At 39.9% G+C, this 144,179-nt stretch overlaps 4 protein-coding genes across 4 annotated transcripts; 1 reads left to right on the forward strand and 3 right to left on the reverse strand.

The window, feature by feature from the left end:
- Positions 1-7,074: 7,074 nt before the first annotated feature.
- Positions 7,075-15,262, reverse strand: tmem236 (transmembrane protein 236). Its single transcript, XM_022195299.2, has 4 exons — positions 14,794-15,262; positions 13,487-13,559; positions 11,937-12,060; positions 7,075-8,139 (listed from the first exon to the last, which is right to left on the reverse strand). The coding sequence occupies exons 1-4, from the start codon at positions 15,045-15,047 to the stop codon at positions 7,499-7,501; spliced, it is 1,092 nt and encodes a 363-aa protein (XP_022050991.2). The 5' UTR covers positions 15,048-15,262; the 3' UTR covers positions 7,075-7,498.
- Positions 15,263-17,097: 1,835 nt separating this feature from the next.
- On the reverse strand, positions 17,098-83,871 carry LOC110952002 (signal transducing adaptor molecule (SH3 domain and ITAM motif) 1). The gene is made up of 23 exons (XM_022195306.2): positions 83,417-83,871; positions 76,022-76,072; positions 46,533-46,655; positions 43,401-43,487; positions 40,135-41,178; positions 38,967-39,530; positions 38,708-38,850; positions 38,483-38,592; positions 38,296-38,365; positions 30,577-30,673; positions 27,943-28,027; positions 27,684-27,759; positions 27,396-27,491; positions 26,663-26,809; positions 26,328-26,418; positions 25,550-25,745; positions 23,749-23,843; positions 22,567-22,655; positions 22,258-22,345; positions 22,087-22,141; positions 21,798-21,951; positions 21,398-21,519; positions 17,098-20,380 (listed from the first exon to the last, which is right to left on the reverse strand). Exons 1-23 carry the CDS (start codon positions 83,421-83,423, stop codon positions 20,149-20,151), a joined length of 3,822 nt encoding a protein of 1,273 aa, XP_022050998.2. The 5' UTR covers positions 83,424-83,871; the 3' UTR covers positions 17,098-20,148.
- Positions 83,872-94,044: 10,173 nt separating this feature from the next.
- On the forward strand, positions 94,045-100,854 carry clul1 (clusterin-like 1 (retinal)). Its single transcript, XM_022195304.2, has 9 exons — positions 94,045-94,246; positions 96,014-96,149; positions 96,361-96,509; positions 96,591-96,761; positions 98,023-98,455; positions 99,279-99,407; positions 99,492-99,706; positions 100,239-100,417; positions 100,609-100,854. Exons 2-9 carry the CDS (start codon positions 96,050-96,052, stop codon positions 100,622-100,624), a joined length of 1,392 nt encoding a protein of 463 aa, XP_022050996.1. The 5' UTR covers positions 94,045-94,246; positions 96,014-96,049; the 3' UTR covers positions 100,625-100,854.
- A 48-nt stretch (positions 100,855-100,902) lies between these two features.
- yes1 (YES proto-oncogene 1, Src family tyrosine kinase) lies at positions 100,903-144,007 on the reverse strand. Its single transcript, XM_022195303.2, has 12 exons — positions 143,607-144,007; positions 128,695-128,979; positions 123,850-123,949; positions 120,865-120,963; positions 119,751-119,854; positions 117,875-118,024; positions 116,418-116,573; positions 112,786-112,965; positions 109,867-109,943; positions 108,940-109,093; positions 105,802-105,933; positions 100,903-102,712 (listed from the first exon to the last, which is right to left on the reverse strand). The coding sequence occupies exons 2-12, from the start codon at positions 128,969-128,971 to the stop codon at positions 102,504-102,506; spliced, it is 1,638 nt and encodes a 545-aa protein (XP_022050995.1). The 5' UTR covers positions 128,972-128,979; positions 143,607-144,007; the 3' UTR covers positions 100,903-102,503.
- Positions 144,008-144,179: the final 172 nt, after the last annotated feature.

A 144,179-nucleotide genomic window follows, 5' to 3' on the forward strand; every position in this document is an offset into this window, starting at 1 on the left:
GAATGTGTACATTATGTACGGATACCAAATCAAGTGAACTAAATATCTAGCGAGCAGCTGGAATTGATAGGCCTCGGAAACACCCTCACAATTTAATCAGTTGTTCCTTGTATCATTTCCGATGGATAAGTCCCGATAAGTCCGCAGCGGTCGATTTGCAGTAGGATCGCAATCATGTGATCGTCAGCAGGCAGCTGATGTAGTGTTCACTTGCGGTCAAAGTTACAGTGACGTCATGCCGCTATCTCACAATGATACAGAAATCTTCAAGCAATCCGTGGATCCAGACTACAAGCCGCATCACTGCCAAAATCTAATCACTTGGTCCTTGTGTCATATCTGACCTTTCCTGAAAATTTCATCCAAATCCATTAGCCCATTTTTGAGTAATGTTGCTAACAGACAAACAGACAGACAAATGTACACTGACTGTCACATAACTCGCCTCCTTGGCAGAGTAATTATATAATCTTTCACACAAAAATATTACACGACAGTTGGGCTGCAACTATCGTTCGTCATCAAATCTAATTTTCCAAGCACTGTACGGCATCAAAAGCGGAAGTGAGAAATAACTGTACATCTGCGCTGTATCGTGCATATATAATATATGTACGATACAGCACAGATGTCCGTTGTTCTGTGCTCTGTCCGGACGGTTATTTCTTTTGTATAGCGCACTCACTTCCACTTTTGATGCCGTAATGTGCTTAGATGATTAATTTATTCATCAATAGTTGCAGTCCTACACTACAGTTGACAGGATTTATTGGTTCTTTAGGTTTGTTACGTATGAAACTCTGAAAGTCCAAATCTGTGTTTCTGACAATGTCATCAGTACATTTTCTGGGTGGAAATGTTCAGCTATAGTTTATTTCACTTATGAAATGTCTTGCATATAAACGTTAAGATGGGGGGAAAAAACTTGATTTTAATCAGAGGGGGATCACTAAGAGATCAATAAGGATACTGCTGTTCAACCTGAAGGTAACATTGGTGACAATGAAGTGTCAACAGAGAAAAGGGCTGGTCCTTTCATTCCTTTACGACCATGAATGTCTGTGCAAAGCAGATTTTCTTTCCCTATTTCAAGAAAATTTGATTTTAAGGCCACCACTGCATACAAAAATTACTTGATGAAAAAGCAGTGAACATGCTGAATATGAATTTAAAAGGGGATGCATTAATGCAAAGCTCCTCTCTGCATGCATGAAAGGTTCATTTGGTGGCAAAAAAGGGAAGAAATGAAAGCTCCTGCCTCAGAGGACTCTTCATAGTTAAACGTGGATCTTAAACTCCGAGATAAAGAGGAATGGATGCAGGCTGTTGTGCTTTCCTTTGATCATTCAGTCTGTGCCACAAGAATAAAAAAAGTGCTTTCCATCCTGCCAACATGGCATACTGCAAAACAGCCATATTAACTCAAGCTGCACTAATGCCTTCTTGCAGATTATACTATGAATCATTGAGGAGTAGGATGATCACGAGTAGGCTGTGGGGAAATTAAGGGAAGTTAATTTTAGTTTTTATACCAGTAAATGAAAGCAGGCCAGCGTTAATAGCTCACTGTGAATTACAGCTTCTTGTCTAGTATCCAGTCACTGCATATCACTAACAACACCTTTAACAAATCTTCCTTCTCAGTGTGACAGTGGATTTCAGGTTGATATAAGCCTCGGCAATGCAGAGCCATGTTTTTTGCCATTTATTAAATTCCTTTATTTCTTTCTGTTTATGTCCCGCAGTGCCGGCTCATCCATCAGAGGAACAAAGCCCAAGTGCGCTGTGGGTGTAATTCTGTCAGACTTGTCCTGGTGGAGGTCTGCAGATTACAGTACACACAGCATGTCATGGTTGCACACTGCATCAATACACACCCATGCCGAGGTTACAACCCAGTGAGTTATACGGCCATAAAATCATATAAAACACGAGGGTAAGATACTGATTTTGCAACACCCAAGGAATAAAGTGAGGAATTAGATGCAGCAACACATAAAAAAGTCTATTGTTTCTGTTATCAGAGGGAAAAGAACTTCAAGTGAAACCTTGTCCTCAGTAAAGTCTACATAGAAAAAATTGCTACTATCCCACACACTTGCTCAGTTACTATAAAATCATCAGAGCTCAGGCATAAAAAAATTTTGTTATCTTCATTGCAAAAAAAAATAAAAAAATCTTTCAAAAATAACAACATTTTTGAATGTTTTATCCAACTTTTGAATGGTGGAGTATATAGTCACCCCCAAATCACATGGCTACAATCCCATTAACAATCCAGCTCTCATGCGGCTCTTGATTACCTCCGCCAAGGAGGTTATGTGACACCCGGCGTCCGTCCGTCTGTCTGTCTGTTAGCAAGATAACTCAAAAACGCCTGGGCAGATTCAGATGAAATTTTGAGGAGATGTAGACTATGGTAAGAGGAAGAGCTGATTTAATTTTGGTGGCAATCCGGAAAGGATCCTGGATTCTGGATCACTTTAAATGTTTTAGTATGTTTTAGTATGTGCTCCAAAATATGACAAAAACATCATAGGTTAGTATGTCGTCCAACAAATTGGAGCAAGGTGTCCAGATAGCTCAACTGGTTAAGAAGGTGATTTGTAAACAGAACTGTGTCAGAGACGCAGGTACAATTCCAGCTCATGATCCTTTACTGCATTGTTTTTGTGTTTTCCTCTCTATCCTTGGCGGCGGTCTGCACTCTCTGAGTGCTTTTCTAGTTTTGTTTCTGTCTCTTACTGATTTTATTTTCTTGTTTTTGTGAATATAAAATGAAAATCAAAGCATTTTTAAAATTTAATTACCAAGTTATGTTACACTGTGAATAACAAACATGCAGACAACAATGCAATAATTATCCTTTAATCATGAGGATTAGATATCTGTGAACACTGATTTGCTTGATATTTAATATCGCAAAAAAGGACATTGTGATGTTGCCAAGAATAGTGTTGGAGATTAGCCTTTAACTGATGTTCTCATATTTGTGAAATTTAAGTTGTGATGGAGCTGTTTCTTTGCAGAGGAAAAAGAGATGATAGTGTTATTAGAAAGTGCAACACTTTTTGAAAAATTTTTTAATATTTTTATTTCTTCTTTTATTTCATTTTTAATGTTTGGATATCCTTGAACACTTATTTGAACAGAATATAGATTCTGATATTGTTGTAAAGAATAATGTTGGAGATGTGCACTCATGTTGGAATAAATCCTCATTGTGAAGCAACCCTTAATTGCACTGAATTGGAAATATTTTAGAAAAACACATTGAATTACAAGACAAGGCTAGAATTAAATGATTTTAATAGTAATAGGTTGTGATCTAAAGTGGGCCGATCTGAGGCATGAAAGTCCAGGGCTGAAAATGAATCCCACTCCGGCCCTGAGTGGACGTGACGAATCCCTGTTTACCGGAAGAAAACAAACTCCATTTGCCGCAGCATTTCTTTTCCCTAACAACATGGAGGAACAACTAATAAGCATGCTTTTCATTTTGCTTTTTATCGTCGTTTTGAAACAGCAACTTGACAACGGAGTACTACTACGTCTGTTGCTTCTCTTGAGAAGGAGAATGTGCTCGCGCCAGTAAGGTCGCAGAACGTGTACATCGCTACATCATCTCTACGTGTGGAGCCAAGCACGTGCAGAATGACCGGAATTAACTAAAGTAGAATTACCTGTATACATGAATAGAATGTACACAGGAATTTGTTTATTCGGAATTAATATCGGAATAAACCAGGTAGTTTATTCGGAATTAAGTTTATTCGGAATTAACTTTTTAATTCGGAATTAAGTGTTTACAAGGAGATTTTAACCCTAGGATGCATAGGTGGGGTCAAAATTGACCCCAGAGGTTGTTATTCCTTAATATGTTTAAGATTAAAAGTTTTGATATTTTCATATTCCAGGTATTCCTCATAAAACATGTTTGTGACAAGATGCCATTTGCATTTTTATTCATTTTTTCATTAATTTAAAAAAAAAAATCAGTTTTTGTATCAGTACCCCACTCTTCCATGGGCGGGGTCAAAAATGAACCCAAGTATTTCCAATGGGATATTTCACTTAACATTGGTTCTTGGCAACTGTGAGTGTAAATAAACATTTACTGTCCCTCATACAACTGATGTCAGCAGTCCCACCACCTAGGAGGTCATTTTTGCACAGCATTATACATGTAAGTATTATCTCCATTTATGAACTTATTTTTCATTGACAGAATATGTGAATTTTATGTGAATATCTGTGATATTTGCCTAGTTTGTGGTTAGCTAGCAATACTGTTAGCTAACATTATTATTAGCAAACAGTATTGTTAGCTAACACAATCACACACACACACGCATGCACGCACGCACACATACACATACACTCTTACACTGTTGTTGCACTGTTATTACACAGTATCTTAGCTAACAGGATTGATAGCGAAAGTATTGTTAGCTAACACAAACACACACACTCTCTCTCACACACACACATACACCATTGAATAATCGATAATCATATAATAGGCTACCTAACGGGTTAGTGTGTGTGTGTTTGTGTTAGCTAACAATACTTTTACCTAACAATCCTGTGAGCTAACATACTGTGCAATAAAAGTGTAACAACAGTGTGAATGTGAGTGGAGGTGTGTGTGTGTGTGTGTGTGTGTGTGTGTGTGTGTGTGTGTGTGTGCGCGCGAGCATGTCTGTAGATTTACTTACAAAGCTACAAATGATTTATAGTTTTGTGCATTCAAACACTGTCTTTTCTCATGTTTTTTCCTTTTCTTTTCAACCTAAGGCAACATGGCAATGGCGATTTTAGGGGGTGGCCTGGGGTGGCCGGGGCCACCCCTGAAATCTTATTGGCCACCCCTGCGGCCACCCCAGATCTGATAGGTAGTTGGTCACATGGGCGTAACGGACGCGGGGTACGTGTGGGACATGTCCCCCGCACTTTCCACATCTGTCCCCTCTGTCCCCCGCACTTTTTTCAGCCCTTACAACAGCTAAACCCGTTATTAGCATCCAGTAACGTGTTTTCCCGAGCCGTCTTTGAATGCACCATGAGCGCATGCTAACGCAGGTGTTCCACAGGAGACGTGCTGCTGTGCTGAGCAGTGCTGAACGTGCGTCTGGAGTAATGTTTAGCAAACCAGCCAGAGCCAGCAAGAAGCAAAAAACTTTACACAGTTCTTTCCAAACAAACCGTGTAAGTTGTGTGACCTTGTTGGATGCAAACAATGTTAGACTTGTTAGCTAAATGATGACAAGGTAAAACGTGGCAATATATCAATATGTTAAGCGAGTCAACAATAATTTAAATGTTGTTGCCTCTGTTACATTACTTGCTAATTAGTTTATTCTTGGAATAAACCCAGTCCTCTTTCATTTCTGGGCAGAAGATGTGCTCACAATTGCTCTCCATGTATTTAAGTCTTTTGGTCCCAAAAGAGGAGAGTCAGGGAGGAGAAAAAAGAATAGGCTATCTATGGTATACATTTACAACTATTTTTACTGCTTCTCTTTCTAATTATATCTCAGAATTTTGATTTTCAGATTTTTTAATGATTATTTCCATAACAAAGAGCAGAGTCAGGCAGGAGATGGACCAGAGGCTGCGGCCAGCAGTAATGTTGACCATGCAGGGTCTGCAGAGATGAAAAAAATATATAAGTGGTTGAGAAAAAAATATGTATCCATGGGTTAAAGTGATTTTGAGGTTAAATTCTACTGCAATTTTTACTCTTCCTAATGCTATTTCAGAATTTTTCTTACCACATTTTTTATGTTTATTGCCATAACAGAAAGAGCAGAGTCAGGGAGGAGATGGATCAGAGGCCAGCAGCAGGGACAAGGATGTAGGGTCTTTACAGGTAAGGAGAGATTATAACTTCCTGAAAGTAAGATATCTATTGCAGGGAGAAACCAGGCAGTACTGATCATTTCATGTTCAGTGTTTGGCACCTTTGGCTACTCGTCCAGTAGATGTTCAAGGGACATTGTTGTCAACTCAACTAGAGTTTGGCCACTAAAACTTTAGATTTTATAGTTTAAAGTTTTATACTTTATAGTTTAAAGAACTAGCCTAGTTGGTCCCCTGGTATTGTACTGTGGCTGTTAGGGATTATGTGGTTCTTTAGCCACTAAGGACGGTGCTATTAAATGTAATTAAATCGCTCTGAAAAATTTGTCCCCCTCACTTCTGAGATGGTGGTTACGCCCATGTAATAATGGGAAATGGAATTTAAAAATAAACCAGAATAGACACCTTTATTTAACACTTATGAGACAGGAAAACATGGGAGAAAGAGGGGATGTCACATGCAGCAAAGTACTGGGATTTGAACTGTGGTCGGCTGCGTACATGGCATTAAACTCCGCTATGCCATAGCCACCCCACACTAGCTTTGTGTCCCATCAAGGCCACCCTGGTAAAAAAGTCCTGGATACGCCACTGCTACATGGCTGCTAGGAGGCCAGCTAGGATCCCTGTGGACGTTGCCCTAAAAATGATCATGGATGGATGGGATGAAGAGCCTATTGGAGGCATTGACTCAGGATCTGACATCTCAGATGTAGAGGACTCAGACTATTGTCCACCTGGAGATGTCAGGCTGCCTGGAAATCAACCTCCTTTATGTGTCTCTCTGTCTGTTTTAAAATACGGAGGAAGATTAAACATGTTTTGATACCGTTTCAGTGATTGTTATGTGATAAAATTTGAATTAAAAGTGAAGAAAGAACATATCAAAACTGAAAATACTCTTTTGTTGAACAAAATATATAATGTCTAACCAACATGAAAGAAATGTCTCAAGTTTATTGCAAAAATGCATTGATTTCAATTTTCAACATTTTTGACCCCACCCATGGAAGAGTGTAGGTATTAGTTGGCCATGCATCCAAGGGTTAAAGCAGAATTAACTTTAATTCCGAATTAAAGAGGAATTAAAGGTCTCATGTAAACGTAGCCATAGTCACCTCATCCTTTATTACGATGAAAACATTTATTAGCACAGTGTTCCCCAACGTCATCAAAATATTGACACTAGTGTTTACACCAAGGTCTTTTATTTAATATAGGTGGAAATAGCTTAATTTTTTTGTCTAAAACAAATATGTTCTACCTTTACTTTTTGTAGCAGGTTAACAAATGCACAGATACAAAAGGAAAAATGTAGCAGATAAACATCAACTTAAGTATTAATAAATACATCTGGATTCAAATATGTCACAGAAAAATGAAAAGTGTGGTCTTACCATATATTCCCACCTACACACCCTTCCTTGTTTTAAATCCACAATCATTTTTACACTTTGATTTGTCTGAATGGCTCTTCAATGCATTACACGTCGGTAAAATTCAAAACATGCTTCTCCTGATAATCAGTGCCAGCACTAAGTTTCTCTGGTGCTGCTCTCCACGCATCAGTACCAACTGTTCAAGCATCCACAATCCAAGTGGCTCTTTCATCAACAGCAGAATGCATCACTCCTCCTCAGAACATGGTCTCACTTCTGAAAATCCGCAGCTTGGTCAAAAATGTAAAGTAGATAAAAGTCAGGCATACCAGTACATTTTTCAGTGGGTACAACACAGGTGTTATAAAACCAAACACAGCAATCAGAGCAACCCGAAAGACAAAGAAAGGAAAGTCCTGCAGAGCAACTCCAGCTAAGGACAACAAGGGGCTGTGAGGGGTGATAATCATACGGAGAGTAGACAGGAAGGCGAGGATGTAGACCGGGAACACCCAGGCTGAGAAGAAGACATCTGGCAATCCTGCCACTCTCACCAGCTCCACAGTGTCGAACCAGAACAGGAAACTATCCACAAACAGCTCTGACCTTCCATCCCTCCGCCACAGGGAGGCCAGACGACCTGAGTAGGATGGGGGACGTGACGATGGGGAGTACAAGTAGGCAGTGCCGGGTGCTCGAGCACTGAGTGGTGAACGCCTAGGCAAGTCTGTGCCGTTCTCCCATCTACCTGAGATGCTGCCATTGCTGGCCACCGGTTGGCCTTGGGTCAAACCATTCTGGCCTTCATCAGGGTGCAGCTGGCCTGATACGGTGGTCACTTGTTCCAAGCGGGTGAGGACGGGGCCTGACATGTCAAAGTCAGGATCCTGGTTGTCTGCTGCAAATGACAAGATCAGATGTTATGCTGCATACTATATATGATAGAGTTATGGTTATCCTAGAGTCCAACCAGCTTCAGGAGAATTGGTCATTTACTTTTGTCTTTTTCCATAACGTGAAAAAACTGAAAAAAGCCAGGCAACTGATGTCACTACAACTCTTTAGTCGTAGTGACATCAGTTGCTAAAGAGGAGATTGTGTGCCTTTACAAGCACATACAGTATCACCAGCCTAGCTGTAAAATTAAATATGGAGCCAAAGAACTATCAAATGATCAGCTTCTCAAACAAAATACCAAATATAATGTCCCTTATAGAGTTTTGGTAATGTGCTGGTTATTGGTGTTTGACTGTGGCTATCTGAAAACAAATGTGCATGGAATAGAAAGAGTGGCAGTTCACGGACAAACTGAAAATGACATATTGATGCTTTATGACAACAGTTTCAGTGTGGCCTTCAGTCTTCATTTTTGGAGTGGTTATTTTTTGCTCCATTGCTGGAAAGGACATTATTCTGATTAGCAAACATTAAGAAGCCAAATCGTTGTACCATGAAAATTTTGAGTATGTACAGGATAGAAGGGAGGACACACCTGTGCAAAATCACTTACATGCCAAATGATTTCAACTTTCTAGAATTCCGTCATTCTAACCAAGTGCAGAATCTAATAAAGAAAGCAAGATAACAAGAATGCAAGACAGAAAACGAGAAAAGTTTAGAAAGACTACAATGACAATGCCTAAAGTGGAACACACCTGTTATCAGTCTCACTAGTTAGAAAACCTGTGATCATTGAAACAAAAGTGAATACAGCCTAACTGCATGGACATGGTGTTACAATGATCTGTGAGAAGAACAACACTCTCAGTTTGGACCTATGGGCTGTGTCTATCTCATGTCTGCAGCATGGCTCCACATGGAAAATAATTTCCAGAGCAACTGAAAAATTGTGTGACTTCACAAGGACAGAAATTGATACAGGAAGATATACAACTAAAACCCCCTCAAAACACAGCTGCTGCAGTAATCAGGAGGTATAGAGTGAGTCATAGTACCACTAATGGGAGCCACACTAGTAGTGCCATGGACAGTGCAGTACTTTCATAAGTGCTTCAGTCTTGGTACAGGGTTTGTCAAATTAAAACTGGAGTTTTTGTAACAGTTCAGACAATTTCAACGACAGTGCATGATGTCAGTCATAACAGACCACAAACCCAACTCTTGACTGCTCTGCCGTGTTAAACTTTTACAAGACAAAACTTTTCCTAAAGATCAAGAAAAAAGCCCTTGATGAATATAGGGTCACATGAAGGCCAAGATTAGCTTGGTTCAGATGAGGTCCAGCATGTTTGGTATAAACTAGACAGCACTGCCACAGTAAATCCATAGACCCAGCAGTAAAGCACAGAGGCAAGAGTGTCATGATATGGGACTGCACAAGTCCAAAATGTGTTGGAGAAATGACATTTATATGCCTGAATGTCTGTGGATAAACCAAAATACTACTTGACGAAATGACTCTCAGTCTGCAGAAGTTTAGCAGGAGAGGAATATTCTAGCATGATATCCATCTAAAGCAATCAAAATTCTTAGTTTTCAGTTTGATATGAGCAAATACTGTACTGGTAGCATGGAAATACTGCAGTTATTGAGAAGTGATACAGTCATTGTGCATGGAAGGGGCATTGCACTGTGGCGTAATCACATCTGTTGTACTGCATAAGAACGTAGTGATTTTATTTGTGGGTCTGTAAATTCTTTATAATTTCCTGGAAAGTTGGTGATGTGACTTTTATAAAGTGACAACAGACATTTAGTCAGTATGTAGCAAGTAAGCTTAACATGAAAACAATAGGGTTTTTTCTACAGGTAGTCATGAAACGGTACATACGTGGAGTTTCTTCTGATGAATGAATAATAAATAAATGCTTACTTGGATTTAAGAAGAAAAATGGTTTGAAGAAAATGATTGCAGACATTAACAGTTCTGCTTGTAAACTGAAATATTTGTTTTTCCCTGTAAGTATTATCAAAATACACCTATTTTTGGAACCATTTAAGATAATCAATCAGAAGTTATGAAAACACAATGTTTCAGAGGCATGAAATAAAAGAAACCAATACACGACCAGTCAAAACTTTTAGAATGCATCAATTTATCATTTTTTTTCTTGAAATTCAAGTAGTTCAAGTCCAATGAATAGCTTGAAATAATACAAATGTAGGTAGCGAACTGCCAAAGGTTAAAAAAAGGGTAAGGTTACCCAAAACTGAAAAAACAATGTACATTTCAGAATTATAAAAAGTCTTTATCAGGGAACAAGGAATGGGTTAACAACTTAAATCTGTTCTGCAGCAATGGAGGTTGATCAAGCCTTGAAAGTTGGTGCTACAAAACTTTTCTTGGTTACTTCCAATCCCCTCTGTCTGCATAAAAGCAGTCTTGGAACACACCATGGCACCAAACCCCTTGAGAGCATTATTTGAACAGTATTGTAGTACTGCAGAAAGTAGAGTGCTGCTATATAGATGGCAAGGAAAAGGCAATTAACAGTGGAGAGACAGACCATCACACCACTTAAAAATGTAGGTCTTTCCCACAGAGAAATTGTGAAGAAAACCAATGTGTCAGTGAGTACAGCTTTCTTCACCATCAAAAGACCCTGAGAAATTGGGGGAAACTCTGACAGAAAGAGATCCCAAAGCCACAACAGAATCAGAAGACATGTTTCTGAGAGTCAGCAGCTTGGTGATAGGAGCTCACAGAACAGCAGCTTCAAGCTTAATAGTGGTCATAGTAAGAAGCATCACTTTCAACTGTGAAGAGAAGACTTGGAGTTGCAGGTTTGACAGGTTGAGTTGCAGCAAGAAAGTCATTGCCAAGACGTCAGAATAATAAAAGCCTGGGCCATGAAACACCACCAATGGACTACTGAAGACTGGAAGAAGGTATTATGGACTGATGAATCATAATTTGAAATCTGGGGTTCATCATGCAGGATCTTTGTACGCCATCGAGTAGGAAAGGACGGTTACTCAGTGTGTGACATCAACTGTCAAACAAGGAGGAGGAAGCGTGATGATCTGGAGTTATTTTACTGGATCCAGGAACGGTGACTTGTACAGTGTGAGAGGTACCTTGAACCAAAACGGCTACCACAGCATTCTGCAGCACAATGCAGTACCCTCCGGTATGTTTCGGGTCATTATCTTGCGGTAGGATGAACCCCTGACCAACTAGAAACATAAGTCCAAGCTATGCCAGACGTATGTTAGGAAAAAAGAACAAGTTGATAAGCTTGAAAACATGGAGTGACAGCACAGTCTGCAGACTTAAACTGCATGGAGCTGGTTTTGGATGAACTGGACAGAAGAATGAAAGCAAAGCAACCTACAAGTGCCACACATTTATGGGAACTTCTGCAACAGAGTTGGGAAGAATTTTCTGAAGAATGTTTGATTTCCTTTGTGGAAAGAATGCCACGAGCGTGTTCAGCTGATATATCTGCCAAAGGTGGCTAGTTCGATGAGTCAAAAGTTTAGAATATATTTTGGTTTCTTAAACTGATTTTTTTTAACTTCCTTTGTTTATTTGTTCTATGCTTTCATTTCAAAGTACAATGAGACATTAACATGCATAATTTCCAATAAAAAAAAAACTGGTAAATTGAAGTGTTCTAAAACTTTTGATGGGTAGTGTATGTGTGACAGTTACTCCCACAGAACATGCAGTATGACACAACATACAGTTGACATGGTTTCATTTTCAATAAACTCGGTGAGTTTGATTCTTACATTGACCCAAGAGTCTGCAGGGTCGAATCCTCTCTATGATATCTGCACAGACGAGGAAGGAAAGCACCATGGAAACTGGCAACTCAGTGAAATAGTCAAGCCGTATTCCATTGTCCACCTGCACCTGTACAGTATGACAATAACAGCAAAATGAAATGTGAACTCAGTAGTAGAATTAATTGATTTGGCACTTAGAAATCATGAGGCGTAAGACAGGATGAAACAAAACTGAAACTCTTCATTACAATATTTGGCTGGACTGACAAAGAGGAGCTCCTGCATTCCAGGTTTTATGAACTCATCAGATTTTACTGCCCCACCATTACAGAGATAAGCTACTGCTGAACACCCCTTAAAAGAAGATTAAGAGTATCAGATGCATAAATATGTCTGGCGAGTTTTTGTGCTAAGACGCTCTTATTCACAACCTTGTTTGTTTAAGGATAAAATGGTTATTGACACAGTCTAACACATGAGTAAAAATTCCTGTTTTTAGAGCTGTGGACGGTATCACAGTTTGGGTTAATGGTCAACATGTTATGTTCCCCGTGGGTTACTGAATACCTCAGGACAAGACAGCACGGTCTCATGACGGTGGACACATTTCCTCTACCTCCTTCTTTTAATAGTGATGGTGCCAAAGTCCTTCTCAGTGCCAGTGGTAAAAAGTAACTAAGCACATTTACTCAATTATTGCACTGGCTTGATATTTTTCAGATTAATGTTTTAAACAAAAGAGACATACAGTAAGACTACAAAATACGATGTCTAACTCAGTGGCTCCCAACATTTTTGGCTTGTGACCTTTGAAAAATAATCGCTGTGTAGTTTTGGCTCCTTGTCAGGCATCTGTCAACTGTTGGCTCCTCAACCAAAGAAAAGCATGATCCAATATTACACCAGGAAACAAGCAAACAAAAAAAACAGAGTGTTAGGATGGGCCTGTTTTGGGAACCAAATATAGCAGTAAAAAGTAGCTCCACCTGGTATCTGCAGCAGTAAAATGTACATGGTTCCATCAGTATTAACACTGCAGTAATGTCATGGATTAAAAACATGCAGTCACAATCATGTTTCTGTGTAATGAGTACTTTCACTTTACTTGTATTCTGCTGCTAAAATATCCTTCATCGCAATAGCATTTTGAATGGAAAACGTTTATTTGTAACTGTGTCATTTGGCACTTATGTATGGTATTTATGGTTAAATAAAGGAGCCAAATAGGTCTTCCAGCATTGCTCAGTTCACGGTGAGAAAATCTTTGACTGCACGGAGAATAAGTAAACCAAGACAGAGAGAGAGAGAGAGAAGAGGGAGAGCTGCTGACAAGTGACACTTTCCTTTCTCTGTGGTACAATGTGCTGTCGACCGTCACCCGGTGAATAATTACAGTGCCTTAACACATTCTCCTACTCAAGGGGGTCATTGTGCCACAAATGGACTGTTTACAACAAATATGTGCCCCTTCAAGGACCCCATCAGAGCATGACAGAACAAAACATCAACAGGTGCTGCTTGCTGACAAGATCAATCAGTCTTGAAGACGTTACCTTGGAGCTGGCTATTAAAATAGCAAAGCATGGTAATGTGCACAGGATTAGATATGCCAGCATGGTTGGTCTCCTGAAAAATAAAATATGTTATTTTAGTTCACATTTGCATAATGATCCTCCTATTATGATGAATAATTGTTCCTTTTCTAAGAAGAGCTGATCCCTTTCTCGTTCCATACACTACTTTTTGTCTTGTTCTTGCCAAACTTATGAGGACAGCTGTGAGGAAACAGTATTTCCATTTAATGCTACCTAATAATTCTCCTCCACCATACTGCTGAGGCAAACACTGTGCATTTTATATACATACAGGACCAGTCAAAAGTTTGGACACACCTTCTCATTTGATGCTTTTTCTTTATTTTCATGACTGAGAGCAAAAGCATCAGATGTGAGTAAATGTTAAAAGTTAGTAACAGCAGCAGAGAGAAGAGCCAGAAGAATCCTATAATTTAATAACGGACTCAATTATGCCAACTAGCAGTGGGCATCATGAGGAAGCAGCAAACTGAGCTTATATGCTAAGCTTTCCGTTGCTAAGATAAAACGTCATTAATTCATTTAAAAGTTACGTTGTCTTGCTTTCAGATTAGTACCCCACGGTATTTAAAGCAGCCGAAAGAAGTCAGCAACACTGTTAACATCCGGGTTCATTTGGCATCATATTTTGCTTGTGATATTTTTTGATAATTCCTCTGAATGCAGGACTTGTATTTGTAAAAAGGTATTTTTACATAGTTTGACATTATTGTTGCTTTCACTGAAGCGCCTCAACTTTTCTTTCACGGCTGCATTGTTAACATAAAATTTTAGGCGTCAGAGTTATGTGATGTTAAGCTTTGGTTTGTCTGTCAGTCTGTCTGTCTGTTAGCAACATTACTCAAAAACGGAATAATGGATTTGAATAAAACTTTCAGTGAAGGTCAGAAATGAAACAAGGACCAACTGATAAGATTTTGGCAGTGATGTGGCTTATAGTCTGGATCCACGGATTCGTTAAAGATTTCTGTATCGTGAGATAGTGGCATGGTGTCACTGTAACTATGACAACAAGTGAACACTTAGTCAGCTGCCTGCTGATGATCACATGATTGCAATCCTACTACAACTCAACCGCTGCCGACAACAAATTGTTTAAAGATTTCATCTGTCAGAAATCATATAATGACTGAGCAGCCTTGGCAGAGCACTGCGCTCTGAGTGCTGTTCTTGTTTCAATTTTATTAATCAGCAAAGAAAAAAATTGCTATAAAAGTGACAACTTGATTGTGACTCTAAACGTCTTTCGATCGGTCTCAACTCACCACTGTGTGATGTCCTTGATGAACCTCCGCTTCTTCAGGGTCAGATATCTGAGAGGAACCCACACCAGCAACGTCACAGAGGTCATGGAAGCGATGGAGACCGCCACTACCAGCCAGTAAGTTGTCTGGTTCCGTCCTTTCAAATGACTTATCAGGTCAGCAAATCTCTCCATAATCACAAACACAGGTGTGATGAGCGCTGCAAACTGCAGCAGCTCATACAGGATGAGCTTGAGCGTCTTCCCTGAGGGCATGATCCCTGAACACCAGTTGCTGGTCTGAACTCAGAGCTACAGATTTCTAATCATCTCTGCCAAAACGAGCTAGTGGAGCTGTTGGACTCTGCACACTGACATTGCTTACACTGCAGTGGAGGCTGTATTCTTTTATTGCTGAGGTAATGAGGCGGTCATGCTCGTCTTTTTATGGGAACAGAAAGAAGAGCACTCTCATCCCATAATTTCACGGAGAAAATTACATGGAGCCTGAACTGTTAAAGGGCAGTGATACACTGAGACCCATGTTTAACAAGTGTTTTATAAATAGGCACAAATAACAACAATAATAACACAAAATCTGAAATACACATATATAACTTTGTATTAAGCTGATGTCAAGCTTGCAACAAAATTAAAAAGTACAGTGAAAATAGACTATTACTGATCATCTTCAACCACTTTGAAAATCAAAGTGATATACTCAAAGGCTGCCCAACAAAACACCCATCCAGCCTCACTGCACTCTCACACACAGATCTCCATCTAGTGGCAAGGCAGAGGACAATTTGAAAATCTTTTCAAAAATAAAAACGCTACAGTAACATCAAATATTCCTGAAATCAAAAGCTAGAAAACCTTCCCCACTAAACAGGTTGTACACCAGACTTTGCAATGACGTCAGAATCAGGTTTGTGCATGTTTTACTATGTTGCTTTGTTAGGCACTTTGTACATTGGATTTTGAACAGTGTTCTATTATTAAAGATGTATTATCAGCGTGTGTACAGAGTGTAAGGCTGTTTTCACATTCACCTATTGGGGCATTTTTAGTCGTTAGCTTAATTTTGAGTGAGCTGGAAGGGCTTAGAAAAGTGTCATGTAAAATCTTGAAATATTTCTATAGAATTATACAATTTCATTTAGCAGACGCTTCCATCCAAAGCGATGTACATTTGAGAGTAGACACAACACAAGCAAGGATCTAGTCAGGAGAACACAACCTGGATGAGTGTCATAAAACAAGTTCAAGTGTGATAGTAGGACTGTGGTTTTTACAGGCAGTGCAGGCATCATAGGATTCTCTTTTTTTTTTTTTTCCAGTCTGTTAAGTGCAAATATGTTCAGTGAAGTGCTGAGTCTTTAGTTTTTTCTTAAAGACTGAGAGACTCTGCAGATAGAACAGAGTTTGGTAACTCATTCCACAACTGGGGAACCACAGAGGACAGTCTAGCTATGGACCGGCCCTGTTGAGGTGGTTATTGACACTTCAATTAGGAGGGAGTATTACTTCCAATGGTAAGACTTTTTAAGCTATACAGAATTATTACATATCTGAACTCAAGAGTGGAAGAGATCGTAAAGAGCTAAACACACACATCAGGGTTGTGTGTAGGGATGATCTGATTTGAGCTACACTGGCCTGGCAATATGAGCAAAAAACTCCACAAGAGTGACTCACATGTTGCTAGACTCTTGCTTCGTGCATGGAAATACATTACCGTTCAACAGTTTGGGGTCACCCAGGCAATTTCATGTTTTCCATGAAAATTCACACTTTTATTCATGTGCTAACATAATTGCACAAGGGTTTTTAATCATCAATTAGCCTTTCAACACCATTAGCTAACACAATGTAACATTAGAACACAGGAGTGATGGTTGCTGGAAATGTTCCTCTGTACCTCTATGGAGATATTCCATTAAAAATCAGCTGTTTCCAGCCAGAATAGTCATTTACCACATTAACAATGTCTAGACTGTATTTCTGGTTCATTTCATGCTATCTTCATTGAAAAAAAACTGCTATTCTTTCAAAAATAACAACATTTCTAAGTGAGCCCAAACTTCTGAACAGTAGTGTGTGAATTTTTTCCCCGCTGTATACCACCCACATCAAAACAGTGAAACACGTAGACAAAAACCACAAATATAGAAATGTGTCACCTGATATGACCACAATTTTCCCACTTCACCTCTCAGTCTTCAGAGTATTAACGATGTCCTCAAAATGCACTGAAACCTAATTAAAAATCACTTAAAAGCCCGTCAGTCTTAGATTTATGTACTAAAAAAAGATGAGAATCAAGCAAAGTAAAGCCAAACAGCTTATTCTGTACATTTGGCCTGGTTTTATTGTGAATACCAATTAATAAGTATGGTTAAAAGAATACATACAAACAGCAGGGTACAAGTTTAGACAGAACCTTTACAATAATGTTTGTTCGAAACTTAAAAACAGGCAGCATCTCAATCCTGTACAAAAGAAAGTCATATCAGGGCCGCAATCCAACACTGTGGTGCAACAAGAGGTTACATTTAGATATGGTGGTTTATGATAAACTGGCTCCTGGTTCCATGGTCCCAGAATAGCTGCTACTTTGATATTTTCAACCCTCTTTGAACAAAACAGATTGATGTTATTTGTTTTTAGTTAAAGGCAGCAAAAAAGAAAAAAAAGATTCCTTATTTTTCGAATTAGCTATATTAATGCTCAAAGTTCAGGAGGAGTAAAAGTCATCGGTGCCAGACTTAAGTTGGGGGTTGTTTATATTTTTAAGTCAGCACAGCGGTGTTGAGGGGTAGCACATTTGAAACACAATATCTGAAGAAAAATTGTAAAGGACACAAATTTGTCAGAATAGCATATCGATTTGCCTTGCAACTGGAAAATCTACTTCAAAGCTTCGTAATTCCTTCATGTAGCTTCATTTATCATTAAATACAACAGATACATCATTTTCCTGTTTCATTAGCTTGTTGCAATCCCATCAGTTTTTGTAAACATGAACTCTTTCCCAAAGACTGTGAACATGTAGAAGCCATAAAAAGTACTCAGAATTAAGATTATGGTAGCGTATATGAAGTAGCTACCATATCTGAGCTTGAATGCCTCGTTTGCCGCTAACTTGGTGAGGTTAGGGAGCCTTTGGTGAAGAGCTGCTCACAAATTCTGACTTGAATTGTCCAGAATACTAGAAACCATACTTCAGCTCTGCTTCAGGTAGAAGTTGTTTTAGTGTTTACACAGCTCAGAGAAAGAACAAGTTTAAAACGCATGGGGTGGGGGCGGTTCAATTAGTTTTCACATTACCATTTGACCCTACAGTACAATAAGCATGTATCAAACACAGAGAAAAATATCCATGTTCTCAAGTGAGCGATTTAAATATACAACTAAGTTAAGCAGAATATCACATACTCTGCTCTATTCTCTGAATACGTACATCCTGCACTGGTTCTCCATTTAAAATATCATAACAATAATCAAAACATAAATTAAAATGCACTAGAAAAAAAAACATAGTATTCTTTTTTTTTTTTTTTTTACACTGACTAAAGAGATGCTTGAAAGACACTGGGGTTCAGAGAGTTCTCCCCTTAGTATCCAAGTCTGTGGTAGCAGTATGTCAGTACAGCTCCTGATAGAGACAGAGCAAAGCCTGCATCCAGCAAAAAGGATGCAAAACTAGCTCAGTTTGAAAAGGAAAACTCTGCAGTATGAAGTCAGGAGTCAATCATATACAAAAAAAAAAAAAAGTCATGTCATTTTGGGGCATGTGAGCATTTTTAAAATTTGTTCTCTTTGGCTTTTACACCTTAAATTCACCTGGATGGAACAACCTGACTGCAGAGTTCACCTTTAAGGCTGAGAGAATCACCCGGAGCTGCGCTAACATACGGCCCACCCATGAGGTCATCATCCGGCTTCACGACCAGCTCATTACAGTATTTACAAGAGTCATGTGCATGCTTCAATTCCTCTTGTTTCTTTTCCCTCCAAAAAACAAAGTGGCTTCAGTTTTCAGTACTTCTAAAAGTTGACGACATATACAGAATGGAGTAGTAGCCTAACGGTTTGAGCTAAAAGTCTCTTTTTTAAAAAAAAAAAAAAAAAAAAAGAAAGAAAGGGAAATGTAAGTCAACGCCCCTTTTTTGTGACACTATTAGCACTGCAGTTGTTTTAAGTGGTGAGAAGGCTGTGGTATTCTGTGGATTTAATTGTGTTAGTGTTTGAATGAAGGTAAATTATCACGCCCTACTGAGGATGTGTGAGGCAAGTAGAGTTGTGTTTGTGAGAGCATCCACCGCTCTACATCTGCCTGTAGTGTGTGCCATGTGCGTCGCTCCAGTGTGCATACCGAAGGTGCTGTGAAGGAATGCCTTTGTGTGCTTCACACTTGATCAAATAGTAATTGCATATGCATTTTGTGTTTAGGAGAAAGTGGCTACAGTTACACTTGTTTACTCAAAGCAATTTGGCAACGATAAATTTTCTCTGAAGAGACCTGACATTTGGTAAAGATTTTTTGCAGAAGCTACAAGGTTAGAACTATTGGATTTGGTACTAATGCACTGAAACAAGTGTTGAATGGATTGACAGTATAACATATAAAGTGGCAGACAATAGATCCCAAATTGAAATGTCTACAAACAAGCAACTCCAAATTATGATGATTAATGCATCCAATATTAGACCACAAATAAATATTGTTTTAGATGCAACCTTCACATGTTGACAGATTAATGCCTACCTAACAGAACTTTGTTTAGTGCGAAATGATGCAGTTTTTTTTCCCCTGTAAGTATCTGGTGAAATAAACCTATGGACCCGCAAAATAAAGTGTTATCACAATTTTTCAATAAGACGATCACAAAAATGAAGCAATAAATGTCAGGCCTCTGACATAAAAATGGATAATGCATGTATTTCTATCAGATCTAGGTTTAGAAGTTACCTGCTTTGAATGAAACTTGACTTAGTGCAACCAAAAGCGGCTCCATGTGTTCACATCCGAGTCAGCTAAAGATGAAGAAAAACTGAAATTCTAGACTCATAATTGATCAAATGCATTCCTAAACAAAACACAGCGTCCAGAGTACGCTCTTCAAATCAAAGCCTGGTGATCACTTCTAAAGCTGGAGTGAGAAGTGTAACTGTATATTTAACTGTACCTGTCAAATAAAACTAAAAGTGTACCTTAAGTTAGTGTTATTCTACTCTATCTGCATTTTTTCTTACCCATCTGGTGTTTCATGATGAAAAGAAATCAAAAAGAGAAAGATTAGCTACAACTATTTGATCAGGTCTGATGCATGTGTGTGTGTAGGTGTGAGGACAACGGCGAGCTCTGGGGGCCCTATAGCAAGGCTTTCTCTGAGTAAGGGGCCTGTGGGGCGTCTGAGGAAGGTGCTATGCTCGTGCCGGAGGGGGTGCTGTAGTTTGCCGTCTGTGCCATGCCTGCAGGAGTTGTGCATGGTGCGGTGCCAGGGGCGCTGGCTGGGTTCTGGTAGGACTGAACATCTGCTGGGACCATGCTGCCCGGAGCTGCAGTGTAGACTGGCGGCTGGCCCATGTACATATGAACGTCACTGTTGGAAGAATAAAGAAAAAGTAATTAGTACATTTCAGCAAGATTGACTCCTTAATAGGGCAGAAATGATTCCTCCAGTTGTTCGAGTAATTTGATTACTAAAATTTGTTTAAACCACTAGATACATGCGAGCCTGGACCTAGACTTCATCCTACACAGACACGGAGCAATAATCAATAAATTATGAGGGGATGTTAAATTTGACGGGATGCTTCTATTTTATCGTGTTTACGGCATTTAGCAGATCAGAGGCTGAACTAGAAAGGCAGTTTGACATAGTCAGATTTTCTTTGTGTGAGTCGACAAAAACTGAAGTCTCAGTCAGAGTTAGCAGGTATGAAGGTGGTTTTCAGCTTCCTTTGTTAACTCAGATTTTCTGCTTCAAACTCATCCACACAAACAGGAGTGTTTAACACATCATTTGATTCATTTTCTGCATGAAATAAACCGATTACAAACAGGTTGTTTTAATGGAGAACAATGAGGAACATAAGAATTTATGATGGTAAAAAGCTGTGACTGGAAATTATGTAAGACAGGAATGCTGATAGAAAATTGATAAATGTGCGTTAACGTATTTATTTCACTGATCAGTGGCACTTGATTCTTTCTAACAGACAGCTGCACAATGAAAGTATCAAACTTCATATATTCAAACATGACACTATATTGAGTGCATGTAGGTCTGACATTGTCTCATAATCACTTTAATTGTGGCCAATTTGTGTAATCAGTGATGATTAGAAAACCCTTGTGCAATTATGTTAGCACATGAATAAAAGTGCGAGTTTTCATGGAAAATATGAAATTGTCTGGGTGACCCCAAATTTTTGAACTGTAGTGTTTAAATAAGCGAAAAGATAAAGGTTTATGAGAAATAGCACACTGAGAGAAAGACAGTGAAAACTGAAACTTCAAAGAAGAGGAAATGACAAATGATGATACTATAACAACTACTTGTAGTGTAACTTGTAGTGTGTTACGACATCAACACACAGATGTATATGAGGCTTACCTGGGAGCTGGCTGACCAGGAATAGGGGCTCCAGCAGGAAGCTGCTCCATAGGAACAGTATAACCTTGCACCCCAGTGCCGCTCATGGCATATGAACCTGATGCAGGCTGGCCAGGGTAGACCTGTGGTCATGAACATGCAAACATGCACGTTCAGCCCATACTGAGATTTAATGAACTATTAAGGCATTTGAAAAAAAATATAACAATTTAATGCACGGACACAGTAAGGTAATTATCTGTATTATGGAAGCATTGCTAAATATCACACACCATACAAGAAACACAAGCAAACCACAAAAAAAAAAAACATTCATTCATGGTTGGTAGCATCATTAATCAACTCAACAGCAACATTCTATCAGCATGTCAAGGCAATATCCATGTAAAGTTGACTTTACCTGTTGTGCTGCGTTGGCAGGTTGCTGCATGTAGTACTGTTGGCTCTGCAGCTTGGCATACATGGCATAAACTGGATCTTCATTCATCAGCTTGGCATACAAAGACAGAGCTTCCATCACCTTCACGTTCAGCTCTGACAGCTCTGAGTGCTTCCTGGTGATACAATCCCACACACAATTAAAAACAGTTTGACTCCCTTCAATAAAGGTTTATTAAACGTTGGAACTACATATTGTTACCTCTGCTCATAAAATCTTCCCCTTTCCTAAGTTCAGAACATTAGTATACCTGTCTATATCCTCCAACTTCTGGTCAATGAGGGGTCCCATTTGATTGCAGGCACCTGATTAAAAAAAACAAACACAAACAGTTATTGCTTGCATTTCTAGGCAAAAATAATCCACCTTTACAAAAAAAAATTCTGACTTAGTACAATATACATCTTTAACTTCAGTTTACCTTCCAGCTGTAGTAACTCAACGCTGTCTGATTGGTTGTCTGTTGGATCTGCGCTTTGAATCATCTGCAGTAGTTGGTCCATTTTGTCCTGAAAGGCATCAGCAAAGTGAGGAATTGTACAACATAGTCAAGAGGAAGTTGATTCATTTTAAAATACAGGACCTCCACTATGATAGTCTACAACTGTAATTTTGTGTTAGCTAGTCATTTTAAAATGCTGAATGAAGCTCTGTATTTACTGTATCAACTGTAATGTCTTATTAAGGCTGAATGCGCTTATCAAGCAAGTGCACACAGAAGAGACATTACCTCGTCAATAAATACAGGCTCCTGCTCGGGCTCTATGGTCTCCACCTGGATGTCCTCACTGAACTGTACCGTCTTCTTCTCTGTCTTCACTGGGGATGTCCAAGTAACAGCAGACAAACAACAGCATAAGAGTGAAGGATACACCAACCCAGATATCAGATGAAAATACATGCTACCTGACACACACTCTTGGCAAACTGTCACGTAAATATATGTAAAGTTATTCTTTGTGCTACAAAGTATAACATGACACAGAAACCACAACACTAAGACATCATGTTGTGTTTTCTGAGTATTTCACATAATGGAGGAAAACAGTGTAAAATCGTTTGATGCATGTGTGCAGCGTGGATGTTATGAAGGAAGAAAACATGAAGAAGCATCCTGCAAAAGAATCTAACCAACCTGCGCAGGCAAATCAAAGGAAAAGTACGCTGCAGCAATGACAATTTAGGTGTAATGAAGAAGCTGGACAAACTCCCATTAAAAGGCAACAAGGCAAAGCTGACACTATAGAATCCAGTATGCAACATGGTCAATCTTTTCCTGTGGGCCTTACACAGTTATTGAACTTGTTAAGTTGCAAAACATCAAGCTGCTGATGTACAGTATGTGTGTACAGGCAACTACACGGACAGAGGTGAGTTTTAAACCGACCTCAAATGTCTGTTGTGCAAAATTTAAAATACGAAAAGCAGTAACCTTTACGCTTAGAAAAGACGTTTATACCAAAACCTAAGCATTGCTATGACAGCAATGAAGGGATTTAGTGAAATAAAAATAGCATGCACCAGTTTACAAGACAGTGCCAGGATGTGGATGTGAAAGTTGAATGGCTTAATAACAGTTCTGTAGCTCCTAAGGAAAAATAATTTTGCAGTATAATGCTCTCCACAACAAGGAAATGAATTCAAATGCTACACTTTGAGTGATTTCCTAGAAGCACAGGCAGCATAGTTGTTGAATGCATGTCGTATCTTTTCCTGTTTATGACACCAGTATCTGGACTGTGTTGTCTGTATTTGCACTGTGCTCTTTGCATTGCTTCACCAGTTGTAAGTGACTAAGCATCTCCTACTCCAAGATCTATAAAGCAATATTGCTAATGGACTAAGAGGGCTATCAAAGGATTAGCAATGGCATAGCTGAAGACAAGGCATGTGTGGGTGAGTGTGTACTCACTCATCTCAGGTTCTGCTGTGAGGTCAGCAGTGACAAAGTTGGAGGGGAACAAGCCCACTCCCTGGTATGTTTCCCCTTTCCACCAGTTGGGGTCACTGAAAGAAAGGAAAACACAATCAAATGATGAGCAGGAACTGAAACAGGAAGAACACGACAAGCACCCAGAGTGCAGCACTCCGCCAAGGCTGCTCAGTCGTATCATTCAAGATGGCTGAAATCTTGAAAAACTTTGTAACAGAAATCACGGCAACATAGATGTACCCGCAAACAAAACGACCTTGCACTGAGCACATGTGTGTGGTATGTATGTGTACGTTTTTTTGCTGACACAGAATCGTGTGACCTAAATACGCAGCAGGCGGCGGAATTGATGGGACTCGGAAACACCCCCATAATTTAATCAGTTGTTGCTTGTATTATTTCCAACGGATAAGTCCCGATAAGTCTGCAGTGTTCGATTTGTAGCAGGATCGCAATCATGTGATCGTCAGCAGGCAGCTGACGTGGTGTTCACTTGTAGTCATAGCTACAGTGTTTGACTGCTGCAGTCTGTTGTGAAAAATGAGCTGCTATCTGTGTGTGTGTTCTCGGCAGCTCAAGCTTGTGTTTATTTCTAAGAGACACTGTGACATATGTGACATTACCATGCAGAGGACTGTGTGTCAGAATGGCCAGAAAAGCACGCTGGCATGGACACTGTAGGACTTCCAAGAGGGTGTAGTGGGACATTCAGTTATTTTATATTTAAGACACGCAAAATTTGTTTTTAGCATACTATATACAGGGTGTACCTAAAGTCTGGACACATAGGAAATCTCACTGACTAGAATTTTTTTGCCTCCGCAGATTAAATACGGCCTTGTCGAAAGAAGAAAAATTTAAACTGGTACTTCTCAGTGGACGTGAAAGATGAATGTATCGAAAGATAGCAGGTGAATTTAATGCATGTCATCCAAGGAGGATTCCACTTGGCTTTTCCACGATGGTGAAGGTGGTTAAAAAATTTCCAGTCATGGAAAAACCCCGTCCTGAACGACCAAATGTATCAGGCAAACTAAAGAATTGGCCATAGTTAAAATTCACGCTAGCCCCAGAAATCACTTACCTAACCCTATCTTTCAATATCTCCATCCTTCATGTCCACTGATAAGTACCAGTTAAATTCTTTGTTCTTTCGACAACGCCATATTTTAAAAAATTATAGTTAATGAGATTTCCTGTGTCCAAACTTCAAGGACACCCTGTAGTATGATCTGTGAGTGCTAGAATGTACCCCATGTTTCATGTGGTTCCCTGTCAGTGCTGAAGACAGACCTCATATTAAATATGAATCAGTTTAGATGTGCAGATTGTTTCAAAACTTAATTTGCAGAGTTTCTAGCTTCTTTAAAACATCAGAATGTTCTTTCAAAAATTATTTTTTGAGCCATTTGTTAACTTTATTAGATATGTTAATAGAGGGAGACAGGAAAGTAGGGAGAAGAAGGGGGGGGAGACCTGCAGTTAAGGGCTGTGAGCTGGAATCAAGCCCAGGCCACTGCGTCAGGAACTACAGCCCCTGTTAATGAGTCGCCCGCTCAGCCAGCTGAGCTATCTGGGCCTCCAAAACATCTAAATATTTTAATAATTTTTGTTAAAGTTGATAAGCAGTTTCTCTTCAAATTCAAAGGCAGTTCATCAGACTGGTTAAGCTGCAACACCATGACACCTAAAAGGTATTTTCTTGTAGATGGTAGATTCAGCGCTCAATTCCTTGTTTGCTGTGTGCACTGGTTTATGTGGGTTTTGTGAATAAGCTCACCTGTCGTCCAAGATCGTGATAATTTCTCCCGACTTAAAAGTGAGCTCATTGTCCTCTGCTGCCTCAAAGTCGTAAATGGCGCGGACTTTTCTACCATCAGACTTGTGTGAAGAGAGCAGAGTGGAGGTGTTGGGGTAAAGGCTCGACAAGGAGGTCTGCGGTTGCTGACGTTGCTCCTTCAGCGACAACTCAATAGCTGCACACAACAGAGACAAATATGTGTGACTGTGTGTTTGCCCTTGAAAGTCCTGGGATGCTTAACCTGCTTTGCCCTGAGGCCACTTCAGCAAAATAACAGGAGGCCAGAGGCCAGTTAATGAACACGCCATAAAATGAATCAGATAAAATGAATCAAAAATAAACCTATTAAAACTAACTCATAACTCATCCTTCTTTGAAGTAATTTACTTCCAAATTGAGGAATAGCCAAGGGACATTAATAAACAAACCAGTAAAAAAAATCCAAAGTGAATTAATTTATTTTCATTGTGAATTAGAAAATGGTGAGCAGCCAGCCAGCACCTTATTAACCTGCAGGCCAAATCTGGCTGTAAGTCGAGTATCGCTGCCTTACACCTTGTTAAACATCTGCAATTCATTAATCTAGCATAAATGGAGAGTTAAGCAAAGCCAGTAAATAATTACGAGAGCAGCTAGTGTGCGTGTTTAAGGGCAATGTCTGTTCAAATGCATTTCTACATTGCCATCTCTATACTGAAAACCTTACATAAGCAGTTCAGTCATTTGCTAAGTTATCATAAGCTCGAAGTCTCTTTACCTTTGGCCAAGTCTTCTTCCTCTTTTTTGTTTGTTGAGGTGGAAGGATCCTTTGCCACTAAAGCTGGGCTTGCTTTTGCTTGCTCTGCAGCCTGGGAAAAGACGATAATCATATGCTTAGGAGAATCATGACTCAGACTCATGACTGAGAGGAACAAACGGATGAGTCTCTGTCTCAGCTTTTCAAGGAGAGAAAAATCAGTGTCACCATTGAATTTAAACATTTTTGTTATATAAATACAATATATTATATTTTTTGTGACATTTTAACATTTAATAGTCACAGTATAGAATCAGCTGAAATCAAACTTGTCTAATCCCCTATGCTACATATACCTGGGATCCCACAGCTGGGAAAGTGACACCCTGCTCACGTAGATTCTTAATCATTGCTGAGATCAGACTGAGTTGTGGATCATTACGGAAGTCTTCTGCCCACTCCACCATCAGGGCCTTCAGCTTCTCACACACTTTGGGGTGACCCTGGAAACACAATAAAAAAAGCATATAATAAAAAAAAAAGAATAGAGTATGACCTAATCTGAAGGAATCACAAACAAGAACAGCACTCAGAGAGCGCAGTCCTCCGCCAAGGCTGCTCAGTCATTTCTGATGGATGAAATCTTTAATAAAAAATGACCTTGCGGTGAGCACAGGCTGTGTTATGCATGTGTGCGTTATGTACGGACACCGAATAGCGTGACCTAAATATGTCACAGGTGGCGGGGACTGATAGAACTCGGAAACACCCAATAAGTCTCTATAAGTCCGCAGCGGTGGGTTTGTAGCAGGATTGCAATCATGTGATGGTCAGCAGTTAGCTGACGTAGCGTTCACTTGCAGTCATAGTTACAGTGATGCTATTTTGCAATGACACAAAAATCTTCAGCAAATCTGTGATTCCAGACTATAAGCCACATTCACTGCCACATCCAAATGCATTACTCCGTTTTTTTAGTAATGTTGCTAACAGACAGACAGACAGACATATGCCAATGGCCACATCATTCTGCTAATATTTAGCATGGTGTATTTGAATTCAACATAAAAAGCGAAAATGACCACGTACCTTGTTTAAGACATTACTGACTTCACTGGCAAACTCTCTAGAGCACACCTCCAAGTGGAATATTTTCCCACAGTTTGAGACACAAGCACCGAGAAGCTGTGAAGACAAAGGGCACAGAATATACATGTGGCTTGGTAATTAATAACATGGTTGACACACACATGTAGCACACATCAGGATACAACTTATGAGAAATTTGGTTGCTCAGCTTAGGCACAGCTTAATGCATTTAAGAACTGAACATTCACACCTAAAACACACATGGCTGTTTGATTACAGTCTGCTTACAGTCAGCGCCTGCATGGCTACATGGGGATCCCTGTGGTTCACTCTTCGCATTATAGAGCGGAGACATTCTTTGGGCCTGCAACACAATAGTGGAACTCAAATGTTTGAGGACATTAACTGAACAGTGACATACTGAATGCATCTGTCTTCTTGTAAATTTTACTGGAATTAACTTCTAACCATATTTTAATAATAGAAAACCATTTTCAAAATGTCACAAATGCGTTTGTGTAACTTAGTAGGGGGAAGGTTCACTTACCCAGTACGTGACTGCCCTATCTTATCACATATGTCCAGGATGAGGCCCCAGTCCTCGGCTGTGTTCATCTCACTGGTCGCTTTCTCTGCAGGAAAGAGCCACAACAAGCAATGTAAGCAGGAATCTTAAAGATCGCTAAAGCAATTTCTTTATGACATGACTTTCAAGACAGACACAAAGAAGAGGATCTTCCTGAGGAATAATAAACCTCACTGAACTAAAAAACTGCGGTAGCAAGCTGTGTGCAATAACATGTTAGTACTGACAAATTGTACTCTATCAAAATTGACGGTGAAAGAACCGGTGTACTATCCATCTATCCATTCTCTATATTCCGCTTTATCCTCACTAGGGTCGCGGAGGGTGCTGGAGCCTATCCCAGCTGACTCGGGCGAAGGCAGGGGACACCCTGGACAGGTCGCCAGTCTGTCGCAGGGCTACATATACAAACAATCACTCTCGGATTGACCCGGTGTACTCTTTACAGAGAATAATAGGGCTAAAAATATAACAGAAGCCCCAGTAAGTACACTGCAGTAAATATAAGCTTCACACAGCTCATAGTGGTTGATGTGTGTACTGATTTACCCTGAAGTTTATCAGGGACAAGAGCTAGTAGAATTAAGAATTATTGAGTTCCTCTTTGCAAGTTCATTTTCCCTGTCTTTGGCATATATCATCACAATATTTTTTTACTTCTCCCTTAGCCATATGACAGATTTTTTTAGTGTTTGACGGACCTACTGTTCATGCATTCAGTGTAACATCTAGTTTCTTTGGATGGGACTTGAATTGCCTCATTTTCCCCTAAAAATGAATATTCAAAGTGATGAAAGTGAGACCTCCTACAAAGCTGATACATACTGCTTTCCAATGTTAGAAATCACATCTTTAGCTGTTGTTATTACTGTAACATGTCGTAGCTACTGGCAAAAGTGTCAAAACTTACTGTGATATCTTCCATGAGACTGAAAAGCTTTACTGATTACAGGGACAGCATGGGATCTGTGAGTGACTACGTGAAACAGTGTGTGAAGATATAAATTTGTGATACTGCTGTATCTACAGCTGCGGAAACAATTATCAGACCAATGTACCGTAACCACAGCTTTCTGTCTCTTCCTTGTTGTTGGTGGAGTCATGCTGCACTATTTTTAAAGTTTGTAATGGACAGCTGTTTTCCTGATTTCAAGCTGGTTAACCACAGCTCTGCATCTCTCTTCGTTAAGCACATTGATGGCTGTCTTCTGGTCATCCTGCCATTCGTCCATTTAGACTTTCTTGAGTGATACTTGAGCTACCTGCTGACTTTACAGCTAATGCACAGGATAACTGCGACTCACAAAATGTTTTCAGCCATCCACTGTGATCCTGAAATGTCTACAATGTCAGTACATTATATTTATAAAGAGAATTTATTGCATGCATCCTCAGGTCTCTTAGAAAATGCTGTGATATGTTGACCTGTATGATAAAATCCAAATTAAATTGTTAATGCTGAAGGCCTGCTGTGGTCTACAAATCATTTCCATAGCAGCGTTTGTTCAATAGCTCTTTCTGCATCAGATGTTTGTGAGCAATGTTGCTTGAATGTAAATGTGATGAAGTAACTTAGGTGTAGCTAAGGAATTTAATTTACTGAAGCTGCCAAAAAAAACCCTCAAACATTTATTTCAGATTATTTACTCTTTAACAGATTCTTAATTGCTTTAATGTATAGGAATATATAGTGAGTCTGCAAACTGAAATCACAAATACCAAAAGGAGGATTTTATCCACACATAGTTCAGTAGTAGATGGTCACCTCTAGTACTTATGAGACACCTACTGGCATGCTGATTCAAAATCAGAACAGTCTGAATGTGATCATTCTAGCTGAGATACCACCTGACAGTCTAAACATACCCACCACAGGCTTTACCAAATCAGCAGCAACTGCTGGGTCTGAATGCTTTGCATGTTACTGTGCTGAAAGGCGTTTGTGTACTTTGTCTACACTTGCACACTGTACATGCCAATGAAGCGGTTAAGCGGTCGACACAGAACAAAGAGAGGAGAGGAAACACTGCGTGGAATAATGGTTTCACATCAAACCGCATCCTATCTCGCTTCCACTCACGGTGAGTTGTCAGGCTCATCATATCGGTTAGCAAACACACGATAGAGTACAGTAAGGCAGCTATTGATGAGGCTGATGGCTAGCCAGCTACACCAGTTTGCTGATGACAGCATCTGTGTCCCACTTCTACTGACAGTTATCTTAACAACAAACAAACTATGAATATATTATGTCTTGAAAAATAACTCTTGGCTGATTTCAGGATGCCCTCTGTTGCTACTTGCTAGCTAAAGCTGAATGTAAGATAAGGGTGCAGGCTAGCCAACAGAGCTATCTGGCTGAGTGAGTGAATGACACCAAACACAAGCAAAATAAGATACGGAAGAAAATAACATGAACTGCTGCCTGTCAGTGTATACAGCCAGCGATATTTACAACAAACCCGCAATACATAGGCAATATACTTCAGAAAATATCACGCAGACTTGCTACAGCTAGACAACAAAAACAAAGCTGTCTGACCACTGCTACTCTAGTTAGCTTGCTACAATTAGCCTCCAGTTCTGATTACTCACCAACATCTTGGTCAAATGGGTTGGTCGTGAAGAGAGGCATCGCTGGTATATCGACAGCAACAGATGTGGCCTTCCCCAGATATTTTCTTTCCCTTTTGTTGTTATTTCAGACAATAAAAATGCATAGTAACGACAACTTCATGGATGTCAAATGTAGCAAGCTGGTTCTTTTCTACACAGTCACTCCTTCGCCAGACGGCAACAAGCAGAGCATGCTGGGTAATGGCATAGACAGTCCTGTATTAAACACACGGCTGTCACCGACTGGAAAGGAATCGTCCCTGTCAAACACCTGCTAATGAGTCTGTCGCTGGTCCTCTGTATACTGGAGAAAATGAATCAGAAGCTGCAGATTGCTCTTGCCATAAAAAAAATAACATGTCATCGTCAGGTGACGCGGATCACATGACATTAACTCGCCTTTTCAATGCACAATAAGTAAACAACTTAAAATACTGCTGCAATTACTATAATTACAAGCATATTTGAGTTCAAATGGTTACTGTGAATTTTTGCATGGATTTGATTTGATAAAATCGTAAATTATTAATCAGTGGTAGTAGAAAGTAAAGTACATTTACTTAAGTGCTGAAGCTGTGTACAGTTTTAAGGTGCAATCATGTGGGTGCAGCATTTTACAGAAGCATTACACAATATCTTTTCAGTATCATATGATTCATAATTGTTTCACCTCTCAATTATTGCATTAAATTCAAGCTGTGGAAATGGACAATTAAGAGCTACCGTAACAGGGTCAGTCATGCAGCAGTGGTTGTGGATTAAAAATATATATGTATTATTGCATTTGGAATACATAATATACCATACAGATTTATTGTTCTTTTATTGTTAGCATGTTTAATGTTAGAATTGTTACTATGTCTCCTACGTACACTTTTAGCCGCCAAATGCTGTCTTATAAATCAGTTTTTCCCACCTTACCCCTCCCCTTTTTTTACAATTGTGCTATTGTAATTTGTGTGTTTTAATGTAACATATTTTACTTAAAAGTTTACTTTCCCATTCTAATATGCATTATTTTTTTTCTGTAAGAGTACAAGTCTTGTGTGACGTGAGATTTTGTGTGTCTTTTTTAATCGACTGTAAAAGATGTGTGTCGGCTGAATTAACACAACGCAGAGAAGAGAAACCACCGGTTACACTATATATTACACTACTGACATACATTCCAAATACAATTGCCTCAGTAGAAATTTGATTGAACACAAGTAAAGTCATGTTGCTGTTATTTATGCAACATATTTAAAACGCCACATTTCCCCACAGATCAGCCTAGTGGTAACATTGGGTAAGAACATCTCCCATTTACCATTTATCAGGCAGGAACCTGGAGCAGAACCAGGCTCAGGGAGGACAGCCATCTGCTTGGATCTGTTGGGGTGAAGATATAAGAGATGGGCAACAAACAGAGACTATAAACACTGGAAAGATTTGCGAGACCAGTACCTGCTGATCAGAACAGAAATTCCCGCAAAACAAAGCATACAAACTACATGAAAGAGAAGCCCCAAAGGTGCATAAATGTACAGACTAAATGAATACAATGATAAATCCACAGACATTCATGGGGTCATCTATAAATATCATCATCATCATCATATTCCTAGTCTCATGCTTCACTAGCAGGACTATACATTCACATTGGTAGTCCTGACCAAACATGCACATTATATAAGCTGAACACATTCATCTTGGACTCACCTGATCAAAAAAATGTGCCCCCAGCATTTGTCAGGGTTCTTTATCAAATTTTCATCTTGAATTTTTATGCCAAAGGGCAAGCAAGTGTTTTCTCTTGGACATCATCCATCACCGAGCACCTGCCCGTCAGTTTTTATGGCGACATTGTGCATGTAGCACATTGTTTGTGGCATCTTTACAGAAGGACAGCAACTGTTGCTGGCTTTTTGTAGATGTATATATTACTGCTACATTTCAGTTGATTTTTAGTTAGTCACTGATTTTCCTGTTCTATTCCATCTGCATTTTCCATTTTTCCAGTTCCTCTAACAATTCTGTTCCATTAATGAGCCGTGATGCAGACATGCAGGTAGACACAGTCCATATTTGTGTTCCCAATTCATTTTAGAATAATTTTTCATGCAGTGACACTGATTGGAAATCACGAGTTTACTCATTTTTGTTTCCATGATCACAGGTTTTCTAACTTGTGCACGAGTGATCAGTTGTGTTTACTTTTGTTACACAGAATTGCAACTGCGGTGCATGTATTTTCATTATACCCTCTCTAAAGTATCTGTTTTTGATTGTTCATTGGAAGAAATACTGTACCTGTCAACTGAGAAAAAATGGAATTATTGAAAGGTGATACAATGTTAAATTATTTGATATTTAGATGAGTTTGTGAGTTCACGTGGGCTCATGTGGTGGAGCAAATTGCTCACTAATCACAGGGTTGGGGGTTAATCCACAGCCCCTCTGCATACTAAAGTGTTTTAGGGGAAGACACTGAACCCAAAGTTGCTCCGGACATGACAGGTCTGCCACCATTGGTGAGTTTGAATGGGAGACATCATAAAGTGCTTTGAGGACAATAAGGTAGAAAAGCACCATGTAAGTTCCAGGTGTAAGCTAACCGTGACGTCACCCGTTGGTTTCAACGCCAAGAAAATGAAGCCCGGATTTTGCTACTTCCTGGTCGCCGTTTTGGATTTTTTGGAGCCAGTGACGTAAAAAGCGTCATCAAACAGGCTGGACCGGAGAGCAACTAGGGGCAGGATTGGCTGAGGACTCTCTTATCCCGCCCACATTTTCCCGCAGAGGCTTCTGTTGCTGTCTATAAAGTATAGCCACACCCCCTGGCTCCGCCAACTTTAACGATTTATTTAAAATTCAGTATTGATTTATTTTAAGATCGGCCACCTGATCTCTCATTTTGACCATGAAAACTAACGGGAAAAAAATCCTGAGCTGTAGAAAATCAGTCTATCAAATTTTATTTTTACCAAAAATGAATTGGGGTCTATGGAGAAAAAGCTTTTTGGAGCCAACCCTAGCGGACGGCGTGATATTGCAAGTTTTTGACACTTCCAGGTTGGCTTCAATTCTGGAGCCAGATGCTACGTCCACTATATATACAGTCTATGATAAGTTCAGACCATTTAACATACTGCACAGGGGTGTACTCACTTCTGCTGTAAACTGCGCTCGAGTTTCCTCTGTATTTTAAGCTACCTTCTACTAGTCCTCCACTATCATCCATCCATCCATTATCTATACACTGCTTAATCTTCACTGGGGTCGTGGGGGGTTGGAGTCTATCTCAGCTGAATAGGGTGAAGGTAGGGGACACCCTGGACAGGTCACCAGTCTGTCACAGGGCTACATATACAGACAAACAATCACACTCACATTCACACCTACAGACAAATTAGAATTATCACTTCACCTCGCCATGTTTTTGGACTGTGGGAGGCACAGGGAGAACATGCAACTCCATACAGAAAGATCCCAGGCCCAGGCCGAGACACGAACCAGGGATTGTCAAGCTGTGAGGTGATGGTGCTAACTTCCAATTTCCACCACCAATCATAGGCAATTATTGTGCTTTTTACTCAATTTATTTTTTGACTTAATAGTTCTTAATCCCTATTGGCTAGCCATAGAGGGAAATCACTGGTGAAACAAATTACTAGAGGCTCAGTTCCTTAAGTGTCCCGTGACAGTGAGCCAGCAGCACAACAGCTGGACATCTCTGAAGTGGAATATAGCCATTATTAATACATCTGTTCTTTTCCTGCTGTGACTTTGTCAGAACATTGATTTAGTTCACCATTTTAGTTAGGTTACTTTGTGTATTTATTAAAACAAAATACAGTGCCTATTTACCCACGTGCCATGTTGTTTTTACTACACAGATTAATATTTTCCATTTAAGACATGTTATGAGGTTCTAAACTATGATGCACATTTATAGATTAAAATAATCACTATATGTGTATATATATATATATATATATATATATATATATATATATATATATATATATATATATAAATACATAATACATACAGATATGGATATTTTGTCATGGTGTTTTTCAGTGTTTTACAGGATACATAATATAAATTAATTCCCTTTTTTGTTTATTTTTCTATTCTTTTTTCTCTTTGGATGTGATGCACATCTATTTATAAGGGATTCTATGATAAGACTGAGTACGAATAAATGGCAGAGTCACTAGCGGAGGAGAGAAAACAAAAAAAATCATTAAAATTTCATCCAAAGCCGTCTGTTTTTGAGTAATGTTGTGCACAGACAGACTAACAGACTAACAGATGGACAAACATACAGCAGTCATCACATAACTTCACCGTGTTCCTTAGCGGAGTAAAAATAGATCAATTAAAAGTTTTTATAGACAAACAGATGGCTTTGCATGGTGCATTTTAATGCATTTGTTGCATATTTATGGAGCAAAAACACTGACTCCACGCACACTTTCTTTCACATTTTATTGTGGTAAGTGTCCTGGCCTGATCCATAGGAACTCAGTGATTTAATGAAGACAAAATGAACCTTAAGCCAGATTACAAACTACTATTCAGTCCTTAAGCATTACATGACTTGGCAAAGGTCAGTCATACAACAATAACAACCGATTATGCAAATTAACATGTTCCATATGCTGTTTGTGAATAAATCATCTTATAATGGATACATGACAAAACATTTAAATATTGTTAATATATCATTCATATAAAACTCATACTGGCAGCCTAAAGTCTAAGAAATACTGTCCTCAATAACAGCACCACCGCACTCACTCAGCATCTATTCTCCAAAAAATAAAAATACAAAATTTAAAATGTTGTTTGCATTTTAGAAAGGTGACATTTACACTAGCTTTATTTCTAATAATTATGTGAGGTTGCAGTCATTTGCTGATGGCGAGTGGGTGCTCATCATTTTTGTGTTTTCTAATCACAGTTCTGGATCTGTGGCGTATCACACAGAATAAAAAATAGCTCCACTTTATTAACAACATAATCCTCTGATACAGATTTTTCTGTAAGTGTAAAGAGTCAGAAGTCAGTCAAGAAATTCAATTCAATCTCAACCAACAATGTGTCTTTTGTAAAATATTATTTACAGATACACATGTACATCAGTGGCTGCACTAAATAATGACTTAGCATAGCCTAAATAAATGACTACAATCGTATTTTTCCTTCAGTACAAATTCTAAATCATAACAATAATGTCTCTGTGCTTGCTCTGTATTTAACTATTATAAAGTGCCTTTGAAGGCAAATATCAGTCCCAGGGTCAGTGACTCTTGAGTGGACTGCATTTATCAGAGTCCTATATTCATCCAGAGCTCCTCCTCATGTCCTTCATTATCTTCTCATCTTCAACTTCATTTTCATCTGCTTCACTTTTCTCCCAGAGATCGCTCACACTGTCATAGTCGGATGCTATAAAACTGGTACTTTCACTATGAAGAAAACAACAGAAACACAACATATAAGATGTAGTTTTACAACTGTAAGATAAAGATGGGCTTACAGACTGATATTTTTACACCTGCAGCAACACTTTTAGCATTTTGACTTGTCATAGCAAGAAAAGCACAGTTTTAACAATGGCTGCATTCCTGCATTCCTCTTGGTATGGTGTAGGTGCATGCTGGCTCACTGTGCTTTGCTTTTTATGTGGTGACAAATCAAAATGTCTGTTGTGGAAAATGTCTATAAGACAACTAATTATGGTAACATGTTGATCTTATCTTCATACTGAAAAAATGAGGATGTGAAGGAGACGGTGCTTTTCATCAAAACTGCATATGAAGAGTTTATTTGCAAAAACAGATAATTCCATTTTAGAAATTTTCAGATAACTTAATGTTTTAATTGTTTGCTTGAGATAATAAAAATAATAGTAATAATTTATTTTTTCTCTATTTTGTCATGTATTTTTCGACTGGGTCAAATTCACTCAACTTTAGTTTGACTGATATTATCTGAAGTAAACGATAAAAGAAAAGGTTTTCTGAAAATTTATCAAAATGGAGTTATCTGTTTTTGCAAATATATATATATATATATATATATATATATATACACACATATATACACACATATATACACACATATATACACACATATATACATATATAATTTGAAAATGATAAAACTGAAAACACTTGTTTGCAAACTAAACTGTAAGAAGATCATACTTCTAACATCAACAATACAGGTGTTTTGAAGGTTAAAAGGTTTCCAAAGTCAACTGAAAAAAGCAGAACCAACAAGGAATTTATTACTACATCCCAGACCTTCATTTTAGCACATAAATGCCACTGTTGCATTTTATGTCATGTTCCTTCATCAGTATGAACATGGCAGTTAATATGGCGATCCTGGTAAAATGCTCAGGAGTGGTGGACTTTGAGTTGAGGTTGTTTTGTCTGCTGCTGTTTCCAAGGTCAACAGTGAGCAGTCAGACAACATCTAAACCAATACTCATCTTTTCCCTTTACCCAGCCAAGTGAGGCAGATGGCCGCCCACCCTTAGCATGGGTCTGTCTTAAGTTTGTTCCTGTTCAAGAGGATTTTTTCTTTTCTGCTGTCACAAAGTGCCTGGTCAATGGGGAATCGCTGGGCTTCATTCTGTAATACAAGCTCTTAAATTTACTATATGAAGTGCCCTGAGATGACGTGTTTTGATTTGGCACTTTGTAAATAGAACTGGACTGAATCGAAATGAATCTGCAATATCACGGAAAGAGAGTTAACTCACTCTGCAGATGAAGACTGTGTGATACAACCCAAACTGCAGGAAAAAAATGATGGTTTTGTGAATGAGCAAAGCAGTTCATTTTGAGTCGGCCTGGTTTGTCTCTGGGCGTGGGATCTTTCAGTGTGGCATTTGCATGTTCTCTCTGTACCTGTGTAGGTTTCTCCCAAAAACATGCTGAGGTTAATTGGTGATTCTAAACTGTCCGTAGGTGTGAATGTATGTGATTGTTTGTCTCTATATGTAGCCCTGTGATAGACTGGTGACCTGTCCAGGGTCAGCTGAGATAGGTTCCAACCATCCATGACCCAAATGGATGGATGGATGGATGTTGTTTGATTTGCTAAAAAGAATATTTAAACCTGCAGTGCACATTCTTACTATTGTAACAGTAAGAGTTATTACCTAAACACTGTTGATTGCTATTTATTATGCATACCTTTTTTCTTTTAGGCTGATTTATTCGTTTTAACAACAAGTTTCCTTCTCTTCTGGCACGGCAGAAAGTTTTCTTGGACATTTCAAAGGTTTACTTTTACTTTTGCTATGATTGCCAGCCTCATTACTTTTGATAAATCAAACACTGCTGGTTAACGCAAAACACACTGCCAGAGTGGTGCAAGTGCAGAAATGTCACCACAGATGCCAGATTTAAAACGCACACTCCAGTATACTGTGAAATATGGAGCGATTTACCTGGCACTGATACACTTAATCATCACTGGATGAACTAATTTGGTAAGAGTTTCAATGTAGTGTATGCTCATTTGTACAAAAAAGTCCCACACTCCAGCTTTAATTGTGGAGACACTCAAATTGGGGATTTCAAAATTTGGAAAATGTCTGATCTATAGAAGGTACTGACAGTCAACGGCACGTTCACAGATGAATCCGATGCGGTCAGTGCAGTAGAAATCGTTCCAGTTGGCATTATGGATCAGGCCAGCACAGTCTTCACCGTCTTCATGACCATGGGTCCAATTATCAGGCTGTCCGGGTTTCCACTTCCTGATAACAATCACATGGACAGTTAGTTACACTCAAATAAGCATAATGATTTGAATGAGGGGAAAAAAAGGTCATTTGTTGGATCACTAAAAATACATTGACAAAACTGTAACTTACTTGAAAACAGGTATGGTTCCATCCACCCACTTCCAGACGTTTTCCTTCTCCCTGTCCGTAAGTCCCAGCCAGAAGTAACCTTTTCCTGCAATCGCATTTCTCACAAATAGCTGTAGACAGAAGAGAGCAGCATTATGAGATTACTGTTTTTGTTAGTTTAAATCATTTATTTCTTCAAAATTGGTGACAATATTACAGATAATACTTGATTCTGACTTAACTTACCTGTTCCTCATTGTCACTGATAATGAGCATATGAGATGATATATTAGTACAAAACTGGTTGGCCTCATCAAAGTTGAGTCTTTGAGAACCAGAGGAGAAATAATAGCAGCTGTCTCCAGATTTCTTGAACTCTGGAGGACAACCTGAAAGATTGAATTACCACAAAGTAACATTAGACAAGTAAAATCACTGGAGATGCAGTTTGGTTCACACAGAGAGCTGCATATCATTGCCTTCCTTGATGTATTGGCCAACTCGCCTGGCTCTGGGGTGGTGGCTGCAGTAGACTGGACTTGCTGGGAGACGGAGCCTTGGGGCTCCTCTGATGGTTTAGGAGGCTGAGATGGTTTGGGGGGTTCAGGCACCTTCGGGGGCAGAGTGGGCAGAGGTGGGTTTACCATTACATGAGGTGGTTTTCCTGGCAGTCCTGGAGGACCAGGAGGGCCGATGGGTCCAACAGGCCCACGAGGCCCCTCCAAACCTGCTGGCCCTGCTGCTCCTCTGGGCCCTTGTGGCCCTTGTGGCCCCGGTAACCCTGGCTCACCAACAAATCCGGGAATCCCTGGAACCCCAGGGTCACCTTTCTCACCAGGGTTTCCAGGACGACCTCCAGGCCCTCTTGATCCTTTAGCTCCTGGTAAACCCCGAGCACCGACAGAACCTTTTGGACCAGCCGCACCTGGTGGTCCAGCAGCACCTCTTTCCCCTTTAGCTCCAACCAATCCTGGCATCCCTTTGTCTCCTTTATCACCCTTTTGTCCTGGCTGACCTACTTGCCCCTGTGGACCTTTGTCTCCCCTGGGACCTCTTGGACCGGGTGGACCTGAAATTCATGTGAACAGATGAGCAGACTAAATGTGCAGAAAGTATTAAAAATATATCATTTATCTAAGCAAGAAAAACAAATACAAAGAATTGCCAGATTTTCTATTCCAACAGTTCCTAAACAAATCATCTGTGACGGGTCCTTCTGACAGGGAAATGACTTTTGTTTACACCTAAAATGTCATCAAGATCTATTTATTCTACATGTCTCATTTATAATTTGCTAAAAATATACTGTTTGTACTAACGAGATTCTGTAACAAAACTAAAAGTTCTACAGTTCTCGATGCATATCTCTCTGTTATAAATAAATTGATTTTATTTTTTTGCATTATAATTGTGTTTCACAGCACAAAAGATGCTGCTTTCTATTTTTCTCCATGGTTGTTCTGTTTCCATAGAGGTGCTGGACTTTATATTGTAGTGAAATATGAGCCCACAGCGAGGCAAAATGTGACAGGAGCAAACAATCCCCAGAAACTGCATTTTAAAACAGAACCAAATCAAACAATTATATCATCTTAATCATAATAATCATCATCATTACAATCATAATCTGAGTCATGTCCAAGATGCACACCAAGTGTATCTTCTATTCTTACCCTGCAGGATAGTGAAGTTGGTGATGAGCTGTGAGTGCTTGCTGTCCACCAGCTTCATCTCCTCCATCACCGTCGACAGGTTGTTGACCTCTTTGTCCAGCCTGGCTGTCAGCTCATCCTGCTGGCTGTGCAGCTCTTTGCTGTCTGCCTTGATCTCCGTCACACTATTATTCAACCCCAGTAACACGTCTGAATGTCGTATCACTGTCTCAGCACAGGACCGCAGACCATTTAAGTCAGAGCTGATGACACCTAGAATCTGTGCAGCGAAACTCACATTTCCAGTGACACGGTCCATGTCATTCTCGTGCCTGTCTAGCCGTACTTCCATGTCATCAAACTTAGATGAGGTTGCATTATCATGGTCTCTCTGGTGGTCCATCATCTCCCGCAAGCTCTGGTCGTGTCCCTCAGCAAGGGCTGTGGTGTTCTGGATTTGGCTGGCTAGAGTGCTGAGCTGAGCTCCCAGGTCATCCAGAGCTTCCCCATTGGACCTGGCCAGGGCTGAGTTGTTGGCTGCCAAAACCTGAAGGTTCTGGACCTTTTCTTTTAACCAATCTGTGTCAGTCCGTGTCTGTCTGGCCGTTTGGTGCAGAACCTGATAGTCATTTTTTATTTTCTGAACTGCCTGGCCTGCGTCTTCAACCGTCTTCTGCAGTGCGCTGAGCAGATTGCGCTGCTGGGCCTGGGTGATGTTTAGTGCACTGATATCAACCTGGGTCTGGCTCTGCACTTTGACCTGGCCCTGAATCTCAGACTGGAGCCGTGCAGTCTCTGTCTGGAGATCATCTATTATCCCACTGTAGGAGGCCAAGGTCTGGTTGACTCCACGCAGTGAAGCAGTGTTGCCTTCCAGAAAACTCTGCAGGGAGACATGGCCATTTTGCGTGTCATGCCCGGTGATCTGAAGTTCCTCCAGTGTGTCTCTGTTGCTGCTTGCTCTGAGGGCGATATCATTCAGCTGACTCTGCAGTGCCTCCAGATCTGACTTAAAAGTCTTGATTTCACTGGTGGCATTAACTGACTTCACTCCTGCCTGATCATCTGAGAAGGTGATGCACAGAAATATTGGTGTAATTAGAACAAACTGTACAAATATGGGGAAATGTCATGGTCAGAAATCACCCCTCTGCTTCCCCTTTTGATTCAGTGTTTGGCTTGATCTAACAATCAAAAAACGGGGGCTTTGTGAAGGAAAAATCACTCTTTCCCCTTTCTAAGGTCATAAAACACATCGGCCTCTCTGGTGCTGTCCTTAAATGGTTTACATCTTATCTCACAGACAGGACTTTTATGGTGAGTCTGGACACCTGCTCTTCACGGGTTCATAGGATCACATGTGGTGTACCCCAGGGTTCGATTTTAGGTCCAGTGCTTTTTATCCTTTACATGCTCCCTCTTGGCAGTGTCATCAGGAGACACGGAGTCAACTTTCACAGCTATGCTGATGATACACAGTTGTACATCTCCGTGTCTCCTGATGACACAAGGCCAGTGGATGCACTTTTTAATTGTATTTTAGATATCAAATTATGGATGGCAGAAAGCTTTCTCCAGCTTAACCAGGACAAAACTGAGGTTTTAGTCATCAGTCCTGAGGCCCTGAGAGAGACTATTTTACCCAAATTACAAGAATTTTCTTTTAACCCTTCACCACACGTGAAAAACCTGGGCGTGATTTTTGACTCTGAGCTGAATTTTATCCCACACATCAAGAACATCACCAAAATTGGTTTCTATCATCTAAAAAGCATAGCCAGAGTCCGCCCCATTCTCTCTCGGGCCAACACGGAGATGCTGATGCATGCTTTTATTACCAGTCGTATTGACTACTGTAATGGCCTGCTTTCTGGTCTTCCGAAGCAGAGTATTAGAGGGTTACAACTTTTACAAAATTCAGCAGCTCGTGTCCTGACGAAGACCAGAAGGCAGGCCCACATTACACCTGTTTTAAGATCGCTGCATTGGCTCCCCGTGTTTTTTAGGATCGATTTTAAGATCCTTTTAATGGTTTTTAAGTGTCTCAATGATCTTGGGCCCTCTTATCTTTCAGAACTGCTTTTATCCTACGAACCTTTGCGGACCCTGCGCTCCTCTGGCAAGTGTCTCCTCCAAATTCCCGATGTCAATCTAAAGACTCAGGGGGAGATATCTTTTAAGTTTTACGGCCCTAAACTCTGGAACGACTTGCCACAGGAGCTCAGGGACTTAGAGAATGTTCATATTTTTAAGAGCAGGCTCAAGACCCACCTTTTTAATCAAGCTTTTAACTGATATTTATTTTCAGTTTACTTTTAACTTGGTAATCGATTATTGGTAACTGATTATTTGTCACTTACTGGTGTATGTATTTATTTTATTTATCATTATTATTTATTTATTTTACTATCTTATACTGGGTTCTATGTTTTTATGTTTTATCTGCTCTTATCATTTTTATCTTATTCCAGTGTTTCCTTGAGGGAGCTCTCTGCATCGGAAGCGTGGCTCGCCTGTGGCTGCCAGGGTGCTGTGCTGTGGGTTCTTGATGGAGGTTTGGGGCTCACTCCCACTCCTCCTCTCGGTGTCCTGTCTTGGAGCCCTGGTTGCCATGGGCGACCTGCTGCTCTCGGTGCAGACGGCTCCTTGAGTGCGTCTCCTCTTCTGGTTCATCTTTGCCCAGCCTTATATTATATTTTAATACTCATTGCATTAGTGTAAGTTTGAGGGTGAGAGGGGGGTGGGTCTGGTTATCGTGTTACAGTGTGCCTGTGTGTTTTTTTTTGTGTGTGTGTGTTAGATCTTTGGGTTTGGGGAAGACGGGTTAGCGGGTGGAGTGGGTGGAGTGGGATTGTTTTTAATCTGTGAAGCACTTTGTGTTGCAACTCTGTTTGTATGAAAAGTGCTATATAAATAAATAAAGTTAAAGTTAAAGTTAATGGCTTTTAGACAGGCAGATGCTGCATGAGATCAGATACTGTCTATTGTGACCTGACTAAGCAGACTAGCCATCTCCATATTGGTCTGTAATCTAAATCTGACCTTCTCCTAACTACAATGTATACCCGAAGATCAGAGAGAATCCTGAGAACTGATGCTGGCGCTGGTTTGCATGCACTCTTGCTCTGTCTGTGTCACTTCTACTGACATCAGTAAACCTTACTCACAACATAAGTCATCTGAGTCTCCAGTGTGTCTCCCTGTGTCTGCCTCCTCGTCCTCTCTCGACACTGCTGAAATTTCACAACACTATATCTGTGGTACAAACATGTGTTAATGACACTTACCTAGTTTCTTTAAGTCTGTTTCCACAGCATTGATCTTGCCTCCATAATTCTGCATGCCCTCTGTGACACTGTCCATTCTCTGGACCACTAAGAAACAGGAAATAGAAGGTGTGGGTCATTCCAGAATTGGATGACATTTTAGATCCCACCCATCAAATTTCAAATAGTCCACATACAAAATATTAAACATGCAGTTGCTGTGTAAATTTACTTGTCCTGACATCAAATCTAAACAAACTAGAAGCAATGAAAGTTTGAATATATTTTTTAAAACACCAAATAAGGCTGGAGTTTCCCCTAAAAGTCCATTTTTCTCTTGTCCCAACCCCCTGATGACCAAATTTAATCTCAAATAAAACAGTTAAAATTAAAGTTAAATCTCCTTTTTTTGTTGCTATTATTTTTTCTCCATTGATGTCTCTTGTAATTGTGGGAGAATTTTTGTTAATCAACATAATATTTTAAATAACAATTATTATGCGTGGAACGTGTGTCCCACAGCAACCCTGTTAGCAAAACCTTTTTAACCTATTGGAAGAAGAAGAAAACAGTGAATCTCATGATACACGCTGGAACTGAAATCATCAAACAGTTTCCCAAAAGAATGGGTAGAAAAAAGCTATGCCAGCTTTGATTGAATATCTCACTCTAACCATGTTAAGCATATTATCCAGATAAGACAAATCTTTAAAAAAAATCTTTTTCTTCACTTTTTTATATCGATGTGTTTGTAAGAAAAAGCTAACATTAGCATGGATTAGCAACCCTGTTACTGTGATTAGAGTAGGGTTAGCAAACAACAAATAAAGCATGTAACAAAAAGTTTACCATTGATGTGTAAGCCGAGCCAATCAAGCCTTTGATAGTTTTTATATGATCTCTTATTGATGAATATGGAGCAGAAGATTGTAAAAGAGACTTTTCAAAAACATTGTCCTTTAATTCTGGAATGACCCGTGCAATACAGATAGAATAGAGTTAGTCAGTGTTCTGAACAGCAGAGGGCACTGCTGTATTCAAACCTGTGGTCCACAGCTGGAGAGTCAAACTGCAATTCTGAGTACATGATGTTGACCAGAGTGAAGAGTTTCCCAAGATTTTCGTAACCGAGCAACTGCAGTTGATACAGTTCTCAAAGTACATTCACAAATTCCACTTCATGAGTACAAACACTGTCAAATCCATAATGAATACCACTCTAGCACAGCTCTTGCTCCGCTTCCCCTTTCTCTCTCCTTACATCTGCAACAAGAGTCCATCTCCTCTCTTCCACGGTTTGTTTTTCTGTCAGTATGTGGGCGTCTAAAAACTGAACTGGAAAACATCCTACGCTTTCACTGTTATCATTCCAGGAGTGACAAAAACACAGAGCAATAACATGCACTTGGGACAAACAAAAACACACAGGCCCCAGTTTCAAAGAGCTGTTCGTCAACTGCTGAGAGGTACAACAGCTTCAGTTCTTCTTGTGTCCTCTAAAATGTCGATTTTGCTTTCTTTTGGTTGATCACTGAAACACTGTGCATACTTATTTAGTTTCTGAGGATTTTAATAACAGTGACAGCAAATTTCTATGGAACAGAAAGAGCTGCCATACTCTCTTTATCCCTGATCTTGAACATACCGTCTTATCCCACATTCCTGCATTATACAGCATTATGAGTTATACAAGGTTGCTAATTTCAGTCAGGATTACTGGCTGCTTATTCTGACAAGTTGTGAGAAAATAGTTATCCAACCTGAAAGCCCAGGAGCTTAACGCTGGTCAGTGTTGCTGAGTGACTTAACGACACTGAAAGTAAGACAAACAATGCTTTAACAGAATGAGTCATTTTAGGGTCAACAGCTTGCACAATAAAAGACGAATGAGACAGAAACCCAATCCACAACCCGGCCCACGTTGTTTTCTTGCAAACTTAAACTATTTTGGACACTTGCAGCCATTTGTGAGTCAACCTGTGGTTCATGAGACAACAAATTGCTACCAAGCCATAAAATCTCCTCTGGGTTGTTAAGCCGGGGGATTCGCGGCACGGTCATCTGGTAGACATTAGAGCCAAACCATCAAAATCACATGGGCTAACACGCTAACACAGACCAAAGCTGGGAAACCCAAAACAATCCTGACAGCACGTAAAGGACATAATTGTAATTTAGATCTAAAATTGGAGATGTTTGAATAACGTCATTCTCCGCTGGGTCAGTGTGTTTTCTGTATGTGTTGCCTGTCTGTGGAACAGGCAGGACTTCAGCAGTGTCTTGCTTGGGGATATTTTGACAGGTTTGCTATGATTGATTTGGGCCACAAACGTGTAAGATTGGACAATACACAAAGGGCATTCCATGTCGCTGGCGTATGAGACAACTTGAATTCCTTTCTGTTTCTATTTAACATCACTACTCTGGTTCAAACAGGGAGAAACTGTGAAAAGGACAGTGTTGCACAATGTGTTTCCTATCTCAAGCTACGACTAATCTCTGAACCAGTCAGTAAATCGAAACCAAAGTCAGTTCAGTGAAGAGTAAACAACAGATTCTGTTAAAAAAAAAAAGTCTCGAACGGATGAATCTTAGGCTGAGTTCTCCAAATCGGCTGTGAGAGGTAGATGAAGTATTCAGATCCTTTACATAAGGAAAAATACAAACACAGCAATGTAAAAATGCTTCATTTAAAGTAAATTCATGCATGAATAATTCAACTAAAGTTAAAGTACGCAAGTTTTAGCAGCAAAACATGGTGCAAGTATTACAGTAAAAGTCATAATTTTGTCCCTCTGATTAATATTAGATCAGATTATTAGTAATAAAGCGTCAGTGTGTCAGCATGTTACTGTTAGAGCTGCTGCAGGTTGGAAATACTTTAATCCTGTTTTATATACATAGACAGCAGATAAATGTAAGGGGTCATCAAAATGATTAATGGGAGAGGAAAGAAGAAGAAGCAAACTTCTGATCCACAGACCTTTCTGAATGAATTTTCTCAAAGCTAGAAGTGCCCTCATTCAGCACTGAATGTGAAGCTTTATCTATTTGGGGCTGTATTCATCAACCACAGCTTCAAAATCTGTAGGAAAAATCTAAAATACCACTGCAGCATGGAAGAATAATTTCTGATCTTCCGTACTGACTTACCTTTGTATCCAAGGACAGCCACTGCTATGGTGAGCAGGGCACAGAGCACATAGAGGAGTGCAATGGCTGCCCTTAGTGCCCAGTCATTTTTACACTTGGTGCACTCCGTACCCTCCTGAATCCCTGCAACACACAACAGGATCTCTGTCACAAATCAAGTGTGTAGCATTCTGGTAACAGTATACAATGTTGAGGAGCAGTAGTAAGTCATGCATTGTGCAACTGGAGATGGGAGTTCATAAAAATGAGCTAAAGTTTTTCATTCACAGTGGGACTTTTTTTTTTTTTTAATATTTCATTGCTAAGTTTAGTCCTGCGTGTGTATGGTGGGACATGTTGTGCCTTTCTTTAGCCAAGTATCAATTGAAAGCATTTGGCCTCATGAATAGGCAAGAAGACTCACTACGAAAACACAGCACATGTGTTATCCATACGACAGAGGAACCAAACCAAACAGTACCGTTCCCCTTCTGTGCCATTCCTCACTGCCATTCAACCAAAAACAACAGTGCGGTGAAGTTTTTGGTCAGTCAAGTCACACATGTACATGACTACTTCCTAAAAATCACCAACACCCAGTGATGCAACGTTAAACATTATAGTACAGGCAGGATATTTACTTGGATTCATTAGAAGTGACCGAGTCGCCTCTGGCAAGCAGAGCAAGAGGGCAGCTGCTGTATATTCACAACAGGCAATGAAGGTCTTTATGTAGGGGGAACAAACTATAAAACAGATTTTACAGGAAGCGAGGAGTTATGGAAACTTGCGACACTTTATCAAAACATAAGCTAAAACAAACTGTAAAAACGTATTTTTACTTCACCAAGGAACGACGGAGTTATGTGACAATCGATGTGACAATCAGTTTGTCTGTGTGTAACATTACTCAAAAACTGACTAAAGATTTGGATAAAATGTTCAGGGAAGTTCAGAAATAACACAAAGACCAAGTGATTAGATTTCAGCAGCGATGCAGCTTATAGTCTGGATACACTGATTTGTTAAAGGTTTCTGCATCATTGCAAGACAGCAGCATGCCACCACTGTAACTATGACAACAAGTGAACACTAAGTCGGCTGCCTACAGACGATCACATGATTGCGATCCAACTACAAATCCACCTTTGCAGACTTAGCAGGACTTATCCGTCGGAAATAACACAAGGAACAATTGATTATATTGTGGCGGTGTTTCCGAGCCCTATCGATTCCCGCCACCCGCTACATATAGAAAACCCAGGTTTTGCCATGTTTTTTTACTCCTAGAACTGTGCCAGATGCTCTGGCTACTGTCTATTCATTTTGAAATGAGGACCATTTCTGAGGAATGTGAGCATTGTCCCTGATAATGGCTGGTGATCAACACTTGAAATCCCAGGTTCAAGTGGTAATGCGCACACTAGTGCCTCATTGTTATAACAAAAGCGTCTGTAAACCAGGGATTAGTGCTAAGTGGCTCTTCTCTGGGTTCAATAGTGATATGTATCAACTAATCCACTCTTGGGTTTGCTAGCCATGCGATTTGGTATCCGTGCATAATGTACACATTTATAACACACGCCTGTGCTCAGCACAAGGTCACTTTGTTTTTTGGTACATCTACATTAAATGACCACATTTTATAGTGCCATTGTTTCTGCCATGAATTTTTTCAAAATTTCAGGATAACAACTGAGCAGCCTTGGCGGAGTACTGCGCTCTCTGAGTGCTTTTCTTGCTTTTGATGGACAATTAGACTTGCTTGAAAGCCCTCCTTTTATTTAATTTTTATCCTTGTGAACATATCCATAGAATGTATTTTATATGCTGGAACACATCATGTGTAAAATAAGCCATCAACACCATGGAGGAGTATTATGAAGTAGCAATGTAGCGATTAATATCTTAAAAGCACAGATTCAGTTTTCCATTAATAAAGAACTAATCCTGTCACCTCGTACAGTGGGCCTTAATGTATCATTATTCTTGTACAAATCTGGTTTCCAGTTCATCCAAGTGTGGCTGAATTGCTCCAATGTTACATCTTGCCATTGCATAGCAAAAAGTAGCTTTCCAGTGTTCCACCTGAGTTGTATGTTAGCTGCTGTGCTAAAGCTGCAGCAAGCAAGATTCAGCGTTGTAGCATTACATCTAAGCCATTTTTATACAGGAAGCGATTATTTTTATTGAAAAAAATATGAATATGTAAGTGTGATGCTCAGAGATGAGATTATAGGGGTTTAAATGACCAGAGAAGCGATGAATTCTGGTAGGTTTGTGTCTCTTTGTGGATGTTTTGTGTCAAGTTTTTTGCCTTTTCAGGTCTGATTTTAAATTTTAATCACCTTTCGCATCTTATTTTGGTCATTTTGTGTCTCAGCTGAAGACACTCCGAATATTCAACAAGTCCTCAAATTCATATGACCACATGGGTCGTATGTAACGTGCACCGGAATACGACCCATGAGAGCGTATTTATGTTAGCGCCCCTACGGGGAAAAGGAATGCATTACGGGATTTAATTTGAGAAACGGCTTTTCCCTCGCGAAACGGCTTTTTCCTCACTTTCCCAGCACGAGTTTAGGGTTATGGTTATGGTTAGGGTTAGGGATAGGGATAGGAATAGTGTTAGATAAATGTTTGTTCATGGTGACATTTTACCTGCGACACCGGAGTGTCGATATTTACTGAACCGCCAGAGGTCGCATAGACAAAACGTAACACTCGGTTGTAATACGGGCATGTACAGACAACCTATGTGGTCATTTTTGGTTTGAGGACAGGCTGGAATATTGGTCAGATGACTGTTGGCCACAGCTGAGTCTGGTTTCTCAGTTACGGTGAGGAACACCAAATTTTTACTTTTTCATAAAATCTATTACAACACACTGTGAGATAGTGATTCTTTTGTTAAATTACACAAATTTCAGTTCAGATTTTAGTATTTGCAACAATTCTCACACTTGCAGTTTCTGGCTGTGACAAATGGTGCAATTTTTGGAAATTGTTTATAGAAAACAAGTCTTTCAAACCTGCTGGTAGATTTTGAGGTCCCAAATGTGATATATATTAATTCTGATAACATTGTACTCTCCAAACCAATTACTAGTCTCCCTGAATCTCTTAGGGTGAGAGAGTCACACTATCATACAGATTGTGAGTAGGCTGCTTGTTTGACAGACTTTGTGGACGTCAAAGATGAACCATGTGGCTGTCCTGTGAAATATGATGGGTGTTTAAAGGAGACAGCAGGTGTAAAAAGCTGATCGTTTTCCCTGCAGGTTTGGCTAATGTCAAAGGTTGTTCATAAGCTGTCAGATACCCTGACTGCTCTTCTTTCGTGCCCTGTCTAAGGCATTTACTTTCTTAAGTACACCATATCATCATCATAATAAATCAACCATAACTTAAAAACCCAGGTTGTAATAAACCAACATTCTCATTTAAATCTCTGAAAAGTGATACAAAATCTCATTTATGCAATTATTGATAAGATAATAATACTTATTATACCGTAGTTTTGGTCGCAAATTGGGCTCTTGAGTTCGAATTAAAGTCTGAAGTCATCTTTATGTTACACTAGCTTTCCAAAGTTTGGGGTCAACAGGTAATGAATCATACTTTTATTTATGTGCTAACATGATTGTACAAAGGTTTTCTAATCATCAACTAGCCTTTCAACACCATTAGCTAACACAATGCAGCATTAGAACACGACTACCCTTTTTCCAGCAACCAACACAGGAGTGATGGTTGCTGGAAATGTTCCTCTGTACCCCTATGTAGATATTCCATTAAAAATCAGCTGTTTCCAGCTAGAATAATCTTTTACCACATGAACAATGTCTAGACTGTATTTCTGATTAATTTACTGTTATCTTCATTGAAAAAAAATGCTTTTATTTAAAAAAAATAAGGACATTTTTAAGTGACCCCAAACTTTTGAACAGTAGTGTATGTAAACACTTTCATATTGCTTTTAAATCTAACATTCATGAATAAGAACAGGAGATAACTGTTTTAAACCATCCTCTGGTCAAAACATGGCCCTTTGCATCATGGGTAGGTCAACTGTTTCCACTGGGGAAATATTGCACAGCTGGGACTGACCTCTTCACATGACTTCCTCCCTCAAACAGCACCGGAGGCCCAGCTCTGTCCCTTTAAGTCATGTCACCCATGATGAGACTGAATCTGCAGCTCCATCTTTCCCAGTCAGGGGTGAGCCTAGACCACCAGAGGGGTACTGGAGGTTTGGCCTCTTGCCTTTGGACCCGCACATCTGTGCAAACATCGTGCCTGAGCACCTCAAAGGGGCCCAACCGTGGACCTAGACATGGATATGTCGGCCACTGTGTACTGAGAGCCTCATGTTGGGAGCGAGTGTGGAGAGCTCCATCAGAAAATCCCCCACTGGTCCCGACCACACGCTGCTTAAAGGACAACATCCCACCATGTAAACAAACAGCCGAATGTCTGCAGGTTCTGAGTCGACAGAGAGGCAGGAGCATTTCTGTGTCTGTTCCATTTTGAACTGGACCATAGAGGCAATATCATACTAGTGTTGCTCATGTTCAGAGGGTTGATGACTTTCAAATACTTCCTTGCATTTAAAACCCTTCTTCTCTTCACTCAGGCTTCTGCCAAAGAACATATTCCAGTTAATAACTTTTACCTTAAAGCTGTAGGCAAAAAAAAGGGCAATTGCAAAGACTCAAAGGCAAAACGAAGAGTCTTAAAATGGGATTTTAAATTTACAAAAGAAGCAGAGGACATGATAAATTGTATTTTTATGGTCTCCTCCACAGTGAGGAGCAGCAATGGAAAATGTTCAGTCACCTTTGGGATCCTGGCCTGGAACTTAGCTGTTCAAGCTATTTGTCCATCATAAAAATTAAAAAAAAAATCTATGACTATAAAGTCTCAACCGAAGATAGCCAAAAGTGCTTTCAGTGTCAGGACTAATGTGCACAAGTGTTCTCTGTGCAAACCTTTAAAGTCCTAGACTTACCTTCATTACTGTTTAACACATACTGTGTTGTATAATCAGGGTTTTCCCTTCACTGATGCTCACACTGAACTAACATGGAAATTCATTCTGGGCAGAGCGGGTGGTGACTGCTTCCAGGGGTGCAGCATTTTCCCACTGGTTCCACTCCAAAAGGATTTTGCTTAAACAACAATTCTGTCTGATGTGGTAATGATGAAGAGAAAACACTTCCAAGGTAGCTGCAGTGTTCTGTTACATAAAGCTCTGAAAGAAAATAAAACTACTGGGTTTCTATATCCATGTTACATGCGGTCCAAACACTTACAGCTTGTTTTGTCACAGTTAGAGAAGATGTTAAGGTATGTCACGGTAACAACTGTAAAGTACAGTGGCTTCAGTAGAGTGAACTCACACTGTGCATTATCCAGATGAAGCGAATCTAAGTAAAGCGTTCGGCAAGCAAACGCGCAATTTTTTCAAAGTCACCATGGAAAATTCAAGGGTCATGAAAAATTGGTGGCTCAATTTTGACAAAAGTAAATCAAATAAATCCTTACAATTAAAAAGTCACCAAATGCTTCATTTCATTTTTGCACTTACAGCCTACTGAGTTTTGCATTACAACCCACTGCATGATGTACCTCATTAGTCAGTAAGTACGTCTTGTTTCATTTTCATAGTACCGCTGTGACTACTTGCTTTCTGCGCATAAACTACCACAGTATATAAACATGCTGACATATGCATGTCATGAGCTGACTGAAAACACATTGCTAAACTGAAAGGCCTGGTGAGGAACACGGGAGAGTTGAGAAGCTGGACGGCAGCCAGAATGTCCCAATCAGCAGGCTGGACTTGAGCCATATAATCCTCAAGAGGTAAATAAATACCAGAGAAGCCTAGAAAGAGCCGAGGTATGGAGGAGGACACTGGCTTACATATGACTACTGTCAAATGAAAAGCATGCATGTCCAGTTTTGGCCCATTCTTTCAAAGATTGAGCTCATGGACCACAACAAAAATAAATATATATTTCTCAAAAATGCATGGATATTTGTCTCATTGTTTGTTTCTCTTGGACCAGGCTGCCATATCTCAACTACTGGATGGATATTTAGGGTTTCCAGAAGATGAATCCTAAAGACTTTCTATTAATGGTAGAGTGCCTTTTTAACTTTATTTAGATTATTCCAAGTGCTTTACAGTGCGTGTCTTATTCACCCTTTCACACACAAAGAGGAACTTTGGGTTCAGCGTCTTGCCAAAGGATTCATCAACATATACAGGGGCCATGAATTAAACCACCAACCACCAGATTAGTGAAAATCCAATCTATCATCTGAGCCACAGCGACCCCGAAAGGCGGCAACATGATGTTGACATTTGTGGTTTGAGTGAAATGTTTCAACAGCTACCGATTGGATTGCTATGGCATTTTGTCCATTAACATTTTCATCAAGTTCTGACAAAATTAATTACATTCCTAAAGTGACAATTTGGAGAAAAATCTGCAGAAACAATGTATGATTTGAGCAGCTCTCTGACTGTCCTGAGTGATTTATGTTTGCAATGATACACTGAAGGAGTTATGGTCAGTTGCGGATCAGTTCTATCATTATTAATTACTTCACTGTGGTTGTGAAAGTGAAGAAAACCAGAGGCAGAGGATCAGGAGAGAGGGGGGAAAAACAGACGGAGGAAGATGGGGGCCGTGTCAGTGTGGTGTCTGTAAAACAGCTGTATTTAATTTGGACTCTGAGTCAGTCAAAGAAAAAATACATCAGTTATTCCCCTATTCCATGTACCTGCCATTAGACTTGCCTGCATGCCCTGTCTCACTCCGGGCCAGCAGTGGAAATTTCCATGGCAACACAAAGACAGCCTGTACAGACTAGAGCCTTTTTGTGTGAAGAGTCTTTGTGCGCAGTGTTAATACTGTGTTATATACTGTAACTGGCTGGCTACCACAGGAATTCTTTGACTTCACAGCCTTCCATTTTGTGTTATATGAAAGCGGAATATGGTCACGGGCCAAACACCAGTAGTCACACAGACAGGCCATGCTGCTCTACTCCACCTGGATAGTCTGACAGATTATAATGCTGCCAGTGCTGCATTTTTTCTCACGTTTCCCAGATGGAATGCAAATACTTTCCTTTAAAGTGGTTCTACTATTATGTGGTATGTACAAATGTACAGACTGTCAAAACCACCAGTACATGTAATTATGGCTCAAGTTATAGTTTGTAATTCCCATAATCAGACTTGTACTGAAACAATTAGGTTTAAAATTGTTTCAACAAACCAAAACACACATGAGCAGACACACAAAAATGTAGAACTAATCAAAACAAACAACAACACAGTGGACCACTGAGGATGACACACTCACCAGAGTCCAACAAAAGCAGAAATGATGGATGCATATGTTGGTGTCACGTCGTGGAAAAAAGGAACTGTTTGCCAAAAACTGATTGGAGTGATTATTAGAGCTATATGGCCTAATTTCTGGGTCTCCAGCAAGGTTTATCTTTACCAGGCCATCACAACATGTAAACACACATCACTTTATGTCTGAGGGAGCACCAAAGGTGTGTTTTTGTGGCACTTTAAGGAGTAATATATAGTTGTAAACTAGACTGTAATTTACATGATTTACAGAAGGATTTTAGCCTATATGTAAAACAAGAAAGTATATCTTTTGTGATTATCCTAGGGGCTATAATATTTAAAATACAACCCATGAAAATGAAATCAAGTCCTTTCGATGCACTGACAACATCTTAGTCACAATGTAGGGGGCGCGGTGACTTTTTTGCAAATAGAAAATTGCATTTTGTATATCACTTAAATTGGTCCTTTAAAGCTAATTCAAGTGATAGAAACAATTGGCTTAGATATAATGTTACTTCACTGCACGCAAAAATCTTTGTTTCCTCAGTTTAAAGTCCACCAAAAGGATGAAATGAAGTGTGAATTCATTATTTACACTCACCAGTCACCAACAGCTCCAACGCACTTGTTTCTGTCTCACAATAAACAGCATCACTGCTCATCAGTAGGTGCCAGCATTCTGCCAGTAAAATTTCACTGCAACCCATCCAGCAGTCATTAATGCATTTCCCTCAGATGTCAAAACCATAGTAGCGGTTGTCAATAAAAAGTTAGAGGATCACCACAGTTAGATGAATTAGCATTCATCTTCTGGGGATCATGAATGTTATGGAATTATATTTGTTCCACAATCCTGAGCACACAGTGTGAAATGTTGAGCACAGAAGAAAAATTTGAGTGAAAAAATCTGAGCAAACAAAAAATCTACTCTGCGCTTAAAAAATATATTTTTTTATGTTTGCAACACCCGGTTTTGTCATTTGCTGTCACGCAGAGCTCTCCTCTACACGCTCGCTATGTCTTTCGCACTCTCGCTTAATATCTAAACTCTGTACGCAGTCAACTCTGCCTTCACGCTTGCTCGACTTATGCATTTGTGCACATGTATCTTGCCTCGTGCAGATTTGGGTTTCAAGAACTGAGGAATGGTGCATCTCACTCCATTCTTGAGGCAAAGCTGAAGCGTTTTGCTGGTCTAACAAGGTGTGCCGGGGTCGTGGTGTCCCCCTCTGCCTCTTCCAGCTAACAGTCGCCAACTGGAATGTTAACAAGTAAGCACAATCCAACAGGGGAAGTTACCACTGAGACAAATTAGTAAGACATTAGGATGCTTGAATTGCTGAGCTCGCCCAGTATGCCTGGACTGTGTTTTTTTCACTCCCCGCTAACAGGTTTATGACACTTTAAATTGGGCCCCAATCCTGCAGCACATCTGGACCTTGTTATAGTGGAGCCAAATCAAAGGACACATGCAAACATTTGATACATCATCCCTTTATTGCCAAGCATCATAAGTTTGAGTGGCTAAGTTCTAAGTTTGCCCCCAGTTGGCTATTTTGGGTGTTTTTATAAGAAACCTTTTCAGTTGCGCTCACTTCCTTTTCGTGATGAGTCAGGAGATCAGTGGTTTACAGACAGAGATCTATATGTTGCGCTGTTTAGAGAAAAATAACATATGGACGGCTACATGTCTGAACAGGATGAGATGCTCTCATTATACATACACACATGCACACATACACACACATACACATATTGCCTAAAGCTGACAAAGCTGAACAGAGTTCTTTGAAGGTCTTGGCCAACGACCAAACATAAGCACCATACCGGGATATACAATTCCGATGGGCGTCTTTAGAGAGCATCAGCACGCCATTACCCCTCAAGCCTGACTATAACATGAAGGCATTCACATCCCAGCTTCATATTGCATTTCTGAAATATATTGTAAAGAAAATAAGAGGTTCAATCAAAAAGTTGAGAGGCTGTTCCTGTTGTGCACGAACAGAAGGCAATTGTGCGAGCAGTAATTCTCCTGAGTCAGGATTCTATGTGATAGTGCCACAATCCTGACTCGTGACCATGAGGAACTGTGTTGCACATGTTTTGATGATCACTTGCTGGTGCATTTGCAATTTCACCATGGACATGCAGAAGTCGCATTGTGTCAATATCAGTGAGGATTTTGTTCCAGGATTAGAATGAGTCAACCGTCATGTTGAGGATCATCGCTGGTGATGAGAATCACAACTGCAATCCAGAGATCAAACAGGGGTGGAAGAACCTGCAGTTTCCAAGATGTGTTCTAAGTGCATCACATCAGGTGTGCATCGATATTTTATTCAAGACCCAAATGAACTTGTAGTGAACTCAGCGTTGAGCTCCATTGTAAAATCCCGGACCTGAACTGCAACGGAAAATGATGGAAAAAATTTTCAGCTGTACCAACAACTGCAACATGTTGCAGATGGTTTTTGATACGTTAATAGATTTGTGGGGAGTGTTCCAAGTGTGGCAGTAGCAATAGGAGTGGTTTATCACTGCACAAGAGGAATACTTTGAAGTTCATCTAGATCAGATGCAGTTTATCCGTCTTAAATGCACAGACTCTGAACTTCTTGAACACATTTCATAAACGATCTAAAAATTACACCACAGAGATGGCTTTGTCCTGGAATTTAACCCTACTTGAGGGAGCTGTGATAAAGAAACATTCATCTATTCATTATCTATACACCGCTTATTCCTCATTGTGGTCGTGGGGGCGCTGGGGCCTATCCCAGCTGACATAGGGTGAAGGCAAGAGACACCTTGGATAGATCACCAGTCTATCCCAGGGCTACATATAAAGACAAAAAGCACGCTCACATTCACACCTACGGACAATTTAGAATCACCAATTAACTGCAGCATGGTTTTGGACTGGGCTGCACAGTTTCTCAGTGGTTAGCACTTTGGCCTAGCAGCTAGAAGATCCCCTGTTTACATCCCAGCCTGGGCCTGGGCTCTTTCTCCATGGAGTTCGATGTTCTCCCTGTGCATGCATGGGTTTTCTCCGGGTATTCCAACTTCCTCCCACAGTCCAAAAATATGCTGAGGTTAATTGATAATCAGGGATCTCCTACCTACAAGGCGACAGTGCTAACCACCAAGTCACTGTGCAGCTCTTGAAGAAACATCTGAAATCTTAACAGGCTACGGCATCAGCTGATGTCACTGACATAAATGTTCATTTTTAAGATCTTTATATTCAGTCTCTATTCCCACACTGATATTTTTTCTACAGTCCATTAATGCATATGATTTTTGCTATTGATTTTTACATGATGATAAGCTTTTAGGACATTCTTTTGTCTGAATTTTTTGTAGCGCCACCTGCTTCTTATTCTGTTCAGAAACAAAAAGCGTTGTCTGCAAGCCACAAACAGCAGTGTGTGCCCTGAAAAAAAAATTAGGCAGACTGAGAGAAAGAGTGGACCAGAGCTCTGTTTTGAAGGGAAACCTTATGATGCATTTTTTTGCTTGTATAGCAGGCTGCTCTGTTTTATTTTTTGTTCAAAGTGCTAAAAAGCACAAACAAAGCTTAACTGGTAGGAAAAAAACAGTTAGATGGCCTATTAAAACAGAGATTCAGATCCAATGAAGCAATGAGCATGGAGTTGATTAGACCTGGTTTTGTCATCCCATCTGTGCTTGATTAGAGGAAGGCAGACTATGACAAATGGGTCATATATCGTAATCCCAAGAGACAGACTTCTAAGCACGCAAGTGTGCCTCATAAACAGCATTGGGCCACTGTATTGGGGATACTTTGCACGGCATGATCGGGTATCAAAAAGTGTTTGTGTTCTAGTCAGCAGTTTTATTAAGAATCCAGGCTCATCTCTCCTGGTGTGACAGTCCAATGAGATTATGAGGTATGCAGTTGGAGTCAATCACGCCTGCTCTCAGGGCAAAAAATGCCAACTTTTTATTGCCTTATGAAATACAACTTGATGTGGGTCCACCATGAGCTGGCAGGCAGAGCTGATGTGGGCTGGCAAGATTTTTTAATGTAACTGTGAATTAATATTCCCAGGGAAGGCTGTAAAGTGCAACTCAAAGAGCACCTGCATTTACACTACTAATAAAAGATTTTCTTTTATTAATTAGACACAGCAAACATGCATATTAATGCTAACTCACTAACTGCATGTTAATTGCATTTCAGCTTTACTCTTATGCTTGTCTTCTTATTTGTCATGTAAAATAAACACGGTAATTCATGTTTTGAGAGACATTTTATCTGATATAACAAAAGCGGGTCAAAACCAGTCCAGATTCTAAGAGCATGTGGCAGTTTTCTTGTGCACCAAAGGGACCACTAAACATAAAATGAATGTAATATTCTCTTTTCTAATGGGCAGCTAAGAAAGAAAAAGACAGGCATGAAATTCCAGGCGTTCTTATGTCCATGCTACTAATCTAATTTATTAAAATATATAATTTACTGCACTTGGCATTGCAGATTTCTTATGTACCTCAGAGACAGCTTATTTACAACATTTTTATAAAGTATTTCTCTACAACAGACATTTTTAAGTACCACTATTTACATGCATGAATTTAGAAAAACATGGAAGCCATAAACTAAGTTTATTAGCCTGAGTGGAGAACAAGAGACCCCCTGGCTCCTCTTGCTCATGTTCCAGTGTTGGCATGCTGGAACGAGGTCATTTCAAGTAAAACAATACCATGTGAACCTCAGAGGGGGAGACAAGGGGGTCCGTCATTGATCCTCACTTTCACCATGTCAGTTTTACCACATGGGTATCGAATCTCTGTGCTTCGACTAATGACTTGTTAAAATGTACAAGACATATTCTTCAGTTGTGCCCATGCGTGCAGGTGCACAGCAAAGTTTGAAGACTGCAACAGCGTTTAAAGTTTGTTCTAGGGGTAACTGTGAAACTTCATAAAAAAATACTGGATGCCAAATTTGATAATAGTGATTACAAATCAACAAACCAAAAGCAATTATTAACAAGTCATTATCACAGGTAATAGGCAGTAAGGAATAGTACATTGAAAAAAAACCAAAAACTAACAAACAATGGTTTCACAAGAGTACTGATGAAACCAGCACTTGAAATGGACACATTTACTCTGACAGTGAAGTCAAGTTGACCCCTCTCAAAATGTTAATCAAAATAGGCCATGACATAGACATCTGCAAAAATAACTGTATTTTCCATCTCAATTGACTTGATGTAAAAGTGATGTCTAATTGAACCCCAAAGGCTTTTTCTAGCCTATGATTTAAATCCATGTTTTCCGATACCAGTAATCATTCAATAAAAATATGCAGCCAGGAACTGTATTACCAAGCTGGCAAGACATTTGTGAGGAGTCGGCCGGTTTGATCTGCCTCGTATAACTAGATCGCTTTGTCTTGAACAGTCCCTTGTGAGTTCTATGTCAGCAAATCATTCATTATGTGATAATAATGAAGGTTTCGGTTTGTAGAATGGATTTTAATCAGTGGAGGCTTGTGATTTTTACTTATTGTGTTTTCAGAGTCAAAAATCATCTAGCCAGCACTAAAGAACTGGACTGAATTCAATTCATTCTTGAAAAGAGTGAAAATATATTGTTTTAAGCAAGATCCTTTCAACTCATATGCATTTGTACGTTCCAAAAGGGCTACCACAAGGCTCAGTCTTGGGGCCAGTTCTGTTCACCTCTATACAGATATTATCGTCTCTTATGTGTTTCATTGTATGTATATCTTTATGCGGATGACACAATATTGTAGTGCATAGCAGATATTTATATTCTACTCTAAAATGGTTACAAGTTGTCCTCAGTATGTGTGTTGGATTATTGTGACATTTATGGTGACATACTGTACATGTAGGCATCAACGGTGACTGTTCAGCCACTGAACACTTTTTATCACTCTATATTAACAGTTATTACTGGTGGAAATTCTAATACTCATTAGCACGATGCTGTGTGGCTCTTCCTTTTTGGAAGGCATGATATACACTGAGTTTTTCTTTATTTATAAGGCTCTAACTGTTGTAATAAACCTTTACATTAACTCATGAATGCCTTTTAATGTGGGCCCCTACTGAGCATGCTCAAATAACTGGCTGTGTTTACTGAGCTTGGAAAATGTAGCTTTGCCCACTGTGAACCTGCAACCTGAAATAACCTGAAGAACAATCAAAAACGTGACTCACATTTACCTTTTGGGCAATTCAGGTTTTTCAATTCCTATTATCATACCTCCAGCTGTTCTTGTTTTATTCAGTTTTTTTTTAACTTGAATGCTCTAATGAATGCTTTTATTACTCCGCCAAGGAACAAGGCGGAGTTATGTGAGGATTGCCATACATTTGTTCATCTGTCTGTCTGTTTGTCTGTTTGCCACATTACTCAAAAACAGACTAACGGGTTTCAATGAAATTTTCAGAGAAGATCAGAAATGACACAAGGACCAACTGATTAGATTTTGTCATTGATGCAGCTTATAGTCTGGATCAATGGATTCGTTCAAGATTTCTGTATTGCGAGATAACAGCATGACGTCACTGTAACTATGGCCACAAGTAAACACTGTGTCAGCTGCCTGCTGACGATCACATGATTGTGATCCAACTACAAATTGAATGCTGCAGACTCAATGGGACTTATCTGTGGGACATTATACAAGGAACAGTTGATTAAATTGTTAGAGTGTTCCCGAGTCCCATCAATACCCGCTGCCCTCTACATATTTAGGTCACACGATTCGATATCTGTACATAACGTACACATTTATAACACACACCTCTGCTCACCGCAAGGCAATTTTTGAAAGATTTCAGCCCATCTGAAACGATACAACAACTGAGGAGCCTTGGCAGAGTACTGTGCTCTCTGAGTGATTTTCTTGTTATTTTGTTAAGTTTTCCTTTTAATATATTTGGCCCTCCAGAAAAACGCAATTATGCGATCGCATTAATCACCAAAATACCGCTGATTATGCGGGGGTCAATTATTTCCCAAAAGGCCGCATAATCCCCGCAAAACAGTGCATAATTCCCACAAGAATTTCACATTTCCACGAAAAAAAAGAAATATGCGGGTCCCGCTTGATTTCACAATTCCCACATAAAATGAGAAAACTATAACCAATATAAATGGAGTTGTGAGTGAGTTTTTCTGTGACGCCCGGCCTGACGTCATCAGTTCGTGCATTCACACACACACTAGAAGCACGAGCTGTTGCGGAGCGCGGTGCTCAGAGACGAAAAACAAGAATGGCGAATGCTCAAAGATCACATTTACCTACGAATATTTCAGCCAGAGACCGGAGGAGGACGAGAAGTGGGAAGGCATGGACGTTGAGGAAGAGGTGATCGAGGATAATGAATAATTTTGATTTGATTGTACTCTGATTGTTATTTTTTTTGTTTTCTCTATTTTTGTCATTTAATTTTTCAGAAACTGATGAATTGTTTTGAGAGAGAGGGAGAAGGGACAGGAGATCGGATTGGATCATTATTTTTTGTGACCTAATTTTTTCATGCACCAGAGATTGTATTTTGTTTTATTTTGTTATTGCATATATGCACTTGTTTTGTACATTACTGCATATCAATATGGTATTGTTCAATGATTGCACTGAGCAGGGTTCCCCAAAGTGCAATAAGGCTCTTATATTTAGACCAGTAGTACTGGCTCATTGAGAGCTGTTATTTTTAGAGTTCAAAGCTGATGTTCAACAGTTAAGTTTAAATTGTGTTTGAAAACACTGGAGCAGGTAGTTTGCTCTACCTCAAAGTATAACTAAGCAGAAAGAATGTTTTATTTCTGAGAAATTTGTGATTGATGAATGTTTAAGTCATGCTTAAGCTGACAATAAATGAAACATTGGCAGCACTTACTGTGATGTGTCTTGCATGTCTGTTTATCTTTATATTGCTCTTTTTCATTCAGTGGTAGCCTAGTAACAGGATGTAGGAGAAGAATCACCTTTTTTCCCCAGTTCTTACATATTTCACATCTTTTTGTATATTTCACAACTATTTGCATACTTTGCAACTTTCCGCAATTTCCCCGCATAAAATGGCATAAAAACCCCGCATATTTATTCACATAATCAAGGATTTTAGCCCGTGTTTTTTGGAGGGTCTAATATATTATTTACATTATTACCCAAGTTTCACATCTTTCATATCTGTCAATTTTAATTTTACAGTCTCTCATTCCAGGACGAAATAATGCAGTAGAGTCTAAACAAACACATGTGTAACATCAAAAGTGAGCTCAACAGTAATCAGCAGGTACTTGGAATGATTAGCACATTAGTCTCAGACGACTTATAATTGCTAGTAGGTTAGAAAATGGCTGGTTAAAAGATCAGACAAATCAAAAGTCACAAAATATAACAAAAACCTACTCATAATGTACTACACAATCCTGTGACAAAATGATCCATGCTGCAAGGTCAGTTATCGCTTCAGTGCAACCGAATCTGTGCCAGTACAGGCTGCTATGGCAACACAACACCCAACTGAAACTAACGGCAGTGTGAGGGATGCTTCATGGCTAATTTAGTGTTTTAGAGGCTCAACACTGGATGTATTCTGCCAACACATGGAACATAGTTATTTTAAAAGAAACCACAAGAAACAAGCACTGGCCACTTCAGTGAATAAACCACACATGAGATATTAAACTGTTTCCGTCACCGGTTTAAGTCATTTACAGGGTTAGGCAAAGTGCACAAGAGGGTCTAGTAAAGCAAGAACTTCAATGACGTTATTTTTTTTTTAACTGAGACTTCCATGTAGCAAAGTGTTGCGTCTCTGATTTGATTATTTCTCCAGACCCCCCAGTTTTCCTTTCAATAGGCAAAATATGCGATGCCCTGTTTGTAAAAAATGTATTACGTAAGACTGATATCAAACTATTGTTTTACTGTAACCATGTTATACCGGGAAAAGGCCATTTTGTATATTTGTTATGGCTCCCACAGTGAAGCTTCAGAGAGAACTGTCTGTGTCTGAAATCTCTAGCACAGTGAGACCAGTTGCAAAGCCCAGCTAATCTGTACCTCACTACCACAACATGAACACAAATAAACTGAGGCATATTTTATCGCACAGGTTAAGAATATTTCATTACACTTCATGTGAGCCCAAAACCGCTGCTCGGGTGTCATGTTAACTCCACAGAACATCTGTGCAGTTGGGTTTTGGTGTGGTCACGCCAACTGGGTGGCCCGCTGTGGAAGCACTTAGAATACTGAATCAGCAGCAATCATCATGTTCATCAGCCTGAGTGTGGCTGAGTTTGTGCTGTACTCTGTCCCATCACCACACAGCACTTTCAAGCTTCATCGCCCAGTAGAGCCAATAAAACCACACAGTGTGGACCCAGCCAGTCATGCAGCCAAGCTCAGCTTAACTTGTGGGGAAAGACGCTGACCACAGAAGATGGTATCTAACTGCTGCTTCAGGCCACCCTAGTTTTACTGTGGCCCATATCAAGACTAGTACAAGAGATATGTAAAGCGTTATTAATCCACGGTACAGAAAGAGAATGCTTTCACATTTAATGCTAGTGCAATCTGGCAAGGATCAGATTTTTTCAGGCATTGTCAAAAGACAGCTGTTGCTCCTTTGTGACTGTTTAGAAGTTTTAAAAGAACTATATACATTATCAACAAAAGAAATGTCCTCCTGTGCCATATCCAAAAAAACAGCACAGGGTTAGACTGGACTGACACCATATCCACACTGTTAGGATTCAATGTACAGCACAGCATGGAGCTCTATACATTTGAGAATTTAGAGTACCAGCTTACTTGTGGTTCCTAGAGTTTCCAAAAACAGAATGGCAAGCTGAGTCTTCAGCTATCGGGCTCCTCACCCTAGTCAATCCAGGCAGATGACCACCAACCCTGAATCTGGTTCTGCTGGTGGTTTGTTCCTGTAAAAGGGGAGTTTTTTTTTTCCTCCCACTGCCTCAGACAAGTTTACTCAAAGATAGTTGGCTGGATTTGTTGGGTTTCTCTCAATAATACAATACTGTAATGTCTTCAACTTACCATGTAAAGTGGCTCGAGATGACTTGTGTTGTGAAATTGTGCTATACACAGTAAATAAATAAAGTCTAACAACATCTGGGTTGGCTGAAAATAAAAATGGCTGCCATGACACAATATCAGACCAGATAGTTCAAGGACAGATGGAAAATTAAGTAAAAATTTAAGCTCACAAAAATTTGAAAATATTTACACTTGACTTAACGGGCACAACAGTCCTTTCCAGAAAGAGTTTCCTCAGGAGGGTAGTCTACAGACTTCACTGTCAATAGTACCTTTGAAGCACAGTGGTGCTACTCTGTAAAAATCAAACCCTCAGATCCAAAAATCTGCACGTTGCTCATCATTTGCTATCTAAATCAGTCCATCAATGTAAGTCAGTGACAGTGTATGGATTTTGTGATTGTTTTTCCCACAGAATTCATTCCAATGGAATTGAAGGTAGAGTTACACTTTCAGGTACACTATCATTCAAAGGTTTGGGGTCAGAAAGACAGTTTCATGTTTTCCATGAAATTCACACTTTTATTCATATGCTAACATAATTGCAAGGGTTTTCTAATCATCAATTAGCCTTTCAGCACCATTAGCTAACACAATGTAGCATTAGAAGACAGAAGTGATGGTTGCTGGAAATGTTCCTCTGTACCCCTATGGAGATATTCCATTAAAAATCAGCCATTTCCAACTAGAAAAGTCAAATAACACATTAACGTCTATTCTGTATTTCTGATTCATTTCATGCTATCTTCATTGAAAAAATGCTTTTCTTTCTAAACTAAAGACATTTCTAAGTGACTCCAAACATTTGAACAGTTGTATATGTAAAGCTTTCTGAACATTTTAAAGCGTTTTCTTTGAATGTTTTAAGCTCCAGCCACTCACATGCACTGCATTAATATGACAGACATCTCAAAACTTGAAAGTGACCTGACTTTTATAAGTGAGAAAATCTCCTTTTAAGTAATGTGGGTGAACGAACACTGAACTTTTGTACTGAACCACTGAACAGTCACTCCTGCAAACATGAAACCTGCAGTAAGTAGGTCCAGGCAGCCTGAGAGGTTCTGATATTTTCCTTTGCAGCAGATGTACAGATGTGGATATACAAACACATGCCTGACTTGAAACGGTCATTTAAAACACTTGAGAGCTGAGTAAATGGAAAAACTCTAAATGGCTGGCTTCTTTGCGTAACATTCAGACATTTTTCAGCATCTCCAAAAGTACAAGTATTAAAGCATAAACAAGAAAAACACTAAGCAGTGTGCTGTCTGGGGCCAATGTAAGCACAGCCAAAGAGACAAAAGCAGCACAGCCGGGTGAGAGTTGGATAGGGAGCAACGTTGTGACTCACAGCAAAACAAAGAAAAATACACATTTTTCATGTGAGCTTTTCTGCTGTTTTTCAAAGACAGGAAGCAGCGAGGTTGATGTTGGCGGTGTTTGGAGCCAAAAGAGTTATAACACCGATGCTGAGATATGTGCAGAACTTCTTCACCCAGCCCGTCTCAGACTTCTGACAGAAAATGGAGTCTGACACTTCCAATATTGTGAGTGTTATTCTTGTGACTGAGCCAAAACCTGCTGTGAACGTGGAGCTTGACAAACATCCATTATGTGAGAGACGACACCCTATCAGATGACAGCTGGTTTTAGGCGTGTCGTTAAAGCTGACCAACGTATCCCTTGAGGACAAGTAGCACAGAATGGTGTGAAGAAGTTTGATGAGGTGGTTAGGCCAATTTCAGTCAAAACAACTAGGCCTATAAAAACCACTCACTGACAGAAGCTCTACTGCAACTGCAGAAAAGTCATGTTTTATATCTGAGATCCTTCTTCACTGAGTTAACTGTAACTCCTTCTCTCATGTCTGCATAGCGATGTCTGCACTGTACGTGTCTAATGCACAGCTGCCAGAAAAGATGGCAGTCAATGCAGTTGGGAAGCATTTTGATCTTCAAGCCTGATAACAAATGGAGCCTTGTTGGAGTTCACAAAGGAACAGAAGTCACTTCACTGTCACATTTCTTATATTGTCCAATCCTGTATGGACACATCCAATCTCTGCTCCAAAGAGTCCATGTTAACAATGTGGTACTCTTATTATTTGCATACATATATGCTTAGCAGTGCATCATTGCTGTTTCTTGCAGATGTTAATTCAACACTCTAATGTTGTCTCCCAAAAAATACATTTCTAAATAACTAAATTGTTTGTTTTTTTTTACTTGGGATTTAAGGGAAACACATTTTCTGCCAGATCATGTCTTTTTGTGGCATATCACAAATCATCCATCCATCCATTCTCTATACACCGCTTTATCCTCACTATGGTCGCGGGGGGTGCTGGAGCCTATCCCAGCTGACTCGGGCAAAGGCAGGGGACACCCTGGACAGGTCGCCAGCCCGTCGCAGGGCTACATATACAGACGAACAAGCACACTCACATTCACACCTACGGGCAATTTAGAGTAATCAATTAACCTCAGCATATTTTTGGACTGTGGGAGGAAGCCAGAGTACCTGGAGAAAACCCGTGCATGCACAGAGAGAACATGCAAGCTCCATGCAGAAAGATCCCAGGCCCAGGCCGGGATTTGAACCAGGGATCTTCTTGCTGCAAGACGAAAGTGCTAACCACTACGTCACTGTGCAGCCCCATCACAAATCATCTCAAATCAATATATATTTGTCATTTAATACTCCGCCAAGGAATGCAGCGGAGTTATGTGACGATCAGCGTTGGTTTGTCAGACTGTCTTTCTGTCTGTCTGTTAGCAACATTACTCAAAAACAGATTAATAGATTTACATGAAATTTTCAGTGCAGCTCTGAAATGACACAACAACCTCATTAGATTGTGGCAGTGATGCCACTTACAGTCTGGATCTACGGATTTGATATGCATTTCCATATCACTGCGAGATAGCAGCATGCTATCACTGTAACTTTGACTAGAAGTGAACACTACGTCAGCCGCCTGCTACATATTTAGGTGACGTTATTCGGTATCCATACATAACATACACATGCATAACACATGCCTGTGCAGCACAAGGAAAGTTTGTTTGTGGGTACATCTATATTAAATGGCCACATTCTATGTTGCTGTGATTTCTGATCATCAATAACTAATAAACAAGTGCTGGATTTCTAACAAGAAAATGCTGCATTTCTGACATTGCCATATGGGGAATGAACAACCTTGGTGGAATACTGTACTCTCTGAGTGCTTTTCTGATTGTGTCAGGCTGTCCTTCCTGTTGAACTAACCAGTCATATATAAAGATGGGGCAGGACTCGTCATCCTACAGTCTTTACTTCGCTTTCTGGGTTACCAATCATGTTGTGAAAGAGTCATATTTCAACTCAAACTGTGCTATTTTCCTAAACCTGACCAAGTGGTTTTGGTGCCAAAAGTTAACCAAGATCAAATCATGTAGTTATGGCAGTGAAAGTGCCAAGAAAACCATTATATTTTGCTAAACCTAATCATATAATTTTGGTGACTAAACCCAACCAAGCAGTGAGTCAAAACCGAAAGCAAACAGCAAGCTAAAACATAACTTGAATGGAAGAATAATGTTCCCAAATGGGCTGTAAACCCCTTCCTCGGTGAAAATCCTGACCCTGACTTCTGCCTCCATCCTCCCATCTAACTTATACACAATTTGTGGCTCTTTCAAACTGAAAACGCTTCCTATTATGCCACAGTTATGTCAGAAATATTTTTTTGTTTAAAATAAAAAACTTAAGTTGGATATCTTTCATTGTTTTTGTTGATTTTTTTAATGGGAGCCAACATATAAAATGTTTTCCCAACTGCCAGATATTTTACTTCTTAAAATTTTTATTGGTTTCCACACTTATATCTGCACTATGTAAACACAGCCTGCAATGCAGTCCAGTTCAGTCAAAAAGTCCATGAATTTTTGTCACATAAACTGGCTGCAACTCGGTCACTAATGGCGCCATCACTGTGCAGATAAGTGCAGAAATGATCAGTTCAGTGTAAGGAGTGTACTTTGGGCAAATTTTTAAATGAGACATGTCAAAAAATAATTTTCATTAAATAGCTAATTAATGATTTTAAGCTTAGATTTGCTTTGCTTTGGCTGTTTTTGACAAGAACAGCATGTCACAGATGAGTAGTTCAAGGACCATAAGAAGGGTGAACATCTAATGACTCCTTCAGTTTAAGCAGTTTCTGGCCTTGATAAATGGTGTTTTTTTTTTAATGACATGACTTCTAAATCTACAGGGTGTCCCTAAAGTCTGGCCATATAGAAAATCTCATTAAGTCTATTTTTTATTTTTTTGCCTCCACAGATTAAATATGGTTTTGTTGGAAGAAGAAAGAGTTTAACCGGTACTTCTCAGTGGATGTGAAGGATGGACATATTGAAAGATAGTAGATTAATTTAAACCACATTATCCAAGGAGGATTCCACTTGGCTTTTCCACGATGGCAAAGGTGGTTAAAAAGTTTAAATAAAAGGGCAGTGTCATGGAAAAACCCAGTTGTGGACAACCAAATGTATCAGCCAAAAGTAAAGAATTGGTCATGGCTAAAATTCATGCTAGCAACAACAAAAAAATCACTTCCCTAACCCTAACCCTATCTTTCGATACGTCCATCCTTCACATCCACTTAGAAGTACCACTTCAACTCTTTCTTCTTTCGACATGGCCATATTTAATTTGTGGACGCCAAAAATACAGTTAATGAGATTTCCAATGTGTCCAGACCTTAGGGACACCCTGTACAGTGGGTTTTTGTGGTTCAAAAAGTTTAACGCATGATATTTTATGATTAGTCAGTCCTGGGTTTAGCAGCATGGACAAATAGGTGTCAGTTGAAGACATACTGACTTCCAAAAAAAATTCCACTGTGTGAACGAGGAAAATGTGCTGCAGGCAACAGACATTATTAGCCTTTTTCTTATCACTGTGTGCGTTTGAGCCATTTACACCTGCATTAAGTTGAGAGTTAATCTTGAGACTCTGGAGTGAAGGGCTCTGTTCAGCTGACCTGCAGCTGACCTACACCAGCCCCCCTCCAAAGCCTTGAACAGTAATCCCTGTGGCATGCTTTACATTGGCCCCCACTAGGATGCAGCAATTTCTGCCCTGTCTGGGATCTTTTCCCGCCTGCCTGTCATTGGTCCATCCAGGATTGACCCACCATCCCGGGACCAGTCCAGGTTGCTCTGCAGACTTCGCAGGTCTGGAATAAAATCAGCTAAGAGTCACTCCAGCAATGTTTTGTGTTGCATATCTGTCATTGTTGCTCCTTTTCATACCCCGTTGCTAACTTTTACTCCTTCTCTGTAGTTCTTTAATGTTTTTGTTCCACTCTCGTCTTTATTGAAAACACGAGCGAGTAATCTTTCATTAGGACAACAGAACACAAACGGCATGCATGCATGCCCTGGAGGGGGCTGTAAGTAACAGGCAGGCATTCTGAAAACATTCTTTTCTGGTAATAAAGTCCCTGTAAATTAAAACCACTTGCTGTTCTGCTCCCAAAAATAAGTCAGGCAAGGAATGCGACCCCTCAGCTTAAAATACAACCTTTGACAAATGTTTCCCTCTTGAATCAGACAGAAATAAAAGCAGATTACCAAAAGCAAAAACAAAAACTGGGCAATAACAGATGAAAACATAATAAAAGAAGCTGTTGCATAAAAACATTTTTATACATATAATAAAATATATAAAAGGGAAAATTCTAACCTCAAGAGGACATGATTTTACCAGAAGAAAGACACACACACACACACACACACACACACACACACACACACACACACACACACACACACACACACACACACACACACACTGTGTTTTTCTATCATTGTGGGGAGATACCATTGACTCCCATTCATATCTAACCCCTAACCCTTACCCTTACCCTAACCCTAACCCTAACCCAGACCAAAAGAATGCCTAACCCTAAAGAAACGTTTTTGCACTTTTACTTTTTTCAGTAACAACAACATGGCCAAGAAAACACTGTTTAAACTTGTGCGGACCGAAATGAGGTCCCCACAAGTGACATTGTTTTAGGTTTTCCAACAGTTGTCTATACTTGTCCGCACTAGTATAGCCAGCACCTGAGCACACACACACACACACACACACACATATATATATATATATATATATATATATATATATATATACATACATACCGTAAAACGGTAATGTTTTAAATGTATTCTGCGGTTTTTACCTAGATTTCTTTAAGAATTCATGGATAATTGATAAAAACAACACAAAACCGCATCCTGCTCAACATAAAAACCGCAGAATTACATGAACCTGTCTGGAAAAATGTCCCTTATTACCCCGCTGTCCCTTATAGCCCCGTTTTACGGTATGTATGTATGTATGTATATATATATATATATATATATATGCATATATTCTACCCTCTTGAGGTTAGAGTTTTCCCTTTTTCCATCCCCATCCTCGCGCTCTCTCTTTGGCATATTGCTGACACAGCACAGCCCAGACCTGGACCCTGAAGGCCCATGCTGCATACTCCACCTCTCTCTCTTTCTGAGTATATAGGTTTGCACTGACTAAACTTCCAGTATGGACACAGGAAGCTGCTCAGCAATTTCTCAGGTTTAGACACACTCTCAGTGGGATAATAGACCTCTTGTGGAAAGCAGATGTCAAAATGAGGCAAGGACCTTATTCCTCTACTCACTGAAGACATACTACCACATACTTGTCTGCCAAAAGACGAGGATATGTGTTAGACTATTTAAAGGACATGTTCAACATTTTGGAGAGTGTCCTTTCTTTTGGTGAGAGACCTGAAGGGTGATACCACTTTCCCAACATTTTGAGCGACAGCAGGAGGTGGTTCGCTGACAACAAAGATCTTCTTTTGCCATCTAAAGCTCATTAATTGACAGGTTTAATGTTGTTTGTTTAATGGGTGCACAAACAGAGCAGCGGAGTGATACATCTTTACCTGCATACATGTTGTCTGATATGACACGCAAATATGAAAACTTTTTGACAGGACCTAATACATGAAAAAGATGCTTGGGTAATTACTCTGCCAAGGAAAGCAGCAGAACGATTGTCTGTCTGTGTGTAACGTTACTCAAAAATGGAAAAACAAATTTGGATGAAATTTTCAAGGAAGGTCAGAAATGACACAAGGACCAACTGATTAGATTTTGGGAGTAATGTGGCTTACAGTCTGGATCCACGGATTTGTTAAAGATTCCTGTATCATTGGGAGATAGCGTCATGGCATCACTGTAACTATGACAACAAGTGATCGTCAGCTGCCTGCAGACGATCACATGATTGAAATCATACAACAACTGAGCAGCCTCGGCAGAGTACTGTGTTCTCTGTGTGCTTTTCTTGTTATAGATGTGCTGTCATTACATAGTTTGTCCAGTAGAGCAGCGATTGCATCGTTCACAATAAATCTGCAGCATGTGCAGCAGAGTGCATGTCACAGCTGAGCAGCAGGTATGAGATCAAATCCTCTTTTCATGGTAAGTTGCTAAGCAGTTTGTGAAATGTGCTGATAGAAAGTTAGTGAAATAACCTATGACACCATATTGTTTTCTCTTTTACTCCTAAAATCTGTGTCAGCATCAGCTCCATAAAACCTGGCTCAGCTATTTTTAAATGAATCACAGTCAGGAATATTGACTTCCTAGTGATCAAGTCACCACGTTTAAGTGCTGGAAGGATGGATAAAGTGTCCAGGCTGGATGTTTCCCTCAGCTTCCAACCTTTATGCTAAGCTAGGCTAATTGCCTCCTGACTCCAGGTCCACACTTTATGCACAGACATGACAGTAGTATAAATGGTTTCATCTAACTCGCAGTACTCATGTAAGTAAGTGCATTTCCAAAAATGAATCATTAAACAGAAAAACAACACTTGTTGAAGCTTAGATAAGAGATGTTATGGGTCAACTAATGGCTTGGTGAGTCTGAAAAGGATGCATTGCATTTGCTAACAAGAGCAGTCCGAGATTTCTGACCTCCGCCAACGGAAGATGATACGAAGTTGGAAAATCTAAATCCGGATCCAGAATCCAGATCCTTAACCGGATCAACACAAAATTTGAATGGAGTCTTCCCTGGGCCAAGATCCACCTCTGGTGAAAATTTCATGAAGATCCGAAAAGTAGTTTCCGAGAAATCCTGTCCACAGACACGCACACAGACAGACAAATAAATAAACGGACCCGATCGCATAACCTCCTTGGCGGCGGTAACTGTGTCTTGGAGGTTTTTGGAGCAACAGGTAAGACAGTACTTTCACCACCATTCTCCAAACCAAATATGTGTTTCTACCCTCAGGTAAGTTCCTCAGATATGGCAAACCTTTGTCAAGGAGCTTCTGATACGTTATATTATGTAATTTCAGCAGTTTCTGTATGAGTTTTGATTTGTTCCAAATCTACAGACAGCACATATTTCATATTCAAAGATGTCTTTTGGGTAGAATGTTAATTTAACCTTTATCTGTTCCTGTATAGCTGCTTGATAACCAGAGGTCAAGCAGCTGCATAAAAAGTCCAGATGTTCTGAATAAATAACGTAACCCTAACCCAACCCTAATCAAACCCTAACCCTAACCAAAACAATGGCTAACCCTAAAGAAACATTTTTGCACTTTTACTTTTTTCAGTAACAACAACATGGCCAAGAAAACACTGTTTAAACTTGAGGGGACGAAATGAGGTCCCCACAAGTGACATAGTTTTCAGTTTTCTGAGACATTTGGTCCCCACAATATAGCAAAAACATGGGCACACACACACACACACACACACACACACACACACACACACACACACACACACACAATAAATGACAAGAATGATGTTTTTTTTTAAGCAGGTTAATCCAAACTGTCCTCTCCTCATAATAAGATCTAAATCATCACACACATTCATGTGTAGTGCAGTAAGATGGTGCACATGTGTTAAATGATTGTGGCGACATGCAATGTAGATTCCTACTGCAGCCACACGGCTGAGCAGTGCGTAAATGACACACACACACACACACACACACACACACACACACACACACACACACACACACACACACACACACACACACACACACACACACACACACACACGCGCGCGCATAGTAAAACACTTCTTAAACCAGATGATGAAGTATTGTAACTTGATCTCTATCCTGGGACAGAAGCAGCAGAAAGCTGTGAGTATACTAATATATCACACTGCAGCTAGAGTTCTTCACAGCTTTGCTGTCAATAAGAGAAAAATATCGCTGCAGGCAGCCATTAATGGTGTCAAAGTAACAATTATTCTAACTGTATTTATATACCATGTTCATAGACCCTTTAATGACCCACGTCACAAATGACGTCACATCTTTAGCTGGAGGCAAAAGAGGATCCGCGGCCGTGACCAAAAGGCGAAAGACTGAGGGACTAGGCTCTATCAACTTTTCTAAAACGTCGTCCTGCTGTGTTTTTGGATGCCAGAATAGGAGGAATGACATTGGCGAACGCAAATGAAAGTTTTATAGGATTCCACCGAACACTCGTGCTCAGAGGGAACGAAGACAGTTGTGGTTAAATGCAGTGGACAGCAGAGACATATAGTTGCAACAGTTTAGGTGGGAGATTTGAATATAAGAAACTCGTGAGAGATTTTGGTGTGTGAAAAACAAAAAGACTGAAATAGTTTACCCCTGGTAGTAATGTGTCTTTTGGGTGATTCAATCACAAGTGGACACAAGGTCTGAGTATAGCTGTAACCAAGACACAGTGAGATCTGATAGCTCTGGACCAGATCCAGAAGCAGTCTACGTCTGACGTCCTCTGTCAGCAGAAGTACACCACCGTTCAAAAGTTAGGGATCACCCAGACAATTTCATGTTTTCCATGAAAACTCACTCCTTTATTCATGTGTTCACACATAACTGCACAAGGGTTTTCTAATCATCAATTAGCCTTTCAACACCATTAGCTAACACAATGTAGCATTAGAACACAGGAGTGATGGTTGCTGGAAATGGGCCTCTGTACCTTTATGTAGATAGTCCACTAAAAATCAGCTGTTTCTGACTAGAATAGTCATTTACCACATTCACAATGTCTAGATTGTATTTCTGATCAGTTTAATGTTATCTTCTTTGAAAGACTGCTTTTCTTTCATCATTTCTTTTTGTGGTGTACCACAAATATATCTCAAATCAACATATCTTTGCCATTTATTTTGTCATACTGTCCTTCCTTTTGAACTAACCAGTCATATATAAGATGGGGCAGGACTCGTCATCCTACAGTTTTTCCTTCATTTTCTGGGTTACCAATCATGTTGTGAACGAGTCATATTTCAACCCAAACTGTGCTATTTTCCTTAACCTGACCAAGTGGATTTGGTGCCAAACCTGAACCAAGCTCAAAACATGCAGTTATGGCAATTAAAAGTGCCAACCAAGCCATTATATTTTGCTAAACCTAATCATATAATTTTGGTAGCTAAACCCAATTAAACAGTAAGACAAAACCAAAAGCAAACAATGAGTTAAAACAAAACTTGAGTGTCAGAATCATGGTTCCTCATGGGCTGTGAACCCCCTCCTTGGTGAAAATCCTGATCCTGACTTCTGCCTCCATCCTCCCTTCTAACTCCTTATGCAGACTTTGTGGCTCCTTCAAAATATAAGTGCTTCCTATTATGTCATAGTCTACTGCTTGGGAAGAAAACATGTTTCTTTCAAAACTTCATTGAGAAAGCAGTTTTCTTTTTGGAAGACAGTCGTTAAGTCTTGTTTTTAGACTTAAGTGAATTTGTATGTCTTTTCTGATATGTGGTCATGCTGTTCTTTCAAATTTTAAGACAAGTGACCCCAAACTTTTGAACAGTAGTGCATATGCACATATGCACTTTCATATTAAAGTGCAACAACAAAAGACAAAATAGTGATCACAAGTGGTCACCCGAGATGCATCTGGAGACGCATTCTAATGTCAAGTGTGATCTCATGTGCTGAGGACCAAAAAGATGGAAACAGAGTAAACCATAAGATCAAGGCTAAAACTAAGGATTCTTTTTACTGCTACTGAAATTATTAGTCTGCCTTCAACTGATCAAGTTTAATCTATCTTGCTGTAGAAAGTTCTATGGACCTTTTACAATCTATCTTTATGTAACAGTAACACAGTCAAAACTGAGCACACAGAAATATTACATGTCTGTAGAAATGTGATTATTGGCCATGCTTTAAAACAGTCACCCTTACTTAGAAAATTGTAAGTTGAAGGCCAAACACCCACATGGTCATGGCTGTGCTGTTTAGCCGTTAAAGACAAAATCTGAAATACTGTGGTAATACCTACCCGAAGGCTTATGAACAATGATATTGAAAAGAAACTAGAATAGCTATGGGTGCTAACACCTGATTGTCTTTTGAGTCTAGAATATATTATCTCAATTATTTTTTGGAGTAGGTTTTGCATATTTTCAATCTGCTTCACACAGATGTGGAGTTACTAACATCTGGTCAGCGGGTATCATTTTTATTGGCTGATGAGCGGGTAAGATTATGAACCTGTCTGGAAAATTTGGCCCTGAGAACCAAATACATATGGGGATAAAGGAAAAAGGAAATGAGCAGACCCATATGGAGACTGAATATTTGGTTTTAGACCAAGTTATTTTGTATAGTTTTGTGCTGAGTGGAAGAAAAGTGCATTGATGTCGATAACGTTGCAAAGTCATCAACTGGTCAGGAACACCAAGAATGCAATGGTTTCCTCTCCTACTGTACCCCACTGTTGTTATAGCAGAGAAATAAAATTGAGCGCAGCAGCCAAAAATAAGTTTGTTTCTGGGAAATGAAGTGTGGCCTCAATTTAACCTTGAGGATTAAGCTGTAGGTGGGTTACAGCCAAGGAAAATACTATATTCTTCAGGCAAGAATTTGGATTGACATCACTGATTTCTAAAGAATATGAAGCAGTGAAGGTGGCCACAGCTGGAAGAAGTCACCTGATACTTACCAAACCTCTTATATCCAAAGGACTGCACCTCCTCCTCATCAGCGAAGTCGTCTGGAAGGAGAGAAATACATTAGTAACTGTGAACCTGATGTTTAAAGAGCTACAAAGTGAATCATAATGCAGATATACAGAAAAAGCAAGCAGGCATTTATCCCACATTAGTAAATAGCTGTCCAAGCATATAAATAATGAAAAGGCTCTTGCTAAAATTCCAGTTATGAACATCTTCACTGGTGGATTTTTGTAAACTCATAAATCTTTATGAAGACTGTAAAAATGCTATTGAAAGCTAACTATCACAATCAGTTTAAATTTGATTAGTCTTATTTTGAGAATGTCCCTCTCTGGTAATTGATTAAATTCCTAAAAAGTCATCTCTGTGTATCAAATTTACATATGTAGAAGGCCTTTTTTTCCCATTAAAATAACCCCTTTCCATCATATAATGCCTTAGAATGTGACTCTACACTCTAGAATGTGCAGATCTAGAAGGTCTCCACCTCTTTCTCTGCTCACTCCTCCCCTCTTGCTGCAGTTGGAGAACATTAGCTCACCCATGACTCTGCTCAAACACTGCAAAACTACTCTACACTGCACACTGGCAACTTGTAAGGCACGTGTTTTGGAGAAATTAAGTCACAGATGATTAAACCAGTAAGTGATTCTGTGTAAGAGTAATGACAAAGAAAGTCCCACTCTGCAAGCTGACAGGATTGGTTCCTTATGTTTGTTACTTCGCAAAGGAACGGGGCGGAGTTATGTGATGATCTGTGTTGACTTGTCTGTCTGTTTGTCTATTAGCAACATTACTCAAAAACTGATAAGCAGATTTAGATTAAGTTTTCGGGATGTCAGAAATGGCACAAGGACCAAGTGATTAGATTCTGGCAGAATGTGGCTTATAGTCCTGATCCATGGATTTGTTGAAGATTTCTGTATCATTGTGAGACAGCAGCACGCCGTCACTGTAACTATGACAACAAGCGAACACTACGTCAGCTGCCTGCTGATGATCACATAATTGCAATCCTGCTACAAATCGACCGCTGCAAACTTATCGGGACTTACGTATCTGTTGGAAATGATACAAGGAACAATTGACTACATATTTAGGTCACGCGATTCGGTATCTGTACATAATGTACACATACATAACACGCACCTATGTTCAGCACAAGGTCCTTTTGTTTGGGGGTACATCTATATTAAATGGCCACATTCTATGTTGTTGTGATTTCTGATCATCAATAACTAATAAAGAAATACTGCAATTCTAAAAAAAAAAAAAAATTCTGCATTTCTGACAATGGTTGAATGAACAACCTTGGCGGAGTAGTGCACCCTCTGAGTGCTTTTCTAGTTAAAGGGGAACTTTGGTTTTTTTCAACCTGGGGTCTGTTTTCATATGTCATTTCATACATGTGAGTGATGGAGAAATGAATTTTCGACATAGCTCCAGTATTTAGCCAGGCAGGCAGCTTTGCAGCTCAGCCAGCGAAAATATGGGGCAACTCGCCCCCCCCCCCGCATCAAAGTCCACCCTGTGTCAGATTACAGAACAATTAGTTTTTTCTAAACCTGGTAAAACTAACGGGTCGTCAGTGCGCATTTCTGAGTTGTGGCAACAGAATGGTGCACTACACTTCGCGCAGCTTTCACAGACTACCGTACTCGGAGAAGGAAACGCTAAAGTTGTGGCTAAACGTTTTACAAATGGATCCTGAAACTCCAGTTGATGCACTTCGACGTAAAAACTTCGGTAATCCGACACAAAATCGCTCCACTCGTCTCTCTTCACCTGAGGCAAACAGTTGTTTCCCCCATCGGTGTTTTGGCGCGAGCTATCGCGCAATCTCGGAACGAAATTTGCTTTCTAGCGTCCCGAGATTTGGATAGAGACCACAACAAATAGTGATCGCCAAGTAATGTGGAGGTTTTCGTTCACTTCTCATCTCTAGTATGTTGTAGGACACTCGTTGAGACTATCCGAGCCGGTCAGTGTGGGAATAAAAAGCACGTTAGGGTGGACTTTGACGCGGGGGGCCAGTTGCCCCATACTTCTCGCTAGCTGAGGTGCTAGCTGAACTGTTAAGCTGCCTGCCTGGCTAAATACTGGAGCTATGTCGAAAATTCATTTCTCCATCACTCACATGTATGAAATGACATATGAAAACAGACCCCAGGTTGAAAAAACCAAAGTTCCCCTTTAAATATGATACTCTGAAAGTCTGAATCTATGTTTTTTCATTGGCAAACAAAGTAGAAACCTCATCCATGGTGCTGACTGCATATTGCACTCATGTTATGTCTTCCAGCATATAAAAAATACCATATGAACATATTAGTAAGGTCAAAAATGTAATTTTGCCCACAGGGTGTCTTTAAAACTCTGGCTATTTTCAAAGAATATGTGCCCAAAATCATAGAGGATTAGTTAAAAATTAGTATCTGCAGCCCACTGAATCTATTTACTGGCTATTCTTAGCAGCTTACATTCAGGTTCAACGTGTCTCACTCGGATTAGCTCATCTCTTTTAAGTAGACACCTTTTTTTCACACTGTGGGATGATGCCAGTGACCTCTGAGCAGACCCCATGATGGAGAGTAGAATGAGTTAAGAGGTGTCAAGAACAATCTAAACTGCTGTAAAAAATCTGAAACCCCATCTTACTTGAGGAATTTGCCTTTCCCAATACCCCCAACAACCTGTTTTATGTTTATGTTTCCATGCAACATGATTGTGTCCTATTACACCAGAAATGTTACTGTGAGTATGTTTGGCCGATCAAGAGTCATTCCGGGAAACAGAGCTTCACATTTTACCCAAAGGGCTGACTTGAAAATAGATCTGTGACTCAAACTCCATGTGATTTAGATTTTGGAATGTGTAATGCTGTAATGGGATGAGATACTTCAGATAGATTGCTCAACATTATACTTAGGAATTATTGCTCAGCATTACGATCAACAGATCACAGTGAAGACTGGTTTCGTTATTTCCAGGTCAAGAGATATTGCACCATGTTGTGCTTTGGTTGAAAAGTGGAAGGCTTTTGAGAATATTAAGCAAGACAAGAACTGTGTTTTTTTTTTCACCAGTATTTTAAGTGCATTTCCCAATCTTGCAATGTTCAATCCTGCATTTCATCTAAACATTGCCACTGTTTTTGGTACACATGCAAAATGAATCTGTTCAATCATTAATGTTGCTTTAATGTTAGTGTTTAATGAATCTATAACTATGTCTCAGTGTTATTCTAACATGTACACTGCAAACGTTGAGCATATGCTAGCGTTAGTCCTCTTTAATCATATTTACTAACAATATTCCTCCGCATACCTTTATTAAAACTGAATATAAATAGGAGGAACTATCCCTCTAATATCTCTGGTTGTACTAGCTATTTTGGAAAAAAGTTGAATGAGTTGACTGATACTACAACACACTGCAACAAATTTTAAAGCATCAATATCATAGGATATATCATGGTTTCAACAACAGTTTAATGTCTATGCCATGGAGTCATAAAGATACAGTAAACATCGGTGCCCTTAATGTGTAATCTGTTTTCTGATCATTCATTGGAGAATACCTTAAAAAGTGCATTTTGAGTAAACGTTCAAGGATCATAATGTGAGTTTCTCTGCACTCAAGTAACTAAAACCATGACTATTTATCAGTTTTCTATCACTGCAGAAAAGAAAAATGTTGGAAACTAAGACTACAGGACTAAGACTACAGGTCTAGAGAACAAACTGAGAGTAGAATTTGACTTTCAAGCAATGAATACTACAAACATGAGCAATGTGAACTGTCCAAGTTATTACATAAAACATGTGAGCACCAGTGTTGTTTTTATACAGTACAAGATGAACCTACAATCAGAATGTAGGTAAAATGAGACCTTTTATTTGCTAGAATTTAGTTTGACCAACTACCTGTCCCACATTGTGATATGACCCTGGAAATTTCCCCCAAAATCTATTCATCCATAACCTATACACCGCTTAATCCTCATTAGGGTCACGGGGGGCTGGAGGCTATCCCAGCTGACTAAGGGTGAAGGCAGGGGACGCCATGGACAGGCCACTAGTCTATCACGGGGCTACATATACAAACAGTCAGACTTGCATTCACACCTATGGTCAATTTAGACTCACCAATGAACCTCAGCATGTTTTTGGACTGTGGGAGGAAGCTGGAGTACTTGGAAAAAACCCACGCATGCACAAGGAGAACATGCAAACTCCATACAGAAAGATCCCAGGAAGGCGGGGGACACGGACCAGGGATCTTCTCGCTACAAGGCAAAAGTGCTACCCGCCAAGACACTCTGCAGCCCCTTACCCAAAATGCACTTTCTAAAATACTGAGAAAAACAACAACAACAAAAAAAAACAGACTCAGTGTGAGTGCTCATTTCTATGACTCTGTGTCATAGACATTAAACTGCTACATTTTTGTTATTGAAACTATGATATATCCAGTGATTTAGATGTTCAGATTTAGTGACTGAAAATCATTTGGCTTCAGATTGTAAGACTTGGAGTGGATGTAACATTTGTTTGGTTGCAGTTTTTAACCGAGCACAAATGTGTTTTTCATTACTGAGATTTTCATGTGTCTGTCTGTTATATGATGTTTCTTTCATCAATGCAAAAGCCAAAGTGTAAACAACAATTTCATGTTTTATGGTCGGTTATGTTCCTTACTATTCTTTCTCTCGGAACTTGGTGGTTCAGGCCAGCATGTGACTGGAGCATGAAGTAATTATTTTATGGTATTTATGGATTCTTAAATGTTCTTTGTTATTATGATGGTACATAACCTTCATTTGTGATTTTAATGCATCCTTACTTATTGTGTTTATGCAGTAACAATTCATGAACTAATTTCTCCTCATCAATTTTTTTTTTTTTTTTTTTTAGAAAACTGCAGATAACTTACTATAACACAGATTCTACCCTAGTGCTTCCACATGCATAGGTGTGCATTTAAGGAAGGATGTTCCCCTCAATATTTAGAACACACGCATTCTGACCCAGGACAGTTCAAAAGTTTGTCACCCAGACAATTTCATGTTTTCCATGAAAACTCGAACTTTTATTCATGTGCAAACATAACTGCACAAGGGTTTCCTAATCATCAATTAGCCTTTCAACACCATTAGCTAGCACAACGTAGCATTAGAACACAGGAGTGATTGCTGGAATTGTTCCTCTGTACCCCTATGTAGATATTCCATTAAAAACCAACCACTTCCAGCTAGAACAGTCATTTATCACATTAACAATGTGCAAACTGTACTTCTGATTCATTTAATGTTATCTCCATCGAAAAAATGCTGTCCTTTCAAAACTAAGGACATTTCTAAGTGACCCCAAACTTTTAAATGGTAGTGTATGCATTATGTTCTCACTGTGCAACAAGAGTGGAACATAAGAGGAAATGTTGTTGAAACACACACACACACACACTGTAAATCACTTTACATTCTTTCAGCATCGATACATGAGTTCCTCTCCTAACGGAAAATTGTGAGTTTACTGCACTTCAGTGGATTAATTACCGGTAGTTCAGTCACCTTACCAGCTGTACAAGACTAGCTGAGTTAAACTAATGTGAGAGAACACGTTCCGTAAACTCAAGATAGTAAGTTGAATCAACTCATCACATTATAATGCTTATAGACAGGCCTGCTTTCCTTTTATATTTTCTAAATGTAAAATCTCAGTGTGAAAAGACTGAATTCAGTACTAACCTGGCCATGGTTAGATTTGTTGTCATTATTATAAACAGAAAAAAACGCAGCTTAATCTAAAATGTAAAGACGCAGCAAGTTTCCACCTTCTCTCTTGGGGCTTTGAACTCTCCAACAATGCTTCCTGGAAAATCTGCAACTTGTGTTTCTCATAAACTTAATTTAATGAGTTGAGTACACTCTTAGCTGCTTGTTCATCATCTCCTCATTTTAAGTAAACTGCCTGAAGTTATAAGAGCTCACATTTTTAAGTTCTAAAATGGTCGAAAAATAATAATTTGACAATCTAAGTTCAGTTAACTAGAAATTAGCAAAACTCATATATTTATATTCAGGAAATTAGAAAAAACTAAGCTGATTTCACCTGATGCCTTTGAGATGCTTTGCAGTCCAGGAGTCTGTAAACTGATGCAAAAAAATATATATAATAAAATAGTGAAAATTTCAGAGAATGCAAGAAATGAAATATCTGACACTCGTACATTTTATGGGGGAGGAATCCCAGATGTGTGCATCTGTCCAATGTTCAAACAAGATTTCCAGGAGTGTATAGAAGAATATACAACCCTTAATGATGACAATCTGCATTCTGCTGGACTGAAATAATATGTGAAATCCCTTTTGTCTCTTACTGCAATACAGGAGGAGGCCTACATGCTAATAACATCCATCCATCCATTATCTACACACCGCTTCATCCTCTGTAGGGTCATTATGGGCTGCAGTCGATTCCAGCTGAAGACAGGGGACACCCTGGATAGCTCAACAGTCCACAATAACATCCAGGGTTTATTATATGAGCAGAGATGCTCACAAGTGGCAGCCTTCTCAAACAGCCCACACGGTGGCAGGAGTGATGCGGTGTTTATTCAGGGGACCACCGCTGACCTCTGAAGTGTGGTCTTTGTGGGTGATAATGACAAGACTGAAGTCAAAAACATCACATCTCCACGTGGGAATTAAGCTTAATAGAAACCTTATTTAAAATCCTGATGTGTCACCCAGTGACCACTATGATTAATACACTTTCCTCTTCTGTCTTTCATGCAGTGTGTCCAGAGCCAGTCTTTGGATTTAGTGTCCGGGTGAGCGCTGGGCGCAGGAGCGCGCCAGTGCGCACCACAATAAAGCTTTTCATGTTCGCCTCTCAGCTCTGACTCAGTGCTTCCTCCACTACTTTTAATTTCTTTGAGCCAAGATAAACCTTTATTCCAACGCAAGTCCCCAAACGTAACTAGTGAACAGACGGAAAGCAGTTTAAATGAAGAAGTATTTTATTATTATTATTATTTAAGCGCAAAAAGAGACTGAAAACACAGTGTTTGGATAAATCCTGTTTCTGCCTCTGTTTGGAGTAAGTCTCCCAGTGTAGGTTAGTGTTTGATGTGCAGCAGCGGACAGATGCAAAACAATCCCAAACAGAGAGCCTTAATTGAAACCAGATGTCAGACGCGAGTTGTAGCCCACGCATTCCTCCAGACCCAGACTGAGAGAAAGAGCGCAGAAAAGTGACAAAGAAAGAGCGAGAGGAATGTGCAAAAAACACACCACACTGTCAACACTTGTCCCAAAAGTGCGTGCGCTTCACTTATTTTCAGTATCTCGGATTGTATTTGCCTCTAATTGATCCTACCTTTCATTGTGCTTTACAGGACTGTACCGTTGAGAAGCTCTTGTTTGAAGTCACATCCACAGCATCGCAGTGGCATTTGCCCCAAAGCTCCCGTTGAGCGCCACGACAGGGTCAGTTTGCGGGTATTCCAGGGCTCTCAGTTTGTTGTTGGGTGCAGATTAATAATAATACTTAAATTTAAAAAAAGAACTCAGAGCTCCATCCGTAGCTCTGCACTCTGGGGACGACCTCCTTCAGCGCAGGTAACGTTTAGTGCAGCAGCGAGAGAGAGAGAAAAAAGGGAATGCACTTTTCTGAAGGCGGGGGATGAAAGTAGGAGTTACAAGAGCAAGAGGAGAAAAAAACTTATAATTATGTTATCTTCTTATTTATGTGGCTGTCTGGAGAGATGCTGAGCTGACAGTGTATCCAGGTCCAGCTCAGCTCTCTGCTGGTACGTGAGAGGAAGTGGTGCGCCTGTAGGGCTGTTTGGAGAAACCACGTGTTCCTCACATCTGTGCGCACCGTCTGCACCCCTGGCTCTTCACTGTGTACACTCAATGCTTTTACTTTTGCACACATTTACGGTAATAAGGAGTAGTGCCATTTGGCAGCACTGTTGAACTTGTTCAGCAAATCAACATGCATACAGAGGAGCAGACTACAGCTGTTGGTGCAACATGTGCACTGAAAAAAATGATTTTTTGGCCCTATAATTATTACCTCATATGTTAATTTATTATTTCACTTCTTTTACTTTAAAATCTCACCCTTTATGTAATATCTTACTTGATGATTGTCTGTAACTTTGTATCCTCACATTTTTATGTAAATTTGATCATTGACACCAAGTAATATTTACATAACTAATGTATTGATTTTACAACCTGATACCAGATAGTAAAATGGACTTGGGAAATAGCAGTGAACCTGGCCACCTTGTGGGCACTCGGCACATGCCTCACGTTTACGTTTGTGCTCAGACATGTCAAGGCAAAGTTTGAGAGCGCCAGATTTTCACAGGAGGACAGTGGAAGATGGCATGGACAGTCGTTTAACAAGAAAGTTCATCGATATGGAGCCATATGGGTATGTTATACGCTTAACTGACTTTTTAACGTCACTTTTACTCATCTGTTTAAGACAGTGCTGGAATATGGAATACTCAACGTTAGCATTAGCTTACGTTTAGCCTACCTAGCTAGCTAGCTATCAACTGCAAACTTGGCCTAGTGGCGGCTACTTTTTGTGGACATGTTTTTGGTTGCTGAACAGGAGATTTTTCATGCTGGCCCGAATAGCAGTTTCTGGGCAGTTTCTTCGGCCCCTATTAATGACGAATATCCTAATATTTGGTCCGGTCCGGTCCGGTCCACTCCATAACGTCTGGCGGGGGGGGGGGGGGGGGGGGCAAGAGTAATATTAGGAACGGTCGTGACGCGATACCTTTGTTGTTGTTGTTTTCAGCAACAAGCACACCCTCTTCAGGCCCAGAATATATCAATAGTAACTTAAACCTGCCTGGAAGGATTAGTAATTTTGGAGCAAGGTTAGTTTACTTGACCACATCTGTGGTCATTTTAATGTTAAAAATATTTTACAGGAACTTTCTGTCATCAGTGTTCTACTGATGATCCAAGTATATCCAAATAAACATTTTTTTTTAATTTCACATGTTGTAACACATGATATTTTAGTGATATGCCACTATAATATTGTTGTTTATTCCAGACATTAGGTTTCTGCAGTCAAACAGTCTAAGAAGCAGTGTCCTCTCAGTGTGTAATAGCAGCCGCTTGCACCAACAAAGACGCCTGACTGTGAAGGTAACATTACAATAATACTGATGTTGTCATTTGAATCTCAGTGTGGCAGAGTTGCCTTTTGTTAATTATTGATGATTTAAATGGTAAATGGTAAATGGTCTGTATTTATATAGCACTTTACTATACCTGCAAGGTAACCAAAGCGCTTTACATGATACGTCAAATTCACCCACTGACGGCGGAAGCTGCCATGCAAGGCGCTAACCACGACCCATCAGGAGCAATTAAGGGGTAGGTGTCTTGCTCAGGGATACCTTGACATGAGCAAGATGGGCCGAGGATCAAACCGGCAACCAATGTCAAGTGAGTCGGAAAACAGTGAAGACAAAAATAACATTTAAAAAAAATTTACCCTTAAGTTTTTATTTTGAAAGTTATAGTTTTGCTTAGGTTAGTTTAAAGACAGATGAGTAATTATTATTAGCAAAAAAAATGAGTTGATTTTGAGTGTTTTGTTTTTTAAAAAAACATTATCAACAAATATTATCAAACAGTTTTGTAGTTTAGACTAATGTGCATGCAATCAGATACCAGTCTGATGTTCAGTTTCTCACTGCAGTCTTGAATTTTAAATACTCCTTTGATGACACAATCTTGGATTTCCCACATAATCTTAGTATTGTTTCTGAGATTGCAGAATTACTTAAATTACATCAACACAACAAAGCTAGCTGTGTATCTCTGTGTTTAAGATTTATTTTACGTGTGTGCTGTTTTTTTGTGTGAGGATAAAATTTACCATCAAGACTAAAAGCATTTATTGCAGTGTTCTTCAATTTTAGATTTTGTATTGTGGTCATAATTAATATAATTTCTTGATATATTTCACAGAATATTGAAGGACATTGACTCCCAAGAATTTGGTCTCAGCAGCTTACACAATGTAAGATCAAAGTAGTGCTGCTGAAGGTTTAAATTGAAAATTTTAATGACACCAATATGGTTGAGTTATGAGATGTTTAATTTATTTCACAGGTACCTCAACATCAGCAAATGTCTGTTAAAAATAAAGAGTATATTTGGTCTTATATGTTGCAGAAAGAGCCATGGTATCCAACATGAGTGAGCAAAACAGATTTATTTCACAGATTCATGAATTAATGTGACTTTTGTGGGAATTCCATCTGTCTCTCCTTCCTCTTGACTTCCAGTGAATTGCCGTATCTTCACTTTAATTGCATGGAACTTCTAAAATACTTGAATTTATATTAACTTTCCACTGTAGAAATGGCTTTTTGATGAGGACATCAACAATGTTTTGAAATTTTGCTAATCCAATATCTTTATCCTTATTTATATCTAATTTGTTCAATCTATGTGCAGACATAAACATAAAACCAACTATTTTCAGTTTCAGTGGGAGTTGCGTGCTGCATCCACATCTTAGCTTAGTATTTTTCAGTGTTTTTGCTCATTCACAAGCTACCTCCCCTTCTCTCTGGAGTCCTTTCATAAATTTTGAATCCTGCTCTTCCTGATCCTGACCCTCCAGAACCTGCAGCAGCTGTGACTTTGTTTGCTTTCACAGTCAGACGTCACAGAGAGTCGCCGTTTGTTGTCTTGCTGTTTGATACTTTCTGCAGGTGTACCTTCTCTTTTTGAGGAATTAAAGCACAAGAAGTTAAAAGTTAACAGAACAACGTCATTCCTTGATCTGACTGCCTTTCCCAGGTTCAGATAAAAGCCATAAGAAAGAAAGAAAATGTCACTTAATGCCTGTTTGTTATTTAAAATACATGCATTCCTGTAGAAGTGTTTTAAATAATTTTATCAGTTAATAGATGGTGATGTTATTTGGGTCCATTCATCCCTATTTTAACTTTTAGACTATTACAAGAACAAGATATCAATGAATTTTGCAGTTGGTCAACGCTTGACCCTGAAGGGCTGCTTCACATGATTCACCATCACGATGTTGTCCATCTTCACATTAGTGTGGATTATGCCAGCACTCTTTGTTGCATTCAAAGCTACAGCCAGCTGTAAGTAACAACATTTATCAGGAGTTTGTTAAATAAATCTGTGACATGACAATAAAAGTAGAAGTTGTAAAGGTTCCTGAACCACCGATGTTAATTCTAGCACCACTGAAGGAGAGAAATATAAGGAGACAATAGAAGGTCACACCTGCTGAATAACTGTACGGACGTGTTCCAGTCGCATTAGCTGTGGTAAATTTCCGCCTGTGGAGACATAATAAGTTTGCTGAGCCACATAGTCCAATCAGTTCTTCTCTACAACTAAAAAGTACATAACATGACCAGTACCACTACTCAGAATCTTGTAGTGGTACTACCTCTTTTTAAAAAAATGTCTTTTTTTGTGTCACTGTTCAGCTGAAATCAGTGTCCTACCTCATGGCCAAGATTGTTCCATTCGGGCACCTTAGCCACGTGCTCTTCAGTGTTGTTTTCAACACATTCCAGCACTGTTCCATAGCTTCCATCTCCCAGTTCTTTCACCAGCGTGCAGCCTGTTGGGACTTTGGAATGCTGCCATGTGATACTCCCCTCGGAGGAAGATGAGGATGAGGATCCATCCATCCATTCTCTATACACCGCTTTATCCTCATTATGGTCGCGGGGGGTGCTGGAGCCTATCCCAGCTGACTCGGGCGAAGGCAGGGACACCCTGGACAGGTCGCCAGTCTGTCCCAGGGCGAGGATGAGGATGAAGTTTGAAAGTACATTTTTATCTTGTCACAGAAGACTGAAAGTGAAACAGACACAAAAGAGAACCATAATCTATGGATGTCTTGTTGAACCATTGGTAATCTACCACACTGTTCTGTGATCTCAGTTTTCAATCATATTTGCTAAATATTGAACCAATTATCACAAAACAACAGCACTGAGTGTTACAACCTGTTGTGAATTGTGTTATAAGGCATATTGGACAGTATTGCAGCAAAATTACATGGATGTTTACTCAGAAACTCCAAAGTGTTTACTTCATTAAACAGAAGAGTTTGGTTATCTAGATTTTGTTGAAATGTGGATGTCTCTGAGTTTGGTGTTAAGCTGGTTTCACTAAACTACTCAATAAACGAATAAATAACTCAATAAAATAAATTGAAATGGTGTCTTCACTCAGAATTTTTGTGTTTGGCATGAATTCTAGAATGCCTTTTAAAACAATTTAAAATTTCTCAGCATTGTTTAATTTTGAAAATGTCATGTTGAATTACTAAAACTGGCACTGTTTTTCTGATCTATCTGCACTTAACTAATAGTGACATATTCTGAGTAATGTTATAAATTGCTGATGTCTCTCATTTGTTAAGAACATTTTCTGCTCAACCATGTCTCATTTGACAGATTTTTTCTCACATAAAATATATTTCAAATATAATAAAAATGCTAACTTTTAGAAATGTGTTCAGTATTTTTATTGACAAATCAAGATGTTTGAGATAATTTTTTTAAAGCCAGTTTATCCACGTCCAGCACATTTTTTACATATTACAGGCATTTGAGGTAATGTTTAAATGACAATATCTCAAGAACTAATACAGATAAAGCATGATTTTTTTATGGTTCTAGTTTCAACTACAGGACAAGTCGATGAAATAATCTCTGATAACAGGTGAATTGAAATTTAAAAATTAATTGAAATTGTCACTGAAAGTGTCATCTTTGAGCACACACTATTGTGTTGGTCCCCATTTTGATGCCAAAACAGCTGTGACCCGTCGAGGCATGGGCTCCACCAGACCCCTGAAAGTGTGCTGTGGTATCTGGCATCAAGATGGCAGCAGCAGATCCTTGAAGTCTTGGAGGTTGTGAGGTGGAGCTTCCATGGATCAGATTTATTTGTCCAGCACATCCCACAGATGCTTGATTGGATTGAGATCTGGGGAATCTGGAGGGCAAATCAGCATCTCAAACGTCTTGTTGTGCTCCTCAAACCATTCCTGAACCATTTCTGGTTTATGGCACGGTGCATTATCCTGCTGAAAGCGGTCACGGTCATCAGAGAATACTGTGGGTACACATGGTCTGCAACAATGCTTAGGTAGGCGGTTTTTGTCAAACTAACATCCACATGGATGGCAGGACCCAGTGTTTCCCAACAGAACATTACCCAAAGCATCACACTGCCTTCGCCGGCTTGCCTTCTTCCCATAGTGCATCCTGGTGTCACATATTCCCCAGATAAATGATGCACACGGGCCATGGCCATCCACTTGATGTAAAAGAAAACGTGATTCATCAGACCAGGCCACCTTCTTCCATTGCTCCATGGTCCAATTCTGACACTCGAGTGCCCATTGTTAGAACTTTTAGTGGTGCACAGAGGTCAGCATGGGCACCGTGATTGGTCTGCAGCTATGCACTGTGTATTCTTACACCTTTCTGTCAGAACTCGCATTAACGTCTTCAGCAGTCTGAGCAACAGTAGCTTGTCTGTTGGATCGGACCACACGGGTCAGCCTTCCTCCCCACATGCATCAATGAGCCCATGACGCTGTCGTCGGTTCACTACTGTTCCTTCCTTGGATCATTTTCAGTAGATACTGACCACTGCAGACTGGAAACGCCTCACAATAGCTACAGTGCTGGAGATGCTCTGACCCAGACGTGGTCATCACAATTTGGTTGTTGTCAAACTCACTAAAATTCTTACACTTTCCAATTTTTCCTGCTTCCAACATGTCAACTTTGAAGACAAAATGTTCACTTGCTGCCTAATATGTCCAACTCACTAACAGGTGCTATGATGAAGAGATAATCAGTGTTATTCACTTCAGCTGTCAGTGGTCATGATGTTTTGTCTGATTAATGTATATTTGACTCATTGTGAATGCAGAAATTTTGATTTAAGTGGCTTTATGGTACATTGAGAGTAGACCACAGGGATCACTGAGCATCAGTCAACAAAATATTGCATTTTGCATGTGGCCACACAAGACAATCACAAAATCCGATATATATATTTACTCTCCTAACTGCTGGCAGCTAATGCTGAAGTTTGAGAAAGGGCAATTTCACAATTACGGTTTTGTCTAAAAAAGGCTGTTTTCCCATAATATTAAAGTCTAACAAAATGTCTGCGACAAATTTCCCTTTGAGTTTTTGTTGTTCAATGAGCAAGACTAAGTATTTTGACCAATCCTGTTATCTAAAACAAGGCTTCTCTGCTGTCTGTAAAACTGTTTATCACCTGCACTTGTTTATCTCTTCAGTCCAGCACTGCACGGTTCGATCTGTGCTACAAAACTTAACAGAAGACCACATCTCGAGCCGCTTATATGGACCTCCTGCAACACCTTAAAGGAGTTCATAAAGCTGCTTCAAGGTGTTGCAGAAGTTTGTAAAGCTCTCTAAAACCCAGAAACACCTGCAGGGATAATCAGATTGTGAGATCATCAGAATCAAAACTACTAAACTGCTAAATATCAGCTTGTGTAAGTGTTGATTTATATCTTCTACTCCCTGAATAATTATGTGCGTGCAGTCTCACAAAACCAAGAGCCTCTTTTACTGTCAACTGTTTTATGTTTAGGTCAACCCTGGGAGAACATGAGAAGAACATTTCTCCCTGCAGTGTTATAGGAACCAGGTGCTGAAGGTGTCAGTGAGGCTGGAGAACAGGCTGGTTTTCATTATTATCCAGTAAGGACTCTATTTTCAGGGTCACAGCAAGCAAAGAGGGCACATTTTTGAAGGAGATGAGGCAGCAGTGAAGAGATGGGGACAGAGGAATCCTTTCAACGCCCTCACATTTCATCAGGAGAGGAGATGGTAAACAGCTCCCTCATGAGGGAAATGTTACCTTTTACCAAAATATGCTTGGTTCACATCTGGCTATAGATCTAACAATAGCTAATGGTCGTGTATACACACGTGGACAAAATTGTTGGTACCCCTCAGTTAAAGAAGGAAAAACCCACAATTCTCACTGAAATCACTTGAAACTCACAAAAGTAACAATAAATAAAAATTTATTGAAAATTAAATAATCAAAATCAGCCATCACTTTTGAATTGTTGATTAACATAATTATTTAAAAAAACAAACTAATGAAATAGGGCTGGACAAAAATGATGGTACCCATAACTTAATATTTTGTTGCACAACCTTTTGAGGCAATCACTGCAATTAAACGATTTCTGTATTTGTCAATGAGCGTTCTGCAGCTGTCAACAGGTATTTTGGCCCACTCCTCATGAGCAAACAGCTCCAGTTGTCTCAGGTTTGATGGGTGTCTTCTCCAAATGGCATGTTTCAGCTCCTTCCACATATGTTCAATGGGATTCAGATCTGGGCTCATAGAAGGCCACTTTAGAATAGTCCAACGCTTTTCTCTCAGCCATTCTTGGGTGTTTTTGGCCGTGTGTTTTGGATCGTTGTCCTGTTGGAAGACCCATGACCTGCGACTGAGACCAAGCTTTCTGACACTCGGCAGCACATTTCTCTCCAGAATGCCTTGATAGTCTTCAGATTTCATCGTACCTTGCACACTTTCAAGACACCCTGTGCCAGATGCAGCAAAGCAGCCCCAAAACATTACTGAGCCTCCTCCATGTTTCACCGTAGGGACAGTGTTCTTTTCTTCGTATGCTTGGTTTTTGAGTCTATGAACATAGAGTTGATGTGCCTTACCAAAAAGCTCCAGTTTGGTCTCATCTGTCCAAAGGACATTCTCCCAGAAGCTTTGTGGCTTGTCAACATGCATTTTTGCAAATTCCAGTCTGGCTTTTTTATGAGTTTTTTTCAGCAGTGGTGTCCTCCTTGGTCGTCTCCCATGAAGTCCACTTTGGCTCAAACAACGACGAATGGTGCGATCTGACACTGATGTACCTTGGCCTTGGAGTTCACCTTTAATTTCTTTGGAGGTTGCTCTGGGCTCTTTGGATACAATTCCAACGATCCGTCTCTTCAATTTGTCATCAATTTTCCTCTTGCGGCCACGTCCAGGGAGGTTGGCTACTGTCCCGTGGGTCTTGAACTTCTGAATAATATGAGCCACTGTTGTCACAGGAACTTCAAGCTGTTTAGAGATGGTCTTATAGCCTTTACCTTTAAGATGTTTGTCTAGAATTTTTTTTCGGATGTCCTGGGACAATTCTCTCCTTCGCTTTCTGTTGTCCATGTTCAGTGTGGTACACACCTTTTCACCAAACAGCAGGGTGACTACTTGTCTCCCTTTAAATAGGCAGACTGACTGATTATGAGTTTGGAAACACCTGTGATGTCAATTAAATGACACACCTGAGCTAATCATGTCACTCTGGTCAAATAGTTTTCAATCTTTTATAGAGGTACCATCATTTTTGTCCAGGCCTGTTTTATTAGTTTGTTTTTTTAAATAATTATGTTAATCAACAATTCAAAAGTAATGGCTGTTTTTGATTATTTAATTTTCAATAAATTTTTATTTATTGTTACTTTTGTGAGTTTCAAGTGATTTCAGTGAGAATTGTGGGTTTTTCCTTCTTTAACTGAGGGGTACCAACAATTTTGTCCACGTGTGTACATAATCTGCTGCAGCTGCACATCAGTTAAATGCACTCACAAATACCGGTTATTTACATATTCATATACAGCTGTTTAAAGGATAGAAAGGTGTAGCTCTGCAGTACTTTTATGGGAAATCATCATGTCTAATTTACCGTTTTCATTATTTGTGTGTAACAAACGGTTCTGAAGGCACGTTGCATAAAATAAACAGCTGTTTAGCTGTTTAGCTAGGTTTAATCAGTATTCTCAATAGATGCATTTTCTAAGGGCATAGGAGTTATTCCAGAATTGGAGGACATTTTATGGCCCACCTATCAAATTTCATATAATCCATGTACAAAATACTAAAACAAGCAGTTGTTGTGTAAATTTATTTATCCTAAAACGAAATCTAAAAAAAAAAAAAACTAGGAGAAAAGAATGTTTGGAAATATTTTTGAAAATACAAAATAAGTCTGGAGTTCCCACTAAAATTTTTCTCTTGTCTCCCTGATGACCAAATTGAATCTCAAATAAAACACTTAAAATAAAATTTATATCTCCTTTTTTGGTATTATTTTTTTCACTGAGTTCTCTTGTAATTGTGGAAACCTTTTTTTAATCAACAAAATATTTGAAATAGTAATTATTATGCATGGAGCGTGTGTCCCACAACATGCACCCAACCCTGTCAGCATCACATTTTTAGCTGGTAGAAAACAGTGAATCAGATGATATGCTGGAATGAATATCATCAAACGGTTTTCCAAAAGAATAAGTATATTAAAGCTTTGTCCTCTCTTCCATTTTTCATATTTTCATAACATTGCCAGCCTTCCTTGAATGTCTCATTCTATCTCATATTATCAGGAAAAGATTAATTCTTTTTAATTTTTCTTTACTTTTTTCCATTAATAAGTTTGTCCTCTTGGTCAGCAGCAACAGATAGCTAAATGTCTAGCTTCTACTCCTGAGAGTAAGCTAGCAATAGCATGGATTAGCAACCCTGTTACTGTGATTAGAGTACGGTTAGCAAACAACAAAAACATGGAATAAAAATGCTTCCATTGATGTGTAAGCTGAGCCAATCAAGCCTCTGATAGTTTATTACCTATTATTGATGAATATGGAGCAGAAAATTACAAAAGACAATGTATATTTTCAAACATTTTGAAGCCCAAATGTCCTCCAATTCTGGAATGACCCACACGTTAAACTATTCATTAATGTTTAACTGAAATTTTGTCATGTTATTACAAGGAACCGTGTATCTGCAATTCATATGAAATGCAATAACCTTCCTCTGCCCTGATCTAAATGACACCCTGTTACAACACATCACTCCTTTTCCTGAGACTGAACAGTATGTTTGGCATGACCAAGCAAACAAACAAGCCTCTCTGTCAGCGTGTGCAATGCTGGATTAATGGGCATCAACATCAAGCAAAGACAGTAATAGGATCAAGCTCTGGTGGAAAGAGCACAAATAGACCTGACCAGGTCAAGATAACCTGCTGACTGCTGTCCACACAGAGCACTTTGTTTATTTCTCTCAGCCAAGAAGCACCGTCAGTCTCCTGCTGGTGAGTTATCTTTGTTTCGAACAGTCTGTTGGGCGTTTTTCTCTTTTTATTAGTCAGAATGGGGAATCTAATAATAAGCTTCAGCTAAATGGTCATATTTTACTGTTGTTATGTTAATGTGTCACACACTCTCTTATTAGTTGACTTGTGCTTATCCTTACTGGCTTCTTTAGAGTGATATTTTGAGTGCAGAGTAAGTTATGACAGTGCACTGGAGCACCAGTTTTATCAATCTGAGCCTCTTTAAATTCCTTTTTTTATTCCTAACTATACACTTATGTCATTCTGTTGCTTAGTGACTGGTAGAAACAAAAGCTAGCGATGTTGCTAGTGGGATGTAATAGAGCAGCTTTCAGCTTAAACCCATAATGAAATAAGTCAATAGAGTACATCCCCATTTACTGTAAATCCCTGCTGGATGGCCACTTGTGTAACTCTTTGCACAACAAGACTCCACAGAAGTCTAGCAGGTGACTTTAGCTGTGAACTATTAACAAAAAAAAAAACATAATACGAATTCAGAATCTTTTCAAGGTTTTCTTTTGGGTGTATATTTTGGTGACTTGATGGAACCTGACCTCCTGGCACAGCAGATGCCCCAGACGTAAACACAGCCGGCCAGGTTTTCTAGCTGAGACGGACCCTGTGATGTATCTTATTAGGTGCTCACCTCTCGCTGCTGACCTCTTCATGGTCTGGCTCAAAGTAAAAACAAAACTCAGTCAACTCAGTCAGGAAGGAACGAGGAAGGAAGAGGCGTTGTAGTGATGCAGTGTCAGGAGACCTAACTGTAAACATGAGCAACCGTCCAGGGTTTGAAAATGCAGTACAAAATTACAATGGGAAACTATTCTGTGCAGGGACTTGGCAGGCCACTTTTAAAAGTATTCTATGAATGAAATAAGAGACTGGGGTATTTTTACACTTACTCTACCATTCAAAGTTTTGGGTTCAACCAGGCAATTTCATGTTTTCCATGAAAACATGAAACTTTTATTCATGTGCTAACAGAATTGCACAAGGGTTCTCTAATCATCAATCAGCCTTTCAACACCATTAGCTAACACAATGTAGCATTAGAACACAGGAGTGATGGTTGGTGGAAATGTTCCTCTGTACCCCTATGTAGATATTCCATTAAAAAACAACTATTTCCAGCTCGAATGGTCATTTACCACATTAGTCATGTCGAGATTGTATTTCTGATTCATTTAATGTTATCTTCATTGAAAAAAAAAAGCTTTTCATTCAAAAATAAGGGCATTTCTAAGTGACCCCAACCTTTTGAATGGTAGTGTATTTGTGCCACAGAAGCCTCTACTGCTTTCCAATTTCACAGTATAATTTTAGTATTATTGTTTCTGGGATCACCACACATACACTATTAACGGTTTCGTTGAAATGTACCTTTGTGTCCTAATCCAGTAAACCCAACAGAACAATATTTTTTTTTGTACAAAGTACAAAGGACAGATGGCTGTTATGATGAAGTTTTGTAGGTCCAGATAGATGTGTAGCACCACCAAGTGGCAGACTAACTTCTGAGCATGTACACTATCATTCATGTTAAATCACACTTGACCTCAAATCCTCTTAAATTTCTGGATCAGATTAGATAACACCTGTTATGGTTTCTTAACTTAAAAGTGTGTCGGAATGCAAATACATAGAGAGCTGTGGTGGTTCTTCTTGCTTGCATAAGTATGTGAGTCTGTATCAGTGAGTTCCAGACGTAACCCCTGCACAATATCTGTCACATCCTTTCAGAATCAGTTCCTCTCATCACACACCGTGAGCTCCAGAATGAAGCTCCTGCTCACTTTGACCCTTTTGGTGGCGACATTGTGCGTCCACAACTTTGCTTCTGCAGACCAACCAGGCATCTCAGAGGAGACCTTAAAACGTAAGTTGACAGAGCAGAGTGTCTTTTGTGTCTTATAGATAACTGAGGTTCTTCTCAGTACTTCTGATTGTTTCATTTTATAAGTTTTACATGTTTGCAACTCTATTTGGAATGCAATGAAATAGCTGCTGATTCCGTTGACAGTCATCCATAGCAATGTGTGTTTATAATACACATCTTAACCGATTTTCTCTCTTGTTCTGCTTCTCAGAGTTGTCAGTGGATGGAGAGAAATTTGTGGATGAGCAGGTGCGGAGAGCTCTGTATGGGGTGAAGCAAATGAAGGAGGTGATGTGGAGGAATGAGCAGAAGCATGAGCACCTCATGACGTCTTTGAGACACAGCAGTGATAAGAAGAGGGTAAGACCCACAGTGCCAAGAAAGACAAGTGAATTCAAACAAAAATGTAAGCATATTAATGTTTCCTGTTTGTGCCACCAGGGGGCAGCCCAGCTGGCTAAGGAGGTGACTGACAAGCTGGAGGAGGCAGAGGAGCAGTGCAAAGACTCTCTGCAGTCTGAGTGGGAGGAGTGCAGGCCCTGTCTGGAGGATGCCTGTAAATCCTTCTATACCTCCACCTGCCGCAGGGGCTTTGCCACTTTCCATGCAAAGGTATGAAAACTGCAGCTCTTAACGGTTTTGTTCCAGCCCTCAAACACACACTGTTGCCAGAAATAAAAGCGTGTCTATCAGTTGAACCCTCCCTTTTTTGTAAAGGTGCCATCTTCTCTGCAATGGCTGAGATGATAATTTGAGTCAAACAAAAGTAACATGAAGACACACGTTTTGTAACGCCTAAATGACCAAAATCATCACTGCAAGGTTGTTCATTCCCTAATATGACAGCCAGAAATGCAGCATTTTTTTTTAGAAAGGCAGCAATGGTTTATTAGTTATTGATGATCAGAAATCACAGCACCATAGAATGTGGTCATTTAATATAGATGTACACATAAACAAAATGACCTTGCGCTGAGCCCAGGTGTGTGTTATGCATGTGTACGCTATGTACGAAGAACAAATTGCGTGACCTAAATATGTAGCAGGTGGGGGGAATTGATGGGGCTCGGAAACTTTGTATCATTTCCGACAGATAAGTCCCGATAAGTCTGCAACAGTCGATTTGTAGTGTGGGATAGCAATCATGTGATCATCAGCAGGCAGCTGATGTAGTGTTCACTTGTAAACATAGTTACACAGTGACCCACTATCTCACAATGATACAGAAATCTTAAACAAATCCATGTATCCAGACTAGAAGCCACATCACTGCCAAAATCTAGTCAGTTGGTCCTTGTGTCATTTCTGACCTTCCCTGAACATTCCATCCAAATCCGTTAGTTCATTTTAGAGTAATGTAGCTGACAGACAGACAAGCATTTGGACAAATGTAAGCCGAATCCGATCATCACATAACTCCGCCACGTTCCTTTCCACCTGACCTCAGCATGTGCAACAAATGTTTTGGAATCATGCACTACTTGCCCAGTTAAACAAAAGACAGACTACTGAATTTGCCTCACAAGACATTTAATTGAAATATTTTTTGGAGCTCTGTACAGTATCTGAAAAGAAAATCCTTGCCAAATGTAAAAAAAAAAAAATCAGCATTATTGCTGCAGAATGTTTTGAACCCCAGTAATCATCTTCTGGCCTCCAGGCCTCCATCACAGCCCTAAAAACATTTTTTGTTGCTAATATCAGCTTTAAATAGTAAAAAATCCTGGTATTGCTTATATTGTTGTGCTGAAAAGGAAAAGTGATAGCGTCAGTTTTCATACCGGTGTACAGTGGAAAACATATACTCTGATGCTGATACATCTGCAACAGGCCAATATCAGTTGGCTCAACTTCCACACATTCTGTTTTGTAGGTGGAAAACTTTTTCCAAAGGGTCTCCAGGCGCTTCGGCCCACGTGAGCCCAGCATGGAGGCAGGAGACATCCTGGTGAACCAGGGCAGCACAGACATAGAGGTTGCCCGAATTGAGGATTCCTTCAACCGCCTGATGAGCAAGGTGGGCACAGTGGTGAACCATAGCGTCACGCTCGTATCCAGGATGAGAAGCAGGCTCGACAAAGTCCTTCAGAGAGCCTTCCTGAACAACACCGATGTCCTGACTGAAGAGAGCACCTCTGATCCCTACTACCCCAGCCGGGACTCGGGCTTCCTGCAGGGCGTTGGTCTGGAGGAGGTGCTGGAATCCTTCTTTGACTTTGGCAAGAGCGTTGTGGAGGAGTTTGGAGCTGTGGTGACCCAGGTGTTTGATGACATCCACGAGACAGTGGAGGAGGAGAAGAAGAAAGGTAGCAGCTAGTTGGTGCCACATATATGCCGCTGTGACTCAAATACCCCAGAGTATACTCTGGTCTAGGCCAGTTTATACCTGTTGACATGTAAAGATTAAGCATGTTAAGCTCTGAATTGTTGTTTGGATTTCTTTGTTATTTTTCCCAATATTTATGCTCAGCAAGCAAATCATTATGAAAGAACATAACTAGAATGTACTTGAGCTAATTACAATGAAAAAAGTTCAAATCAAAGGAAAAACTGAATTGAAAACCAAGAACAATTTAAGCGAAACATTCTAAAAAAAAAACCCACATTGTCGTCTGTATAACAGATTTCAGTATAATACCTCTTGGTATTATCTTTGATTTGTGCTTAAACTAAGATTGGCTTGATCTGTGTGTAACAGGCCGGATTAAACCCCTGGCCAAAGTGTACTTTAGCTTAGCCCAATTTATATGCCAGGGAGTGAAGTAGCCTATCCCAGAATATATCCTCCAGGCTAAAATACATCCCATGTAATATGAGATTACATTAATTAAGCACAAATCAATGAAATTAAATCAAACATTTTAGGCAAAAGAGGGCTGCACAGTGGCTCGATGGTTAGCACTGTTGTCGTGCAGCAAGAAGATCCCTGGTTTGCATGTTCTCCAGGTACTCCGGCTTCTTCTCACAGTCCAAAAACGTCCTGTGGTTAATTGGTGATTCTAAATTATCCATGACTGTGAGTGTGACTGTCTCCCTGAGTAGCCCTCTTATACTAAGTCAGCTGGACGTCAGTGTTACCTTACAGAGATGCCATCATTGAAACACTAATCTACCTCTTAATCATTTTAGGTGTAGGGAGGGTAAGTTTCCCTAGTTTCCTGCGGAACAGAAAGCTGTGCAGAGACCTTCGCAAACAGACATCAGAGTGCTGGCAGTTGCAGAACCAGTGTGAGGCCTGCCAGGGAGCTCTGCTCACAGGTGAAGCACCACCAGCCCTGCAGTCTGACTTGATTTCAGCTGGTGTCATTCCGCACAAAAAGCTCATCACCTTCTCTCCTCCAGAATGTCCCAGTGTTCGGGAGCTGCATGTGGAGCTGGATGAAGTTTCCCAGCTGGTGGAAGTCTCCAAAGAGCAGTACGATGAGATCTTGTCCATTGTCCAGCACCACACTGATGAAACGGTCAACTGGCTCAGCAACATGGCGGCTGAGTTTGGCTGGGTGGCTCAGGCTGTGAGCAACAGCAGCACTCCTCAGAATATCTTCCGCATCACTATGGTGAGCAAAGGTTTTCTAATCATTAATTAGCCTCTCAACATGATTAGCTAACACAATGTAGCATTAGAACACAGGAGTGATGGTTGCTGGAAATGTTCCTCTGTACCTCTATGGAGATATTCCATTAAACATCAGCTGTTTCCAGTCAGAATAGTCATTTACCACATTAACAATGTCTAGAGTGTATTTCTGATTCATTTAATGTTATCTTCATTGGGGGAAAAAATGCTTTCCTTTCAAAAAATAAGGACATTTTTAAGTGACCCTAAACTTTTGAACGGTAGTGTAAAAATAAAGAGAAACATGCTGGGAAATATGTACATATGGGGGGTATATCTAGATGTTTTAAATATTTAATGCACAGAATTTGAATTGGGAAATAAAATATATTGTTTAAGAGTCTATATGTGGGGGAATATCAATATTTGGGGACAAATCCATCTTTGGATATTTACAGAATAACATGTCAATATCCAATAATTGCAGGTACATTCAGTGGTGGGTGTAAAACATGACTTCTTCCACTCTCCAGGTGGCGCCAGAGAGCCATGACGAACACAACATGCCTGTGAGTGAGACCAAGGTGGAGGTGAACATCTTAAACTCTCCCCCACTCATTCTCTCTGTTCCTGGGGAGCTGGAGCTGCAGGACCCAGCCTTCATTCAGTATGTGGCCCAGGAGGCTCTGGACAAATACAAAGAGATGGCCAGGTGAGAACTTTACCACTTGTGGCAAGCATTATCCACATTCCTCCACTGCCATTTGTCCTCCAGTTGAAGATGTTGTCATTGGATACAAGGCTTAGGTTAAAGGTGTGCTTGAGCATTTATGAAATGCGGTTGCAATGTTGACTTTTACACACCTTAAATTACAGAAATAACTTTTTTTTTTTTTTTTACAGGTTTGAGGATGAGTAAAACTGCATCGTCTTTTGAGACTGCATGAAGAGTAGATGTCTTGTTGAAATGTACATGCACTATAACTGAAACATAACTGTTGCTACTTATTATGTATTATTGTAAAAAAAATTAATATTCTTCTTACTGGTTGTCAAATGGTGTAAATAAATAAAAACAGGCTTCTTGGTGGTCTATGCCGTCCACCAGCAGGTGAAAAATGGATGAATAAATCTTGGGTCTGAATCCTCCTGAGTATTGCAATCACTTGTCAAGAACACAAGAACTGAGAGGCAGCCTTTGCGTAAAACTTTTATTTTTTCTGTACAAAATCATTAGTTACCATTCTTATTAATTTCATTATTCATGTCCCCACTAGTTCAAGCCCCCATTTTAGGAACATATTATGTGAGCAACACAACAGAAAGAAATACAAAAAAAAAGTTCACATCTTTGTAGCTTTGAATTTTCTCAAATTTCCCATCACATACACCTGCACAGAGAGTGGAAGTACCTCGAACAATCTGTTATCAGACAGTTTTAATCTCCCTTAAAGAACGACAGTCCTGCCTGGACCACAGTCTGGGCGAGGCGTTCGTTCCGTTTGCCTGGTTCTGGTTAAGAAGCGACTCATCTTGTCTACCACTGGGAATAGAGATAAGAAAACCTAGAGGGAAAGCCACACATGCAAACTGAACATCACTTGATGGCTTTGCATCTTTGCATTTAAAATGACTTTTGTGAAACTGTAGCTTTGGATAAAACCTTCCCTCCAGGTAACAAGTATTTAGTCCCAGGTTGGTGGGAGTTTACTGAGAAGACAAGTGACAAATACTACAGCCCTGTGTGTTGTGAGTCTGTACCGATCATCATGGGATAAGTCATGTACTGCAATATTTAACTGGGTGGATGTGCAATATAAAGACAAACATGTTAGAATCGTTTCTAGCAATCGGAGCTGTGCACCGAACAGTCCAGATGCTAATTTGACACAGAAATGAGCTCAATCTCGTCAAAATTTCACAGCTGAAGCGTCCATTTCTAAACATTTATAAAAATGTTAATCAGGAAAACTGTTTGTGAATTACCAAAATACCTCTTCATGATCTCAAGTCCCCGATTAAATTATAAAAAGAAAAATAAACTGACGTAATCTGCCGTTCAAGTGACTGTTAAAAAGAATCATTAAAAAAACACTTCTCTTATCCTCACTCGCCCGCCCGGTCACACCTGCTAAAAATACATCTTTATACATACTGTATGTACATCTGCTTTGATCTCTCCGTACATTCTTGCATCCATACAGTACACTTTTTTTCATTTACGTCTGCTCACCATCAAAACTTTACAGTCACAGCACATACTTAGCAATTCAACCAGTTGTTGGTCACTCAAATACATACTTATCAACCTACATATTCAAAACCAAACTCATGTACATATAAAAGATCTGGACTCCAATATCAAAGTATATGTTGTAAAATAAAAAATAAAAAGTGGGAAATTCGAGGAGGGTGGAGGAACTTATCATTAAAAAAGTAAAAAAAAAAAAGAAAGAAATGTGCATCTGCAAGGAGCCATTAATTTGAAATCCCACTTATTTTGATCACAGTGTTGTGGCCAGCCCATATGGATTATTCTGATTCGCAGAGTTCCCAGAGCCTAACATACCAGCACCAGTCTGCACACTTGGACACTTCCCCGAATATTTGGAACCCAGATAGACACAGGCCAAGGCTCTACTTCAGAAAAAGCTTTCAGGTATACCAGTGTCAGTGTGGACCACTCTGTGAAACCTCATTCTCTGCTGCTTCAGCCCTGTTGAACTTTTCCATTGTCCCAAGTGTTGATGTCCACTGCTGTACCTCACTATGCCTGAGTTCGCCCCAAATCCTCCAGACTAGAGGTTGTCCCCCGGCTGGTATTGTGGCTCCGTGGCTGTGAAGTAGTCTTCTAAATAGGACTGGATGTACTCGAAGGTCGGTCTTTCATCTGGCTCCTTCTTCCAGCACTGCCTTGTCATCTCATAGAGGGACTCGGGGCAGCCATGGGGGATGGGCATGCGGTAACCTCGCTCTACCTGCTCAAGTACCTCTCGATTCACCATACCTTGAAAAAAAAGACAAAGAAATGTAATTAGGGATGTCCCCATCAAGTCAGTCAATACTGAGCATTTGCCAATACCAAGTCCCACACCGTTTTCCTAGAAAATAAAGTGCAAACAAAGTATAATAAAGTTATTATCCATCCATCCATTATCTATGCACCACTTAGTCCTCATTAGGGTCACAGGGGGGCTGGAGTCTATCCCAGCTGATTTAGGGTGAAGGTAGAGGACACCCGGGACAGGTCACCAGTCTATCACAGGGCTACATATACAGACAAACAATCACACTCACATTCACACCTGTAGACAATGTAGAGTTACCAAATAAGCTCAGCATGTTTTTGGACTGTGGGAGAAAACCCACACATGTACAGGTAGAACATGCAAACTCCATGCAGAAAGATCCCAGGAAGGTGGGGACGCAAACTGGGGATCTTCTAGCTGCAAGGTGAACGTGCTAACCTCTCAGCTACTGTGCAGCCTCAAAGTTATTAAAATGAATGAAAATGTATACGCTTGGCAACTGAATAGCTCACCGATACACTAAGAATAAATCGGAGTTACTGCATCCAAGCTGTTCCTTAAAGCTATTTTCATCTAACAAAACAAAGCAAACAAATTTACCACATTTCCACTTCAGCATTGATTTGTTTACTGAACAAAATAACCAAGTAAACAAACAAAAATATGTCTATGAATAGCTCTTCTCCATTTCCGCAGTAAAATTGGACTACTCTAAATGAGAAATACAGCAAAAGACCTCGTTAGTGCTCAAGAACCTTGTTGTGAAGCTCAGGAGTTGAGCAAAAACACGCCACACGTCCAGACACAAGCTCGAAAGATGGTGAAAAGCTGTATTCTCAACCACAGCGATGAGTTCATCCAGCAGTAATTCAGTTGCTCTCTCAGTAATCTTTGGCCTTGTCGCCGTCTCAAAGAAAATTTCTCTCACTTTTCTTATAGGTACTGTATAAATAAATATAACACTAACAAAGCATCCAGAAAAATGACACTTTAACATGCTGACAAAAAAGCCACAGGTCGATCCACTCACTCTGAGTCACAGCCATTCACTTTGACGTTTTATAGAATTTAGCCTTCATAAATAATAATTTCATAACAGGTGGAAAGTTTGTCTTCTAAAGTGTCTTTTGTTTTAAAAAAAAGTTTTTTCATTCCTTTCGCAATTGTAAAAAAGTAACTGAGGTGCAGTTACTTTGAGTTTAATATAACTAATTAGATTTTATATTACGCATTTCTTTTTTTCTCACATATTAAATTTCACGTCAACGTTGCTGTTGTCTTCGGTTAAGAGAAAAAACTACTGCAGCTCAGCACAACAATGGCTTGAAGGAGAAAGAACTAAAAAAAACTATGCAGTAGGACAGTTTAACGGTATAAATCAATAGAATTAAATCAATGAAAAAGAAATGAAAGACTAATCTCTTTGATTATCTATTTAATAAACACAGCTTAGTTCAGTTCAGACAAGACCTTGAATTTTTTGTCACAACTCTTGGTCTGGCTTAGTCACTAATGACTTCATGGTTGCGCAAGAAGCACAGAATTGTTTTTTAGAGTTTCTGGATAGATCAAATTGTTACTTTTGGCATATTTCGTGAGATATGCAGAAGTCATTTTACAAGCTTGGATTCAAATAATATTCCTGACTGAACAGCACGTCACAGATGAGTAGTTCAAGGACCACTGGAAAAGTCATCCTAGTTGGAAGCCGGGCTGCTAATACTTGAAAATCATAGTGAAGTTAAAATATATACAAGGCAAAAGCATTAATAGTGAATATAATTCAATCAAAAAAAGATGTGCCTATCTTCTATCAGAGCAGTCTGGCTAGAAAAACACAAGCTTCATCTTCTGCATCAACATAAACAACAACAACAACAACAAAAAAAACGCCACTGCTTCGTCTTTGTGCCTCTTCCTGCCAGACTGAAGCACAGTCTGGATTCCTTCCCAAGACAGGAAGACAGTGATCCCTGTGGAACAGCACAGAAGCAGCTCCATGGGGAGCTCAACTACAGCAAAAAGAGGTTATGACACAAAGTCAGTGGCATGGTCACAGCATCCTCCCCCCCTCCATCTCTCTGTGGGAGAGTGGGGATCAGATTATCTCACACTCAGGGAGAGAGAGGAAAGACCCAGAGCAACTGCTGAGACCAGGATACGATGGCAACAGTATGTCGGATGCTGAGATGTTAAAATGATTTATGTCTTGCATCTGAACACCTCGGCTCTAATCACACGTCTACCATATTCAGAGTGAGTATAAATATCCATATGTACCCCAAACTAAAATAGAAAAAGTGTGGCGTGTTCCCATACAGGAGTCTGCTGCTGCTGCATCCATAAGCTCTTATAACGAGCGAGGCATTCAGGAAACGCCAGGATCTCTAACATCCACTGAGACACTACAATTTTAAGAAAGGAAACAAGGGAGTTCAGTCCCCAGAATGTGCAGGTCTGGGGTGAATTAATTAGACCGAATGATTTACACTGAAATCAAGAAGGCCAGTGGAGCCAGATGGCCCTGCACAAGAGATGATGGTAAGTCTGCCATATGGTAGGCTCTGGAATCAGTGCCAGTCGAACACTGTTAGGAGCGCGCACACACACACACACACTGCAGTGCTGCTCTACCACAGCAGGGGGCACAAAAGATGTGGCAGACTATGATGGGAAGCTCACATATGTGAAGGTGCTTTCCCATGCACTGATAAGTTAATTAACACCTGCGTCGACTCACATCTCCTACATTCTCGTCTATTCTGATCTGCATTTGTGAGAAATTAAAGGCTGTAGATAATGGAGGACAAGAATAGCAAGTTGGAATAACCCCGAGGCACTAATGAATGATTTATGCTGGTTTCCCATTAGGAAGGCTCATAGGCACTCATTTCAAGTTGTTTGCACACAAAATAATCCAAACAATGAGGACGTTTAAAACATATTTTTTCCTTTTTTAAACAAAGACAGCTAAAAATCAGCCTTCCCCTGGCGAAATGAAAATCAAGACAAAAAGACACAATAAAGTTCTTTGATTATGGCATATTTGTGCATGTGTTCTCCTTACCTGGGTACGGTACTCTGCCCTTCGTCACCAGTTCAGTCAGTAGTATACCAAACGACCACACATCTGATTTGATAGTAAAACGACCATACAATGCTGCTTCAGGGGCTGTCCACTTGATTGGGAATTTAGCACCTGAGAAAAGAAGAGAAGAAGAATCAATAGGCAGCATGGATTAATTGATAACAAATTCAGCATAGTTAACTTGCCCTGTGCCGATATTGATATCCACATTAATAATGGACACATTAAAGGCAGCGGTGTTATATGCGTTACAGGGATAAAGGGTTGCCGTCCTAGTCAAGCCCAACTGGTCTTGAGCACATGAGCGCTGGCTGGAGGTCATGAACCATCACAGAAGTCTTTGTGGTGTGTTGCTAGCTAAACCCTAACCTACAATGCTTAAGTCTTGCCAAAAACTTCCTCAGGCTGTAGTACTTAACAGCAACAGGCTCATCTTGGTGGCACAGCCTGGTACTATAGCCAAACCACACTACGTTTTCCTCCATATATGCAGAGAACAGCTTGTCATCCTCTTTTGGAGCTTGTCAAACAACCATGCTACACTCTACTTGGTTACATTTTACACAGTGCCTAACTGGAGCAAGGTTCATTAGCACCTACAGAAATTTAAAGAATGGTTGGATTTGGAAATTCAGTTGTCAAGTACAGGGTGTCCCAAAAAATGTATACACACTATAAATAATTGTAAACTAAGTGTTTATTATAATTCGTTTAATTTTCAACATGTAAAAGAATTTACAACATCATTCTGTTGTTTTGTCACCGCCTGTTCTCAAACTGATGTCCGTTCTGGTCCAGACACTGCCGACAACGCGAAGCGATGGAATAGCACACATCATGAAACAGTTCCCTTGGTATTTGCGTGCATTCACGTTCAGTGGTTGCTCTCAATTCAGTGACTGTTGCAGGTCTCATTGCGTAGACTTTGTCTTTTAGGTATCCCCATAAAAAGAAGCCTAATAAAAGAAGAAAGAGTGCTGGAAACGTTTAAGCGAAGTCCGAGAAAGTCTGTGCGGCAAGCTAGTCGTGAGGTAGGCATTTCAAAGTCATCTGTCCATCGCATCATGAAACGTTGTCAAAGGAAAAGTTACATTCCAAGATTAGTCCATGCTCTTAAAGGGGAACTTCGTTTTTTTATTTTTTTCAACCTGGGGTCTGTCTTCATATGTCTTTTCATACATGTGAGTGATGGAGAAATGAATTTTCGACATAGCTCCAGTATTTAGCCAGGCAGGCAGCTTAGCAGCTCAGCTAGCAGCTCAGCTAGTGAAAAGTATGGGGCAACTTGCCCCCCCCATCAAAGTCCGCCCTAACGTGCTTTTTTTCCCCACACTGACCAGCTTGGATAGTCTCAATGAGTGTCCCACAACATACTAGAGATGAGAAGTGAACGAAAACCGGTGTTTTGGTGCGAGCTATCGCGCGATTTCGGAACAAGATTTGCTTTCTAGCGTCCTGAGATTTGGATACAGACCACAACAAAGAGCGATCGCCAGGTAATGTGGAGGTTTTCGTTCAGTTCTCATCTCTAGTATGTTGTGGGACACTCATTGAGACTATCCGAGCCGGTCAGTGTGGGGGAAAAAAAAGCACGTTAGGGTGGACTTTGACGCAGGGGAGCAAGTTGCCCCATACTTTTCGCTAGCTGAGCTGCTAGCTGAGCTGCTAAGCTGCCTGCCTGGCTAAATACTGGAGCTATGTCGAAAATTCATTTCTCCATCACTCACATGTATGAAATGACATATGAAAACAGACCCCAGGTTGAAAAAAAACTGAAGTTCCCCTTTAATGACGATGATCCAGACCGAAGAGTACAGTATTGCGAGCAGTACTTAGAATGATGAACCGAAAATGCACACTTTTCCCCAAAGATTGCGTGGAGTGATGAGGCCACATTTAAATTAAATGGTTCAATCAACTAGATTTCTTTTTATGGGGATACCTAAAAGACAAAGTCTACGCAATGAGACCTGCAACAGTCACTGAATTGAGAGCAACCATTGAACGTGAATGCACGCAAATACCAAGGGAATTGTTTCATGATGTGTACTATTCCATCGCTTCACGTTGTCGGCAGTGTCTGGACCAGAACGGACATCAGTTTGAGAACAGGCGGTGACAGAACAATAGAATGAGGTTTGTAAATTCTTTTACATGTTAAAAGTTAAACAAATTATAATAAACACCTAGTTTAAAATTATTTAAAGTGTGTATACATTTTTTGGGACACCCTGTGTATCAAATGGACCGATTATAGTAACTTTGAGGTGCTTAAAGTGTTTATCATGGAAATGGTATCCGACTGGGACTTGATGTGAACAATTACAAAATATTAAAGGATCTAAATGTTAGAAAAAAAAAATGAAAAAGGCAGCAAATCATCATATCTCAAGCCAGACACTGCCCGGCAATTTGGCTCGATGACGATCACTTAAGTAATCTTTTTGTCTCTAAATATGAGTGACATTGTTGGCTAAATCAAAGAGATGTCTCCGCATTTCCTCTTGTGCTTCAGTTCAAGTACGGATTCGGCCTGAATGACGAGCAGAAAATGTTCAACACCACTCAATATTTCATTCACGATACAACTTATGATATGAAGTGTGTTAGTAGTAGAGAATGTTTTACTGCTTCAGTAGGTAAACCGTTAATGCAAACTCCCAATATTCAACAATCTAGACTGAATGAAAGAAGAAATGAAACTGTATGATTATATGACAAAAAAAAAAGAGCGCAGTATTTCGACAAAGCTGCTCAGGCGCTGTATCATTTCCAACAGACGAAATCTCAAATTAAAAATTACCTTCCGCTGAACACAGGTGTGCGATACTGATACTATAGGAGCAACAAAAAGTATTTTATTTGATTTTCTACAAGCAAGAAACTGGAACAAAAGAAAGTTGGCATTTCTTTTTCTAAAAGATGGACTACTCAATTAATTGACCGACTCTTTGTAGCTTTAAATGCTGCGTTAGGCTGCAGTGATGCTTAAAGCGAAATCAAAGGATCAGTGTGGGTGTTAAGGGTTCACAATAAATGTATTCTCGATGTATAGGCAGTGCAAAACCTCACACATGCAGACAAACACTCCAACAGCATATATTTCCAAACACACACCTTGTCTGGCGGTGTACTCGTTGTCCTCGATTAGTCGCGCCAGGCCAAAGTCGGCGATCTTACACACCAGGTTATCAGCCACCAGAATGTTGGCAGCTCTCAGGTCCCGGTGGATGTAGTTCATCCTCTCGATGAAGGCCATGCCGTCTGCAATCTGGGATGGGATTGAAGAGGGCAGACAGAAAGGGAGCAGCAGTAAACACAGTGAGGATTGCTTTAGGACGGATTTAAATTAACAGTCTCCGAAAACAAGATGCGAAAATAATTATTGAGAGTAACAGTTATCAACACTTACTACATGTAATTGACACATCACTGATATTACTGCAGACTGAAATCCACAAAGCAGAGTCAAATAAAACTATCTGCAGCTGCATCAATGAGAACAACGGGATGAATCGTAAACACAATTATCCGACATCTTCTCACACCGGCTGTCAACTCCCTCTGAGCCTTCTCCGGGTTTCAGTCTGTGTCAGACTAATTCTCAAACACTTCTCCACTCCGCTGAGTGGAGAGAAGAGGGAGCCCATGAGCGTGGAGAGGCAAATTAAGAGCAGATCACAGTAGGTGACTGAACCGGCGAGTTCAAGTGGCCTCTGGTGAGCAGTGTTTAAGTGCTACAGGCAGTTAAGTGGTGGAGAACGAGGGGAGGCACACACAGCGGTGAGGAGGAAGAGGAAGAGCGGGAGGGGAGATATTAAATAAATATGCCAGCCAGATGGAGAACAAACTGAAACTCTCATTCACAAGGCCTGAATGTTTGACTCATACACACAAACGGCTGGAAACTTGCCCACATGGAGCTTTCTCTGTTGCATTACTGATGCACCATAATCCTCCCTCAGAGTTAAAACAGCAGCTGGGCAGGAAAGAGACAGAGGAAGGAGCTGCGCCTATGTTGGCATTTAGCCATTTTGATCCTACCTGTGAGGCCATGTCCACCAGCTGGGGCAGCTTCAGGTATTTTCCATCTCCCTCCTTAAGAAAGTCCAGTAGACTACCTGTCAGAGGTCAGAAGACTACCGTCAAGCAGAATCAATGCATCCGTCAGTGCAGTATTTAAACACAACACAAAAATAAATGCGACATCAGCTGACATAATAGTTCAGCATCACAAAAGCTAAAATAAAATAACCAAACTGACTCGGAGGCAGCATAGCTGTAACTTTGTTTCCATAGAATTGCTGAGTAAATTCGAAACTTTCGAAATGTATAAGACACACGATACCATTCAAAAATCTGAGGTCACTTCGAAATGCCCTTATTTTTGAAAGAAAAGCAGTTTTTTGAATGAAGATTAATCAGAAATACAGTCCAGACAATGTGGTAAATGACTATTCTAGCTGAAAACAGCTGATTTTTAATGGAATATCTCCGTAGGGGTACAGAGGAACATTTCCAGCAACCATCACTCCTGTGTTCTGTTACATTGTGTTAGCTAATTATGTTGAGAGGCTAGTTGATGATTAGAAAACCCTTGTGCAATTATAGTAGCACATGAATCAAAATGTGAGCTTCATGGAAAACACAAAATTGCCTGGGTGACCCCAAACTTTTGAAAGGGAGTATCGACTGCACCATTGCTGTCAGTTAACGCCAACAAAACAGTTCGGCACATGCAGTGGTGACATTCATTCAGCACACATTCAAGTTCAAAATGTTTGGCATAGATATGTCTACCATTACACACCCCTATTGTTTGCACTGGAAAATCTAACATTGGATAGGTTTGTAAAGCAATGACTGAATTATGTTACAAGTGCTACATAGTGAGACTAAGTTTATATCACAGCAGAGCACTATAGATCGGACCACATTTCTTCATGAAGAGTGAAGGTGAATACACTGGACACACATGGATATGGATAACCCATCAAAACTTGGACAGCTGCCCCTAAAATGAATGACTTCAATCTCGTTAAGTGTCGCTCCATTCACATTATTGTAACAGTGTTGTGCATCTGTGGCACTCTGAAGAATTTCCTTTGGGATTGCTAAAGTTTTATCTCGTCTCATCTTACTCTAATACCAACAGTATATGTAAACACAGAGTAGTCTGCTGTCGCTGCCGTTAGCTAAAACATGCATCCATTTAAAGTATTGATGTCTGTGCATTTTCACCATTTATGTCATCAGTTGTGTCAACTAATTGTTGTAGCTTTAGTTAACTTGAAACTTCCAGTTCGCTTAAAGTCAGAATTGATTTTTAACTGCAGTAGGAGACATCTCGCGTAAACTTTTCAAGAGAAAAGCCTCTGCAAAGGATTTTTCATGGAGAAAAAGAATAAATGTGTTTTGATTTTGTTGTGGAAAACCCAGCAGAGCCTTTTTACTTTACACGCCTTTAGGGAATCTTTGATCTAACACCAGAATACTGATTTACAAATTTTCTCAGAGCTCTCAGACGGTGATTCCTCACCTCACGGCTTCTTTCAGAGCTTTCCCAATGATTCTACATCAGCCAAGTGTGACCTCAGTAATAACTGATGTCATTCTGAATGAGGTTTTGCAAATAATATGTGTGTAATTAGAGTAGTAATGGAATGTTTTCAAAGCTGGATGTATACTCCTGGGCCGATGTTAATAACTAGTACATGACTTTATTCACCACTGCCCAATATACATTAACCTGCAATTTAGCATTGCTACTGATGCACATTAAATACGTGCACCCAAACCTCAAGTGCCAGTGTGTATGCTAGCATATGCTCACAGCACCATGTGCTCAGCATGGCTGCATGGGATTGGAAACAACTGGCTTTGCAATATTTAATATTTTCCGCAGCATATATTGCAATATGAAGACACAGTTTCATAAATTTAATATTGGTATAACTTACTAAGTGTAAAGTGCAGCTTGTGAAGGAAGCTCTGGTATTTTTCCCATCTGAAATAGTTTTCTGCTTTGGAAGGCACTCAGGTCCGGCTTTGTGCTCATCATACAGAGCTTTGTGGTGCTAATTTTAATGGTCAAAGCAATTAGTCACATTGCCTTGTGCGGTGTCAACAATTGCAAGACACTGCCTTTCTGTAGCCAAAATATTCCCGTCCAACTGATGCCGGGTTCCTCTTTCTCACCAAGACGTCTTTTTCAGTGTTTCTCTTCGGTTCCCCGCTTATTGTCATATGAGCTCAATGAATGTACACTACCATTCAAAAGTTTGGATTCACCCATACAACCTCATGTTTTCCGTGACAAATCACACTTTTATTCATGTGCTAACATATTTTCACAAGGGTTTTCTAATCATTAATTAGCCTTTCACCACCATTAGCCAACACAATGTAGCATTAGAACACAGGAGTGATGGTTGCTGGAAATGTTCCTCTGTACCCCTATGGAGATATTCCATTAAAAATCAGCCGTTTCCAGTTGGAATAGTTACTAAACACATTAACAATGTCTGGACTGTATTTCTGATTCATTTAATGTTATCTTTATTGAAAAAATTGCCTTTCTTTCAAAAAATAAGGACATTTTAGTTACATTTTCTAAATGCTGCACTTAAGTGAGTACATGTTTTGACTTATTTACACTGTCCATTTTACTTATCCATTGTTTCACACTGAATAAAAGCACTTGAATTAAAAGTTGGATTTTCCTCTTTTTTTCATTGTGGTCCTATATTATTTGGAAAAAAAAATGAATTTAGTAGAAGCTAAAGATCACATCTTAACCAGGGGTGCCAATAATTATGGAGGGCGCTGTATTTCTTGTCTTCACTCTACCGAAAACAACATACATACCTCAAAACTGAGGTACATAACATCCAGTGGTTATTCTGTAATGTTGTACCCCTGGCAGCGAGTGACTTCTGATTTGGGGATGTGAACAGTCCTTACCTTTGCCCATGAATTCAGTAACAATGTAGATGGGTTCCTCAGACACAACAGCATAGAGAGGCACCAGTTTGTCATGTCTTAGTTTCTTCATGATCTGAGCCTCCTGCAGGAAAGCCTCTGGGGACATGGTGCCTGGCTTCAGGGTCTTGATTGCCACCTTAGTAGTACCATTCCATGTGCCTGAATACAAACAGAATAAAAACAAAAGGATCTATCATGCTTGGAATGCTGACAGGTATTATTAGAGATATAATTCATGTGAGACATTTCCACTTTATTAAGTCACAGCGCTAAAAGGCACATTTAAGACTTTCTGACCCCTTTTAAGTGATTGAAAAGTCATTCCTAAAATAAGCCATCGTGCTGCCGATCTCTGGCAGCGTTCCCACGTCTAAAGAGCAGCTCAAGAGAGAAAGAATGTGCCAGCTTAAATAATCAGCCACTTCCTGGTTGAGAGCCACTTACTCACGCCCTGCTTACATACAATGAGCTGAAGCAGGAGATCTCCTGCTTCCGTCATAAGGCTGACCTTCATGAATGAATCACCTGAAGCAAACTGTAAACACATGCATAAGCTGAAGGACAAAGTAGGACAGTGATAACATCTAATAATAATAAAAATAATGATGGCATGAAGTGGTGGGAGCACGGCATAGATAGGAAATGAGGGCGATAGCACAGCACATCTAAAAAAACTACATAAGCAGACAAGGTTTTCAGTTAGAAGTTGAAGCTGAGCCGTTAAAAAAAAATAAAAATCAAGAACACACAGCGCGGGGCGAGTCAGAGAGGGATTCCTGGGATTGCACAGCGGAGGCTTGCAGGTCGAGGCTTGCTGCAGGCCAGGCTTAATGAAAGGCTGAGTGATGAAAGAAGAGCGTCGTGTTCAGTGAACGGCCCCCATCTCACATGCAGGCCAGAACTGAAGCGTAGGAAGTGACCTGAGATTACTGAGCTGTGTTTGGTTGGAATCAACAGCCATCAGTAATCAGCATTTACATCAGTATGTGGGCCAGTGTGGCAGCAAGGCGGCCACTCTTCTTAGGCCACTCAACTTTATTACCAACAGAAACCATTCTATAAGCAGCTTATAAGCATTCACTGCTTCTTACTAAATGTTTCACAATAAATTTACATGAGTTATAAATATTGTAAAATTGATGTTTTTTCCTGTATATAACCCCTTCAGGCCATGTAAGTACATGTACACAAACTTGCTTAAATTCTTTATTTATTCATGAGAAGTGTTAGTGGTAAAGATCAGCATTATGATGGATTTATGTATACACGTTGGTGACATATGAAGCACCACATGTATGTGAAATGTTGTTGGAGCCTTTGGACTATTCCTAATATATCCTGACAAGGGATGTCCCAGCCAAGTGTTTTTGCCCCTAATCTGACTTCTTATCTGCTGCTATGAAGTCCCAATCTAATACCATTTTTCTAGACAGTACACACAAGCATATCTTGAAGTGTGTTTTCAGCAAACAATGCAAGACATGCATGTCAGAAAATATATTGCTGATTAGCTGTAGTACCTGGCTATGCTACCAGGTGGAGCCACTTACTGTTTACTACTCCTGGACCGAGGAGGTGGTCATAAGGACTATGGGCAGTTCTGGGCATTGGGGGTTTAGTTAGCAGCGGGCCACCATGACAAAGATGTCTGTGATGCTTAATGGCCCCTGGCAACAGCTCACATATACAAGACAAGCCAGGATTGACTAGGACAGTATTCCAGGGATTGATGTACACAACTCCTTGCGATTTTCCTTTACGACATCTGTGTGACAGTATATGTTAACAAGAAAAGCACTCAGTGAGTGCAGTACTCCACCAAGGCTGTTCATTTGCCCATTTAACATTTTCAGAAAAGCAGCACTTGTTTACTAGTTATTGATGATTACAAATCACGGCAACATAGAATGTGTTCATTTAATATAGATGTATTCACAAACAAAAGAACACTGCGCAGAGCACAGGCGTGTGTTATGCGTGTGTACATTATGTACGGATACCGAATTGCGTGACCTAAATATGTAGCAGGTGGCGGAAATTTAATGGGACTCTGAAACACCCCCACAATTTAATCAACTGTTCCTTGTCTCATTTCCAATGGATAAGTCCCGAAAAGTCCGCAGCGGTTGATTCTTAGCAGGATCGCAATCATGTGATCGTCAGCAGGCAGCTGTGTTCATGTCATTTCTGACCTACCCTACAAATTTCATCCAAATCCCTTTTTAGATAATGTTGCTAACAGAATTATAGACAGACAAACCAACGCCAAACATCACATAATTCTGCCTCATTCCTTGTGGGTAAACAAAGGATCAGGTGCTCAGTAATGGCGACACCTGAGTAAAAAAGCTGCTCCGATCTTTGAGATTGGACATTTCTAATCATGGCTAGACAGATCCGAAAGAGAATGAAGCTACAACAGCTGCTTAAGAAAACTCCTATACTACAGTGACAACATCAGAAACATAAAGCTTTCAGAGAAACACATGGCTTTCAGAGCTTTCCAGACAGATTTTACACAATAGTTGATCAATGGGTAACATATTCGTGTGAAATCGTGCGATAGCTCGCGCCAAAACTGGTGTTTTGGCGCGAGCTATCGCGCAATTTCGGAACAAGATTTGCTTTCTAGCGTCCCAAGATTTGGATACAGACCACAACAAATAGCGATCACCAGGTAATGTGAAGGTGTTCGTTCACTTCTCATCTCTAGTATGTTGTGGGACACTCATTGAGACTATCCGAGCCGGTCAGTGTGGGAAAAAAAGCACGTTGGGGCGGACTTTGACGCGGGGGGGGGGGGCAAGTTGCCCCATACTTTTCGCTAGCTGAGCTGCTAGCTGAGCTGCTAAGCTGCCTGCCTGGCTAAATATTGGAGCTATGTCAAAAATTCATTTCTCCATCACTCACATGTATGAAAACAGACCCCAGGTTGAAAAAAACCGAAGCTCCCCTTTAAGCTCTGTTCATACCCGCACAATTTCCTTAGGAGAAACATGCTACTGGTCTCCAGTCAGTCATAGAACAAAAGTGAATGGGACCAACACAGTGTCTTGAGTTGACGCTGTACAAGCAACAGTTTAATATTTTAGAAAAAACTAACTCTTATTTTTACCAAAAGACACCAGATTCCACTCCTATATTTGTGTACTAAAATGCAGCTAGGGAAGCTCCCTGTCTCTACCTGCACCCACCCCCTGTGCTACACAACATCACACTGTAGCATTGGGAGTAATTCAGCAACACATGTTGGAACCGGAAAAAGATTCTGAAGATGGGATATCAGGTAAAGGCCGACCTGCAAGTTGACAGGATTGGTTCTTCAGGTTTGTTTCGTATGAAACCCCAAGAGTCTGAATCTGTGTTTTAGAGACTGTCATCAGCACACTGCTGCATTTCTGTATCTTGATGCATCATCTGGCATATTAAAAAACCATCAAGGTAAAGAAAAAAACGACATTTTCACTGCAGGCATGTCTTTAAAAATCTGCCTACCAATACCTCCAAATCTAATAAATAATTCATACACATAATACTGCGGGTCAAAGATGTATTCAAAAACCACAGACACACATATTGTGAGCATCAGTGCACTACTAGTGGTCTCTTACCCATCCAGACTTCTCCGAAGCAGCCCTGTCCCAGTTTGACCTCCAGTCGAAGGGACTCTCGTGGGATTTCCCAGGCGTCCTTAGCTAGTCCCTGAGTCTGTGGCTTCACTGTGGGACACACAGTTGTCAGCCTGTAGCACAGACCATCCGCATGTTCTGGACGAAATGAACATGAAAAAACACAGAGGGAGAAAAAACAAAAAAAGAGTAATTTTAGAGATAAAACTTGTTAGGGATCAGCCTACTAATTCACACCACTGGCCTGTTCAACATATTCACCCAGCAGTGGTGGAAAGTAGCTCTTTACATATGTTTTCTTTTTCCCTACATTTTTTTCAAGTTTAAAAAGATCCCCTTTATCACAATGCAAGCTCAGAGGTCTTTTCCACACATGTCTGCACAGTCTAAGGCACACCTGTGAGGTGGGATGGATTATCTCAGCAAAGGAGAAGTGCTCACTATCACAGATTTAGACAGATTTGTGAACAATATTTGAGAGAAATGGTGATTTTGTGAATGTGCAAAAAGTTTTAGATCTTTGAGTTCATCTCATAAAAAATGGGAGCAAAAACAAAAGTGTTGCATTTATATTTTTGCTGAGTGTACAAAACGTTATGAACAAACTGCCTTTTTAAACACAGCAGCTTCACAGTTATTATTATTGGCTTTATCATACAGATAAAAGGAGATATTAAACCTACCAGCCACCAAACAGAGCAGTGAGTGAAATAACACGAGTTACATGGAAGTGAGGAGGTTTAGGTCAACAACACAAGCCCAGAAATTAACTGTTAGTCATACAAAAAACTGCCCTCTTGTTTATGGATTCTGCTTGTAGGAGTTAAACAGATTTTTTTTCAGTATACAGATTGTCCTGCTCACTCACTTTCTTGTGACAGACCACAGGGGATTTTTAGCAACAGCTGCCTGTTTATCAACACTGTGCAGACTGTAGCAGGCTTAAGACTGTTCTTCTACTGAACGTTTTTTGGTATTCATGCCTGTTTTGGCTTTAAACTTACATGGTTTGGCTTTTTGGGGACTTTGACATGATTACTGAGCTGTGACCGTGTCAGTGAGAGTCCTACAATCACTCCAGAGAAAACCTCTCTAATACATATTCGGTAGATATCCCAGCAACAGATCTGCAGCTGAATAATACATTTCCCACTGTGAGCATTGAACTCGCTGGCTGAAATATCCCATGAAGCAGGAATAGTGAGCGGATACTGTTTGCAATGTAAAACCCCTTCTAAAAGAATGCAAACCTCCCCTACTGCCCCAGTGTCTATTACAACACATTTGTGCAAAATGACACCATCGTTGTTCATGAAACATGAGCCTGAAGGGAGAAATAATTTGCTCCAAGCTGGAAGATCCACCCAGCAGTAAACACCAATTTGTCTAAATGCTACCTACACGCTTCTGAGAAGAAGATGTGTGGATGGGCTGCATACCTGTGTAGTGTTTCACCAGCTTCTGTAGCGTCTCAAACTGTGCTCGTGTGGTGATGTAATAACCACCGTTATCCAGCTTGCGTATCTTGTAGTGTTTGACGTTGTCACCTTTCACCTCATCCCAGTCCCGAATAGAAAGAGAGTAGGCACCTTTAAAAAAAAAAAAAAAAAAACACAGAAAATACATTACATGTGCTTTTAAGTATAGGAAACTCCCTAGAGCGCTGTTTAACATGACAGCAAACCTACTAAGACTTGTTGGTGTCTCCAGCCACGCTAACAGCACTGACTCACAGCAGCGCTTTAAGCTATGTAACTGTTAGCTGCTGGGTATGATGGGGAAGTCATTAGTCTTGTAAGTATGTCATTAACTGCAGAAGTGGATAATAACAATTATGGCCTGATGACACTAAATGCCCCATTAACATCCTCAGTGGAGCAGGTTTGCCAGACAGCGCCGAATGTCATGGCAAGATATGTTCACTGCAGGGATGTCCTGATGAAGACATTATCAAACTTACTGGTAGTCTGTCTGCCTGTCTGTCACATTACTCAAACGTGGACAAACAGATTTGGATGAAATTTTCAGGGAAGGTCAGAAATGACACAAGGACAAAGTGGTTCCATTTTGGCAGTGATGCGGCTTATAGTTTGGATCTACAGATTTGTTGAATAGCGTCACTGTAGCTATGACAACAAGTGAACACTACGTCAGCTGATTGTTGATGATCACATGATTGCGATCCCACTAAAAATGCACCGCTGCGAACTTATCAGGACATCCATCCGAAATGATACAAGGAACAACTGGTTAAATTGTGGGTGTAAGTCCCAACACTTCCCATCGCCCACTACATACTTAGTTGTCGTGATTCGGCATCCGTACATAACGTACACATGCATAACACACGCCTGTGCTCAGTGCAAGGCCATTGTATTTGTGGGTACATCTCCATTAAATGGCCACATTCTATGCTGCCATGATTTCTGATCACAATTAACTATTAAACAAATGCTGTATTTATAAAAAAAAATAATAATAATAATTTGCATTTCTGACAATGCCATATGGGAGAATGAACAGCCTTGGCGGAGTACTGCGCTCTATGAGGGCTTTTCCTGTTTAGGCATGCTGTCACACAGGTGTCTATGTGAGACTACAATTTGTAGTAGAATGCTTGGGATGCAAATTATGAATAGTTTTCTAAATCCATTTTCAGCACCCTCTACAAACTGAGCCAGTGGACATTTATTCGGGACTGAAATTGCTAATTGACTCCACAAGAACATGATTTGGGTCAGAAAGGCAGCTCTCTCACATATGCCACTGGTATAGGCCAAGGCTGTCCTAGTTGATTTCGGTTTGTCTTAAACCCATGAGCTCTGGCTGGAGGATATTAAGCATCACAGAAGTCTTTGTCATGGTTGACTGTTGCTAGCTAAACCCTCTCAATGCTCTCTGCTTGCAACCAGGTACAACAGTTAATCTTTAATACAGATTCTGAGATGCATAGAGAATATAGATTTTTGGCAACTCTTGAAACTTGTGGAGCCACTGCACACTCTCTGCACATTACATTTTACTGAACCTCATGGTGGCGTGAGAACAAAAGTCAGGAGACAGTTTAAGTCAGTAGGATTCATCATTCAATAAGCAAAATGTTATAGCAATCCATCCAGTAATTACTGAGATAATGGAGGACTAACCAAACAACTGAAATTGCTATTCAAGTGCTAGTGTCTAAAAACAACCATAACCTTTAGACAAAAAAAAAAAAAAAAATTGTAGGTCAACATTCCTCTCACATACATAAACATTAGCACCATTTTTTTGGCATCATTTTTAAAACTTATGTCCTCAAAGAAAAGATCTCACCTTTGGTTGTCTCACTCTCTCGTGCCAAGAAGGTGCCACGCTGGTTTCCCTGAACCAATAAAAGACGCTCAGCATCTTTGCGGCCCATTTTACCGAAGTACCATCTGCCGAAAGACAGAAAATCAAACAGTCAGTCACTGGAGAAGCCCTCAATGTGATATACTGCAAGTGAAGTAGGGCTTTCTTATCATGTGGTGATGTGATATTTAAATGTCAGACAACTGGAAGCATTTCATAATATGGGGAAGATAAACATCTGGAAATGTCAGTATATTTGATGTTAGTTGACATTTAACACGAGGCCTTTTCTATGGTCCTTATGTGTTTATGTTTGAAGTCAGACAGAAGCAACTACATATGGTTATGAATGTAATTTAAGCCAAAATTAAATATAGCCCATTCCACTATCATTCTATCTTATTATTAACTTAGCTCCAGGCAGTATGTCTTTGGCTTGTTCCATTACATATGAAAGTTCCATAAACCATGATTAAGTAAAGCATAAGCTCCCAGCTGTAAACAAACTCCTCTGCTTTGAAAAAAACCCATGCCGTCTATTTCAAGAAACACCAACAGGTTCAGACACGCTCGAAACAACATCAACTGTCTCCCCTCACAGGCTTATTTTTTGGTAGACTAATTTGAGAAAGAGCCAGAAATCCTGCAAACTGTCAGTAACATTATGCACTTTTTGAGACTAAAGGCAAAGTTAACTGGCTGGTTTATCCGGTGTTTGTACTTCGGATGCGTAGCTTAAACATCCAGCATGAGTAAAAATGGCTGTCAGCCAAAGCGAAACCAGGCCAAAACTGTGTAAATGCAGCACAGTCCCTCCACGTTTCTGTCACACTGGATGAACAGCAATGAGAACGCCGCCGACTACAATACAGGGCTCCATTGTTTAGACTCTCTGCCCCGTGTACATGAGGCTTACTCACAATGTGTGTCCGCCCAGCAGTATCACTTTGTCTTACTCAGAGTACAACTAACTGAGCAGTGTGACAAAACAGGAAAATAATGAAGAGGAGAAAATAACTGTGACAGAAGAGACAAAAGGTTGGAGGATGACGAGGACAGACACTATGTCCGGAAAGTCAATGAGTTGAATTCTCACTCTTCAGCCTGTATGGAGTCGGCCGGAGCCACGTAGTTACTGGGGATGTAACCTTTCTGGCCGGTGTTGATGGAGTGGGCCTCCCACCAGTCGCCTTCCCTGAAGAGAGAAGCAAATTAGAAATCAGAAGCATATAATGCAGACACAAAAGGATGACTGAAAAATCCACCCACAGTAAAATGTAGACTGCCGGGATGAAAGGTCATAAAGATAAAGAACAAAAAAAACGAGGCTGTATAAGGCGTCATCCAAGCACGTCTGAAATGTAAGTCATCATACTGTGGGTGGAGTTTAGCTATGTCATCCTTTATGCAAGAGAAACTAGCAATATCACAAGGCAAAATGTTAACAATCAAAGGTAAGCACTTTCACATTTTATCTGATATAAGAAACAGCATGATACAAGAACAGTAAATGTCTCAAAGAGAAAATCCCTTTTCATTATGTTTTGTACATTTTATAAATTTGGTGGCCAAAAAACAAAAGGTGTGGAAGACGCTTGTCAAACCCATTCCACAGGTCCTCCTGTATTAGATCATTGTCAGCTTTACAAGCTAGCAACAATTTCATATGCACTACTGTTCAGAAGTTTAGGGCCAACCAGACAAATTCACACTTTTATTTACGTGCTAACATAATTGCACAAGGGTTTTCTAACCATCAATTAGCCTTTCAACATGATTAGCTAACACAATGTAGCATTAGAACACAGCAGTGACGGTTGCTGGATGTGTAGATATTCCATTAAAAATCAGCCGTTTCCAGCTAAAATAATCATTTAGCGCTTTAACAATTTCTGGACAAATTCTGAACCACTGGTTCAAATCTTAAGCCGATTGTGTGTATTTTACCAAGAAAAAATTCTTAATCTGACTGCATCTGGTAACTTTAGTGGGCAAATAATGCTTAAAAAAAACAATATTCTCTTCCGAAACATTATATTTAATAAATTATTTAGTTACTTTACAATGGATTTGTGAACATATTTTAAAAAAAACACACTACCTAATGCTTGTGCACACCTGACCGAGCAGAAAAATAAAATTACTGACATTAAAAAAAAAAAAGTTGATTCCACAGTTTCAAATGCTCAAAAACACAAAGTAAGCACAAAAATACAGAGAGGAGGAACTGAGAGGATGAGAATCTGGTGGCATTTTATAAACCATTGGTAAATCTGTCATCCTCACCTCTACTCTGAAAGCAGATGGCATTTTTATCACTGGAAATACTATTTGAACGGCCAGATGGGATGTTGCATGTGATGAATGAGGAGAACAGAATGTGTGGAACTCTGCCTGTTTTCACATCTTTAGATATGAAAGAAAAGGTGAGGTTGTGGCAGCAGGTAGTAAAGAACGAAGAGAAACATCAACCGAATGTCATTTCCTGCAACAGGGTGATGATAAACGTGTAGTTTCAAACCCACTGCTAAGTTTTAAAGGTATGATAGACTGAAAAAAAATAATAATAAAGAAACTGTCAAAATTCCACAATCTATCAGAAACTGTAAAAAGAAAAAAAAAAGACTATTAGAATTTCCACTCCAATAGTCTTGAACTACTTAACATGCTGTTCCTCCGGGAATTAAGCCAAACAAATAAACAAACCGGTAGAACTAACCAGATTCAGAATAAAACAATCAACTCCTCGGTCTGTTAAGCTATTAGTGACTCAGGTGCAGTCGTGTCATAAGACTTACGAGACTTTTCAGCTGAACTGCAGTCTGTGTTAAATATGGAAACAAACTGAAATGTAAGTAAAACATCCTTAGAATGTAGAATCATCACTGTTGTCCACTATTGGTAACACCTAAAAAAAAAGTTGTACATGTTCATTCAATGTTTTATCAATTTTTGCTAAATCTAACAGAAATTTAAACTTTTATTTTTCCTTGTTTATTTATGGCAATAAAACTTTGTCACACTGCACAGAAGACATATTTTGCAATATCGCCATAGAGGTGCACAACTTTATATAAGCCTCTCTTTATTACTGAGCCACCGCTTTGCCACTAAAGCACCCTTCCACACTCACCACTGTGATCTCTATAAATTGGTGAGGTGGAACTTCCTTCATATGCGGTGGCTGGTGGCTTCACCACTGGTTTCACTTTGTTCATAAGTCAGTTCTGGACTAGACACCTCCCTACCTGTCTTCTCCTATTCACCTCGTCCATGATTCACATTGCACTAGGTCGAGTGGCCACATCAAGCTCATCATCCCCAATACTTCTACTATTTTTGGCGGTAACTCCTTTCGCTTTGCAGCAGCTAACACCCTACGAAACCCCCTCAAACTTGCAACTCTGACTCCACTCACCACCTTCAAGCTTAAACTCCAACAGACTGTAGCTGACTGTTACTCCTGCTGATCACTTCTCACTTTACTTATACGCATATGTGTGTGCGCGTGTTTCATACATTTTTTTCACTCACATGTATATGCTCCCATGCTTCTTTCTTGTTGACCTGTCTACTTTAGTTCTATGTTATTTGTGTATTTGTTCCTGCTGGTGTCTCTTGGCCTGGTCAGGTTTGCAAGTGAGAAGTGGTTCTCAAACATTTTTACCTGATGTAATAAAGGTCATCAAATAAATGAAAATATTGATGTAAAAAGTAAGTGAGTACAAGCGAGTAAAGAAAACATGTAGAAACCACTTAGGGTTTGAAGCATGAACTCTTAGTGAGACATACATGTGTTGTATTTCGTGGATTCTTTGAGTTTTACTAAATGAGGTGCATGTTTTACACTGTAACCCACATCTGATTCTCTAAAGCATTAAACTGTGGCAGCATGAAAGCGATGGCAACCGAACAGATGGTCCATTAGAGGAATCCATTAACCCAGACAGATCTCAGCCTTAATATCAGACCTGAATACAATGAGGGATTAAAAGCACACACGTGCACACACACACACAACTGTGATCCTGCACACGCGTCCTCGCAGCAGTTGGCCGCTGTAAACAGCAAATGTACTCACGTGTTGTTGATAATCTGAAAGCGATCCCCTTTTTTGAATGACAGATCGTCTGATGTCCTCGCTTCATAGTCGTACAGCGCTACAAAAAATGTTACGCCACCTAGAAGCAAGAGGAACTGAGCATTAGGCGTGCATCTACAAAAAGGACCTCAGAAAGCTAGCTGATTCCTATCATGAAGTTGTTTCTTTTATCTGGAAAAGCAGAAAACAGCACCTACTGTATTCAACCTTCAAACAAAGACAACAAAATATGTAACTTGAATACATTTCTTTTTATGTATTTTTTTTACTTTATTCAAGGACTCTCTGAATCTTATCTTAGTTAAAAGATAAACAATGTCACAATATCACAGAACTATCTCAGTAATAATATCCCAAGTCTTGTGTCTCAGACACATTTCTAAAAATACAACCAGCCTCATCTTTAACCCTGTAAAAAACAAACAGAAAAAAATGAGTAAAAACTAACACATTTACAGTCAAGTCAGACATTATTCACACCCCTAGCAAATTTTGACTTACTACATTACTTATAAATGGTAATAAAAGCTGAGAAATATATTTTTTCCCCATAATGATGCCTCTTGTACATAATCTTATTATCTTGTAGGAAACACTTGTGTCATTTCCAATCCAAAAAAAAAAAAAAAACTTGTTGGTTGAATAAAAGTAACTTGAAGTCAAAACTAGGGTTAAGAATAATTTCAGGCTCGACTGTATATGCATATGAAGAGTTCATTTGCAAAAACAGATAACTCCGTTTTGATAAATTTTCAGAAAACTTTATTTTTTATTGTTTACTTGAGATAATATCAATCAAACTGAAGTTGAGTGGATTTGACTCAGTAGAAAAATACATGACAAAACAGAGAAAAAAATAAATTATTAGTGTTATTATGATCTCAAGTAAACAATAAAAAAAAATTCTGAAAATGTATAAAATGGAGTTATCTGTTTTTGCAAATGAATTCTTCAAATATACATTACCAGTCACAAGTTTGAGCACACTTTCTCATTCAGTGCTTTTTATTTATATGCATTATTTTCCATATGGTAGATTAACATTGAAGACTAAAACTTTTTTTTTTTACAACATAATTCCACATGTATTCTTTTATAGTTTTGATGTCTTCAGTGTTAATCTGAAATGGAAAAAATAATTAAATGTAAATCATTGAATGAGAGGTTGTGTCCAAACTTTTGACTGGTAGTGTATGTACATAAAATCAGCAAAACCCAAATATAGTAAAAAAAGAGGAAAAAATGTCTACAAATGTATTTTAAAAAAATAAACTGATGTTGTATTTTTTGCAGCAGTGGGTTTTTACAGGGGACTCATCAGGGAAACCCTCCACAGATCCCAAACCCAGTGCTACCACATCAGATCAAACTGATGTAATTTCATCTTTCAGACATACTGGAAACAAGTGATAGAGAGCAGAGAGGCAACAGGACTCGGATTTGTTTATCTTGTGAGGGAAATGACAGAGTAGGACTAGATGTACAGCAGCCCCTCAGGCCACATTTCTTTCCTCAGAGAGCTAGTCGGAGGCTGAGAGCATCCACGATGATCCTCATGTCACCGAAAGTCATTTACATTACCAACACTTCTTTAATCATGAAATCATTCCAAGTTAAATTATTGTCGGAAATAAAGAATTTTCAATATGCACGACCAAAGCCGCTGAATTCAGTCGTGTAATTAGTTGGAGTTTTTTTGCCTCAGGAAAGCCTATGCCTGCTGCACCGTTTTCCCATAATATGGATCTATTTTGAGTTTCTGTTCATGCTTGATGTTTTGACCGGCTTGTTTCAAATGTCCAATTTGCATAACATCTGCTGCTCATTACGTCCCCTGCACAACAAATGTTCAGCCGAGTTTATTCTAAAGCTGTACACCGGGAGAGCAAAGGTTAGCACATGGCAGAGGAAAACGTTTCCGAAATATTAGGTTACATTTGGGTTTGCGTAGTAAAGTACATTTATAGCTTTCATTTTGGGTTTCACTGGGTGTTCTGTGCTCCTCTTGCATTATATTTTACCGTGGGTCATTTTTACTCCAACACAAAGTCCTGTACCTTTATGAAAACGGCACACAAGGAAAGTTAGTCCAAAAATTGTAGAATGGCATAAATCATAAAAAGACAGTCGATCATTTATTTTTCAGAACTTAAAAAAGTGGACTCAACATGTGTAATGTGTTTTCAAGTGATACCAATGTTGGGATATGGATACTCAACATACTACTTACTACTAATATACACACATGGACAAAATTGTTGGTACCCCTCAGTTAAAGAAGGAAAAACCCACAATTCTCACTGAAATCACTTGAAACTCACAAAAGTAACAATAAATAAAAATTTATTGAAAATTAAATAATCAAAATCAGCCATCACTTTTGAATTGTTGATTAACATAATTATTTAAAAAAACAAACTAATGAAATAGGGCTGGACAAAAATGATGGTACCCATAACTTAATATTTTGTTGCACAACCTTTTGAGGCAATCACTGCAATTAAACGATTTCTGTATTTGTCAATGAGCGTTCTGCAGCTGTCAACAGGTATTTTGGCCCACTCCTCATGAGCAAACAGCTCCAGTTGTCTCAGGTTTGATGGGTGTCTTCTCCAAATGGCATGTTTCAGCTCCTTCCACATATGTTCAATGGGATTCAGATCTGGGCTCATAGAAGGCCACTTTAGAATAGTCCAACGCTTTTCTCTCAGCCATTCTTGGGTGTTTTTGGCTGTGTGTTTTGGATCGTTGTCCTGTTGGAAGACCCATGACCTGCGACTGAGACCAAGCTTTCTGACACTAGGCAGCACATTTCTCTCCAGAATGCCTTGATAGTCTTCAGATTTCATCGTACCTTGCACACTTTCAAGACACCCTGTGCCAGATGCAGCAAAGCAGCCCCAAAACATTACTGAGCCTCCTCCATGTTTCACCGTAGGGACAGTGTTCTTTTCTTCGTATACTTGGTTTTTGAGTCTATGAACATAGAGTTGATGTGCCTTACCAAAAAGCTTCAGTTTGGTCTCATCTGTCCAAAGGACATTCTCCCAGAAGCTTTGTGGCTTGTCAACATGCATTTTTGCAAATTCCAGTCTGGCTTTTTTATGAGTTTTTTTCAGCAGTGGTGTCCTCTTTGGTCGTCTCCCATGAAGTCCACTTTGGCTCAAACAACCACGAATGGTGCGATCTGACACTGATGTACCTTGGCCTTGGAGTTCACCTTTAATTTCTTTGGAGGTTGCTCTGGGCTCTTTGGATACAATTCCAACGATCCGTCTCTTCAATTTGTCATCAATTTTCCTCTTGCGGCCACGTCCAGGGAGGTTGGCTACTGGCCCCTTGAACTTCTGAATAATATGTTGTCACAGGAACTTCAAGCTGTTTAGAGATGGTCTTATAGCCTTTACCTTTAAGATGTTTGTCTATAATTTTTTTTCGGATGTCCTGGGACAATTCTCTCCTTCGCTTTCTGTTGTCCATGTTCAGTGTGGTACACACCTTTTCACCAAACAGCAGGGTGACTACTTGTCTCCCTTTAAATAGGCAGACTGACTGATTATGAGTTTGGAAACACCTGTGATGTCAATTAAATGACACACCTGAGTTAATCATGTCACTCTGGTCAAATAGTTTTCAATCTTTTATAGAGGTACCATCATTTTTGTCCAGGCCTGTTTCATTAGTTTGTTTTTTTAAATAATTATGTTAATCAACAATTCAAAAGTAATGGCTGTTTTTGATTATTTAATTTTCAATAAATTTTTATTTATTGTTACTTTTGTGAGTTTCAAGTGATTTCAGTGAGAATTGTGGGTTTTTCCTTCTTTAACTGAGGGGTACCAACAATTTTGTCCACGTGTGTAAATACTAAAATTGTATTCCTTACATTTTTTTTGCTCTGTGTAAACACATCTTACAGCCCAGCCTTAAAGTCCTTGAATTTTTGCTGAGTGACTGTTAGTCACAGCTGAGTCACTAACGGCTTCACGGTCTTTTCATGAAGAGGAGAATTTTTGGTTTTTCTGCATAATCTGCCTTGTCCACATGGCTTATTTTTTTGGCAAATGTTTAATTGAGACATGTAGAACAAAGTGATTTTGATAAAATATCCTGGCTTCAAGCTTTGATTGGTTCATTTTCCGAAGTACAAGGATTATTTATTAAACTGAACTGCTCCTTTTTAGAAAACAGAGTCCCAGTTTCATGCTGGAATAAACAATTTCTGTCACTACGAGGCTTTAAACACAAACACAGAAACCGTCACATTTGTATAATACAGTATGAAACCCTTCAAATGTAATTAACTTCGACATTCAGCTGAAACAGATCGAAAACTAAATATCTACCTGTGTCGTCTGTTATTCACACAGCTTTAAACTCTGCAGTGTGAAATCAGAGATACAGTGTTAAGGCATTTATTGTATCAATTGATAACACATTATTCAGTCTAAAATGCCAATCTGAAGTTTTCAGGGAACAAGGTGACCCTCAAAGTAATTTCCAAGTTGGATTATTACTTTAAAACTAAAAGACGAACCTCAGAAACAGAGCAAATTATCACCTCTGATCAAGTAAAATTAGATCAAGGTTGGTAATTTGCTTGATAAATCAGTTAAACTAGTGTCCAATTAGAAGTCTCTCTAAAAATGTCTTCATCGAATTTGGAACAGACAGTGTTGTTACTACTAAAAAGAAAAAACAAGGAAGAATCATCTGATTTTCAGATTTGTCCGATTATCATTTTGGTGATTTCTTTAAACATAATATGACTTTAAATCCCTCCTGTGAGTTTCGGCTTTCAGTGGGTCACAGCCATAAACTGACCTGTGACGACACTGGGGAAGGGACTGCTCACAGCCACGGAGGTGAAGGAGGCTCCGCCAAAAGGCGTCATGGCTGAAGACGCCCCACCAAAGGGCGTGAGGGATGCAGCATGACTGTTGTAGCTGTTGTTGTGTGTCTTCATAGCAGGTGAATGACCCATCAGGGTGGGGTCGGGTCCGTAGTGGCCGTGGTGGGCACTGATAGGGGTGGTATTTGAGTTGTCGGGCCGGTACTTCTGCACCGGGCCCTTATCCTCTTTACTCCTGACGCAACCCATCGTCAAGCCTGCAGGGAAGAGGAGGAGAAAGCTTTGAGGATCAAATTACAGGATGAGGTTGCATTTGCACTGATTGAGCTGATGTAGTCTCTACTGTCAGAGTGGGGAAACAATGAGAAGCTCAGGGTGAAAGCAACAGACATGTGACACTGACTTATCGATGGACAGACAAACTGGCTTTGACTTTGCACTGAAAACAGTTCAAATGACAACATTCCTCATCATGAAGCAGAATGTCAATGTCCATTTATCCATTCTCTATACACCGCTTAATCCTCATTAGGGTCATGGGGGGCTGGAGTCTTTCTGACTTGGGGTGAAGGCTGGGGACACCCTGGACAGGTCACCAGTCTGTCACAGGGCTACATATACATACAAACAATAACAATCACATTCACACCTACGAACAATTTAGAGTAACCAATTAGCCCCAACATGTTTTTAGACTGTGGGAGGAAGCCGGAGTATCCAGAGAAAACCCACATATGCACAGGTAGAACATGCAAACTCCATGCAGAAGGATCCCATGAACCTTCTAGCTGCAAGGCGAAAGTCTGAATGTCAACGTCATAAACAGAGAGAAACAAATATACTGTTCAGACTAGCCTGAAGCCCTTTGGAGAATTGTAGCGTAACTATACCATCCAAAGACTGCAAGCTAACCAGTGACCTCAGATGACTTCACACATCCCAACAAAAGTCTGTCAAGCTCGAAACTGCTGCAGCCTACATCTAACTCTCCCCAGCGATCACACACTAACACAGATTTGAAAAGGGAAAAAAGCCCTTTGACGTTGGAAGCTGGTGCTCTTTCTGAGCTTACTGTTACATGAAACCCTGCATGTGAGTATAAGTGTGTGCACTTCCTGCACTTTGAGGACTGAGAGTAAATGACTTCACATAAAGAGACAAGCAAAAGTCAGTTTTAGTCCATGTTTTAAGGTTTAATTCATAGGATCCACATGGTGCAGTTTGTCATCAGGCCAAATCCACAGATGTCTGTGTGACGCCCAAAATTTAAGACTGCGCCGTCTGTCCACACAAGCGTGCTGCCTTCAAATGCACCGCAGGAGAAAACTGGACATTTATTTCATGCACCATATATATGTCGTGATAATGTGGAACATGTCTGCATATGCCTTCAACTGAATATAGGGCGTATAAATGCATGCTAGTTTGCCATCCAAGAGCAGTTTGCCTCATGAACATCCAGTATTGGACTAATGCATTCAGCTTGAGTGTATGAGTTTGTGTGTTGTCATGAGCTGACCGCTTCCTCTACAGAGCATGCTCCGTTTACTCGTTTTCTCTCACCTTTGGCCTCTTTGTGAAATTATCTCTGCGCGCTCTGTTCATGTGTGTACCCAGCAAATAAAACAAGCTGCCACTGCACAGCTGACGAACACTCCACTCCACGACTACTCCTCTTTCAGTGACTCATAGCCTGGCATTTGTAAAATGTTAGTTTCAAGTGTGTGTCAATGACAGGTCACAGTGGTATTTGTAATAGAATAACAGAGGTGTGTGCAGCAGAGGAAATCTATAATGCTCCGGTGACCTACACTGTCAATGCTTAAAATTAAATCAACTAAAATAAAAAGTGTAGAAAAGGGACATTAGCTACAGCTTCAAATTAACTACAAATTTATCCAAATAGATTTTCTTGCCAGGGTTACTCTTAATTTTACACTACCATTCACAGGTTTGGGGTCACCCAGACGATTTCATGTTTTCCATGACAACTCACATTTTTATTAATGTACTAACATAACTGCACACAGGTTTTCTAATCATCAATTAGCCTTTCAACACCATTAGCTAACACAATGTAGCATTAGAACACAGGAGTGATGGTTGCTGGAAATGTTCCTCTGTACCCCGATGGAGATATTCCATTAAAAATGCGGCATTTCCAGCTAGAATAGTCATTTAGCACATTAACAATGTCTAGACTGTATTTCTGATTCATTTGATGTTATCTCCATTGGGGGAAAAAAATTGCTTTTCTTTCAAAAATAAGGACATTTGTAGGTGACTCCAAATTTTTTGAACAGCAGTGTGTAAAAAAAAAAAAAAAAGACAATATTTAAACAAAGTTAAGCACAGTCTAATAAATTGTGATATTGTGGATATTGGTCTTATTCGTAACTCATTAAATTATTTTCAAGTATTTCTGCATCTTTTGTCCTCACCATCATGCTTTATTTTGTCTCATGTGTGAACTTCCTGATCAGTATGAGAGCTGGAGCTGAAGGGATTATTGTTCATTTACCAATTACTCAGTTGTCAAGTATTTACACCACCAGTCCAAGGTTTGGACACACCTTCTCATTCAATGTTTTTTTTATTTAATTGTATTATTTTCTACATTGTAGATAAACAAGAGAGTCTGTCTTTCTGTCTGTAGGTCAGGAATGTCACAAGTACACAGTGATTTTGGCAGTCATGCGGCCATACGTATACTAGTACCGTTTTGATATCTTCAGGATTAATCTACAATGTAAAAAAAATACTAAATAAAAGAAATGAATGAGATTGTGTGCAAACTTTTGACTGGTAGTGTAGATAATGTATTCACCATTTTTCTTTTTTTTTTTCCAAATCAAAAGTTCCAGAAAATTGCTGTTTCCAGCTTCTCAGATATGAAGATTTTCAGTTTTTCTCTGCTGTAATGAATATCTAGAGTGTTGAACTATATGATATGCTTTAAAGTTTAATTAGGAGATTCCAAATGTTTTAACAGTGACATGTACATGACTTCACAAATAACTACCACCATCAGGGCCAGAAAATCCTTTCGGTCTAATGACACAGTTCACTCTTTACTGTATATTTTTAGACATCTTAAACACATGATGCTACATCCTACTAAGGAAAACTCCTTTACTCTGCAGTCTGACTATTTTTCAGTGTCCTCAAAACATAGACATTTCCCAAATTCGAGCCAAAATCTTTCACAGAACTTAATTTTGTGTGTCAGATAATAACTCTGGAGAAAGTCACAGATGATGTAGCAACACACTTTATGAATTTTGCCTGAAATGACACCAACTGATTCAGTGGTTATGTTTCTGTTTCAACATGTTTCATTCCTCTTTTTTATGTTGTATTGTGATGCCGCATCTTTGTTATGAAGATGGTTTCAGATTCCAACCAACATTTCATCTGTTACTGTGCCTCAAGTGGAATAAAGTCATTTATACTTCAGCCCTGGCAGCGACGTGTGCAGGCGCTGAGATCCACTGAGATAACAAGTGGAGACTGAAAATCTTGCTGCTACAAGTTTCTGGTGGAGTCTTTTTGAAAATGACTGTAACATTGGGGAACTTAACAAAACACTGAGTAGTCATCCAGTGGAAACAGAAAATCAACCAAGTGAGGATACAAAACTGCTCACCAGGATTGCTGTTCGCTGTGAATGAGTGAACACGGTGGTTTTACATTGTTCTATGCTTGCTGGCAGTCAGCATCAGAAAGTAAAGATGGCAGAAACAGTGACGTTGAGGTATGTAAAAGAACAACATGATGATTAACATCAAGAAAAGCAGTACTCCGCCACGGCTGCTCATTCCCCCATATGGCATAGTAAATAAACACGCTCCGCTTAAAACATCCCCCGCCTTATATATAGTGCCTCTAAGTGCAAGAAATAATAATATATACTGGACAATAGACCTACAAAATGATACATCTTCACTACAATAAAAGAAACAGTCAGGTCAAGGTCATGCACCCCAAAAGGCACATCTACATTACCAACAGGCTGTGCGCGCAATATGAATGAAATCCCTCAAGTAGTTTGTGAGATATGATCCGGAAACCAAAAAATATTTGAAGTGCCTCAGTATGACCTTGAAAATCAGGTCAAGGTCATACACCCCAAAAGGCACATCTATACTATATAGAGATGGCCTGGGTGCAATATGAATGAAATCCCTCAAGTAGTTTCTGAGATATGCTCCAGAAACAAAATGTGGACGTACGTACGTACAGACGGATGGACGGACATACGGACGGATGTGCCCACGCCAATATCCCCCTTCGTGCCTACGGCCGGCGGGGGATAAAAAATTAAGCATTTTTTTGCAATGCAACATTTTTTTATTAGTTATTGATGATCAGAAATCACAGCAACATAGAATGTGGCCATTTGATATAGATCTACCCACAAACAAGCCCAGCTGTGTGTTATGCATGTGTACGTTATGTACAGACACTGAATCATGTGACTGATCATGTGATGTAGGGAGTGGTGGGAAACGAAGGCACTCAGAAACCCCCCCACAATTTCATCATTGTTCCTTGCATCATTTCTAATGGATAAGTCCTGAAAAGTCTGCAGCGGTTCACTTGTAGTAGGATTGCAAACATGCGATTTTCAGCAGACAGCTGACGTAGCGTTCGCTTGTTATCATAGTTGCAGTGATGCAATGCTACAATCTCACGGAAATCTTTAAGAAATTCGTGGATCCAGACTATAAGCCGCATCACTGCCAAAATGTAATTAATTGTTTCTTGCATCATTTCTGACCTTCCCTGAAAATTTCATCCAAATCCGTTATTCCATTTTTGAGTAATGTTGTGAACAGACAGATGGACAGACAGACAAACCAACATGATCGTCACATAACTCCACCGCGTTCACTTAGCAAAGTAATAAATCAAAAGGTCAGTATTCACTATGACAGGAGTCTTGTTGACCCATAAGCCAACGAGACAACCAGGGAAAGTCATTAGCATCAAACACCTCAAATTTAAGGTCAAAAACATAACATGCCCAGTTCGTTCTATCAAACTGACATCAAAATGAACCACCTTGTGTCCAAAAAAAACGCAAAAATTGATTTAGTCTTTCCACATCAAGTATGTCCTTGACTGGTGAATGGATACAACTAATAAGGTCAGCCATCAATACATGGATCCATTTATATGAGATGGATGGTGTACTGACTTTCAAACAATGAACAAACAGTATTATTAGACAGCAGGGTGAATGATGAAAAGACGGAGATTACCATAAATTACACAAAAAAGCAGGGAACACAGTACAGTAATCCTAAAGATGATAATAAACAGTCATCTCAGTTCAAGAGCTGACACATTCCAACATTGTGTGCTTGTTCTCACAGTCTATCCTGGTCAGTATTTTGGCATTTACGGTAAGTCACATTTTGATCAATTAAAAAGCTCTTTCTGCTATGTGTGCCACAAGCAACACTTGGAGTTTATTTCAAAATGAGTGTGTTAAAAAAAAACACATTACATTAAAATAATCAGTCTAAATCATGCACATTGGTCAGCTAATTAGTCCACTTAGACAAATTATGGCCTTTTCTGAGTCCAGACATCCTCCACAGGACTGTTGGCACAGCACGACACAACCACTAACAGCGGGTGACAACAGCATGCGAGCTGTGTGGGCATGGCAGCACTACTTGTCCTGCCAGTTCAATAAAGTTGGTTAGTATGCAATGAAACATGGCTGCAGTTTGGAAAAATTGAATTCACTATGGTTGCTGATAAGAGCAAAGAAATAAGACTATAAATGCAGTCATTATAAAAGTCTATTTTTGTCCACTGATGACACTGATCTGAGTTCTGTCCTCAAGTACAGAGTGCTATATTTAAATATAATTATATATTTAGGCCAGTGTTTGTCAGTGAAGCATGAAATAACTTTCATAATACACATACGCTATTGTCAAAAAGTTTGTGGTCACTTAGAAATGCCCTCATTTTTTAAATAAAAGCAGCTTTTTTCCAATGAAGATAACATTGAATGAATCAGAAACAGTCTAGACATTGTTAATGTGGTAAATGACTACTCTAGTTGGAAACGACTGATTTTTAATTAAATATCGAGGTACCTAGGCCCATTTCCAACAACCATTACGTCTGTGTTCTAATGCTACATTGTGTTAGCTAATGGTGTTGAAAGGCTAATTAAGGTTTAGAAAACTCTTGTGCAATTATGTTAGCACATGAATAAAAGTGTGAGTTTTCATGGAAAACATGAAATTGTCTGGGTGACAAACTTTTGAACTGTCCTTCTGGGTCACCATAAAATGTTAGTTGCAGATCTACCTCAGAAATCTGAAATTCCTGCTGCTCCTTTTAGTGCACTCTATGCAGTCTGAAAGACAGAAAACTGTAAATAAACCTCTAAAACCCATATTATAACAGAAGCCACTGACATCAGAGCAGAAAAACATAAACATGACCGCCACATTTGACCTCATCAGGGTTCTCACCAGGATTTTTTTTTTACAGCGTAACGGCAGGGACAGCCCGACACCATGCGCATGCGCAATAGCCTTCATTAAATCTCGCGAGCGGCCGACCCAGATGTCAGCCAATGAGTGTCACGCAGATGCTCCCAATGCTCGCGATTTAGGTCACTAAATCACAGTGCAAAATTATGTATTCTAACTCAAGGTTAACAACTGGTATTCTAAAGAAGTTATTTCTTTGTTCAAAAAGGTAACAGTGTTGAAAACAGAACTAACTCCTTCAGAAAACCAGTTGTTAACCCAGAGTTGAAGTTTTCTTTCACATTTTTAAGTAAAATGAAGGTCATGACATAACCTTTTGATTATAAATAAAAATGAAGTGGGAATTTGGTACCTAACGTACCGGTAGTTGTTTTTAGAAAAAAAGTAAAAGTCACCACTTGATTCCAGATTCAAGTCCTTTGTCATCTTTTTCAAATTTGTAATTACTGATGTGGCATTTTGGAATGGCTTGTGGAAATCTGACCAGAATATAATAGACTGGACTAGTTGACATGTTTTGATCGCAAGGACAAGTGGGTTTCTATTTGTCATATTTTCTCCCTATCACTAATTTTTAGAAAAGAAACATGAAAATTTTATTTAATTTAGTTTTTGGAAATGGCTACAAATACAACAAAATGTGCTCCAAATTGTGCCAGAATGCCCCATTTTGCATCTTCACAGTCACCTTTATGAACTATTTATTATTATCACCAAATACCTCAATTCAAGTTGTTTTTGAAAAAAAAACATTGCATAGAACCATATGTCCTGCCCAGGATTTTAATCTCCAACTGGGAAATGTGCTCTGACAAAAACAGTAAAGCTCACCTCTCCCTCTCTCTGTTAAGTACCACAGAAGAAAGAAAGGCTTTGGGCTTCCTCTTTCGTCTGTCCCATCTACCTTTTGTTATGTTCAACGAGGAAGTATCTTGTGGTGCTCCCCCACACAACGCATCACCCTCACAATCCCAACAACTACACAACCCCATACACATGCATACACTGAGCAGCACACATGCTAATTGGGACAGAGACGCATTGTTCTTACAAAGGAACCCAAAAGCCCAGCAATCAATCACAATGAAATATTCAAAACGGCCACATGGCTCCATATACGGACAGAAATTTACAATCACAGCTGGTCTGAGTGGACAGTTTTATCACTACAGCGTAATAAATAAGATCATTCTACTATACATCGTATGCAGTGTTGTAAGAAAAGTATGAGAATGTTTTTGGCAAAGACAAAGATCACCGTCAATGATTTTAAGAGTGTGACAAATCCATGAAAAGTGATGACAGCTAGAACTGACTTCCCAGAGAATCACTTTACAGGCAGATTATTGTACAAGCCCTCTGATGGCTTCCTAAATGAGGCTGTTCCAAACACAGTGAGATTAGCTGAAAGAAATGTGACATTCTTCTGGTGGCTCCAAGGGAGCTCAGTAAATAGTGCCTCCAGCTCATACAGGGATGTGGGTCATGGATCCGACTTTAATGCACTTCTGGAAATGGCATTCTATCATTCAGCTGTTGTCCTGTGAAAAGCATGCATCTTTAAAACCCTGATTTTAGATGACTAGAGTTTGTTTTTCTCAGTGCTGAGGCCAAGCATTTTTCTAATAATCCGCTGGGTTTTTAAATGACTTAAGGTTAAGAAATAGAAGGATCTTCTCAACCCATAAAGGAAGTCTAATTCCCCCAGTTCTAAATTTACACTACAGCCAAACATCCATCCTTACTTTATTCAAACACTACTTCCTGTGGATCTTAGTGCCTTTAGATACTGATATGTAAGCTGTAATGCATAAACAACAAAGCGAGGCATAATATTGCTGAAATTGCACTTATTTTTCTTCATTAAATTGAGGTAAAAAATGGTTCATTAGATGTGAATATTTTCAGAATGTATTTTTTTGCACTAAAACAAAGGGAAATATTTTGAGCTGTGGTAATTTACAGGCAATTATGCTGTGATTTTACTGGTCTGGGGAACTTGAGAACAAACTGGGCTGAATGTGGCCCCTGAACAAAAATGAGTCTGACACTCCAAAATGGTCAGAGCTGCTGCCTCGATGGGTGCTGAAAGGCGGAAAGGGGGATGTTTGAGTCTTTTTTTTTTTTTTCTCGATGTTTGAGTCTAATCTGAGTCCCTGAACACAGCATGATTCCTCCTGAACAATAATTGAAATATTAATAGAATCACATTATGTGGCCAGGTACAATATCCAGTTTGCAGGAGCTGCAATTGTCTTTGATAAAGGCAAAGTTTGTCCCAACATACGATTATAACGAAGCACTGTGGTTCTACAGAGATAAGAGAACGTGCAAATTTGGTCTTGAACAGAGCAAAAATAACATTTTTAGATTTTTTTTCGATGGTAATAAAATGAACATTAAAGTGTGAAAAGTTTTGCAAAATTTGGGATGTTTTGTAACTTTGCTGTTTTCATTAAATTTTCCTTATGTGATACTTCAGGCAGATACAGTGCTGTGAAGTGAAAAAGACTGTGCAAATTCTGATTTTTTTGCATATTTCCTACACTTTGATGTTTGAGATCATCAAACAAATGCAAATATCAGGCAAAGATAACCCAAGTAAACACAAAATGCAATTTTAAAAAGATGATTTTATTAATTAAGGAAAAAAAAAAAAACATGATTCAAAGCTATCTGACCCTGTGTGAAAAAGTAATTGCCCCCTAAACCTAATAACTGGTTTAGTCACCCTCAGCAGCAACAACTGAAAATCAAGCGTTTTCTATAACTAGTTATGAGTCTTTCACATCTCTGTAGAGATATTTTGGCTCACTCTTCTTTGCAGAATTGTTTTAATTCAGCAACACTGGAGGGTTTTCGAGCGTGAACAGTCTTTTTAGGGTCATCCCACAGCATTTCAATAGATTGAAGTCCAGACTTTGACTAGACCACTTTAAAACCTTAATTTTGTTTTTATAAGCCATTCAGAAGTTGACTTGCTGGTGTGTTTTGGATTGTTGTCCTGCTGCAGAACCCAAGAGCATTTTAGCTTGAGGTCACAAACTGATGACCGAAAGTTCTCCTTCAGGATTTTCTGGTAGAGAGCAGAATTCATGGTTCCGTCAATCACAGCAAGTCGTCCAGGTCCTGAAGCAGCAAAGCAGCCCCAGGTCATCACACTACTACCACATTTGACTGTTGCTATGATGTTCTTTTTCTGAAATGCTGTTTTACTTTTCCGCCACATGTAACACGACACACACCTTCCAAAAAGTTTAACTTTTTTTCTCGTCAGTCCATAGAATATTCTTCCAAAAGTCTTGGGGATCCTTCAGATGATTGTTTACAAAAGTAAGACGAGCCTTCATGTTCTTTTTGGTCAGCAGTGGTTTTTGCCTTGGAACTCTACCATGAATGCCATTTTTGCCCTGTCTCTTCCTTATTGTTGAATCATGAACACTGATCTTAACTGAGGCCTGCAGTTCTTTAGATGTTGTCCTCGGTTCCTTTGTGACCTCCTGGATGAGTCGTCACTGTGCTCTTGGGGTATTTTTGGTAGGCCAGCCGCTCCTGGAAAGGTTCACCACTGTTTTTCATGTTCTGTCCATTTGTGGATAATGGCTCTGTCTGTGGTTCGCTGGAGTCCTACAGCTTTAGAAATGGCTTTGTAATCTTTTCCAGACTGATAGATGTCATTACTTTATTTCTCTTCTGTTTTTGAATTTCTTTGGGTCACAGTGCTTCGAGATCTTTTAGCTGACTTCATTTTGTCAGACAGGTTCTATGATTTCTTGACTGAACAGATCTGGAGGTCATCGGGTTTGGGTGTAGTCAATGAAATTGAACTCATTTTCCAAAAAATGTGAATAAACAGTTGCCACAGTTAACTCAAGATTGAACGAGGAGGGAATTATTTTTTCACACAGGACCAGGTAGGAGTGGATAGCTTTTTTCCCTTAAAACATAAAATAATCATAATCATCTAAAAACTGTATGTTGTGTTTATTTTGGTTATTTTTTGTCTAATATTTATTTTTTTTGATGGTCTTAAACATTTAAGTAGGGGAAATATTAAAAAAAAAAAAGAATTCAAGAAGGGGGCAGATACTTTTTCACGGCACGGTATATATTCTGGAAACACAGTGACTTTTGACCTATTTTACCTGATCCCTCAAAAAGCCTTCAGGTTAGTTAAACAGTTCCTGACATTTTGGATTTTAAGAAAACTGCACTGCTTTTTAACTCATTTCAGATCAGCCAGGCATTTCACAGACCAAACAATCAATAGAATAATTGTGAAACTGTAATCGTCAGGCATATTTTAAATATTTCAACGGACACCGACTAAACAAAATGCTGGAGCCCGACCCCATCCAAGGACATGTGACATGTGAGGCTGAGTGCCAGACTGCCAGTGACGCCGTGTCAGATTAAGGAGACACAGGCTGCTGCTTCCCACAGGGCCCAACACAACTATGCTGCAGCGCTACAGGCGGGAAGCTTTTTCTGTAGCGGTCATGCAGCAACGTTCAGGAGAACAAAATTCCAGCACTACGTGATGTCAGTCCCAACCATACACTTAACACTAGCAAGAGTCTTCAGACTACCTCAGAAGACTCCAGTGGATTTGTATAGCACAGTTACTGTAATCAAGAGCTTTACAGTAGAGCATGAAGTAGATCAAGCCCTCTTAGAACAAGATGTGGGGAACAAAATGGGTCTAATCAAGGACTTTTAAGGGAATAGTTGGAGCAAGACAGTAAGTTTAGAAACAGTGTCATGTCAAAATGAAACAGCAGTCATAGAATGAAATATATGGACATAAATAAGAAATTTTAATCACACAAATTCTGGTTGGGTGGAGCTTTGACAGCTAAGACAGTATAAATGGGAAGTATGCGTGTAATGCACTCAGCGAGATGATGCATGACACAGCTAATTACTCAGATAAGATTTAACCCTGGAGGGGCCCTTTGACTCTTGGGCTGCTGACTTGTGTAACCTTAACAGTCACTCTGGACAAATATGTGACAGGAACATGCAATGCAGACACCCTGAAGACACACAGCATATAAACCGAAGGCTTTTCTTTTTTCTGGGAGCGAGACTGTATCTTAATAAATTAGCGGGAAATAAACTTCTATGCTGAGAATTTACTGACCAGAGTATGTCTGTTGGACAGAGTAACAAAAATGGTCCAGTACTGAAAGTTTCCATCTTGTTCACTTGTTCTTTAATCGGTTAGTTCTTGTTTTTGACACTTTTTACTCTGCTAAGGAACATGGTGGGTTTTGTGGCAATCGGCGTACATCTGTCTGTTAGCAACATTACTTAAAAACGGACTAAAGGATTTGGATGAAATTCAGGGAAGGTCAGAAATGACACAAGGACCAAGTGACTGGATTTTGGCACTGATGCAGCTTATTGTCTGGATCCATGGATTTTTTTTTAAAGATTTCTGTGTCATTGTGAGATAGGGTATGAAATTGCCTGGGTGATCCTAAACTTTTCGAACAGTAGTGTACGTCCAGCGTCCACACCACTCTAGCATTTTAGAACCCCTACTCTGCTGCCGACCCTGTTGTTTTGAAATGGAGAACTTTTGGAAACAATGCCACAGACACCCATGTTAGCCATGTGACTCCATCTTATCAGTGGCTATGTGTCCTTCCTTGACTGGTCACGCCCACATCATGCTGGTCTTTTCTGGATCTCTCAGTGGTTTTAATGTTGTGAATAAAAACATGACTATACTGTAGATCTCAGAATAGGTGATGAAAACTTACCCATCAATGTATGAGGGCTAGCATACTTTTCAAAAAGTTTTCAGTCTACAGTGGAAGACACCTAGCCTAGCCAGCTAGACCCATGTTTCTGACGGCACAAGGGTCTAGGCACGCTCGACAGGGAGGGAGGCGGGCTAAAAGGTTGTCTATCAAATCACTGTGCAGCAATTGGGTAGGTATACAACCAATCAGCGCAACGAATAGGCTCCTAGAGCGCTGGAAATCAGAGGATGCGGCAGTTCGGTGAAGCCTTATTTATACAGTCAATGGGTGAAGCTCAAGTATATTTCAGACATGTTAACAGAAAGATTATTCAGAGTCGGTGCTAATGGAGCTCAACGACTGTTGTCGTTTTTGTTGTCGACCCTGGCAGAGAATTAAATTAGTTGCCGTGTGTTGTCTAGCGCTGCTAGGCTAGTTGTTTCTGTCAGAATCGTCGCGCCTCTGTCGTCACTTAGTTACACCCGCCTTCTGACTCTACACTTCATGGTGATTCGTCCGGCCAGTTTTAGGAGAATCCAGCCTCGAGCCTTATGGAGGGTAACTAGACCCACCCTGGCAGAGAATTAAATTCGTTGCTGTGGGTTGTCTAGCGCGGCTAGGCTAGCAGACACCGCAACTCAGCAGCAAATCATTTCATCTCAGAAAGTGAAACCAGCAAATGTTTGGCATTTTTACATCCTAAATTACTTAGTTGCTATTATCATTCTGTGCAGTGCTGTTCGTTTGTTTTCCCCTGATGCTTTCAGCGCTACAACATAGACCACCGAGTTTTCATTGAGAATCTGTGACAACACTTTTTCACATGGTTCTGGTAACACTAAGTCTACAGCCAAATTGCTTGAGTTATTAAAGATAAATCCAGTGCATGAGCCTGAATGCTGAGTTCAATGACTTGCAAAGCAACAGTGGCCACAATCACAGAAAGATGAGAAGGTACCAGAGGCTGCGAACCATTACTGAAGCATAACGCAGTAATCGGCCTGGCACACTCTCCGAGGCGCAGCTCGGTCTTATCTTCGGGGCAGCCTGCCATCTCTGCCAATCACAGTGAGTGCAGGGGACCAGCGGGGGGAGAGAGAGGAACTTCCTTCCGAATCCATTCATGCCATTGAGGCCACCTGCTGTGCCTGTCAAAGGCTTGAGTGAGGCTGGGAGAGAGAAAGGGCCATCTTCAAGCTCTAAAAAAAAAAAAAAAAAAGGAGAAGAGCTCTTCTTGTTCCCTGTGCCTACACTGCTGAGTGTGGAGATCTGAAACGCAATCAGCAAAAACCCAAACATGCACTCAGTTTGCCAACATTGTGACTTCGGCCTTTCCACTCGTGGCACAAGAGACTGGAGGCTTCTAGCCAGTGGACTATAACGATAACGTGGAACCTCACTGGTGCCATGAGGACACTGGAGGAGAATGTGAGGATCCTCCAGTTAAATTCAAGGCCCTGAACCCCGGCCAGCACCACCTGTTAGCGCTTCTCAATCCTCTGCCAACAGCCCTCTGCACTCCAGCTGTGTCTGTGTGTGTGTGTGTGTGTGTGTGTGTGTGTGTGTGTGTGTGTGTGTGTGTGTGTGTGTGTGTGTGTGTGTGTGTGTGAGAAGGAGACACAACTGTCCGGCCAACTGGGGTTGTACTAACAGAGGGATTACGGCGGAGGAGGATTACAGTGGCACCGGCGTATATAAGCAAACCATCAGACACATGCAGTCAGTAAATAATTGACACAGACACACAACACTACAGCAGCATGTGTGGATTTCACAACTTTGCGCACACAAATTAGCAAAGTGTGTAAATCTGGAGTCGCACTGTTACAGTAAACGTATGCAGGAGCAGAGCTGGAAACCACCACAAAAAAATAAGTTAAATTGCACGTTGTCATTTCGTTGGAGAGTGTTTTGCATTAAGGGCCTGTTCCAGCTGAGGCCTGCAGCAGCTGATGGTGGGTGAGAGCACAGATAGAGGCTGGGTGAGGCAGGGAGGAAAAGGGGGAGGTGGTTAAACTTTTATTATGTGGAACAAACGCTGAATTTAAGTGGGCCATTGCAAGCAACAGCAACAAAGAGGAGTTTTGGTTAGTTATTAATCTTCTTTTTCTTCTTAAGTGATTTTTTGGCATGTTGTTGGTTTCATTAGATAGGTTAGTAGAGAGGCAGACAGGAAAGTAGGGAGAATAATGGGGGAGAAGACCTGCAGTGAAGGGCCGTGAGCTGGACTCGAACCCAGGCCACTGCGTCGGGGACTGCAGCCCCTCTTTATGGGTCGCCCGCTCAAACAGTTAAACTACCTGGGCGCCGTTTTGGTTCGTTATAGTGTTTATTTAAAGCTTTAAAGTGTAACCGTGGCCATGCAGGTTTGTTCAGGACGCTCTGGGAGCCTTTCTTCATTGTTGTCGAGTAGAAAGCAGAACCGAAAGCTCCGTAAAGCTGCAGTCCTGGATCAGGATCAACAATGAAACACACTTTGGTTACTGCGTAAAACACTGAGGGAACTCTCCTGCTGCTTTCCTCAACTTTCTCCAAGTGTCACAACAACCACCAGGCCCTGCTGCCTCCACTTCCAAACGCATAATGGGACTTTTTCAAACGAGCGTTTCTTACCTTTAAAGCGACCTCAGCAGCGGTATACTTCGGCTACATGCGTCCTGTGATGTTTTTTTTTGTCCCCCACGTTTTAAAATTTCCCGTCGACAAACCCGAGCAGTGGAAAGAGCCGACAGCAGCAGTGTAACGTGGAATCTCAGTGTTCCGTCTGTCCCATACCGATTAACTAGTTCAGCAGCCAAAGTCCTCCGCCGGGATCCTCGGTCTCCCTCCACACAGACACCTGACAAAGGAGCCGGAATATGGCGGAGGAACCGCTCGGCAGAACACTGAAAATATCACAAATCACCGGCCGCTGATAGGTCAGGGTTGCCCCGAAAGACGCACAACAATAGCCGGACTAGTACCGAGGAGCCGACGAGGCCAAAGGAGGAATCATGCTGCGTTCAAGGGCTCAGATTAGACTCGAACATCCCGCTCTCCGGCAGCAGCTCTGACCATTTATGTCCTCTTAAAGCAGGGGTTTCAAACTCATTTTAGTTCAGGACCCACATATAGCCCAATTTGATCTCAAGCAAGCTGGACCAGTAAAATCACAGTATAGTACCCTATAAATAACCACAACTCTAA

The sequence above is a fragment of the Acanthochromis polyacanthus genome, chromosome 9 (assembly GCF_021347895.1).
Source record: "Acanthochromis polyacanthus isolate Apoly-LR-REF ecotype Palm Island chromosome 9, KAUST_Apoly_ChrSc, whole genome shotgun sequence".
Taxonomy (NCBI): domain Eukaryota; kingdom Metazoa; phylum Chordata; class Actinopteri; family Pomacentridae; genus Acanthochromis; species Acanthochromis polyacanthus.

Excerpts from the sequence above, each read along its gene's own strand:
- tmem236 (XM_022195299.2), bottom strand. The coding sequence starts at position 15,047 with ATGCCCTCAGGGAAGACGCTCAAGCTCATCCTGTATGAGCTGCTGCAG. Across the intron at positions 13,560-14,793 it reads ATCAAGGACATCACACAGTG|GAGACCAACCATGCTGGCAT; the intron begins GTGAGTTGAGAC and ends TTTATTTTTCAG. Across the intron at positions 8,140-11,936 it reads CTGCAGACTCTTGGGTCAAT|CAGACAACCAGGATCCTGAC; the intron begins GTAAGAATCAAA and ends TGTCATTTGCAG.
- LOC110952002 (XM_022195306.2), bottom strand. Across the intron at positions 46,656-76,021 it reads CTTTGGATATAAGAGGTTTG|GGATTCAGGAGGGTACGGAG; the intron begins GTAAGTATCAGG and ends TGTGTGTTGCAG. Across the intron at positions 43,488-46,532 it reads GGCTGTCCTTGGATACAAAG|TGGTCCAGAGAATGGACAGT; the intron begins GTAAGTCAGTAC and ends CCTGTTTCTTAG.
- clul1 (XM_022195304.2), top strand. The coding sequence starts at position 96,050 with ATGAAGCTCCTGCTCACTTTGACCCTTTTGGTGGCGACATTGTGCGTC. Across the intron at positions 96,150-96,360 it reads CTCAGAGGAGACCTTAAAAC|AGTTGTCAGTGGATGGAGAG; the intron begins GTAAGTTGACAG and ends TCTGCTTCTCAG. Across the intron at positions 99,408-99,491 it reads CCAGGGAGCTCTGCTCACAG|AATGTCCCAGTGTTCGGGAG; the intron begins GTGAAGCACCAC and ends TCTCTCCTCCAG.
- yes1 (XM_022195303.2), bottom strand. The coding sequence starts at position 128,971 with ATGGGTTGCGTCAGGAGTAAAGAGGATAAGGGCCCGGTGCAGAAGTAC. Across the intron at positions 109,094-109,866 it reads TGGTGGACATGGCCTCACAG|ATTGCAGACGGCATGGCCTT; the intron begins GTAGGATCAAAA and ends ATCCCATCCCAG. Across the intron at positions 102,713-105,801 it reads GGGCAGAGTACCGTACCCAG|GTATGGTGAATCGAGAGGTA; the intron begins GTAAGGAGAACA and ends TTTTTTTTCAAG.